This window comes from Barbus barbus (genome assembly GCF_936440315.1).
Source record: "Barbus barbus genome assembly, chromosome: 2".
Classification (NCBI taxonomy): domain Eukaryota; kingdom Metazoa; phylum Chordata; class Actinopteri; order Cypriniformes; family Cyprinidae; genus Barbus; species Barbus barbus.
The window spans coordinates 16,589,715-16,733,387 of record NC_136730.1 but is presented as its reverse complement, the minus strand read 5'-3'; the positions used below and the strand labels follow the sequence as shown (position 1 = coordinate 16,733,387).

At 36.6% G+C, this 143,673-nt stretch overlaps 3 protein-coding genes across 6 annotated transcripts in view; 1 reads left to right on the top strand and 2 right to left on the bottom strand.

Moving 5' to 3' along the window:
• Window positions 1-29,350: 29,350 nt before the first annotated feature.
• On the top strand, window positions 29,351-35,526 carry LOC306882791 (protein RIC-3-like; the record flags this gene model as incomplete). Its single annotated transcript, XM_079437679.1, has 6 exons — window positions 29,351-29,468; window positions 29,867-30,075; window positions 30,703-30,781; window positions 31,286-31,373; window positions 34,205-34,350; window positions 34,434-35,526. 6 exons carry the CDS (start codon window positions 29,351-29,353, stop codon window positions 35,276-35,278), a joined length of 1,485 nt encoding a protein of 494 aa, XP_079293805.1. The 3' UTR covers window positions 35,279-35,526.
• Window positions 35,527-35,604: 78 nt separating this feature from the next.
• On the bottom strand, window positions 35,605-68,353 carry tub (TUB bipartite transcription factor). Its single transcript, XM_079437984.1, has 10 exons — window positions 67,911-68,353; window positions 60,522-60,573; window positions 55,423-55,585; window positions 45,843-45,964; window positions 43,152-43,343; window positions 41,681-41,793; window positions 41,097-41,211; window positions 40,728-40,826; window positions 40,194-40,365; window positions 35,605-38,347 (listed from the first exon to the last, which is right to left on the bottom strand). The coding sequence occupies exons 1-10, from the start codon at window positions 67,946-67,948 to the stop codon at window positions 38,214-38,216; spliced, it is 1,200 nt and encodes a 399-aa protein (XP_079294110.1). The 5' UTR covers window positions 67,949-68,353; the 3' UTR covers window positions 35,605-38,213.
• Window positions 68,354-127,256: 58,903 nt separating this feature from the next.
• The window catches only part of LOC306886965 (ras-related protein R-Ras2), a 37,748-nt gene continuing 21,331 nt past the window's right edge, over window positions 127,257-143,673 (bottom strand). For 3 of the 4 annotated variants that reach the window (XM_079444368.1, XM_079444371.1, XM_079444369.1), the window contains 5 exons: window positions 136,708-136,795; window positions 133,534-133,636; window positions 131,127-131,235; window positions 130,459-130,577; window positions 127,257-129,724 (listed from right to left, as the gene is read on the bottom strand). In XM_079444368.1, coding sequence (XP_079300494.1) covers window positions 129,637-129,724; window positions 130,459-130,577; window positions 131,127-131,235; window positions 133,534-133,636; window positions 136,708-136,795 — 507 coding nt within the window. In that variant the 3' untranslated portion in view covers window positions 127,257-129,636. Of the gene's footprint in view, window positions 129,725-130,458; window positions 130,578-131,126; window positions 131,236-133,533; window positions 133,637-136,707; window positions 136,796-139,407; window positions 140,942-143,673 lie in introns of those variants that run through there. The other variant, XM_079444370.1, reaches the window with a different exon arrangement.

Genomic DNA, 143,673 nt, shown 5'->3' with positions numbered 1-143,673 from the left:
AACGTCTCTCTCAAAAGCGCTGCATTTCCGAATGGCTTTCATGAACAAAAGAAGCACAATTAAAGGATTGCGACTGAGGTGACAATCTTCTGTCCCATTACTTTTGATTTTCATCTGTTGGTGGTAATTCTTGTTTCTATGAGTTCTGAACCACAGGAGAGCTGCTTCACAGAGGATCTGCCATTTAAAGCAATTAGTTTCATTCATTGTGGGTAAGAAATGGGAAGGGTATCAGTTGGGGTCTTACAGCATATTGAAATTTCATTTACAGATGTCCAATACTAAATAATAAAATAAAGCATAATACTAATAAAGCAGACTCTCCAGTATAATTTTGCTAAATGGAGCCTTTCATTCTATTCATACGGAAAACTTTTCCTTGTTTCCCAGAGTGCTTTGAAAACTTCAGACTTAAAAGAACACAAGGTAATTAAAAAAGAACAAACATGAACTTGAAACAATTTTTTCATAACGGCTGTCTAATACCTCTCAAGGCTTTATTATATAAATTCTCATTATTTCTTGTTGCTACATATACATATATATATATATATATTATTTAGATAGGTTTAAAAATATTTGTCAGTGTAGCAAAGTCCAAACTAGCATAACACACACACACAACATAAAAAAATAAAAAATACACAACCCCACACAAACATAAAACTAAACGAAAAGAGCCCAATTTCTGTAATCAGCACAACAGTGCTCATTTTCACAGGTGCGCACAAAAACTGAGCAAATGTGAAAATAACAGGCCATCAAGTCAAGGAATAAAGGCACCCAAACAATTGCCAAATCACCATAAACTTGTAATGGTTCTCCCCACCTGCATCAGTGAGACATTTACAACCACACATGGACAGCATATGGGTTTTGACCTTTAGGCCAGATGTACATGTGCACATTTGCACCCAAACTGTGGCGCATGTACCTATATTGTGGCTGACGGAAAGCTTTCTGGAAACACTGCTCCAGCAGGGAAGCAGAGCAGCGACATCATTTGCTAACAAATAAATCAAGTGTACAATGTGCATTAATTAGAAATTCATTAAAAATTCAGACTCACCGGCAGGTGTGCAAATAAAGGATTAGCGAGACAGCAATTACACCACATAAGAGTACCTTTTAATTGCAGCTCCTGGATTGATTTACAGAGAAGGAGACAATCAGGCTCTGTGCAAGATGCCTGATTGCTCATTTTCTAGAAAAATAATGAGGGAAAAGACCACATACACACACACACACACACGCACGTATCATCCCCAGCTGCAGCATTACCTCACACGCACAGGCACACACACTTACTGGTGATTTAAAGGTGAAATGTGTGTAATTAAAACTACAGGTGCCTTGTCTGTGCTACAGTGCATTTCCCTGGGCAGATAAAAGCCGCAATATGTTGTATTTTGAATGGTGGCCCAAACCAGCATTAACTAATACAAACCAGAAGGAGAAATCCTGCCGGTCCAACCGGGTCCTTAAAGCAAATATATTTCCACGCAGTATTTAATGAATGCTGGCAGAAAGCATTTATTTATACACATTACCATTTATTATTATTATTATTTTTTTTTTAAAGTATACTCAGTAAAAAATAAATAAATAAAAACAGTCAACTGTGGTTGCCAGAATAAATAAATAAAATTTCTATATAAATATATTATTTATTTATTTATTTTTATTTGTATTTAATTATTTTTTTGTGTGAATTTCTGGCATGAATTAAAATTAAAATGCCATATATGCCATTAAAATAAACAGCAGCGAGCAGATTCTGTTATGATTATGGCCTTGTTTAGACTGACATGATAGCAGAGGATTTGCTATTCACACTACGTTGTCTCTTCATCAACATAATATTTATAAAATAATTTGTTTCTTTTCCCCCCTCAACTACACATTAGTTCCCGATATGCCCAGTTATGACAAGTTTTAAGCATCAAAGTGATCAAAACAGAGGAAGGCGTACGACATCAAAGACACAAGTTATTAAAAGTGGTCGGACTGAAACAGTGTACTCCATTGTAGAATATGTATAACATACGCTGTATATGAAGCTGACCTGCTTGTGCACCCCTGGGTGAAATTATTCCTGTTACACCCTTCCAAATGGACAGACTGCAGGAGAGGCAAAATAAATGCAGACATACATAAACTTGCCCCCACAGCATTTTGCTTATTCTATGATCTCATTCTTAAATTAAACCAATTTGCCTAGAAATTGGTTTTAGGGTCTACACAGAGTGTTTTGTACTCTAGCCCCTGCACGCACACACACACACACACACACACACACACACACGCGCGCAGAAGAAATTTCAGTCACATTGCCTCCTCTCTCTCCCCCCTCTGCCTCGCTGCAAATCATGTTTGACTTTGAAGTGCTAATTTTGGAAGTTTAGCCAATTTTTATTTGCTGCTTTGAAATGTATCCTCTAAGCTGCTGCAGCAGCAATGAAATATACAGCCCCTCTACAATGAGGGATAAGTGACCAAAATGAGAAGTGCCTGTTTCTCTCCCAGTACATTATATAACTGTGAATAATCTGCACGGTGCACTTTTCCTGCGCCGTATGCCGGCTCAATTTATTTCTTCTAACATTAGCCACCCTCCCCCTTCTAGCCATCCTCAGTCCGTCTCCTATTTGAGCTAGATGGGCGCTATTTTGAATGCTGATGACACATTTGGGCAAAACGCATGGCAAAAAGCGAATGCGCATCTGAAGTCAAGTCGTAGACGGCACATAGTCACTTTGATGAGGCTATACAGAGACAATACGTTTTCAATCCTGTAGGACAAAGGTCTGCTCAACCAGACGTCTCGAATCCAAATCCAATAATGAAAAGCTCATGAATAGCAGGGCCGTATCAGTGGACCCACTACACAAACAATACAATGAAATTATAATTTTTCTATTCCAGTAAATGAGCTCAACAGAATAATATGATACAGCTGTAACTGGGAGACAATTTGTCTCAAAGCACAGGCTAGGACCCTTTGTTCAGAGGGGGCAGGGGACAGGTGAGGCCTATTTATTGGAGCACGCTGTCTATGTATTCCAATCAGGGAAACGTTGGGACTGTTGTGGCGGGAAAATGTCATTATTGCAATCAGCCTTGGGTTAGAGAGGGACTCTGCTGTATGGAAAGCAGTCGGAGAACAATGAGAGAAGGCCTAGGTAATGGAGGAGCCTTGGATTCCACTTCATTTGCTGCTCTAATGGATGCAGGGCTGACCCCAATCACAAACCCCTCTTTTATTTTCATCAGAAGACAACGGATTCGCAGAAAAGTTGAGCGCATACTGATAAATAAATATACTCGCACACGGGGACCTACGCACACCTGGCCAATAACAACGCAGCAGGCAAAAAGGTAAAAGAGAGAAAAGAAAGCCCCCCCTGTTCACCCCCAACACATCTCTGCTCTGCTATGGTTTTGGACTTGGCAATAAATTGCTTTGGTAATCAGCTTTTTGAAAAGCTTATTTACTGCTTGTTCTCTGTTTATTGTGCTCCTCAGAATGAAATATAAAATTGGATTTCATTAGATGTGCAATTTTCTCTTTCTCGTAAACAAAGGAAGAGAGAGAGCGAAAATCACCTTGTTGGATATAGAGAATGGATTCGGGGCGCACTGTATATATTACTGTTGATTAAGTTTCTCTCAGGGCTGACGTGGTCCTCTATTGCTCTAAGTACTGATACGAGCCAGAGTGCAATGTGAGCTCGGGCAGTTACAGTCAGATATTTCATCCGTTAATCCAGAGAAAGACTCTTCGCCTAACGTTGGTGCCAGGATTGTGCGTCAGAACCGAACTGACCTGGCATTTCAATTCAAATCTTGAATTTGCCACTAGTGTGGCAAACAAGATGGCAATTTCAATTCAAATTAAAATGAAGTGAATTTCATATAACTGTACATATAACAACTGTTTTTCAAGACAAACTTGAATGTTGGCTTGACAAAGCTTTGTTTGAAATAATGTGTAATTTTTTTACACATTATTTGTAATAATGTTACAAATAATGTGTAAAAACTTGATCTAAAAGGTTTATATATAGGCCCTACGGACAGAGAATTATAGATAGAACGACAGAACAATAGGTAGAACTAGATATGTACATTTCCTGAAGAAAATGTGAGCGGTGCTTGCAGTGGCAAAATTCGCCCCTCGGTTGCTAGGGTGTTTCTAGGCAGTTGCTAGGGTGTTGGTAGGGTGTTCTGGGTGGTTACTATCGTGTTGCTACACGGTTGGTAGTTGTCACACATCATTACTATGTAATTTTATAGAGTTCTTAGTATGTTCTTAGCCTGATTTAACACTTAGTCACTATTAGCATGTAGTTTTTTCACTGCTAGCATGTGTAGCATGCTTGAGATAAGTCCTGTTTGTGAGTCAAAAGAGCAAAACCTGCATGTTTCTATGACACTTCTATCCAAATAAATCCTTTTTGATCTGTTTTCAATGGAGGTCTATGGAGTGGTTGCTAGGGTACTTGGGGTGGTTGCTAGGGTGTTGCTATGTGGTTGCTAAGGTAATCAGGGTGGTTGCTAGGGTACCTAGGATGGTTGCTAGGGTGGTTGCTAGGGTACCCAGGATGGTTACTAAGGTGTTGCTATGTGGTTGCTAGGGTGTTGCTATGCGGTTGCTAGGGTACTTGGGGTGGTTGCTAGGGTGTTGCTATGCGGTTGCTAGGGTACACAGGATGGCTGCTAAGGTGTTGCTATGTGGTTGCTAGGGTACTTGGGGTGGTTGCTAGGGTGTTGCTATGCAGTTGCTAGGGTACCCAGTATGGTTGCTAGGGCCGTTGCTAGGGTACACAGTGATTGCTAGGGGGTAGCTATGTGGTTGCTAGGGTACACAGGATGGTTGCTAGGGCCGTTGCTATGGTACCCAGGGTGGTTGCTAGGATGTTGCTAGGGTACTTGGAGTGGTTGCTATGCGATTACTAGGGTACTTTTGGTGGTTGGTATGGTACCTGGGGGGTTGCTAGGGTGTTGCTAGGCAGTTGCTAGTTTCACAGATCGTTACTATGGAGTTTTATAGATTTCTTAGCATGTTCTTAGCATGAATTAGCACGTAGCTAATGAATATACAGTGATCCTGAGGGTCTGATTGGTTGGCTGAGTAAAATGAGCCCACCCCCATGTCTCTATGACATTGTGATGCAGAGTTATGTTCAGCGCAAAATTCCTATGTAAATTACCATAGTAGGAAAAATGTGTGCTGTTTCAGGGGCCGTCCCTCACCATAGTTTGTCAATGGGGCAACTTTGGGGCGCTCTTGTGCCCCAGGTGTGCAACTCATACCCCACTGCAGGGTATGTTCTCGCACAGCTTGATAGCCTCTCCAAGTGTGGTGATTCACAAGTTTCTACGAAATTCTTGCTCTGAGCTACGACTCAAACTCTAACACGTCAAAGTTGGCCGCAATGTTAAGTCTATGGGATTTTTCGGCCGATTTTTAGTTCGCTGTACGATTATCGTACGCTCGATCACTTATAAAAGATATAGCACACCAATCCACAATAAGCCGCACGATTTGACGCCTCATTCATGGGTCTGTGACAAACGTGCAGGAGGAGTAGCGAACCGAAGTTTTGTCCAGAAGAAGAAGAAGTATGCAAGATAACAATAGTGATGCCTTGCCTTTCGCAAGCACCACTAATGACAGATATAGATTGAATGATGTACTGTATGATTGAAAAAAACATAGATATTGATAGAGCGATAAATGTAGATAAAATGATAGAATACTACGTAGAATTATTAATATAGCCTGAGCGATAAATATAAAATGAACCATAGATACAGCTAGAACAACAGAAATAGAATGATAGATAGAATGATAGAACGCTATGTAGATAGACTGAATCAGAGATAGATAGATAGATAGATAGATAGATAGATAGATAGATAGATAGATAGATAGATAGATAGATAGATAGATAGATAGATAGATAGATAGATAGATAGATAGATAGATAGATAGATAGATAGATAGATAGATAGATAGACTGAATCAGAGATAGATAGATAGATAGACTGAATCAGAGATAGATAGATAGATAGACTGAATCAGAGATAGATAGATAGACAGACAGACAGACAGACAGACAGACAGACAGACAGATAGACAGATAGATAGATAGATAGATAGATAGATAGATAGATAGATAGATAGATAGATAGATAGATAGATAGATAGATAGATAGATAGATAGATAGATAGATAGATGTCATTCTGAATGAACTTCCTGTTGTGTGGCCAGTTTATCAATAAACCATCATTCAATCCCAGGTGTGGTATTTTCAGTGTTTTTTACTGTAAACTGTTTGTAAATTATTTCTCAGCACTGGGGTCATGGTGTGCCTCACTCCTGAGCCGGCTATAATTGCACGTGTTGCTGCTGATTGAGTGAGCTTTGATGCAACATTCATTTAACCACAGCTGTACTTTGCTAATGCACAAACAGTGTACTCAATCACTGCAGTCCTGCAGCTCCTTAATAACACAAGCACTTCTGCTCTCTCCCGCCCTCTGGGGTCTTTAGATTGTTGATGTTTTCATCAATATCTGTTTCTATGAAAAAGAATAGCCACAATGCGTTCTGAAAGCTCCCTTTGATGTTCAGACTTTATGAACACATGCTACAGCTTCGGCTTTAAGAGGACACATTCAAGATGTAAAGTAAAAAACGACTGCAAAGCTGTAAACCACTCTTGGCACTGTTGGTACAGCACAAACTAATGGGAGTAGCCGTTTGATTAACCGTATCAGCCAGACATACAGTAGACAGAGCTTATTAAGAAGTGCTAACAGTAAGATAGGGTGCAGAATTGAGCACAGGAACTGCATTTCACAGCGCCATCCTTTTTAAAACAGCACCATCTGCAGGGTACACGCTGCCTCCAGGAGGGGAGATCGAGGTACAGGGCTCCATAGATCACAGGAGATGACGAGGGATCAGATACATTACTGTTGTATATGTGTCATTTCCATATAGTTGAGCTCAGGCAGCCCTGAACTATAAATCTACTTTATTGAGCTTTGCTGGAATTGTGGCTATGAGACATAAAGAAACTTAGTTCATCGCCATTCTGAATAAAGAGAAATTGTGGTTAGGCTACATCTGTGTGAGAAAAAAGAGAAAATAAACACAAGAGAAATACGAGACTGCAAGCATTTGTGTGCATATCAGCATGTCACACATAACAACATGGACAATTTTTGACAATTGACGCTTGCATAAAAAAAAACAAAAACAAAAAACACTCAAACCAGACTAAGGGGCCAGTCACAGCAACTACATTACAACAACTATAGTAGTGTCTAATCAATGCACAATAACATTCTGTTTATTGTAAGCGTGTACAGCACGCTGCCACTTTAAATGCTCCAGCTTTTGATTCTGATTGGCTATTAATGTTTTTTTTTTATCATTCAAACAGTTGGGGAAAAAAATGTCATGAAAGTGATTCCAGTTACATCATTCCTCTGTGCTGTTGTCATTATAGATGTCATTTGTGAATAGGGCTTAAATTGTTTGGAAACTGGTTTAATCTGGTCTTTCAGCCTTGGCAAAAACTGGTGTTAGCTAGGCGGCTAGCTGATCTCCCAGCTAAAAAGTGCACAAAACCCCTCTAAAACCAGCCAACAAGCCAACTTGACCAGGCTGGGCAATCAACTAAAACCAGAAGACCAGCTTAGGCTGGTTTAAGATGTTTTCTTCAACAGGGGAGTCCTCGCTCAGAATGACAGGGCCACCCTGATGTTAGCGTAGGGCAACGGGTCCAGACTCAAAGGCCCACACAGCTGCTGTTTTACAACATATCCATCTCTCTCCCTGCTCCAGGCCTCATGTCCACATTCATTACCCTCACTTTTATAATCCTTTAAACATACTTCATGGTGCTTTCGTGGAAATTTAATTACTTTTACAAGGTGACAAGACTTTCCAAAGTAGTTTAATTACCTGGACAGCAATATATTGGAGTTGCAGGATGACAAAAATATGGTAGAAACATTGTCGCCATATGACGGCCCGCAACAATACCTCCACATCAGCTCCCAGTCAGGTTAGTCAACCATGAACCAAACATACAAAGCAATAAGACACGTACTCTTAAAAGGGATATGCCACACAAAAATACAAATTGTATCATTTACTCACCCTGTCCCTGATGTATAGATTTTTAGAAAAATAATCCAACTCTGTGGTGTGAAAAAGTGTTGGCCCCCTTCCTGATTTTTTATTTTATTGCATGTTTGTCACACTTTAATGTTTCAGATCATCAAACAAATTTAAATATTAATCAAAGATAACACAAGTAAACACAACATGCAGTTTTTAAATGAAGGGTTTTTTTATGAAGGGAAAACAAAATCCAAACCCACATGGCGCCACACCCAGGCCTGATTACTGTCACACCTGTTCGCATTCAAGAAATCACTTAAATAGGACCTGTCTGACCAAGTGAAGTATACCAAAAGATCCTCAAAAGCTACACTTCATGTTGAGATCTAAAGAAATTCAGGAACAAATGAGAAAGAAAGTAATTGAGATCTATCAGTCTGGAAAAGGTTATAAAGCCATTTCTAAAGCTTTGGGACTCCAGCGAACCACAGTGAGAGCCATTATCCACAAACGGCGAAAACATGGAACAGTGGTGAACCTTCCCAGGAGTAGCCGGCCGACCAAAATTACCCCAAGAGCACAGCGCCGACTCATCCAGGAGGTCACAAAAGACCCCACAACAACATCTAAAGAACTGCAGGCCTCACTTGCCTCAGTTAAGGTCAGTGTTCATGACTCCACCATAAGAAAGAGACTGGGCAAAAATGGCCTGCATGGCAGAGTTCCAAGACGAAAACCGCTGCTGAGCAAAAAGAACATAAAGGCTCGTCTCAGTTTTGCCAGAAAACATCTTGATGATCTCCAAGACTTTTGGGAAAATACTCTGTGGACTGACGAGACAAAAGTTGAACTTTTTGGAAGGTGTGTGTCCCATTACATCTGGCGTAAAAGTAACGCAGCATCATACCAGCAGTAAAATATGGTGGTGGTAGTGTGATGGTCTGGGGCTGTTTTGCTGCTTCAGGACCTGGAAGACTTGCTGTGATAAATGGAACCATGAATTCAGCTGTCTACCAAAAAATCCTGAAGGACAATGTCCGGCCATCTGTTCGTGACCTCAAGCTGAAGCGAACTTGATTTCTGCAGCAGGACAATGATCCAAAACACACCAGCAATCCACCTCTGAATGGCTGAAGAAAAACAAAATGAAGACTTTGGAGTGGCCTAGTCAAAGTCCTGACCTGAATCCTATTGAGATGCTGTGGCATGACCTTAAAAAGGCGGTTCATGCTCGAAAACCCTCCAATGTGGCTGAACAATTCTGCCAAGATGAGTGTGCCAAAATTCCTCCACAGCGCTGTAACAGACTCATTGCAAGTTATCGCAAACGCTTGATTGCAGTTGTTGCTGCTAAGGGTGGCCCAACCAGTTATAAGGTTTAGGGGACAAGCACTTTTTCACACAGGGCCATGTGGGTTTGGATTTTGTTTTCCCTTCATAATAAAAAAACTTAATTCAAAAACTGCATGTTGTGTTTACTTGTGTTATCTTTGATTAATATTTAAATTTGTGTGATGATCTGAAACATTAAAGTGTGACCAACATGCAAAAAAATAAAAAAATCAGGAAGGGGGCCAACACTTTTTCACACCACTGTATATAATGCTCATATAAATGCAGGTTTAAAGGTCCTTGTATACTGAGTCCAAAATTTTTGTATGTGTTTTTTCATTTATGTCATCCTTTCCTATCAAAATGCTTGCTACGGATGCAAAAACACAGAAAATTTAACCTGATCCATTTTTTTTTTAATGACGGACGAAAGTTTAGGATGCAGTATTTAAATGTGATTGACACAACCTGAGGTCATATTTATTTTTTACCGTGCAAAAATTTCAGACTCAGTGTGCAATGACCTTAACAGTTGGTTGAAAGCAATGGCTTATAGTTTAAAAAGTTATAAATATGAGTATTTTTCATCACACACAAGCCTATCACTTTGCTTCAGAAGACAATGATTGCAGCTGTTGGTTTTGCATGGTTTTTGAAGTGTCAGCTTTTACGGATATGCCCACTTGCATTACACAGACTCACAGAGATGGATTATGTTTCTAAAAATGTTCCTAAAAAACATTGTCCTTCTGAAGAAAAAAAAGTCACGTACTTCTGGGATGGCATGAGGGTGTGTAAATAACGAGAGAATTGTTATTTTTGGGTGGCACATCCCTTTAAAACGTAAAGCTTTTTCTGAAGAAAAGTGTTGATTCACCTCTCCATCTTATTACTCAGAAGTCTCCAGATTTAAAAAAGGTTAATATGGAGGGTTTGTGAGATCTTTAAAGTAGTTGACATTTTCCTATTTTCCCTCAAAAATGCAGTTCATCAAAAAAGCTCAACAAACCAGAGACGGAAAAGTCTGTTGACAGGCGTTTTTGTATTGATATTCTTGCCGTCAGTGAATTTTACAGGCTAATTATAAAATAATTTTTGCTTTGAAGCAGATATGCCTTTCATTTTTTTCTTACAGAGAGACGCACACATAATGTGCATATCTTCTGTTTTTATATCCCTCAGGTACACGACTTATGGGCCTAAAATGAAATTCAAGCCATAAGATGTATAAGGGTAAGCAGCAGCAATGTTCTTCAATGAGAGCCAAGTCAAATGAGAAGCTGTCAGTCAGAGGGGGATAAGGAGGTTCAAAGGCTGCACGCTGCTGCAACTTTTACAATACAGTTTACCAAGCACTAACTACGCTTGGCACTTTTTGCACAAATGAAAGAAGTTTTTTAACTGCGGGTCTTTTTTCTGTAGACAAATACAGAGGTACGTCAGGATCCAAATTAGATCTCGGTGACATACTTTCCGCTCACAGGTACTGGATGCTTCATATATGATTAATTAATCGAGGCAGGCTGCCATCTGTGTTTTAACTGATTAAATAGTGCACAAAGTGGGATGCACCTTTTGATGTGATCCTTTGGGGAACCTGTGCCGGCTTTGTGTTTCTACCTTGATTAAGCACAATACTTCTGCATCTTCCTCAGCCAGTTCAAAGTCTCTTTAATTTGAGAAGAAAGGGCGCAGAGGCATTAGGGGTGCTTTAAAATCCTGCTCATCTCCATCGGCTCTGGTGGATTCCTTTTATGAGAGCATTTTTCACAAAGAACTGGGCTATTCTTTCACTTGCTCACACATTCATTCACTCTCTCACTCGCTCATTTGTTCCTTCATTTATTTTTTTCATGCAGAGGCCTCCATCTGGCTGAGTATAAAAAATTGATTCCAGTAAAATCTCACCTGAGATCTGTAATGGGGAAAGGCTTTTAAAGGTCACACATGTAATAAGTTCCAATGGTCTCACTCACTCAGATAATGGCTCTTTAGTCCATCTTGCATTGCTGCTGTCCTGAAATAATGGAGCAATCTGTGGACCATCCACTACAGTAGTGCTCGAGCTGTAAGGCAGCCAGGCGTACAAGTTGGCTTGTGCTTGGGAAGTAGTAACCCCAAGAGGAAGCAGAGCTCTGGCCAACACCTCTGTTCCCTCTGCATAGCTATGGTTCACTGACATTCAGCGCCTTTACACAGGCTTCGTTCAGTCCCGGCACCCCGACTGAGGGAACCGAATTAGGATAAAGGAGGGGGGGGAGAGCTTCCAGTACAGTGCTAAATGATGAGCGCCCCGATAAATGTCCTCATTGCAAATTAATTAGCTTTCAATAGGCGCCCAGTATAGTCATAAACTACGTTCATAATTGAATGGAAATTGCGCCCTGATTGCTCTAAAATAGAATCGCTGTGTGATGATATATTCCATTTTATGTTAATTATGAGGGATAAGCTACCATTCTTGATGAAGTCTGTAATTGAAATGTTAGCCCTAAATCCAAGTGTATTGCATTCCTCCCCCTCGCTGGTACAAGGCAACGACAGAGCGATGATTGTGTCATAATTCCAAATAATATACTTGGATCAAATCATTCACACATTCTATAAAGTAATATTGCGGGTTCAATATGTTAAAGTTAAGCTCAAATCAACAGAACTTAATGCTGATTACTGCAAAAAATCATTTCTACTTAACCCATTATTTAAAAAATAAAATAAAACTTAAAACCTGAGTAAGGCACTTAGAATGGATAATTAAATATTAAAATTGGCATAAAATGAATTTTTATCCCATCAGTTTTCAAAGTGAATGTTACTGATGTTTCTTATTTTTTGAGCCAATAATTTTTCAATCAACAGCATCTGCTCTCACTCGGATGTACATCACAATATGAATTTCATCTTGACCCATAATATAGACAGATTGAGTAGTATAGTCATGACTTGTTAACATGATTTTAGTATGAAAGGAAAAGAAAAACAAATGTTTTTCTAATCTTTTCTGTATAAAGTTGTTGCCATGACATAATGCCTAAAACCCTAAAATGACAACAACAAAAAACAACATAAAAATATATGTTAGAACAGAAGAATTTGGATGCTTTTATAGAATTATAAGCTTCACATTTCCTTCAAATACTGGCCCATTTATATTCTAAATGCCTCAGTCCAGCTTTAAGAAAGAAAGAAAGGGACCAGTCAAAATGTTGTGGTAATCAAAAATCACCACATATGCTCTCAACTGACCTTAACTGCACTGAATTTGAAATATTTCCTTTAACACAAGGCCTTGGAGCTGAATCTCTGCATCACTGTCCACTGATTACATTTAACACATACCAGCTGCTTAAATTAATCCTAAAATTTCTTTTAATATAGAATGTGCGTTCATAATTCATACATGGTGCATTCATTTCCAGGGTCTAATATTAACCCAAAGGTTGTGCCAGAATGCTGTGGCATGGTGAAGTCAGGAATTTACTGGTCCCAGTAATACATTTGGCAAGACATTCCTGAGTTCACATTGCAAATTAGTGGTGGAACGTTCCAGTGTCAGCCGACCAGCAAAGAGAGCATGAAACTGCCTTATATAGCCTTATATTTGCCTTCAGACTACATTTATGACCTCAGTCAGATTATGGCTGTTTCTTTGAGAAAGCACCAGAGCCACAACAGACATCTTAAAAACAGAGCAACATAGTCATTCATTCTGCATAATGGGACAAAAAAGCCGTGCTTTATCCTCATTTCACCCTACTGAGAAGAAGGCTAAATTATATTCACAACTTTGAAGCGTAAATACTCCATGTTCCCTATGAATATATTCTATGATATTTGAAAGAGAGCATGTTTAGCAGACCGGCTTTACAGTACAGAATGTGAAGTACTGACAAAAGAGGGAAATGTATTGTAATTGATTGTTCCCAAAGATTACTTTCTGTGAGACAACATGTAATGATTGCAGAACCACATCTGACTGTTGGGAGTTCTGAGGGGAAGAAAGCATCGCTTTTAGCATCACACATTCCCACTTTGTTGTTTTGTCTCCAACTCTTGACTAGCCAAGGCGCAGCTTTGGTTGCTCTTCTTTCAAGATGTATGCTAAAAACTCTATCCTTGCTCTGACAATTACAGCCAGACTTTTCGACACCTCCTTCAAGTGATTTCACATCAACAGCAGAGGCATGTCATCGCTCTCACCATCCGCTTCTCGCCGCCCAACACAAAGAACTATGACAAACTGTCAAGTACCAAGCAGCCTGCTACATGGAAATGAAGCAATTAAAATAATGCCACATTACAGTTTCCACTATAGGACCAGCATCTGGTGCTTTGCTTTGATTCTCCTATACGTTATCTTACATGAGCCAAACTAATAGTTTTTTTTTCCATACAAGTTTAGATAGAAAACAGACATATATATTGTGAATATATTAGTGGTGAGGATTGTTCTGCCTCTCTTTCTGAAGGTTCAGCGATATGGCAGTATGTAAGAAACTCTAGGGAGTTCAACGAGTCATTCATTCAACCAATTCATTCAACAATACTGATTCATTCAGGAACAAACAAAACAAATGGTGATCTTTATGAGTGAATCACTGAATCATTCACTCAAATGATTAATTCAAAAACACTGATTCATTCAGGAACTTACTTGTAACCATGTACATACTCTAGTGAAAAAATACTAATATGTATTTGAAATACTATTATTTTGTGCTAAGTATACTACAAATACTTTTACATATTGTGTAAAATAAAATACCTTGCAATTGTACTTTTGGTATACTAAACTTTTATACTTAAAACCTGCTCAATTGGAACAACTAATGTTGTGCTTAATGTACATTAATCGTGCAGAAGTAGTGCTGAGGTCCAACTAAAGATATCCTGAAGTATATTTGATCGTGCTAAAGGGGAACCATTGCAGGTATCCTTCAGATACACTTTAAATATCTTGATTTTTAAGACTGATATTATACAGAGATCATACACAATCCTTATTAATAGTGATATTGAAACACATTTTAGGCATAATATTAAGAAATGTGCAATAAAGAAATACTCCAAATAAAGTTTATTTATAATTTTATATCAGTAAGTTTTAAGTGATGTGTCAGTAAATACGTTTAAAGTATACTTAGTATATTAATAAAAGTATATTAAATAAATTATGGCATTGGGTATTTATACAAACAGTCTACTGTCAAAAAAAAAATTATTCAGCAAGGGCATAAAAGATTGATCAAATGTGAAAGGTAAAAAACATTAATAATGTAAAAAGGTTTCTATTTAAAATAAAATATGTTCTTTTAAAAGTTATGTTTATCAAAGAATCCTGAAAATTTTTTTATCAGGTTTTCTGCAGAATTTTTTTTTAGCAGTACAACTATTTTCAACACTGATAAGAAGAAGAAATGTTTCTTGAGCACCAAATCAGCATGTTAGAATGATTTCTGAAGGATTATGTGACATTGAAGACCAGAGTAATAACTGCTGAAAATTCAGCTTTGCCACCACAGGAATAAATGATGATTTAAAATATATGCAAATAGAAAGCAGTTATTTTAAATTTTAATCATTTTTACTGTGTTTTTGATCAAATAAAGGGATCATTGGCAAGCATAAGAGACTTCTTTTAAAAACGTACCAACCCCAAACGTTTTGAACAGTAGTGTACTGTATATGCTTTATATGAAATTGTCTTTTTCTGTTAAGCTAAACATAGTAAAGGAAAAAAGCACTATGGAGTTAGAAGCTGATGGGGAAAAAAGAGCTACCACTGCTACCACTCAGTTCGAACAGAAGAGATGCTAGAAACCCTAATGTCTATGGAAATCTTGAACAATCAGAAATGATTTTTTTAATCAGCTTCTTCTATATGGTTGATTCATCAGTCTCCTTTTTTAGAGGAGACATGTGAAGCCACGGGGCTGGCTGCTGCAACTTCTCAACCTTTTTGGTGACAGGTTTTATGAGCCTAATGCAGTTTGTGATGTATAGCATAATAACCTCTCTGACTGTAGGGCCCGGCTCCTAATATCAGCTGGCTTGTGTATCAGGCAAAATTATTGTAATGAGACCCTATTTCCATATAACAGCGAAATGAGTTCATTATTCTAAGTTATATTGGTGGAGTAACCGAAAGAAATTGATGCTTTTATTTGGGCAGAATTGGATTCTGGACATAAATAGAATCAAGCAAAGTTGCAGATAGCAAAAAATGCAATAATAATTATATTGTAGTTATCAAAAGGTCATCACCGGCGGCCCCCCTCCCTTGCACGTCCCTCCAATCTCCCACCACATATTTCAAACGGAGGTGTGCTTGTCAGACCGTCTGCGATTATTCCGGTCGCAATGCCCGTACAGTTATTGAAATTCTGTTGCATGTCAATTTTACCACAAAAAAGCAATTGTTAGACTGTGTCCTTGCATCGAACACCATTTCAAACATCTCCTTTGAAACACAAAAACATTCGCACGAGTATGCCATCCATCACCGACATGCCGACACGAGCGAGATTTGGTGGATTCCACAGAAGGCTCGCCGTCCCCCTTTATCACCCGTGTTGATCATTCGCATTCCTAATTGCATTTATTTCTTTCAAGGTAACCTTTACAGCAACCCGGTGTGTGGCTGCAGTAGCACTATTCAAAGAGCCCGTCGAGAGCAGCGCTGCAGTGTATCCTCTTCATCAGCTGATTATGCTATCTATCAGCCACAGCTGTCAATGCTCATTTAAGAGCCCTGCCAGACCCTCCAAGTGATGCAGTCGAGTGTAACCCCGCTGATTGCTGTTTTGTAATCCAACACCTCACCCTGTTCCTTCCTGGAACAAACATTCTAGCCCCTTTAAATCTAAAAATTCATAGGCCTAAGCTCTGCCATTGAGGTTGGGGGGCGTGGGGGGTAAAGCCTAATTACAAACACATTGCCATCGAAGAAAACATTGTTTTGTTGTTGTTGTTGGGGAAAGAAACAAACTGAGTGGAGGAGAAGAGAGAGAGAGAGAGAGAGAGAGAAAGAAAGGGAAAAAACGTAGGTCCAAATTCCTTTCTGCATTGCCAAGACACGCTTGGGATGCTGGCAGCTACAAAGATTCAATTATACAAAGTGCAAAAAATAATTAGAAAAAAATAATAGCACTTAAAAAAACAGGCCCCTCCAGAAATTGCGTAGAACAATAAATCTGTTAATTAGCTCATTAATATTCAATTGGGGTCAGTGGACTTAATGGAACCTTTTTCATGGGCCAAGGAAATTTTTAACACTCAGTTCTTCCTCCGCTGGCTCCTATTATCAACTATGCACAGGCGAGTCTTATCAGCGCTCCAGATGGTGGAGAACAATGCCGACCCATTATCGCCCCGCCACAGCGTGTGTGCCTTGTAACCGGTGTGTGGTTGAGACAGTGAAGTATAGATACTGAGGCATTTAGTGTAATTGATATGTGGTATATATCGTATTGTTTAGGCCCTGTTTGTTTGCTCCGCCGCTATTTCAGGCGAAAAGGAAAGGCGAAGATGGATTCTCGGCACTGTGGTTTCGGGGGTCTCTCTCTACAGGTCACAGATAACTTGTCAACACAGAGGCTGGTGTAAAATGCATCAAAGCTAAAACTCCTGGGCGCAGAAAAAAAGAGTGAAAACGCAGACAGAGTAAGGTTTTGTTTGTGCAAAACAGAGAAGCCGCTGACAGCCATTAGCATGCGCTCAGCCTGATGTTTTATTCAACAAGTGTGATGAGGAAAGTTGTCTAGGCGCAGATTGAGCTCCTCAGCATTGTTGAACTGTTTTAAAGGCTATTATGAGCTTATTGTCTACCTTCCTCTTAGTCAATCACATTGCGCACCAACGGCAAAAGGTCGAAGGAAACGTAATAACAGTGCCGAAGTGACGTGAAGTGTTTGAATGCTTCGAAAAGTGAGATTTTTCATACTCTCGGCTTATGAAAGCTCTCTGGATGTCTCCAGCATGGAGACAAATCTTTGAGAAAATGCAAGCTAAATGAATCAATAAAGGCCGAGAGCACAACCGGGTTAGGTGACACATATTAATAGCAACTGGTTATTTGGTGTAGGACATAAAAAAATCTGACTTTCACATAGCTCAATAAACAGCTAATGTAGTACCAGAGAGTCTTGTTCATTATTTCTGATGTGAGAATATGAGAAGTCTATGAATTCTCTTATAAACACTGTGGCTCTCAGCTTGCGAGACTTTCAATTGGCTCTGTTTCTCAGTCAGGACAGAGAGCCGTATTTATCATCGGCTCTCGACTTGACACTAAAGAGAGAAGGCACAATCATCAAATCTTCTGTCTTGCCACCAGATAGTAGAGGCAGATAACTAGTCTTTGATGAGGTCACTTTCTGTGTCAGGTGCTCTGAACTCATGAGGACCTTCACTTCACTTTCACTTATTAAGAGCTGACAGACTCACAGCACTTGAAGTGTGTTTGCAGACACCTTTGTGATCCCATTTCATATTGAGCTGGGAGTGTAAGTGCCTAATATTTGGTATTCTGTCATGTTTGATTAGACATGTAACCACCTTACACCACTAACTCTCCTGCCATTACCTGAATGCACTGAATACAAAGGAATTGTTGTAACATGGGGTGAGTTGTCTTGACTAATTTTGACACATAACATTCACACATGCTTTTTCAGTACTTCAAAAACATCAATAGATAGAGAGCGCTACAATGCTGGAAATGGTTAAAAGTTGAAGGTGCTCCATGGAAATGTAATACTTTATGCACAAAAAGAGCATTTCCTTGGCACTCATAATACATTTAAAAAGCCTTTCATGGCTATAAAGAAGGCAAAAAAGGGGTCTAGCAAAAGCTGTATCTGGAATTGTGTGCTATGACACTACTCTTAATATTTACAGTATGCTATTTAAAGATATGACAGAAATAAGAGTATTTCAAAACCAGACAGAAAATCTCACAACGCAATTCATATATAGTAGGTGACACTGATAAATATCAACCAAATCACATGATCACTTTCCAAAGTCTTTGGAAGTAACTTAAACTAAATCTGTAATCTAGAAAATCTATAATTTTTTTTTTTTTAATTAATAAAATAATGATGAAACCACATAACAAAACTATTAAAACTTAAACTAAAAGTAAATCAGTAAAAATAAAAAATAAAAGCTAATTCAAAATATGAATAGATACTATAATAGTATATGAATAATATATAATTATAATAATATATAAAATATAAATAATCCTAAAATAACATGGTCAACCTACAATTGGTAAAAATCATCTGAATCAACAGTTTTACTTTTGACATGAAACATCCATTCTAGTTTTTCCTCCACAATTTGCGTGACTAACATGCACAAAAACACATCATCTGCTCCATGTATTTCTATTATTGTTTCCAATTTAATTTTAAATGGAAAGGTTTCCTATTTGTTTACCTTTTTTAATTAACATGTTTGAAATGAAATGAGGGATGGGAGTGGTGATCAGAATGGAATAACAATCATTTTGAACAGCACCACAATAAATTCTTGGCAAAAATAAAAGCACCCATGTTTTTCCCTCATAACTCATCCAGTAATGGGGTGGCGCTTTTTATATTTACAGAGAAAAAAAAATTCTTTACTATATTTATTAACTGTTGTTACCGTAACATACAAATGTTGGAATATTGTAAGAACACTAAAAAAGCACATAAATTGCCATGATTGAAATTAAACAGAAATATAAATAGTATATGAATTAAATAATGTACAGGATTTTTTAGCTAAGTCTTTAAGTTGAACTAAACTAAAAAAAAAGCATCCAGCGCTCTTAATTATAAGCTATAAATACATGAATGCACGTCCATTCCTGCCACGAGATTATAGTTGTCCTGCCGAGTGAATAAACTGTTTGCTCTGTAAGATTAGCATGACGCTCACTCTCTATTAACTTTCTCTCTCCTCCATCCCTCACATGTGCAAGATAAATGTCAACCATAAGAAGGCATGCCTCTCAAATCCCAAATGGGGTCTCACTTTTGAGAAAAACAAGGTGAAACATAAAAGCAACAACCACTTTACCTCTGTCTCAGCTTGAAGTAAAGACTTTATGGATTTTTCACTGAGATAAAAGCAGAAGCATTTTGTTCTAAGCATGCTTGTTTATTGACACCGTTCAGCATGCATAGTAAGATTATTTCAAACTGTATTATCTTTTAGTCGCTTGTAAAATTTCAATTTTACTTTGCTTTATCTCTGTGGAGAATATCTATGAGGGTTGCGCAGAGGGTGAAGGACTTAGAGGAGATTTTTGCTCACCCTTTTGCTCAGGCAGCTTAGTGAAATGAAATACAAAAACAACAACAGGGAGTCAGTGGGCATGGCAGTGACCAGCAATGCTGAGGCTTCTCTAAGGAAGATTGAAGTGGCCTGCCATTTCTTTATAACTTAGATATGACGGAGAGATATCGCTCACACACAAAATGTGTTCAATTTAGTTAGCACTGAAAAAACTAAATTGAAAAATTGAAAAAAAGTAATGTAATTGAAAAAGGCCTTTCACAAGTCAATGTAATAAAAAATAAAAATCAAGCAAATTAAAATAACTTCAATATTGGCAATATTGTATGTCTATGGATTTTCTATTAGTAGGTAACGTACGAATTTTAATACTTCAACATATAATATGTAATTCTGACTTCCCACATTCAAATAACTCACAGCTTTAAATCTTGCAATTGCGACAGTTGCAATTACAATGTGACTTCACTGCTGCCTTCATGCGCACATGGGGAGCTCCATAATGTAATAATAACGAACTGGGAATTTGTTATTATTACCACATTTCCCACATTTAAGTTGAAAAAAATATATATAAAAATAGCCTTAACAAAAGAATTATATCACGTCACTACATCTGAAATGATTAAAACCATTCATTTTGTAGAACCTTTGTATGCATGCAATCTGACGCAACCTTTTATTTTGCATAAAGATCAGTTTTTAATTTGTATTTATTGTCTATAAGCTCATTTGTATAAAGCACCCTAATGAAATTGAAATATGGCACAGGAAATTAAAATAACTGCAAAAACCTTCATTATCATTAAACAGACTTGTTTGCCACCGTGTTTCACATCAAAACACTGCTTCCAACTTCAAAAGTGGGGAATACCCTAGATTTTATTTGTTATTATGACAACACTTGGTCATCCATATGCTTGGAACTCATAAATAGAATATTTTCCTCTCCACTTTAAACTTGAGTATATCTCACAATGTGATTTTACTTTATATCTAGCAATTGCAACTTTCATTTAAGATATCTTATTCAAGATAGATAGACATATCTCTTGAATAAAACACAGCCAGTCATTCCATCATTACCCAGGCATCTCTGGCTGAGCTTATGGAGTGGATCTCATCATTAGATAAGAAGCTGTGTTTTCAGTCTCTCTTCTTCTCCTAGCTCACTTTCACCCTTCTGACAGCAGAGCCATTATCCAATCAATCCTCTATTGCTCCAACCCCCTACATACACACACGTTTAGGATTCAGACACAAGGGCAACCTCGAGAGCAGAGCTGTAGGCAAAAAAGGAGACCCCCTCCTGCTGAGTGCAATAGGGATTTGAGAAAGTTAAACACTTCCCAAGCACAAATTCCAGCCTGGGCAGCAGTGTAGAGATCCCATTCTCCTCACAGCACACTTATGTCTAGCAGAGGTCATCTCCATCAGCAGCACTACTCTCAAACACACACTAATGTATACACTGACTCCTCCTTGCTTCCCTGCTGGTGTGGTGGTCCTGAGCCCTCAAACACTGCTGTCAACACTTTTACAGCCGCCCTTGACTTTCACAGGACTCGCAGATGCTGAAGGAGCTGAAGGACAGAGATGTCAAAATGAAAAGTTGATGTTGATGATGATCAGAGAGAAAATATGAATGGCAGAGAAGGAATACATTGAGATCTAAATTAATTCCAGGAATGACTATAATCAGAGGGTTAGGGTGCACTGCATTGCATGTGAGGGTCACTTTACATTAATTATTTAAGAAAGAATGGTGGACAAGAATCGCAGTTTGGGAAATAAGTTCAAAAAGCGGATATAAAGATCTCAGTTTCTAAAGGTCAGGCAGATGCTGGCATGTTTTTCAGATTAAAGTGAGACAGTGGCTGGCTACCTTCACTGTGAAGTGAACCTAAACACATTAGGTTACACCAGCAAAATGAAACGTATGGGTTAGATCAGGTAGAAAAAGCTCCTTAAGCTAATAATTGCAAGTTGCCATTTTTCTTCAGTTTTCATATATATATGTTTTTTTAGCAAAAGTGACAGTAAAGATATTTATAGATTTAGAAAATAATTCCATTTCAAATAAACGCTTACTTTCTGTTCAAAAAAAGTTCTGGGAAACAAATTCTTGGTTCCCACAGATATTAAGCAGTGCAACTGTTTTCAACATTGATAACAATAACAATGTTTTTGAGCATCAAATCACCAAAAGAGATTAGATTTCTAAAGATCATGTGACACTGAAGACTGGAGTAATGGCTATTGAATAACCCTATTTCTATTTTCTTTCCAAGTAATACATGTGAATAATTACTACAGCAATAATAACATTGATTAAAGTAAATATCACAGATGCATCTTCCACAATGGCAGATCTCATCATAATTGACATATTATATTAATCAAGGCACAAGTTCATGCATCAAATCTTAATTGATCAACAACACCTTTAATGTGTTTTGAAACATTTTAAGGTACTGGGTTGTGCACCAAGCTCAAAGCTGGTGGGATCTCCAGTGTAAAACATAGACTGGATTCAGATATCATACATGTCTTCATATAGTACATATAGCAACACACAAGAGATAAACACAACAAAAATGATCAATGGATTGGTACATTTAGCATTGTACAGCCAAACCCTGATGAAGTCCTTGATATTTTCTATAATACATGTAAACCAGGCTGTCACAATCACTTATCTCTTCATATACACTCAACTCATCTGAAAGGTTAACACTCCTTAACTGTTGTCTTATATTATATAGCGCTTTAACATAAGCATTCCACACACTGGTGGTTTTTAATTTATGAATGAAGAGCCCTTCAGAAGGCCACTGCTGGATCTTACAAAAGGTCTCACATATCATATTGAATAATCACAATAAGTTAGTACAATTCTTCTAAAAAACATGTACCATGTGAAACTTCTTTTGTTAGCAATGATATTAGCAGCCACTTCACTTGCTGTCATTTGATAGTGGACAGAAGATTGCCTGATGCTTTACTTTGACTTCCTTTGTCCGCTAGCCTTAAGCTATCCCCTCAGGCAATCTGAGCAGGTCTTGCTATAACGTATCACTGTTAGCCCATCACGCCTCCATATGTACAAACCTGTGCTGCTCCAGCAGAAAAATCCACACAGGAAGGGGGTGGCATTACTAAAACAAAGAGGAGTGTGTTTACAAGTACAAAAACAAGCACATTACATTCAAACAATGCAACATCAGCCCCAATCCCCCTGTCAAACTCACTCTCCCCAGCACATGCCCCTGGGGGATCCCAGACCTTCCTTCATGTTCAAAGATTATCAGTTAATCCAAAATGTGCCTGAAACACAGCAAAAAAAAAAAAAAAAAAAAAGCAGGAGCGGGCCAAGAATCGGAGGGGGGCTCATGTGGAGACACAGGGTGTTTGGACTTTATTTATTTGTTGGCTTTCATATTAATCCATTGGAACAACACACCATTTTTTCTTTTCTTCTTTTCTTTTTTTTTTTGGGGGGGGGGGGGGGGGGGCTTTAAATGGGAGATGAAAGTTTCAATGGATAGCATGCTAGAGTATTAATTGTAAAGGCCATTATTTGGTGTCCATGAGGCTGAATCAGCTTACCCACTCCATTCCCCCATTTGCATACAAAATGCTTTATTTTGGCAATCAATGAAAGTGCTCCACTGTATGTGTGGCTTATCACATGCTTGCAGGGAATGGATTCCTTCGCCATCTCGTTAAATTCTGTTGATGCAGAACAATTTGAAACATGGCACAGGCTGCAATGACATTTAAAGATGCCTCGGCTTAATTATATTTTGAAAACATTTGGGTTGTTTGTCCTCGGGGATAAAGTGTCTCCACTACAAAGTTAACTTGTTAATAATTGCGTGAAGAAGCGCTCTCTCCTTCTTTCTCTCTCTTTTTTATCTGTTCTTCGTTTCTTCTTTTTTTATGGAGCACTAATCATTATCACCTATTAAAGCTGGTTAAGGCCTTCAAGGTGCCTGCTGTACACACAAGGGACATGCAGATGACATTCTGTCCTCTCATTTATTTAAACTAAGGGTTCAGATGTCTGGGATCCATCAGAGGCACAGCTGAATAGTCAACTGAATCAACTCTATATAAAATGTTCCTCTTATATGGTTTAAATGTTTGTTTTGTATGTGAATCACACACTCATCTGACTCATGCAGCAATTCACTTTATGTACATTGTAAACTTTTAATCCCAAAGCACTCATGTCCTATTCTATTTCAAATGAAACATTAAACAGTATGCATGCAGAAATACAGCTTTTACATCAGAAATCCATAAAGTGTGCTTATATAAAACCATGTATTTAAGATAAAGTGATTCATGTTCTGCATTTGATTTACATTGCACATTAAAACTGCCTTTGGTTGCTCAGTCAGAAAAATCACTCACATTCTTATTATATAGTTTGAGCAACAAACACAATTCACATTCCTTTCAATTGTTTGGGATGTTGTGTTAACAGTAAAAATGGTCCACAAACACTCAACAGTAAAGGAATAGCTCAGACAAAATGTAAAATCTTCACACAACTCTTTACCTGTACAATAACAGTTCATACTGACCACAGGTCCAAAAGGTCAAAACAAAAGTAGACTGAAGCTATGGAAGCTTTATCAGAAGGACAAAGTAAAATTTCAGTATTTCCAATTTTATAGTTTTTAAGACGGATACCATTATTTTATTGGCTACAAAATGGCTGTCAGGCTTGATTACTGTATTACCTGCACTTGATATGAGAGAGAGAGAGAGAGAGAGCGAGAGAGCGAGAGAGAGAGAGAGAGAGACGCTAGGTGCAATGTTCATTATAACACATCGACAATTAACAGTAAGTAAGCCAGCAACATAACAGCAGCACACAAACGTCCTAAGCATTATTTATAAAACCACAGCAATACAGCAACACATCTGCGGTCCTTATTTCCTTTGCAACGTGTAAGAGCAATACAAATACGCAAATAAATATTAAAAATCATCGCTAATACTGGCCAGTAGAATTTGGCCTGTTGTATTCCCACCAAAAAACGATGTCACTTCCTACATGATGATGTCATCGAGAACTTGCTTTGTCAGTTAAAGGTTATTCTTTAATTTTCTCTCTCTCTCTCTCTCTCTCTCTCTCTCTCTCTCAGGAAGGAAATGGGGCACTTTATTGACACAATACAATTTTCTATGAAACAAAAAGCTATTAATACTGTAGAAGTTTTAGAAAAAGTTTGAAAGATTTTAACATTTTTTTCATTATATAAAAATAATTTTTATTATGGGATGTGAAAGTACAATTACATGCTCATTTGGTTTATTTAAATTCATGTAGAATTTCAAGAAAATTTGAGTTCATGCACCTCTGAAATAATGGGGTTGATTACTGTTATATGCATAGGCAGTTTGCTGATGTTATGCTTGTCATTATTGTAGGCCTACTGTACAGTGTAGAACGACATAAATATCTAATCTAAAGTTTATCTCAAGTCTGAATTCTGTTTTTATCTCTCCTAAACGAAATTCACGGCCAGGCATCCACTGAGGCAACCCATGTAAAAACAAAAAGCTCTCTGTCACACTTGAAGAGTCCACATGTATTTGAAGCATTTACATTCCTCACAGTGAGGCATGTGTGCGCTTGTGATGCCGACTCGCCTGTGGGTGGGTTTCTGCTAATATGCTTGTCTGTGTGTTTATGCACAAGTGTATGTGTGTCCGGCATTTCAACCATGTGCAACTGAACCTGCAATTTCACAGCGCATCTCTCGCTGTGCTGCAGTGTCGTGCTGGTGAGGCACCTTAAATAATGTCATTTCCCCCCTGCTGTTTGAGATCAAAGCTTCTATCAGCTGAACCTCTGCGCCTTCTCCACCCTCACAGTGGCCCTCTCCGCCTGCCCACACTCTCTCCACCACATACAGCGTCCACAACAAAGATGCAATGCACTGGCAAACAACTCTAGATGTCAAACAAAGCCAATCAATTGCTTGTTTCCTGTGTGAAAACACAATTGGTTATGGCTTACCTTTAAAACGATAGGTCGGGCACATGTAATTACCTTGCTGGAAGGAGTTTTAATATACTGCCATTTGTGCCATATATGTAGTTTGTCACTAAGCAGTTTAATGAAAACTGACATTGGCTTCATAAACAACAATTTCAATGCAAATGCAACACTGCTGTGGTAATTAGTATATTTGTTTTCCCCCATGAATAATGTTTATAGTGTATGCAGGCACGTCCAAATGTCAGAAATTCACAGGGGTGATATTGGGGAGACCGGGGCTAGATGTCACAATTTTTATTTAAATAAATGTGCCCTAAAGTATTATATACACTACAGTTCAAAAGTTTAGGGTGAGTAGGTTGTTATATGTGTGTGTGCGTGTGTGTGTGTGTGTGTGTGTGTGTGTGTGTGTGTGTGTGTGTGTGTGTGTGTGTGTGTGTGTGTGTGAAACATCAAACTATTGTTTTGTCCAACAAATATTGTGATTATTATATATTAAAATTATTTTGATTAATATCATTCTGCAGGTGAATGGCCATCCCAAAAAGGCACAAATTCAGTCCAAGCAGTCTTTTGCCATCTTCAAGAAATGACTAAAAACACATCTCTTCCATCTACACTTGACCCTCTAACACTGGCACTCTCTATTCTATTTCTATTCTATCTACTTGTTTTAGTAGGAACTTGACCCTCTAACACTAGCTCTACCTGATCTATTTTTTTTTTTTTTTTTACTTTTTGAAATTATTTAAATTTATTATAAAAAAAAAACGTGCTGCGTGTACTGTGTATGTTAGACTTTCTTGTCACAGCGCTTAAATATTGTTGCTCTTCTGTTGGTTTGAATGCTTCCATTGCCCTCATTTGTAAGTCTCTTCAGAAAAATAAATCTGCTAAATGATTAATGTATGAGAACACAGTTCAACCTTTCATTAATTTAATCATATAAATGAAGCTGGCCTGAAGTGTATGCCAGAGTAGTTTTATTGTGTCCACTTGTTTATCTGAGAGCTTTGTAAAAATGTGATGCTTGGAGGATAAAAATGTGCAAAACAATGTTCTAATACTAGGTGTTTGAAAGCAACATACTGTACAAAACATTTGCCAAAAATCATTCATGCATTTTGACCTTTGACCCCTCGAAGTCTGACTGAGTCAGGGGCACAGCAGCAAGTAATGTGACGTCTTGTGCTGGTAGGACATCAGTGCTCTCTGGCCGAGGCCCAAGCTGCTTTCCCACATGAACAGCACAGCTACAGATCAGATTACTATTTACACTGCTTTTCAGCCTTAATCAGGATCCCCATCTGCTGCCTCTCTTCACAGCATAATACATCATCAACACATTCACAATACTGTCCAGTTATGCTTTACTTTTACACGCTCACGTCCGGCATCACTTCCCCATTCCACAGTGTGAAGACAGGCTGAAGGTCTGGCAAGCATTTGAACTCAGATTATTAATCTACTTTTGAGCATCCGTCCGATAATATCAAAGTACCAGATTATTCAGAGTCTCATATGTGGCGTCCTGCTCTCCTCATGGTAACAAATGGAGGATGACAACTGGCCGGTGTCTCAAGGCCTGGCTCACACAGCCAAGCTTGCTCAGGTTCGCATTAATCCAGCACATTCACTCATCATCACTGTCTCTCCTCCATGAATATAAAGGCCCCTGGATTTGTAACAGTATGTCCTTCACAACACTCAAAGCCAGCTTCATTCCCATCAATATTAAATAAAAATTAAAGCCCACTCGATATATGGGAGTGTGCATTGATTTAATATTTCACCCCAGCAGTGAAAGAAGCCCTTGCTCCTGCACTCAACTTGCAATTTGGAAATAAATTGACTGATTTAGACAGAGCCAGAAAAAGAGAGAGAGCAAAAAGGGGTTCGATGCGAACCTGGTCCGCCAGCACCGAGTAAGGTGACATTGCACAACAAATCACTTGCATGAATATAGAGAAAGAAAAAAACGATTGCTATTTCTGAAAGCAATTTTGTTTGGTGAAGGTGTGTTGATTACCATGTATGTGAATCTATCGCTCACATGACAGGAAGGGGCACAAGCATTTCATAACAGTCAATGGCATATTTTGCTTTTAGAATAAACAATATGAGCACTAAGACTTTCATACAAAAGCAGACTAAATTCATGTTTGTTTTTTTGAAAACATAAAAAGGCAACTTTCTGCACAGGCCTTGTGTGTTTCTATGAGGTGTTAGGCACAGTGCAACTTTTGTGGCAGTGCATCCGTTGTACTTAAATTGAGCCTAATGAAGAATAATTAGGTAGTTAAAACGTTGATAACAGAGCAGCACAGTAAACAGATAAAAGATGAGCTGGCCTGGAGGAAGAGTTTGAGCACACATGTACATTCGCATTACATCACCATGCCCAACTTAAGAACCAATTCACTTTTCCAATTTTCTCAATTTCTTTGAAAACTGGAAATGTTTTTTGTTTTTTTTCCCCCCTCCACATGCTCATTAAAACTGCATGTGGTAAAACTCAAAACTTTAATTAGGAGTTATTGGAAATGCAAATGAATATGAATATTTATTTAGCTAAGCAACGATGTATTTTCACACCAAGGTAGACCACGATATGCACTCAAAGGTCTTAGACAGGTCCATGAATTTATAAAAAATAATAATAATAAAAACAGAAATTAGCATAAAAATGGAAATGACTGTGTGTAGCCTTTTTATGAATGGTTCACTGTAAATAGTAGGGAAATACTCAGTATAGTATCTTAAATTTTATTAAATATATAGAATATGAGTCAAGTCAGTTTCTTTTTTTTTTATATACGTACATTACATAAAAATTAAAAATTTGTATTATATATATAATAATGTAATAAAATGAATAATAATTTAATCATTCAGTAGATCATGCACCATGCACAGAGATGCAATATGGTGATATTTAATGAATGACTAACTCATGTATGTTAAACTTTAGGACATACATTTTATATGGAATCAATATATATTTTTATTCATTCATTTAAATATTACTAATTCTTATTTTTTTATAAATTAAATCATATGGAGGCACAAACTGTCAACTCAAAAGGCTTTTAATTAGGCCTCGCGAGCGCAATAATCACGTCAGCAGTGCCATCTACTGGAATAATAGTTGAATAGCAACAAAAAAACAACAAGAACACGACATCATCGCAATCATCATAATCAACAACAACAATAAAAAAAACATAATAATAATACTAATAAGCTATCATTACAAATGCAGATGCGTTACGCAAACACTGTGGAATGTAAATGTGTTCATGTAAGGGCAGCGATAAAATTACAATAAAGAGTAAAAGACTAAATTATCTCATAAAACAGGTTAACAACAGGTCACGAATTTGATTGATGATTCTGAGTGAGTTGATTTAATGTGTCGTCAGTCTAATCTTAGCCGGAAGGCGGATTAATGTTTCCAGTCATTTCCGCTTCAGCGAATCAACAGGAAATTTCGTAAAAGTGATGTCGTGATGTTGACGCTTGTCACGGTTTGTTCTACAGCATCTCTTATCTCTGTCGTATCGACATGGCTGTTTCAACATGTCAGAAGATCACCTTCATCTCTTGCATCGTCGTCTGCATGTCTTTATTCCTACCTAAATTATTTTTACCCAGAGTGAAGAAAGAAAGCGTGCAGTCGGAGGGTAAGGAGACAAAAATGTAATCCCTCATTTAGTGTTTCAGTAATGTCAGTGCTGATTTGACCACCCCTGTGATCTCTGTGCTCAGGTCCCCTGTTAACCTCTACCAGCTCCCCGTGTGTGGCTTCATAATGTGAGGATCACTTTCCAAAAGAAATCTATCCTTATTTATTCCTACATCTTTTAAAAAACTTAACACAGTAACCATAAAAAAAATGTATTAATTTTAACATGGGATCATTAAAACATTATAAGTTTTCTTTCTTTTCATTTTGTTTATTTTTGTATTTTATATTTTTGATAACCACTGCACTGGATTTTTGTACAGAAAAATGGTCTAGGAATTGCTCTTTTTTTTTGTGCAATCTCTATAAAATTATTGTATTTATTTATTTTTAAAGTTGGACCAGGACATTTTCCTCCCCCACGACACAGACATTCATTCTCTGAAGATCATGTTCACTGGGACACAGACTCTCATTACATCAAGCATTACAACCCCGAGGCCATTGCCAGAGCCAAAGGTGTTGGCAAGCCAAATCTCCTGGGCCAGGTCATCCCCGTCTATGGCTTTGGGATCTTCCTTTATATCATCTACTTGTTCTTTAAAGTGAGTCTTATCAAAGCTGCTCTGTTCAGGACCTCTCCTGTAATAATAATTCCCCTCAGGAAAATAACAGGTGCTTCAATATATACAGAAAGCTGAGCTTAATAAGATTTTTTGCATTTATTTGATCAAAAATACAGTAAAAACATTAATATTGTTAAATGTTATTACAATTTAAAAGATCTGTTTTGTATTTTAATATATTTTAAAATGTAATTCATTACTGTGATGCAAAGATTAATTTTCAGCAGCCATGCAGGGTCACACGATCCTTCAGAAATCATTCCACTATGCTTACTTGGTGTTGAAGTAACTTCTCTGCTTAGAAATGTTTTTACTCTCACTTGTCTTCCATTTAATGCATCCTTGCAGAGTAAAACAATTAATTTATCTAAAAAAATTAAATGGTAGTGTACATCTGCTGTAATAAATGATAAACAAAAAGTGTTTTATTGCCATTGGTTTTATGCATACTGTGTGTGTATATATATATATATATATATATATATATATATATACAGGGCTGGTCTTCTCCAATCTCGTCCTCATCTTCCTCCTCCTCATCCTCCACTTCCTGGATGATATATGCTTTCAGCAGAATCACTGATGCTTACTTTGATCTTTCAACAGTTGACCTCTAAGGACAAACCTCAACAACAAGAGTGCAGATTCCCTATACTGCCGTCAGAATACACATTTGAAGAGATGCGTGAGTTTGCATATACATCACCATAGTTGTACAACATTATATACTTAATAAAGATGCTCATCTAAATCGCACCATATTTTCAAATTGTGACATTTTTTTAAATTACATTTTTGTTTTAGTCTTATTGCATGCATTCTCAGCATTTCAGTATCTAAACCACACGCAACTCTAGATTAAGATCCTGTCCAAGACCTGGCAAGCTTTGTTCTCTCCCTTTTGTTCAACCCGGATTAGCAATCAGAAGTAATGTTTTATAAGCCTAGCAGCTCCTAATACCAATTAACTGCATGTCTTTTGGATCAGTAGTAAGAGGTTTAGCTCTATTCATCAAATGGATACCAAAGGGTGGAGGGAGCAACCGATAGAGCATCAGCACAGCACTCACTCCCTGTACAGCATGTGTTCAAACTTTTATCAAAATGAAAATACAAAATGTGGCGTCCAAATGTGAACCTGTATCTAATATGATTCTTAACCTCAAACCTTCAATTGTCTCCCTGACAGCTACTTGTCAGCTGGTGCAGATGCAGGCCAGAATGAGTGAAAAAGCCAGAGAAAAGAGAATATCTAAAGTTGTCCACCCATCTGCCAGGTAATCAAATCATATTTCTCTCCTAGCACCATCTAGTATTTTACTGATCAAAGAGCACTGACATGATTTGCTTGCACTTTTCCTTTTGGATTCCATTCGAAGTGGCAAGTTCACAGCGTTACGTTTCCCAGGAAATGCATAAAGTGCTAAAATGCATGCCTGGAATGCTATGTAAGTCGCTTTGGATAAAAGGATCTGCCAAATGCATAAATGTAAATGAGTCAATGACGTGACGCCTATATTTTATAGGTTTAAATGCATAAAAAGATGCCATATATATGAAGGGCCCATGTATGAGCTCACTTTAACTTTTCAAAAAACATTAGTTATTTGTAATTTTTCTGTTATTCAAAGTGTCAAAATATCATGTGGTGCGACTGTCAGGCCATAACTTTTTTTTTGTAAACATCTTTGAAATTACCCTAAATTTATTCAGATTAATCTTCTGCACTATTTGGCATAATTTCCAAAGTGTTTTGTAATGCTGTATAAAATTGCAAAGCATTTGTATTTATATTTCCATCATAATATACAAACAAACTTTGTCCAATGATTTCCATTTTATGAAATATCATGGTATTAATACCATCAAGAAACTACCATTTTGGGACTTTTATGTTGAAATCCATTCAAAGATAAGACTTTGCATCATATACCAACTTTCCAGGGACCCATGGAAGCATCAAACAGGTTTGCAAGTCTCTTTCAAATTTGAAAAAAAATAATATTTTTAACGGCTGGTATGTAGTTACCACATTTGGATATCATGTGGTGTGACCTCAAAAAAAAAGAATAAGTTATTTCTGCAATTATTTATTTTAATTATACATTTCATAGTGACCTTTTGTGGGAAGCTAGCTTATTAAGCTTGTTTTGGTGACCAATTCTGTGCTTGTAAATTTTGATTGAATTTGAAAATATCATGTGGTGCGACCAAATATCATGTGTTGAGACCACTGCAGAGTGTTTTCTATTATAGATATATGTCCCAGATTGGCAGTTTTTTGATGGTTTATTTATATAGAATACTTTATTTTAGTATAATTTGGAATATATTTTTATGCAATTTGGTTCATTTCAGACTGTTTATGTTTAATCTTTGTACAATATGAGAAAAAATGCAAAAAAAAAAATTAAAATAAAAAATAATTCGGAGCATGTAATTTTAGTTTGGTAATTATGCATTTATTAGTAATTTATTTATTTATTAATAACTATTTAATCTATTCTACCAGATTATCCTTCCAAGCAAAGTAAAATAAACGCTCACCATAGGCAACATGTTAATTCTGACCCTGCAGTCTAGCACAAACTCCAGAAGTCATTTTCTACTATAAGAAAGATGTTCATGTTGTCATCTCAGAACCTGAGCCAGCAACCTCCCCCTACTCTAAATTGACCTTTTGCAAAGACCCACCCCCCTTAGTTACTGTTGCTACGTCCGACAAACCTTGGCACTTTTAATGCCACACATCATGTTCTCACACATTGAAAAATACATCACTGAGCAAAGAGGACACTGACAGACAAGACAGAGCTGGTTACTTTAAGTATGAAACAAAGCCTCAGTGTTCAAATTTTGTCTTTTAAAAAAAATTCAAACAACAAATACTGTTTTGTGGCTCTTTAACACGTAGTGACAGATTGCTGTAGCGCCTCATTTCAAGCGGCACATGAACCAATCATCTCTTCATCTTTACTAGTCATAGCACAAAATAAACATGAATGAACATCAGAAGGTATCTTGTTTCAACTGCGAAAAGATGTCAGTACACACCATTTTTCAAGTTCAAGCCCACCGACCTTAATTTACTCTCCTGTCTGGTTTGTTTTTCGGCATTATAATGTCAGACTGCCTGTTAATCAAACTGGCGAAAGAGTCAATTGAGCAGCCAATATTGGGCAAAGTACAGAAATAACTGGGGCTAAAGAAATGCCTGCAGTTAATGCCATGTGCTGCACTTTTCACATATCTTTTTAAATTGAATTTTAATGATATAAGGTATTTTTGGCATTTGGAGCGACCACTCATCATGTGGTGCGACCAATACTAACAAAACTATTAAATTAAAAACATAATATCTAATTTCTGTGGTTGAAATATGAATCACTGCTACAGTATGCTTAAGTGAATGGTATTTTAAAAACATTTTTCAGTTTTATGCAATTTGCAGGAAAAATAAGTCTGTTAACTACATTTAAGAAGGCAACTCTGAAATTATAGAACAAAAATAAGAGCTCATTATTTACAAAAACTCAAATTAAATGCAAATATTTAGTTTCTAAACACTTTAATTACTGAGAACATTTAAAAATATATATTTAAACAAGGAAATTATTTAATTTTAATATAAATCATGGTCGCACCACATGACATTTTTTAAGGCTATGGCCAATTCATCTAGATGAAAAAACATTTGTGTGCACAACATTCTTAATGTTTGAACAATTACAGTAAATTATTATAATTTTTTGTATTTTAAAATTGGCCTTTTTGAAAATCCTTATACGTCAATGACCCAAATATAAAAAAGATGTTTTTTATATCCACATAACATAGATCCATTTTCTTCTAAGGAAACTGTTGGTATTTGACCCTGCAGAACTCCATTGGTGGTTTGCTTAAATTAGTTAAGTTGTACTAGCTTTACCTTTGTGACTACATAAGTTTTTAATTACTTTTTAAAATAATGAGCAATAACAGTGGTCTGTTTAATGTTTTGCAGCTTCATGATCATCGAGAAATGTGTATGTGTTCTAGCAGTGGTTGTGATTTGTTACTTTTCTGTAACAAATCACTGTTTCTGACTCACCACTTGTTCTGACTTCAGATCACGCAGGGGCACACGGAGGCGTGAGGAGAGAAAACTAAAACAGTTGAAGGAGATCACCCAAATGATGCGGGAAAGACAGCTGCGAGAGGGAGCCTCGCCGGAGGAGGAGGCCGAGCAGGCTGCTTACACTGCAGATTGGGAAGGTATACCTCAATACTTTGTGTTGGGTCCACTGCTGTTTCAGTTTCTTTGCCCTTGAATTTAATTTTATTCACTGCTTCCCAAGGCTATCCAGTGGAGACCTACCCAGAGGTTGGCATGCCCTCCCGTAGACACAGATTTCCTAGTGTTATACTTGAAGAACCGGACCAAGTTATACCCACAGCAGAGGAGCTTGCTGAGAGAATGGAGAAGGAAGAAGAGGAGGAGGATGAACCTGATGATGCATGCACTAAAGAGGAGGTGAAAGTGGAGAATAATGAGGGAGAAAAAGATGATGACAAAGATGAAGAGCAATATGAAGAGGAAGAAGATGAGGAAGTGGAGGATGAGGAGGAGGAAGTGGAGGATGAGGAGGAGGAAGATGAGGACGAGATTGGAGAAGACCAGCCCTGTCTTCCTAAAAGTATTGATGAGGATGATGAGAAACTTGAGTACACAGTTGAAAAAGAAGAGGAACAGAAACCAAGCAGAAGACGACAAATCACTTTTAGCGATCACAGACATGTCTTCCATTATCCAAAGGGTGGAGCTGTTGGCTGCAAGTATGAGGAAGAGGAGGAAGAAGAATGTGATGGAGAAGAAGAGGAGGACGATAATGATGAAGGCAATGAAGAGGAAGAAAATGGTGATGATGAAGACTGTGAAGAAGAAGAGGAGGAAGATCAACGTAATGAAGATGGGCAGGGTGAGACAGAGAAGGAGGAGGAGGATCCCCTAATGGAGGCTGAGAGCCTGGGATTCAATGATGAAATGGAATGTGATCCTGAGGAACAGGAAGTGGACCTCATTGACTTCCTACAAACATACCAGCCTGAGGTAACCGTCATCTCAAACAAGTCAGAGTCTCCCAAATCTCAAGCCTCTGGGACTCTTAGAATGCGTCACAAGAAACAAAAAGTGAAGAAGTGACCGAGTCTGTCAAAAAGACAATAGTCTTCTGTTCGATTACCCTCTATTTCAAACATACCTTACTGTGAATCTTTCTTGCTTAGCTTAAGGAAACAGTTTCTTTGTAACCATTTAGGCTTTTCTGAGATTTCATTGATCTGTTTCCAAGAACAGCTAGAGAACATTTTAGAGTGTGTTGTGTCAAAAATAGGCACTTTTAAGACCCTTTTTCCAAAGAAAATCTTTACCAATAAAACATTTCTGAACAGAAGTGGCTTTTTTTGAAAATTATTTGATGAGCACTTAAGTACTGTACCACAAATGCAATGATTTCATCTTAAATATTTGAGATGTGAAAATTCACGTTCAGATTTATTTTGTCATATCTTGAGTACTGTATACAAACACTGTATATTGACCAATGTACACATTTTACAAAACAGTGTGACATAACAGTTATACATTATCACTTTAACACAAGAGTGGTGAGATTTTTTTTTAAAAATAGCAGAAAAACACAGATTTTCAGTGTTTTTAACCATTTAGAGCAAACCCAAAATGTTAGAGCATTACATAAAATATAGAAAGTGCTGGAATGGTTTCACATGGCAGTTATTAACAAACTGTAATAACTTGCACAGATTTCTTTGCAGTTTGGCTAAAGAATTTAATATTTTATATTATTTTCTAAAAAAAAAAAAAGTAATATTAAAAATACTTTTCTGTGGGAAAGATACGTTTCAAAATGTAATCTCTAAAGTCACAACGTATCTATGACAAAAAGAATAGTACCAAAAAAGGTCAGCCATTTGCATCACACTTCATGCCTTTATCTTGGATGAAGAAAAACTAACATTCTAAATATTATTTTTTAAATTAAAATGCACAGTTTTGAGCAATTAAGAATGTTCTGTGTGATGGAAACAAACATGAATTTTTCATATTAAACCAAAAGGGCTCTCAGCAGGAAACAAAATTATTATAGATTCATTTCTTTAAAAAGAAAAAAAAAATCATTCAACATTAACGTTTTAGATTTTAGACAATGACAAGATTTTTGAAGACTTTGCTGTGACGTTTGACTGAAATGATAAATAGTATGATAAACAAACTGGAAATCATACTAACGTGTGGCCATCTGAAGACTTCAACACTTTAAAGAATAGTTTGGCTTTAAGTTACAGCAGGTTTTTGTATCAGGATTTTTTTTAATTAAATTGCCACACTGATAATACAACTTCACTTATTTCCTTTCTTTCTTCATTAATCAGCACTGTTTAGCAAAGACAGAAGTGTACAAGCTATAGTACAATTAAAGATTATGATTTGAGTTGTGTGTAAATTCCACTTTTTGTGTGATTCCACTTGGGACATTTTCACAACTACCTTCATGCAGCAGATTTCATAGATGACTTGAACAAACTGTTGCTGAGTATGTTTACATGCACAGTTGTAATCAAGCTTCAATCACTTTATCAAGTTCTGGTAGTCAAACTTTGCAAACATCTGCAATTTCAACTGGGCTAAAGTGTTTCCATTACAAATTATTAATGTAGGCAGACAGAAATCAAATTTTTAAAAGTGCATGTAAACGTACTTACTCGCTTCATTGTCATTGTAGTGACTCTGTTCTGGAAAATCAGCTACTCCACAAGCAGGCAAATAAAGCTGATCTTTCTGGGAAGCTGCAGCCCAGTATACTGGAAATATATGGGTTGTTCTCAAGAACAAAGACAGAAGTTTAAAAGGACCTGCGTGACAAACAACACTGGCTGAAGAAAACAATGTAGCATCTCACCAACTTCAAGCATCACAAGTGTTTCGTCCAAATGCACGATATTTACAGCTTTCCTCCATTAATCTCTGAATAAAGTGCTCAGTTCATTCCCCTACAAACGTAGCGGGTCAGTATGAGATGATAATGTACTTACCCTGATATTGACCCTCACGTAAAATGACTTACTACACACTTCTTCCACCATGTAGGACTTCAGGTGTTTTCACACTAGAGCTACTGGTGTGGACCTGGATATGGTAAACCATTCATTTCGGATCTCATGTCCTCTTAAAACTGTATATAAACCATCCAGGAGGACAAAAAGTCATAATGATCTGCTTTGTGGAATCGTCACACATTCATCAGTTGAATTTTAATAAATCCGCACCAAAAGCTCGAATGTGAAGTCACCTTGGTCAAGCTTTGTGCCTAAATTATGGGCATGGGGGTAAGACACACGCAGCAGATGGTATGGAAATCTATAAATACATAAATAGTGGTTAAATATGTCAGACTGTCATACTTCATACTGGCTTTGGAGTCCTTGTGAAGCATGAACTGATACGTTACATATTTAAATGGCATGTTGAATGACACAAGTGACATGCATAACTGAAGAAATGTCACATATCAAAGTCATTTACAAAAGTTCATTAAATCAAATACCCAAACTGTTATATCACAGCTACATGTTATATTTCTTGTGAAATCTCATGATTGATTGGTTAGTGAACATTAATTCTTTTAGATTTATGACTATGGCAAAATGATTTTTGTTTTTAATCTTAGGGACAAAAGTACTACTGTAAAAGATCCTTCTTTTAACATTAACAAAATGTTAGTTTTAACTTGTCGGTTAAGTAAAGAAAGCGAGTAGGAGATTTTTGACCGTCGATTCAAATGAATGCATCCTCTTCTTATAATCTTCCAAGTTTGAGCTTTGAAGTCTTTGTGCTTTCCCCCAACTGTGATGCCCTTTTTTAAAAAAGCGGAAATGCCACTTTGCTCACGCACATTCACACAAGACACAAACTCGATACGCATTCATGCCTTCAAAGGAGGATCTTGAGAGAGGGACCCTGCTGCTTTGGACTTCACCGCAGCCCTTAACTCAGTTATTGAGACTGTAAAGCAGTCTGTCTGGGTCCTTTCGAGCTTGTGGCTGGCAGAGAGAGATAGTTACTCACAGGCTAGCTTGCTGTCAAAACTGGACAGAGCAATAGCAAATGCCTGCAGGGCACACATGGGGTAGTTGTAGTCCATTGTGAAGACGTCCTCTGCTACACGACCAAACTGCATCACGATGTAATCCGCTGCATACATGAACGAGAGAATACAGGAATGAGAATACAGACAAAACAAACTGTTTCTAAAATAAAATCAGTTTCTGGAGTATATGTTATATATGTTCCATGTTTAGTGGCCAAAAAGTGTTTGGACTATTTTGGACACTAAAGTAACATTTTAATATGTCAGATTTTCAGTGCATTACATGCAAAATATTGAACTAAGTGGCTTTGGCAAACAAATGATGCTAGAGCTTTTCAGAACTAACAAATTTTTTAGGTCACTTTTTCAATCATTTTTAACCATCTGGTCTCAGTGTCATTTCAGATAGATGTATGATATCAGTTTCCTTTGTGTTCAAGGGATAGTTCATCGAACAATGACAATGTTGTCATCATTTACTCACCTTTATATCATTCCTATATGAGTTTCTTTCTTATGTTGAACATAAAAGAAGATATTTTGAAGAATGCTTGTAATCAAATATTTGATGGTCCCCATTGACTTAGTACTTCTTTCCCTACTATGGAAGTCAATGGGGACCAACAACTGTTTGATTATTTAAAATAAGGAAGTCGTGGCCTAATGGTTAGAGAATTGGACTCGTAATCGAAAGGTTGCGGGTTCGAGTCCCCGGCCGGCAGGGATTGTAGGTGGGCGGAGTGAATGTCCAGCGCTCTCTCTACCCTCAATACCACGACTGAGGTGCCCTTGAGCAAAGCCCCAACTGCTCCCCGGGCGCCGCAGCACTGGCTGCCCACTGCTCCGGGTGTGTGTTCACGGTGTGTGTGTGTGTGCATTTGTTCACTACTCACTGCTGTGTGTGTGCACTTGGATGGGTTAAACGCAGAGCACCAATTTCGAGTAACCAATTTCGAGTATGGGTCACCATAATTGACAATACGTCACGACTTTACTTTACTTTAATAAAACTCTTCAAAATACTTATATATTTTTTATGTTCAACATAAGAATGAAACTTATACAGGTTTATTTAGGTTATGAAAGTGAAAGTGATGTGACATGTGGCCAAGTATGGTGACCCATACTCGGAATTTGTGCTCTGCATTTAACCCATCCTAAGTGCGCACACACACACACACACACACACACACACACACACACACACACACACACAGTGAACACACACCCGGAGCAGTGGGCTGCCATTTATGCTGCGGTGCCCGGGGAGCAGTTGGGGGTTCGGTGCCTTGCTCAAGGGCACCTCAGTCGTCGTATTGAAGGTGGAAGAGAGCGCTGTACATTCACTCCCCGCACCTACAATCTCTACCGGACCTGAGACTCGAACTCCTTTGGGTTTGAGTGTGACTCTCTAACCATTAGGCCACGACTGCCCCCCCCTTTTTTTTTGTTAATTTTTTTTTTTTTTAAGTGAAAGGTTTACTTATACAGGTAAATGATGACAAAATATTCCTTTCACACTAGCAGAATAACCATTGGTTGTAGTTCAGAAAATTAACATGTTCCACAATGTTTGACAATCAGACTTTTTGACTCTTTTGAATAATACAGATATATTAATTGGTTTATATATTGAAAGTTAATGTGTTTTATGCTATATTTCTTTGAAATAAATTGCACTTGTTTGCATACACATTACTAAATGGACTATATTCAAATTAAAACTAATAATTTTACAAAATAATTGAATTAAAAGTATAAATAAAATGTTGTATATCTATTTATATCCATATAAATAACATTCTATACCAGTATATATTCCACTACAGATGGATTTTAATTCATTCACCACATTTAAACATTGATATTGTTCCGAAATAACAATTTTTCCTTGCATTCACAATGTAAACCAAATAGTACACAAAACTAATATGATCATTTTTAACTCACGGTCATTGTCATGAATGATCTGAAAATTTTTGACAGATGCTTGGGTGACCCTGCCATGGAAGTTGAGCACATATGATTGCGTATCATCGTTCCACACAGGCGTCTTGTTGTGAAGCTCTATCACACTCTCAGTGCTTTTGTTCTGCCATCGAGCCAGTAGAGACTCATGGTCCTGCAAAAGAACAGACAGATGTGGGGGATTAGCTTTCCATTAGAGCAACATCTGTATATAAAATATAGGTCATGGGATATTGGTTGCCTCAGACTAATGTTTTACATAAGACATACATTACCTAGTATTTTACTGCCCATGTAACACAAATGACACGTAAATTAACAAACTGAAAAAGATTTACGTAAAAAGTAGATTAAAAACTTCAATATGATATCATCAGGTGCACATTTGAACAGCTTCTTCTATTTTATTTTGAGAACTACAATTACCCTTTTGATATGCTAGCTAATTACAGCCTATTTACACACAAATAGGCCTACATGCTGGATTTATGCTATCCTAAACAGCCTTGCACTCACATTTCGAGGCCTTATGGAGACTCTTTCATGGTCCATGTTCATTCCAGGAATAATGACACTCATCTTTCGAGGCCCCTTGAACCCTAAAACATTAGTTTCCTGTGGAACAGAACACAAATATATGAATTAGTCACCATGTTTATATACATGTGACTCACACATCTACTTACTGAAGAAGAATTCTTAGAAATCATTCATCTACACAAGCATTTCCTTTCCTGTTCCAATCAGTGGTATTGCTATGTATAAAAACAGCCAGCAGAGGTCAGGCGTGGCTCATCATTGCTCGTGGCTTTAAGATGTAGTGCCCTTAGGGCTGGGTGCTGGCTCTGTGCTGGCCATTGACCGAGATCATGCTCACAAACTCACGTAGCAGATTGCGGCAAGCTCCTGTCTTAGATTCCCTGCTTCTAGGCTGGAGGTGGTCTTGACTGGGTTCACACCGCTGTCATATACCGTAAACTTGGTACCCATAAGGTTTGATCTGTGGGGATAACATTGGATGAAATTCATACAATGAAGTTTTCAGCATGTCACAGCAAACGGATGAATCTCCTAAAGATTGTCAAGAATATGTTCAAGCAATATTTTACACCAAAATCAAAAGAAGACAAATTTAAATAATATAAATGAAAGCGTAGCAATAAGAATTATGCTATACTGCAACACATTTAATATCAAAAGTTTGTTTTAAAACGTGCTGTAATGAGATTCAGACATCAGCATGCATACAGTTGCTCTCTCCTCACATGAATGAGGACACTCCAGCACACAGGCAATGAACCTAATTACAGTTTTAAATAGGTTCAGCAGTGCACACATGCACACAAACTCATTAAAGGTCCCTCTAGAGTGTTTAGAAAGAGACACACACCTCTTGTCTGTAAGAACAGCATTGATTTAGGTTACGCTACCTTATGAAACACGACACAATGAATCATGTTTAAATATACCTCAGTTTGCCAATAAAGCTCTCGCCGCCTCGTGATAGGTCAGTAGGGTCGATGGAGATGAGGTAATTAGATGTTTTGCTCTTCTTTCTCTTCCTCCCGGCTAAAAGGAAAACCTAATGTATAACAGAATTTAATTGGGCACCGAACAGCAGCACGAAACTGACATCAAAAACATCCAAAAGAGATTGAGATGTAAACAAACAATCAGAGACCGTGTTACCATGTTTCCATAAACAACTATTATATATATATACACATATATATATATATATATACATATATATACATACACACACACACACACACATATACACACACCAACACACACACACACACACAGTGGTGGCCAAAATGATTAGAACACCAGTATTTTCACCAGATCTCTTTTGCTGTAGCGTGTCAGTAGGGAATATCAGTTTACATTTCCAAACATTCATTTTGCCATTAATTGTAATAATCCGGTGAGATTTTGTGCTCCACACAGAGATCTGATCTCATCATCATCCAGTCTGTCTGGAATGACATGAAGAAACAGAACAAACTGAGACAGACTAAATCCAGAAAAACTGTGGCAACGTCTCCAAGATGCTTCATGAAACCTACTGCAAAGCTACAGAACTGTTAAAAGTTTTAGGCACTTGTGGAAAAATGCTGTAAAATGAGGATGCTGTCAAAAATAGATTTTATTTATCAGTTAACTTCTATTAACTAAATTAAATCAACATTTGGTGTGACCATCCTCTAAGTTTAAAGCAGCATTTGCCTTAGGTGCACTTGTGCATAGTTTTTCAGGTAGCTTTGCAGGTAGGTCTCTTGAAGCATCTTGGAGACATTGCCACAGTTCTTCTGGATTTAGTCTGTCTCAGTTTGTTCTGTTTCTTCACGTCATTCCCAACAGACTGGATGATGATGAGATCAGATCTCTGTGTGGAGCTCTGGCTGCTGTCAGACTCCTTGTGCAAACTAAAAATCTCACTGGATTATTACAATTAATGGCAAAATTAATGTTTGGAAATGTGAACTGATATTTCCTCCTGACACACTACAGCAAAAGATAAAAATAACTGACTTAAAACCATTTTTTCGGTGTGTGTGTGTGTGTGTGTGTGTGTTTAATAGTTTATGGAAATGATTGTTTATGGGGAAATATAATTTATAGGGAAATTGGCTATATGTGTTATTCTATTTGGTAAATAAGACCGCTATAAGACATAGTTTTTAACATATGATTTATGATTTAGTCCTGATATTTTTAGGATAAGCAGCAATATTATAGTTAACTGTCATTTAGCTAAATCTCCCTAAATTTGGTTCCTTTCATCCGAATCAATCATTTCAAGCCCTTCGGCAAATTAGAGGAATGGAGTGTCACTGATTGGGCTTGATTGCTGGGCCACAACAATGATGACTTCCAAATAAGCCAAAGCTCTTTAGAAAAATTGGAAATAATCAGTGTTTTGTTGTGCCTGACCTTCTTGCCATCCTCTCTCTCCAGATGGAGGTAGTAAGTGGGGTACATGCCCCTGTCCATGCCCTTCTTATCCCGTGTGATCCGGCATTTCACAGTCACCCCTTGGGGTGCAGGTCTGAGAGTGAACTCCTCCAGGTCATCCACATCGATGGATGGTTCATTGGCCAATGGAGTGGAAGCTGAGGTCGCCTCCTATCACATTGATTAGGCAGATAGAGATCGATCCCAGTCAATTATAAATTTACACGGGGAAGAACTGTACATTTGTAGATTATTACAAATACACTATCATATGTATATTATGTCTTTTATTTAAACCAGGAAAAAACAATCAATTTTGTAAAACAAATGAACTGTAAAATGAGGCGAAAATGTATAATAAATAAATAAATAACATTTTTGTACATGTAGATTTTTATTTATTTTTGCCCTAAAAAAGTAAAATCCAGGTATAATGTTAAGTGAGGGAAACTCCATTGTGCAGATGGTCATATGTGCTTGCTTTTATTATAAAAAAATTTTTTCATTTAATAAAAGTATTTCCACTAGAGCACTCAGCTGTTTGGACCCAACGTAAATGAATCAAACGTCCCTGTGGTCTGAAATGTAAGCAGCTGGGATTAAAACTGAAATGTTAAAGAGCAACAAAGCAGCCCAGTGACGTTAGTAGAGTCAGCCCCAAGAGACATGGATGAGCCACTACACAACCAAATAAATAACATCCAGATTTAGACTCCACGACTTTAGTTTACTGGAATAACTTGGAGAATTGACAAATAACATGCACAAGAATGTGGAATGTTTTTTTTGCATGTATATGCAAAAGTGAAAAATACGAGTGGTCCAATAAAGAGAGGGTGACCATACAAGTGGTCACCCTCTCTTTAAAGTTCACAGATTTTGTTTGAATGCATTTCTGTTTGCATTTTTTCTGCAGTGTGACAAATAAGCTTTAAAATGCTTTTAAAAAATAAAAATTATTTAGAAAAAAAATCTTCTTCAACATAAATTTAGATTAAATATTACAGCCACACTACAGGTATTCTCCCTATTGACTTATCTACTAATCCATTTTTATTTTATACAAAACACTGTACATTGTGATCACCAGTGAGACGGTGGTAAGAGCAGGGGTTTCAAACAGGCATGGTTTCCATCAAGTTATTTTAAGAAAGTAATCATTTCACTGTTGCCATAGGAAACAACAGGACTATGACCCTCCATTTCCAGCATCGCAGGTTTTGTGCCAAGGTAGACACAAGAGAATAGATCCTAGCATGACAATACACAGACTCCTTGTGTCAGCATTGTACATGTAACACAACTGGACACTGAGGAGACACATTTGGAGCGAACACATATAGGCCGCTCAAAATAGCAGTCGATCTTCAATTTTAACATCTCCGAATAGACAGGAATGGACAAGAAGTGACCTTTACCAGCACTATGCAAAACTGCTAGTTGGGGAATCAACAAAAGATACAGTCGACAATATATCATATTCTGTGGGTATGGATAAGTCAGAATCTTATTGGTGCAGAACTGCATCTAATCCGAGGATGATGATGATAATAATACTTTGTCAGACAAGAAATTTTTGAACAGAAATTTTTCTCGCATAACAGTATCTATGTTTACAACATTCAACACCAACAAATACATTTAATCTACACTACAAAACCATCACACATTATACATCACACTTACATAAATATTACATTATCCAAGGATCACAGTAGTCCAAGGATCTCTAACTTTTTTGCAGGCCAAGGACCCCTTGATGTATGGAAGAGTGACCCTCTGTTACATATTGTAAAAAATTTGTATTACATACTAGATGTGGCCTATCACAACTTGCATATAGTACCATTGTAATCGCCTTACATATGTTATGATGCTTACATTGCAACCCCATGAAAATAATAATTTTAATATTTATTAAATTCTATCTGTTCAGATGTTCAGAGTCATGTATGTGTGTGTTATTTAATTTTACTTCCTTTTAATGGATTTTAAAGGATTTTAAAAAAATCGAATGTGGTACGGACAATGAAACGTTTCTCTGAATTCTTAGCTTTAACTTTATTTATACTTTGTATTTATATATTATATATTTTACTATATTATATTTTTATTTAATACATATTTTGTACAAAGTACAAAAAACTAACAAATTTTAATTTTATTAGAAAAAATAAATAAAAAAGTCTCTTATGCTCATCAAAGCACAAACAGTAATATCGTGAAATATTATTACAATTTAATAGAATTTCGGCCATTTTAAAATGTAATTTCTTTCTGTGATGGTAAAGCTAAATTGTCAGCAGCCATTACTACAGTTTTCTGTGTCACATTATACTTTTGAAAGTCTAATATGCTGATCTGATAGTAAAGAAGCATTTCTTATCAATGTTGAAATAATTTGTAACATTGTAAAAGTCTTTACCGTCACTTCTGATCAATTTAATGCATCCTTGCTAAATACAAATATTAATTTCTTTAAAAAAAAAAATGTATTTAATAGTATATTAAATACAGTATTTCTCTTCAATCTCCTCATAACATGAATAAGTAACTATGGTAACCATGATTTGTCTCCCTCCATGCTGTCTGCATCTATAGCTCACGTTGTGTAAAACTGAAAAATCTACTTAATTAACCACTTCCAAATATGCAGAGAAAGTAGTCTACCTTGCTAGACTTTTTGCTGGTGGCAGATCCAGGTCTTGTGTTGCTGTTGAGCTGAGATGAACTTGAGCTGACCAAATCATCTTCATCATCCTCTTCATCAAAGTTCATGCTACTGGAGATCCCTTTGAACAAGAAAAAATATTGAGGTGCTAATCAAACAGTGTGTCGATAGCAGAACATGAGGAGAGAACAGCAGCAGGCATAAAGCAAACATGGAGGTATTATGCAGTGCAAATAACTGCGCTCTGATGCCAAAAGAGCATACGGCATGAAATTCAGCAGACACAACAAACTGAGTACATTTGGATTTAAAAAAAAGGGATGCACAGGACAAAATGATTGTCCACAGTCCAGATCGGCTCAAACCAGCTCTAATAAGTCATGCAGACAGTAAAGACATGATCTAATCCAAATATGTCACGGAAGGAGGAGAGAGAGGCAGACACTGAATCTGAATGCTATAGCATGTAAGTAGATCTCAAAGTGTTAGTCGCCAGATGTTTTGCATGTTAGGCGATCAGTAATACTGAGGAACAATCTGCAAATCTGCATGGCTTAAGATCATAGGGGTCTCTCCATCTGTCTCTCTCTCCGCTCTCGTTTGCGTTACTCTGAGGACTATCGCTGGTGTACCTTTCTTCAGCATGGTGACCCGTAGGTCCTGTTTGCCCTGTGACTGTGTGCTGCCCACTGCCTCACCCTGGCCCTCTGCCTCGCTCTCCTGGGCAGGTGAGTGGCCCACTGTCAGGATCTGAATCTGGTTGCCCAGCTCCTGACCCTCATCCTGGAAGGCAGCGGGCCCATCAATTCCTGTGGTACCACCACAACACAGTAACACTGTTAACTCCACTACGTCAACCATCCTGAATCCAAGTTGGTGTCACAGAATAATGGCGTTCATGGAAATATGGAGACAGACATTCAAATCTTAATGAGTGAATGAATCCCTCTGCAGTATTACAGTCTAATTGATGGTCCTTTGTGACACAAACACTACCGTTCGAAAGTCTGGAATTATTTAGATTTTTAAAATGTTTTCTTTTGCTCACCAAGGCTGCATTTATTTAATTTAAAAAATACAACAGAAACAGTAATATTGTGAAAATATTTAAAAATGTAATTTATTCCTGTGATGGCAAGCCTTTTACGTCAGTCTTCAGTGTCACACATTCCTTCAGAAGTCATTCTAATATGCTGATTTGTTGCTCAGTTATTAATAATGGTTCTTATTATTATCAGTGTTTCAGGATTCTTTGGTGGATAGAAAGTTCAAAAGAAGAGTAGTATATGATAGAAATAGAAATGTTTTGCAAAACTATAAATGACTTTACTGTCACTTTTCATCCATTTAGTGCATCCCTGCTGAATTAAAGTATTAATTTCTTTCTTTCTTTTCTTTTTAAAGAAATCAGCATATTAGAAGGATTTCTGAAAGATCATGTGACACTTAGGACTTGAGTAATGGCTGCTGAAAATTCAGCTTTGCCATCACAGGAATAAATACATTTTCAAATCTATTCGAATTGAGAAGAGTTATTTAATTGTTATAATATTTAACAATATTACTTTTACTGTATTTTGATCAGTGCAGCCTTGGTGAGCATAAGACGCTTCTTTTAATAACATTAAAAAATCTTAATCATTTCAAACTCTTGGCTGGTAGTGTATGCGATATATAACCTTCTCAATTAACTTTGCATGCGCTGTTGCTTTTAAGCGCTCTTGGGGTTTCAAGAATTTGCTGTCGTCTATTTACAGATGCTCTTATGTCAGCCTGCGTTTTGTATTTCATCCAATTAGTCACTATCAGCGAAAGAACATGTTGTCCCAGTCAAGCACAACTACATGCAACTGTCCAGATTATAGCTACCATCCATCCATGTATCCAACCAGGCCAAATCAAGTCATCATAGCTATCGAGACCCTTTGTCCCCCTCCAGGGATTCATCTGCTGAACAATGTCAGAGAATTAGCTCTGACTAGATGGCGGAAAAGCATTGCACAAAAATCAGTAATGCATTTAGACTATGATTGTCACTGAAGTTAAAGTGACCTGATTAAAGTAATCATCAGAGAAAAAGCCAGAGAGAAAGAGAATACTGATCGATCAAGAATAATCTCCATAAAATGAACAAGATGTTTGCATCAGCTTATTCTTTCAAAGCTTTTGGTCCAGATATAGCATGTCTGATTTGAAATCATCATTTGTGAGTCACAGATCTGTTTTTGTTGGTTATGTCGTGTATACAGCACCATAACCTGTGTCGAGGGCCACTACATGAGTGTGGGGGAGATAATGATGTTTCAGTTGTCGCAGTCTCAGAAGACGACTAGCAGCACCGTAATAAAAGAGCAACAAGTGAAGAAATAGCGGTGTTCAGACATGCAGCAAAAAAATTTGACAGACATGTTTTTCTTTTATAGGCATATCTGACTTACTGTCTTTTTTTTTCTCTTCCAAACCACATCCATACCCGTTTCCTGACAAATGTTGTGGTTGTAAAATCAAATTTGTAAAAAAAAAAAAGCAGCATACAAACTTAACCTGATAAAGTCAAAACTACACTGAAAAACGTGCATATGCCATGTAAATACTAATTTTATTAGAATATTTATACTTGATCCAAAAGTAAATAATTTAGCTTTCTGTCTTGTCACTGAGCTAAAGTAAATTGTTTAATTAACAAAGTAAAAGTTAGTTTTGTTGGTGTAATTTAAAATATTTGTTTCACATCAAATCAAGAATTTTGCGTTCTTTGAAAGCCATGTGACCACTGACGTCATCGAGATTCAGTTTGAGAAATTTCTGATCGACTGCCATCTTGTTTTCCCACATCAAGACTGCGGCTATAAAATTGGTGAGTAATTATACAAATGACTTTGAGTTTATTCTTACAGTTGATATAAGTATATGATGATTTTGAATAAGTGCTTAATGGGTGTGTTTTGTCACATGTACATGTGGCGGAATGTACATACATCTGTGCATCTTTCTTTGTGCGGACGGTGTATAAGTTACACCCGATGCACACTTTAATATATAACAAAGTGCATTAGATGATTTAATGAAAATTATGCTGTTATTTAAGGTATTGATCGCAGTCATTTCTGTGTAGACTACAACTAATTTCAATTCTTTTTCTCAAAATCTCTCACAGCAGGAAAAACAGACCCTTTGGATAAGGTGATAAGCTCTGCTTGGCAGAAAAATAAACTTCTTTCTTTATTCGTTTTATTTCTACAGATGGACACAGACGTCAAGAGTTCATCACGTTGTTCCAAACCCATAAGACTTTGGTTCATCTTTGAAACACAAATTGAGATATTTTTAATGAAACCTGAGAGATTTCCGTCGATCCATTGAAAGTTCAGGTAACCAAAACTTTATTAAGTCATAAAGATGTTTTCAAAATATTACATATGAATGAGTGTTTTTTTTAATTTATTTTTTACTTTTTATGAAGAGATATTATCACTTTATATGATGAACATTTAATTTATGCTTTTATTCACATAAAAACATACATTTTTATATGGATTCATTTTATGATGCCTTTATGACTTTTTTTGGATCTTCTAAGTTTTGGTTACATGGACGGTCAATGGATGGAAAGAAAGCTTTCAGGTTTCATTAAAAAAAAATCTTAATTTGAGTTTTGAACAAAGTCTGATGGTTTTGAACTACAAGTAAATGATTATGATGATGATTTGCTTGACAAATTAAGCTACAGATGATGTTTTCCCAGTGAATTGAAGTTTTTAAAAAGCACCAAATCAGAATCAGCAGAATTGTTGTCAAATGTATTGAAATCTATAAGAAGTTTGTAATGTTTACCTTGCATTCTAATGTATTTTTCAAATTGGACCAAATGTGAGATACTGTGTTTTTTCTTTTCTTTTTCTTTTTGTTTTTAAGTTAATGCAAGTTCATCTGAAATATGAGTGACTTTTTCAGTGGCACATGGATGTTAAATTTCTTGGATGAACATTGTATTCTAGAATTTTATATGTTTAAGCCATGCAGTTCCAAAGCAGTTTTCATCTAAAAATTGGAGTGGAAATTATGTCAGTGAGTATTGAAGATTTCACCTGATGTAATAAACATTTTTAAATGTTTGACTCTCAAGAGTGTAAAAAGCTTCATTTTTTAAGTAATTCAATAACATTTAACACAGCAAAATCACATTCTGAAGGTGATGAAATTGCTTAATATGTACAATTTAAATTTGTATTTATCTGGATATTTGATATAAAAATATGTACAAATTTAAGTTGATTCAAAAAGATTTAATGATAATTTGTGATGTAATCATGTAAAAAATATATTTGGTTGAAAGTGAATTTTTAGTTTCAGTTGACTATTGAAGCAAATTTTTTTTTTTACTTTGATCCAACAAAACATTTTTTTCAGTGTACCAAAAAATATGTATGCTTGGAGGAAGTGCCTACTGTAGGTTCACTTCTCACGTTACCGAGTGATGCAGGAATGAGTCCTAAAACTTGGAAATAACATTTTTACACTACCAGTTCCATCGTCCTGAAGTCAATACATATTTTTGAGTGGGTTTTTAGTTAAATGCCTGAAATAAGGTCTGTGGTTAATACAAGCTCAAGATATTTGCACATTTTATAACAGGAAAACTCATCTACTTACTAGTTCGCCTTTACAGCCTCATTGTGTTTACATTCAGTGTCTTGTAAGCCGTTCTAAATATATAATGAAATACAGAATCAAAGCTCAATCATATTTTTACAAAATACAAATAAAATTTATACGAAATTTGTAAGAATTATAAACTTCTGTTGGTCACACAGCTTATTTTAGGCAATAATCCGATGCAAATGGAGAATCGCACTGGCTTTTTGTCAATGGCTAATTCTGGGTTTCTGGGTCGGTCTAATACATCATCCCTGCAACACTGTATTAAACTCAACTTTACTCTTTTATTATATTGTAAGCTAATTTATATCCATGTCAGTTACTCCACTAAAAGTCATACTTTCAGCAAACGAAAAGCAAGAAATAAATATTTTCACCCCCAAGAAATCCAAATGCTCCCTTGTGCCAGCGCTTGATGGATGGATCCCATACGTCTATTTGTCTATTTCATGAATGTTTGTGTCTTGTATTGATGAAGGCTACAGTAGGTCATCTCAGCGCTGCTCTTGGCAGGCAGACAGCAGCTGCTCCTAAGCAGTATTAGAGGGGATTTCATTATTTCATTAGAACAGCGGTTTGGTTCCTCTCCAGGGGCACGTTCATTAACGCCCTGTGCCATGCTGTCAGTGACAGAGAAAGCGGTGAAAATCCTCAACATGCTCTCACAGGGAGATGGATTTAGATGAGGGGAAATGAAATACAAAAAGAAAGAAAGAAAGAAAGAAAGAAAGACAGAAAGAAAAAAATCTTCAACATCTGTTTTTGTGTGTTTCACAGAAGAGAGAGAGTCATACAGGTATGGAATGACATGAGGTTGAGTGAATGATGGCAGAATGAAAATTTTTGGGTAAACTATGCCTTTAAGGCAAAGTAAAACTGTGGTATAACAATTAAGCAATGCTAAAAATAATAAAAATGCTAACTGGCATTGTTGTCTTGGATGGTAAGACACATTTACTTTATGTGTATGACAACAAGGCAGTTGTGAAATCAATGTAAAAACCATGGAAAAAAATACTCAACCGTTTAATCGTTTTGAATGAAGTCTCTTATGCTCAACAAGGCTGCATTTATTTGATCAAAAATACAGTAAAAATAGTGTAAAATACAGTAAAAATAGTGTAAAATACAGTAAAAATAGCTTTTATTTATTTGATATATATATATATATATATATATATATATGTGTGTGTGTGTGTAACATGGTAGTCTTTACTGTCACGTTTGATCAAATTAATGTGTCCTTGCCAAATAAAAAAAAAATCTTTCAATAAACAAATAAACTTACTGATCCTGAACTTTTGAAAAGTCGTGTACATTCATAAAGGAACAAACTAATTATTTTGCATACTCGTGACACATCAGTCTTTTCCTCTGTACAGTGCAGGTAATGCTGATCATGACACAAATCGAACCACTGGATGACACAAATGTCCTACACACACACACATTTCCGTGCACATGCTGGGCCTGATGGTTAACAGGCTACTCAGCTGACCTTTGTGCTTGCCCTTTTTCTCCTTCTTGGCGCTGCCAGTCTGAGGAGTGGAGGTAGGCGGCTTGGTTTTTTTAGTCGAGCGAGGGGCCTGAACCTCTGCTACGGCTTTAACTTCTTCCTGTTCCGCTTCTTGTACTAAACAAGGAATTGCAGGATGAGCCAACAGGTGCAGAGAAGATAGTGTAAGAGAATACAAAAACAAACCAAAAAAAAACAAGAGGAAAATAAAGAAAAGGGTTAAATTGAATGAGGAGAAGAAAAATAGTTAGCAAAGACACAAAGCAGAAACAAAGCTTATGTTTTCAGCATACACACAGAAGACGGATACAAGCACAAAAAAACTAAATATCCCACTGATCCCATACACCCCTGGATGCAATTTTAATTGAAGAGGATTCGGTGGCTGTCAGAACAACTGTGAATTCAAAAAAATTTATTCCTTCTCACAGTCTGCTTCTTTTAACTGTCCTTCAAGGCCGTGAACTGCTGTGCTTTCCTAAACAACACATCTGGGAGGATTCATCAGTCTATGCACTCATGAAAGTGCATATCGCTTCTGTAAGAGTAAATAATAATTATATGTGTGCATATCACGTAACTGTAAGAGTAAATAATAATTATAATAATGATAATATTAATAATAATAATAATAATAACTAGGCACCCGTTCGTAAAGAAGCTTGTAAATTAACTAATTTCTCTATCCAATGCTGTCACGTCAAGTGACAAGAACGAACGACTCGAAAGACTCGAGATGAACTAATCAATTCTCTTTCCAGCTCAGCCTGCATTGGTTAAAGGTGGGGTGAGCGATTTCTAGTAGCCAAAGTTGATATTTGAAATCCCCACAACAAACACGCCCCTACTCAAAAAGGGTCTTGCCCCTAATTTGATAGCTACACCAGACACGAGCAGCGTGACAAAATACTATAGAAGTAATTATAATCAGTGATGCTGTCTACACTGGATGCTGTGTGGCGCGTTAAATCTCTGAAGGAAAACTGCTGCCGTGTTCTATTTATGACATGCTGACACAAATTTCAAATGATTTTCAAACGGTTGCTTTATCGCGTCCAATGTAGGCAGACTTTAGCTGTTGCGGCACAGTGCGTCCAGAGTAGACACGGTGTTACTCACCTATCAAAATGAAACAATGCAACCTCGGTATCTGATCATAGGCCTTCCGCTCCTTGAGTTCTCTCCAGCGCTGGAAAGCTGATCCTATATTTACACGAGTCCTACTTCTTGCCGTATCGTTCTGCAGACATTTTCCTCTTTTGTTTTTTTATCCGCCATCTCTATCTTTCTGTCACTCAGCTCGGTTAATGTCCGTCCTGTGCACTGAACACTCTCTCCTCCACATCATGAGTAGGCACGCCCCTTACTGCTGATTGGCTACAAGTTTGTTTTGGTACTCGGCCACGACTCAGTTTTCCAAAGTGTTTTTGTGATGTGATGAACAAATGACTCCAAAAACCCGAAGACTTGTCAGATGAGGTGACCTAATCATAGACTGAAGACCCAGATAAACAATGGATTTATCTTTTCTGTTTATAATAGCATTATAGTTTTGTATTGTTTGTAGTGTAATCAACGTTTGCATAAGTAGTAGACGTGTTAGGGAAGTAACACGTAACATTTTAATTATATTTTGGTAAAATGAATGAAAAGACTCGAAAAAAGATTTGTTCATTTTGCTGAGCGAGACTCAAAGGATTGTGTCTGATCCATACAAATGATCAAACCTTATAATCACACAAAGGCCAATTATTTAGCTTTCCTGGAACAGGATATGACAAAATTATGACATTTTAATCAATTTAATTATAATTTCATTTCATTTTTTTTTTAAATAATTTAATTTCATTCAATTATAATTTTATGTAATAACATTGCTTCAGCAATTCTGTTTTTGTGAGTGTGTGTGTGTACATGCATTTAGTGCATTTATGTGCAGAAAAATATTCTTTGCAAATGCACCTTGAGGTATAGTATATATGCCACTTCATATCATCCAATAGGCCTGACAAACACAAATGTACAAAGAAGGGAATAATATGCATGGCATAATCAACTACAGTTACAATTCACTGCAGCTCACGCTGGATGAGTGCCAAATGTGCTCTCTCCTTGATGAGACACCACAACACTAAGGGAAACAGGGTAAATTATTCATAATACTGGATACCGCTAGTATCAACAGGCATTCCTCTCTTTCATAACATGACAAGCCTGTGAGGAAAATAACAGTCCCACAGCACCGGTGTCAAATTATCAACATCAACTGAATGATGATTTATGGGAATGTTCTGGTTTCAGTACCAATTAAACTATTGACAGAATGTGTGGCATCGTGAAAACTGAAAAAAATGGAAGATGTCCCTCAGCTTGTAAAAAACTCCTACTGATTCTTCATTAGATGTAGGATCAGGAATGTGACTCTAAACTTCTGACACAGTCAGAACTTCATCAAAGGCATCGGTATGTCATAAGCATTCAAAGACTGCTTACAGCACAGCTGTGCTGTTACTGCTAACTAAAACTATTAAAAATAGTTTTCAGAAATTAAAATAAAGCTGAACTAAAAAGCCTTGACAAAACAAAAGTTTAAGCTGTAATCCATAAAGTATTAAAATTACTAAAACTGAAATAATTCAAGCTAAACAAAAATATAAGAAAAAAATCCTAAAAATGACAAAACATCAATTAAAACTGATCATATAAAATATTAGAATAAGAAGCTAATTCAAAATATTAATAAACACTGCAATAGTATTATATAAACAATACTAAAATAAGGCTGGTGCAAAGGGCTTTAAACTAACAAGGTACATAAGAAGTCATTAAATACTATAATGTAAATCTATAACACACATATAAAAAATGTGATTGCCTGTGTTATTCTGCTATTTTATTGTCTGCAGCTTAGCCATAATGCCAAACAGAAACATGGCATGACAATGCAGCACAAACGACTAAGAATAATGTTAGCTCACAAGTCGGCCAAAATGAAGAAAAGGCTTCTCATAGCTCATAGGAAAGACCCCTGACATTAGCAAATGTTTTAATATAGACGATTGAGGTCTGCATTGACATTGTAGGAAGGGTTTATCTAACACTGAGCAGTCTGGGATAGAGATCAATAGAGTAACTTAAGCCAGTACCGCTGGCAGTGCGAAGAATGGCAGCATTGTTTGCCGAACAATCAGCAAACAAGCATTTCCATTTTCAATCACCGGCCTTTGTGAGCCTCTCTGTTTGAGCAGCTTGGGTCGATATTGGTATGTCAGCATAATGACAGCTTGGAATAACATCTCATGCCCTCGAGAGTGAACGTGACCCTTGAGTCTCTGTGGCATTATGTTATTTGAAATATTAGGAGAGTTTTTTTTTGCTATGTGGCTTTGAACTGTATTTTGTACCGTGGTAGATGGTGCTGCTGTTGCCGCTGAGGTAGCTCTCCACAAGGGGAGCCTGTTCCTCCGACTGCCGGGTCCTGCGCACTCGAGACAGCCCGTCCAGATTAGACTGCACCATCAGGGGCTCCTGACGCTTCTTTTTCTGCTTCTGTTCCAATAAAGCTCGCTACAAACACACATTAACAGACACATGCATGCGATATTTAGTGTGCAGTCAGTGTACATTACAATACAGTATTTAAAAGCAGATTTACTTGTACGATGGTACTCTGTGAAATATATAATTAAAAATCAATAATGTTCAATAACTGCAACAGAGTAACAAATTGATCACTTAAATACGGTAAATACAAAGTATGAAGAGAAAATCAATCAATGACTACACGTAACTTCATTTGTTTTTCTTTAAGCATACATATGTCTGTTATGAAAAGTCAACATGTGAAATGTGAAAATGTGGGAACAAATAACTGGCACAAAATATATTTATTTCTGAGAGAACTGCCTCTAGTAGTTACAGCAAGTATTTTCATTATTATTTTTCACTGTACATGGCACTGCGTCTGTATTTCTGTGCATCTGCCACAGCTTATTTTGCAAAAAAACATAGCTAGAGATGAGGGCATGCACTGCATGTTTTAACCTCAGGGATGCATTTTTCCTTTGTAATGTTTCTATATAAATAATTCAAATCTATCAAAAACGTAACCACAGAAGGATACTGCTGTGCATGGATGTGAAAAGCATCTGCAGCATGTTCTGAAAACCTAAACAACTGATAAGCTAAATAAATCTTAATAATAATAATCATACTTAATGCTTGTGTAATTAATTTTGTTATTTAGTGTCACTCCTTATGCAAATCATAAAATTTTGCATTATAGTAGTTCATTTGAATATCCATTATATACAAAATAAAAGATTAGGATTAGTACCATACATATGAAATAAAAATGTACACCACACACACGTCAATAAATTGATCAAATGTAACAGCAAAGATAGTTATAATGTGACAAAAGATTTCAAATAAATGATAAATAAAATAAAATTTCAAATCAACACTGAGTATTATGCAGCACAACTGGTTTTCAACACTGATAATAAGAAGAAAAATGTCTTAAGGAATCAAATCAGCATATTAAAATTTCTGAAGGAACATGTGACACTTGACATCTTGGAGTAATGACTGTTGAAAATGTAGCTTTGCCATCACATGAATAATTACGGTGAGCATAAGTGACTTCAAAAACATTAACATAAATAGGGCAACTAAATAGGTGATTTTCTCAACCACTCATCTCCACGACTCACAGCATTTCCATTCTATAATTTTCCCTTGAGAAATCTCTGATGAGCTCTAACTGACCCCAAGTAGTCTGACATGTCACTCTAAGACATTTGCTCTAATGAAGACATTCAATTCTTCACAATGTAAAAACTAACTTTAAGCCTTGGTTCTCCTCTCCATCAATGAACGAGGCTCATCCTTGACAAGAATAAGTAACAAAGTCAGAAGAAGAAGATGAGCACTGAAATAATGTTTAAACCTTGGAAATTTTAGAGCTTCAACAGCAACAGAACGGAGGAGTGGACAGACTGTGTTGCTTCTTCATAAAACTTTCAGCGTCCTCGAGCTAAAAAAAGCCACTACAACATGCCTTCCCTTCACATACGACTGCATGTTCATCCCAGCATGGGTTTCCCCACACAGCATTCTTCTCTTTCGCAGCAACCTGATGTTATGAACAGCTATAGCCAAGAGTTCTGGGGAGATCCCTGTGCTGGAGTCTATTAAACATTAAAGGAATCCTTGAGCGTGTAGTGGGCTTGAGACCAGGTCTGTCCAGTCAGGCAGAAAAACACCCTCCCCTGTGCTACTGTAGCAAATGGAAAATCCTTAAGCGAGAAAGGAACCTATTATCACGGATTATGTAAGCAGAAACACACCATTAACTGCTATAAAAATCCATATATTAAGCCTTTTCTTAATTTTCATTAGGGCTGGTATATTGATGAATCAATTTTTTTCAATCTTCATTTTGATGAACCAATATCAATTTTCTAAATTCCAAAAAATATATTTTTGTCTGTGCTGTTGTCTGTGGATGCATGAAAAAAATGTGTCTACCATCCAATAATCACAATAAACTTTGTGCTTTGCTACTTTTGAAAGGAAACAAAGTTTCAGCTTTCGCATAATGTTAATTTTAATCACAAAATACAATGAAATATCACAAAATCAATAAATGGTTTTAACTTTAGGAAAGCTATTCAATGTCTAATGCTCATTACTGAACTAGAAGAAATACACTAGAAATAACTCATATAAATAACTACACTGTAAAAAGTGATAAGTTGACTTAACTTAAAAATTTTTTAGGATACCCGTTGCCTTAAAATTATTAAGTAAATAATAATTTAAAAAAATAAGTTAAGTGAACTTGACAATTCAATGAACTTATTTTTTAAATGATTATTTACTTAAAAATGTTAAGGCAAGGGGTTTCCTCCATTTTTTTTTTAAGTTAAGTCTACTTATCACTTTTTGGAGTGATTAACTTAAGTCAACTTAAAAATTATTTTGATTTTTACTCGTTAGTGGTCTGATTTATTTTTTACAGAAATAAATCAGTGTAGAAACACATTTCACCCAGAAATTCATAATAAATTTCACAAAGAAATTGCAAGTAATATTAAATGTGAATTAAACATGAAATTTTGAAGTAATAAGACTGAAATAGTATTTTCCTGTAAAATGTACTCAAATAATTGTTTTCTTTGCAACTTTGAAAAATACTTTAGTATAGTATAGCTATGTTTGAATAAAACTGTCATGAAAATGTACATTATAGAATGTTACAACAATTATATCATTTAAAAAGTTTATATAAAACTGGATTATATGCAATTTAAATGATTAAACAACTCGTTTTATTGGAGTGTTTTAACTAAAAATAAACATCATCTTAAACTTTAAACTTTAATATTATAGTAATGCACAGCAATGAGAGAGATTGTTTTCATTAAGAAAAACTGACATGCACTGTACCTGATGTATGCAAACAAATCAAAACCACATCAAAATCAGAAGCAAATCAAGAGGTTGTGAATCAGAATCAAATAGATTTGTGCAATCTGTGTCAATACACAGTCCTTCTTGTTTTTAATAATGCTTCATGTTCCTACAAGATTGCATCTCCCTCAGGGGTTTCTATACAAAGCTCGTTCTATTGGCGGTACGTTGTTGCTTAGGGAAACATGCCTTTGTGCAGTGTGCACAGATCTCCATATTGATGTTCTAATAAAAAGTTGTTTATCTGCGAACACATTGCCTAAACACGTTCACCGTCTGTGCTCTCTGTTCTCAGAGCTGATGCTAAACAGCTCTGCCAAATAAGCCATAATATTTTCAGTATCATCAAAACAGATCGTTCGGAATACGCGCTCATGCAGCACCTTCAAATTCATTGAAATGCAGTGGTCAAAGCCTCTTGAGGCCATAGAGAGCACAAAGAGGCTGGCTAAGGTGATGCTCAGCAATTTCAGTCTCGGCTCCTTCAAGGTTATTATGCAAAGCAGACAGGCAATAAACATGGTAATTTGGTCTCATGGTCTTGTGAAGAGTGTGGGAGGTTCATTAAAGAGCAGCCAAGCACTGTGGGCTAAACCTATTGGCTTGAGTCAAGATTTGGAGCAAATTATGCTCATCTCCCTGTCCAGCTGTAGGAACCACTGGTGTTTACAGCACAACAGCAGACAAACAGATGCAAAGCACCCTCAAGGAGATATCCTCCAAACTCCCTCACTGCAGAGGTGAGGAGCATGGAGGCTTGCGTTCCTAATGTTTGCAGCTCATTAAAATCCTATCTCCCATCTACAGCTCACCTCTAGACATTTTGGATAGGTGAAGAGAAGAAGGTCTTTGACAGACTAAATTTCTGAGCTGTCAGTTTTCTCTGAAAAAAGGCTTCAACGGTGAGGCGGATGCTCTTTCTACCTCCTCTAACACCCTGAATCTGTCCCAGCTCTATAGTTCTGATACTTTGAGAATGCGTCACTGAATCTTTTTATATCTGTCTGATATTTGAGAATAAACCAACCAAATCTGTATGAATAACCCTGACACCCTGATCTCAATACTGCTAACTGCAAGTATTTCACTGGATGTCACAAGTTTTCAAGATTGATTTGGAATCATGTTGAATTATGAACTACACTTCATGTTAAATTATGAAATTCAATTTCTGGTTGGAAAAATGGCTAGCTACTGACTATTAAAAATGACTCTGAAGGACATCTGTAATAATATCAATACATGTACACATTGCCAATCAGAATTAAAGACATTCAAACTGTAAAAACTAATCATATATTTCAAACAAGTGCTGTTCTTTTGAACTTTTTACTCATAAAAACATCCTTATTTTTTGCCATTTCTGCCTTTATTATGATAGGACAGAACAGAACTGACAGGAAGCTAATTGGGAGAGAGACAGAGGGCGGGATCGGGAAAGGTCCTCGAGTCGGGGTTCGAACTCGGGACGCCTGTGGCACAACGGGGCTTTATGTTAGCACGCTGCCTGAAAGGCTATCTACCCTGACTTAAAAATAACTGCTTGTGGCAAAGAATAACTAAATCACAGATGAACTAACATGGACTGCCCAAAACTTGGTGAGGGTTTCTAAGGAACCCATCTGTTGTTCTTAGAGTCTAGTGCGGAGTACAATAATAACAAAGGATTATCAGCATATCCAATGCAAACCACAAGACTAATGAAGACCACAGAGGAACAAGTCTGGCTAACTGAAAGAATCAATCTTGGCATACGTTTTCAAAGTTCTCTGGGGCAAGTCTATTGAAGTAACAGCTCATAACGTAAGGCAAAGGGACTGCTGGCATATGGAATCTTATCAAAGACATTCTCTTTAAACTGTCTTGAGAATATGTTTCCGTGATGCGACTCCTCAATGAATGGTTTCTCTCTCATTTTTCTGTTTCTGCCTGTTTTTTCTTTTGTTCATTCTATTTAATTTATCCCATTTCCTTTGAGCAGAACCTTCTGTGCACAGTAGTGAAAAGACACCAAAAGAATACTCACTTGTCTGTCCAGCTTCTGTTGTCGTAGGTTCGTGCCCTCATCATCCAAGGTGCTGCAGGAGGACAAAACAAGATTAATGGAGAAACCTCACAAAAAAGATGTGCCACAGCGAGAGTAGCACCAACAGAGATATAAATCAAACATACTAGAGGTCCTTTTGTGTATACAAAGATAGTCAAGAGAAGCATTCAGTAAAAGAAAAATATAACCTATCAATGATTTAACCAAAGGTGATCTTTACAGATGTAATTCCTTACTCAGTAAAATCATGTCTCTCAGTAAAAATTCTGCTGTGCAGGATATGACATAATTCTTCAGTGTTAAACATATCTTAGCTCATGCATTATTGAAAAAGCAACTCTAGTATTATCATATAAATAAATCACAACCATCGCTCTCTAATTACTAGTCACTAAACCTAAAATATGGGCAAAACTGTATATAAATGCATACACACATCAGACAGTGCTGCTGTGTTGATCATGTATATGACTCATTGTGCTCTTTCAGGTCCTGTGAGGAGGGAGGTCTTTGGTGAGGCATTTGTGCTCTGCCTGTCCCTCCTCTCCTTCTCTTTAATCAGCTATGACACATTCACTCCAGACCTCCTTATGCATTTCTGCCGCCTGTTATTGCGGAGCCAAAAGCTGTTTTATTAAATGGCAATAGAGGGCTTCCTCTGTGGCTGTGGCGGGTCATGCAGAGAGAAGAAGTGTGACAGATCAAGGGTGGTGTGGAAAAGGATTTGTGAGCTGTAATCTGTAAAGCACAACCAGGGTGCTGGTTTTACCATTTGATAGGAACGTATTTTACAATCAATCAGAGTATTGAGATGCAGTTACAAACACTGTAAAGAAATCAAGAATTCTGAAACTTTGCTATCCGTGTTGATTTGGCTCAGCTCTGGATGCTATTAGACAATAAAGAAATCATTAAAAAAGATTTACAGTGGTTTTGGTTCAGAACACCACAGGCATTCACTCATTTCTTTGATGACATTATAAAACACAAACAAACATGTTAATCAGACACTCATTTTCATAAATATTTAGACAAATAGATGAAATGACAGACAGAACAACAGATAGGCTGATTGATAGAATGATAAAAAGATAGATAGATAGACAGACAGACAGACTTGAGGTTACTAGAGGTTTTGACAATGTGTGTGTGTGTGTGTGTGTGTATATATATATATATATATACACACACACACAGTTGAAATTATTAGAAAAAAATATTTGTATGAAGGAGTCACTGAGTAAGTTTACATGTACCCTTATAATATGACTATAATAGGATTTTGTCAATATTAAATAATAAACTTTATCTCATGTAGGCTAAATGCAATACTTCGATCAAAATAATGTGATTAAACTCATTATCGTAGCAAACAATCATTAAAATGTTTGTGCCGTATGCCGATTTTAATCGCAATAAACAGGTACATAAAGGCCTTAAATACATTATAACAGTTCTAAATAAAAGTGCAATTTTGAATGATGGACTGTGATGATCTTACCATCAAAGGTTTGCTATATTAACCCAACAGTTGATAGCTAAGTCTTTGGCTTAATGCCTGCTTCACATCGCAAGCAACAGCGGAGTGTGAGCAGTGCATATTTGTCTCTACCTATATTAATGAATACCTCTTTCATTAACATGAGCAGCGACAAAATACGTGCTACTCACACTATGCTGTCACTTGCAATGTGAAACAGCTGTAATAGACATAGCTGAATTATTGTCATTTAGGAATAAGATTGTGTCGATGTTTCAATGAGTATCACGATCTTTTAACGATTAATTGTGCAGCTCTAAATGACAGACGAACGGACAGAAAGACAGACATACAGTTACAAAATATTTCTAACCAAACCAGTACTAACCAGCCTTGACCAACACAGAAATTCATGTTGCTCTAAGCTTGTCTTTTCAGGAGGATTATACTACTGTCTCTTTCTCCCTCTCTCACTCGGATGGATATTCCAGTGCCTAGCTGCAAAGAACTCAGAATCTCTACTTTCCTATTTAAACCTGAGAAATCTCACTTCCTATGGCAACACTGACACCATTTTTATCACACATGCACATGGGCACGAAGATCCATGCCCACGAGCACACACTCATTCAGAAATACAGACACCTATTCGGTAACTCACACACTTACTCAAACCTCAGTATACAGAAAAAGCAATGCTTATTTGCACACATTTCTGAACTCCCTTCTAAAGCTAAAATACATAAATGCACACACACACAAAGCGAAGTGCTTAATGTTACCAGTCAAGGGTGTCAGTTCCCATCAGATTGGCAGATAATAACATAAACAGAGTGAGTATAATGAGGGTCAACAAGGAATGAGAGATAAATTGATATGTTCTGACAGCTGACAGCAATGTTCAGTAGAATTTCTCTCCCTCACCATCAAGCTTCACTGACGACAGTGACAATTCACTTTGTGTGTGTGTGTGTGTGTGTGTGTGTGTGTGTAATCTGTGTATAAGCATGTGGGCGTTTAACTGTATGCGTGTAATGGAATCTGAAATTAACATTTGCTGATTTGCATGCTGTACTTTTAACTGCAAATTTTCCTTCATCCAAACAAAATACAAAGCAAAAATCTTAAAATAGGATTTACTCAAGAAGCTAAATTGCATAAGACATCAGACAAGGCTTGTTTTTAGAGAATATATCTTAAATTAAGTTCACCTTTCTTCTGCTTTTTTATATTGCATGGAGAAAAAAAGATTTTGAGAGTGAGTGATAACAGAATACTTTGCTTTAGGCAGTAGGAATGATTACATATTTCTTTACACTACTCTACTGCACAGATCAAGAATGAAGGTCATTCACACTTTTGAGATAGCTTTAAAGAATTTCTATAGAGTTATGTAAGTCTTTTCTTCTTAGCGCCACAGCTTTCCGCACCTTTCTTTCTCAGTTCTTTCCGCCTGCAATGAGACTCTTATACGCTGCAATTCACTGAGTGTGTCACAGGACAACAACACGAAAGCAGAAACTCTACATGGATCAAGGCTTTGGAAAATTGCCTCAAACTGTTTTTTTTAAAACATTTCCAAGGACATTTTTGACAGTGGAAAAAAGCAAACTTGAAACTATCCATCGATTATGCAATCCAGTTTTCACCATAGACTAAAAAATAAGGTGATTGCAACTTTTTAATCACACAGTTCAGACAAAACAAAAGTCAGAAATGCGAGATATAAACTCTGAAGTCTAACTTCTTTCCAAGCTTAACATTGGAATTTGCTACTTTTTTTAGAGGACATTTGATTGATCAGGGCAAAATTCGGACAGACGTGGCAGTATTAAAAAAACAGCATGCGTTTATGTAAGTGCACACTAGCATGACAGTGTTCAAATGGAAAACAGGCAATGGTACTTATCTTTCCATGTTTGTGAATAACAAGGTCCTTAACCCCCAGTGAGCTCTGTATGTGTGTGTGTGTGTGTGTGTGTGTGTGTGTCCATGTAGGGTCTGTGACCTACCAGAGCACACTGGCTCTCTAATAAACTGGCAAAGGCTGTGAAATAAGTGTTTGTGATGCAGAGGGTCCAGCTGAGGAAACCTCAGCTACATCTGGGTTTCTCTAAGCTCAATACATTTTTCATAGCAAGCCCCATCTGCAGGGGAGGATATGCTCATCACACAAGGAAAAAAAAAGCCGTGAAGGGCCCAACAGCGCTGCTGACTGAGGGATACATGAGGGAAGGACACATTCACTGCCTGTGCTCACTGCTGTTTGTTTCCCTAGTCCTTTAGTACTGTAGGGGGTGTCAAATATAAGAATATTGCCTACCATCACGAAGGCAAAGATCCAGATCTTGCTGCATTACCAGTCTGCCTGAAAGCAAGACACTTAATAGAAAATCGCCCTACTGCTGATTTTCTAATTATTGACCTACTTTCTTTTTTGGATGGAAATCATTGCCTGAATTTCACATATGAGTAATTCAACTGTTCAACCATAGCTCTAAGGTACAATATGCAAGAGTGCAGTGTGTTATCAACGAGATCAGCCTTTTGCAAGGCAAATCTCTGCCCAATTCCGATCTGAATAAATGCTAAAAAGATTGGTCATCGGTATTACAGGAAAATAAATAAAAAAAACAAAATACTTTCATAGACATTAAGAAACACCAGTAACAAACACAGAACTTTACAGTATGTGCAGATGTTCAGTATGTGTTTAGTATGCAAAGAACTATAGAACGGTTTGAGATGTGGACATTTGTCAAGGAGGCACATGTGTGATTACTAGGCTATTCTCCCAAAAATGCAAATGATGTCATTATTTTCACACCCTCGTATCATTTCAGAGCTGTATGAATTTCTATTCTCTGTGGAACACTGAAGATGATATTTGGACCCCAGTGATAACACTGGACCGCATGGCTTTCACTGAATGAAAATATTGGTAACACTTTACTTAAAGCCTTAATGCATTATAAAGGGTTATTAAAGGGTATAAAGAATTATTCATGATGTGCGTTGTAATAGGGCTATGCAATTAATCGAAAAACAGTTTTGATTTGAGCCTCCAACGATTATGAAAAAACAATAATCGAGATAAAATGATTATTGCGCCCCATTCGTCCCCCTTTTCAGTGCTGCGCTTTCGTTCATCCATAAAAGCCCAATTTCACATGCAAATCAGTAAAATCCTGTAATGTGACTTTTGCAAAATGGCACGTGCTTAATTTATTGAAGTATATTATTCGCGTTTTTAAAAGCGTGAAAGAGAAACACGTGTAACGGTAAATTGGATCCGCACGGCTCTTAAAGTGACAGCGGGCTATATTCCTGCTGCGACTGTGTGCTTAATATTAATCAAACAACAAAAGACAAATTCAAAAATCACACACTGCTCTTGAGTGAAGGACTTTTGTAAATTTAATAAGAAACAAAGAAAGTTTAATTCTTACTGTGAAAGATGCTGTTTTATTTTACACTTGATTATTCATTTCTGTAGTAACTGTCAAGCTGTTAACTGCTTGAGACTTGCATAAAAAAACCTTAAAGCACAGTTTGTTTCATTTGTAGCCTATCTTTATTCTATCGTATTTGTCCTTTATTACTGACAGTTTAATTATTTTCAATAATTTTGAGGACTGTTTCTTTGTTACTAATAGTTACCTTAATACTCTGCTGTGGTATTGAGAATTGTGAAATTTTGCTGGTCTCTACAATGTAGATGTCATAGCAACCTTATTTACAGGAAATATATATTTGATATGTATCACTATCTCATATAAAGTTTTGGTCACATGGCCCACTCACAATTGGGTTAAATAATCATGACATTACAATATTGTCCTAAATAATCGTGATTATGATTTTTGCCATAATCGAGCAGCCCTACGTTGTAAAACATTATATCTTAAATAATTATAGCCAAATTTAAAATGCATAGTGTAACAATGAATTGATAAGTGTTATATTATATTAATTGTGGTTACAATTATTAATGAGATTGTACAATGCATTACAATGCATAATTAAAACTACTTTTATAATGCATTATACATAAAGGCTTTAAGTAAAGAGCTGCTGAAATATCCTTTTCTGTTCTGCTGAAAAAAAAAAAAAAAAAGCGTCTTAGAGATTTTGACATTAAATTATGGAAGAATTTTCAAAAGGTTCAAATCACTCTACTTTTAATGCCACTACTGACTACAACAAACAAGTGAGAGATATAATTTATGATTTTCTTTTCTACAGGTTTAGTTAAAACAAATGACTCATGTATGCCTCTCTTTCCATTACGGTTCCCTTGAGCGCCTCTAGTGCCAAAGCTTGTTAGATTTCTCAGATCCATTCAGGTCACAATCACAGACCTCACACACAGGAAACTGGGGTGTGGGAGAGGGCAGATCTTCACAATCAAAACACACTCCCATAGAGACAGTCTTAGACCCTCCAGGGTAGGTCGAGCGGTACCTTTAGCTCTTTGCAACAAGCAGCAAGTGCTCCCTGATGTAATCTTTCAAAGAAAGAGTGGAGGAAAGTGGGCTTGTAACTTATAGCAACCAAGAGCCAATGAGAGAGCAGAGGCAGTGCAGCCATGGCAATGAGGCTCCTCTGAGAGGCAGCAGTCATGCCTCCAGCAGCAAACATAAATCAAAAGCATGGCTTTATTACTATTTACACTGATAATCACCGATCATACCACACGTAAATTACAAGTTATTAAAAATATAAAGGAAAATACATGCAGAGCATTCTGAAAAAATAAATGAGAAATGAGCCCAGGTTATATTAGGGGAAAACTCTATTACTTGTCAAATTTAACATCATACATTTTCATCAAGAAGTGTCACAAAGCAAATCAGCAAAAATTCATCAGGAAATACAAAATACACATTCAAACTGCATTTGTATCTGCAATATGTGAGGCTCAAGATTTACATTTGCCCTGCCTTGACTTTTAGTGGCTTCACAAAAATAAACAAACAACTTAAATAAATATTATTAAATAAATAAATATATTTTCACATCACTCAAAAGTTGGGATCAGTAAGATAAAAAACAAAACAAAAAAAACCCCCACTTTTGTTCAGAATGGCTACATTAATTTAAAACAAAATAACCGTAAAGACATATACGTATATTGTTACAAAATATCAAAATATTTATATTTCAAAAAATGCTGTTCTTTAGGACTGAAAAAATTTATTTCCTTCAGAAATCACTAATCCTGAAGGCTTTCAGAGTGTATACTGTTCAGTTTTTGCCATCACAGGAATAAGCTGTAAACTATATATTCAGATATACTGTTTTTTATTTTAATAATATTGACAACAATATTTGTAATAATATGTTATAAATTTTGATTAAATAAAAGCAACAGCATTTATTATTATCAAATAAATCAGAATAAATGTAGTGCAAAACTCATACTTCAAAAACTATCACAAATTAATCTAAGAATATTAACAAAATCTCATCTATTGTAGCCCGCTAGAGTCCTAAAAGTTCTCAAAGCATACAAAAAACAAACAAGATCATCATAGAAAAGGTATAGTGACAATGCAGCAGTGACAGTTACGTCAACTGGCTCCGGTTGGGCCATCTTCATTGCTGAGCCCAGTAATAAATTTTCATGTCAGATCATCTGATATAAACAAAACCTCAGCAGCAACTACACAACCGGACACTCACAAACTAGCTCTGAGCACTCAACTAGCATCACGAGAAACACCAGAGTACAGACAAGGACGAGAGAATCACCTTTGTCACCTTTTGCAGCCCTGTCCGCGAGCCATTCATTATCCATTCATCAACCTCTTTCCCCCCCATCAAAGACACCTATCTTCTCAAAACCAAACACACCGGCTCACTCTCTCACCAACAAACAGATGTACCTGTAAGGAATCCAGTCAGATGAGTGTTTGGAGCTCATATCTGTGTGTGTTGAAGGGGTTCAGAGCGCAGGGGGAAGGGTAGCGGCAGCAGAGTAGGACAGCAGCAGCGATGCCAACAACAGAGCCCATGCAGCCCAACCATCCCCTGCACTTCTGTCTCCCCTATCTACAGATCTACAGTCCCTTCCATTCACACTGCTCCTGCCTGCAGTCCGCAGCGGATCCTTTTCATTGTGAGCCGGACTCAGCAGCCTCGCTGTGACTCCAGTTCCCTTGGCATGTGCTGTTTTCTTTCTGTTTGTTCACAATCCCTCGTGCTTTATTCTTCCGTTCACCTTCACTGTGTGTCTCTCGTCATCGTCTTATAAGCTGCTCTGTGTACTGTGCCTCTCGCTCACTGCGCCTCGTACCGACTGCCTCCTTCCCTCCCTTCTCTCTCTCTCTCTCTTTCTCTCACTTGCTCTCTCTGTTTCAGACCACTGTCATTATAACCTTACACACAGCCCTAAGATGGAGAGAACATATAAAAGTGAATCCCTTTTGTCTAGCTGCTTTGATGTTTGTCGTGATGCTCTGCTGGTCTATCAACACACACACACACACACACACACACAGATACACACGGGGCTCTGAAAAGCGGGAGCCTCAAATGCATTTTCTGAGCCATGATTTATTCATCCTTTCATTCAGCACTGGGCTCATTAACATGGGACAGAGCAGCGCAATTGTAATTGTCTTTGATTTAACATGCTGAATCCAAACTCAGCACACCATTTTGTCTTTGTTTATTGGCTTTCCGCTTTTTTTTCTTTGGTCCCCCTGGTACTTCACTCAGCTAAATGAGGATCCGACTTCATATACATATTTTAATATCAGCATTATCACACCGCCTTCATTAGCCACCGCCGAGAACAAAGGTAAATGAACTCATCACCATTGTGGATGTTGTATTTTAATGCCAAAATCATATTCAGAATTCAAAACCGATGCATGACTTCTTCTGCAGTTTGTAAGCAATGTTTATCCTCATTTTAAACAAACATGAAGCAGTGACACCTTTAATCTAAATGAAGAACAATGTTCTTCAGTTTCCTGTATGGTTTTGAATTATTTGTCATTCCATATTTGTCTCCAGCGCACTCCTGCAAGCTGTCATGTTTCTCTGTAATATCCTCATGCAGCCTGAAGCATATTCTGTTTTACTGTATATCATCTTCTTCATCTCTCCTCTGGACTCCCTCATCTTTCGCGCACACTCTTCCCTGACCAGTAAAACGATCTTGGCGCTTTGTGTGTGTGCTGTTTTTGCCAGTTAAAAGTATCTGAATATAAGTAAAATCAGCAAGAAAACAAGTAAAACTGCAGCACATTACTTTAGGAAATAACCATGCATTAAACAAATCTCATGTAGTAGCACCCAGCTTATTCTAGACAAGAACAGCCTGTTTAGACAGGAAGAGTCTGATGAATGACATATAAAGTGATCAGTCGTGGTTTGTTTATGGTACATGTTTCAATATATGCTGTATAGGGCCAGCTTTATCAGATAATATCTGACAATGATAGTTTGATGTAAAAAATATTTAAAACACAAAAAGCATGGCGGTCTCTGTGAATGGTTCTACTGAAAACAGTATGTTCACCCATATCCTCTAAATGCATGTTATTGATCTTACTGTGAACAATTCATGTATACATGTATGTAATTTTGGTCAGTGAAAATGACAGATTATCTCTGGCCACAAATGCTGGACTTTTCCATTCATTTAGTCCACTTAAACCCCACACACAGACTATTTACAGACTAGCCAATATTTCAAATAAATACACAGTTTTGCTTGTAAACATCTAGTTTACTTACTGGTAAATGGCTCAAAAGTGTTTTATAGAAAGCTGAATATCTTTTAAGAGATTTAATGACACTAAACCTGCCAAATTGTCAATTTCAGTGTGTATACACCCTAGTGAAAAATAAATATACTAAAATGTATTTGAAATGCATTTATTTCATACTACGTATACTACAAATACATTTACATATTTATGTACTTAATAAAAAATACCCTGCAATTGTACTTTTGGTAGGGTACCACGGGGCTAAAGGTGCCCCGGGGTAAAAGGTGCCGTTGATGTTATTTTCATCCAGACCACTAGATGGCACAAAAACGTGGCATAGCACTTTCCAAAACATCCACTTTTCAAGATGCACGTGTTTATTTGTCAGATCGCAGCAGTGCAAAGTTGATTCTGTGCTAACTTGATCTAATATTTTATGTTTTTTAAAAAATATTGTAGATTTAAGTAGTAAATGAAAATCGCTAAAATTAATGCATATATTTGAGACAAAGGTCTTCTTTGATTTTCAGTTTTAAGATAATTAAAGCAACTTTTTTTAGTTTTTCAGTTTTTAAATAACGAAAGAATATGCAAAATTATGGTATTTGGGGTAAAAAATGCCCCCGCTGTTGGGGCTAAAGGCACACAGTAATTAACATGATCATTAATGGGCCTAGATGGCTGACTTTTCTATTTGTTGACATGACATGGTTAGATTCAGATGGTAAATATCATATATTATGTTGGGTGTCCATATTAGAGATAATCACCATGTTTAGAATGAAACCATCATATTTAAAAACATAATATTAATCATATCATATAATAAAATATCATTTGTTGTTACTACTGTAAATATATATTCAATTATTATTGGATCTCCTTCAATACTTTCAGAATCTTTACTTATTAAAATGATATTAATATTTAATTAATTAATAATCAATATTGAAATTAATATTTTTTTATATTAACATATTTTAATCACAGTATATTTATTGAACAAAAATTTATTCTTTTATTTTTCAAAATAAGCAGAAAATAGTACAAACTTTGCTAAAGTGATTGTTTTGAACAAGTATTAACTTTAACATTATTAAAAAAAAAACATTATTGTAGCTGAAGTATTTGTGCCTTTTAGCCCGTGCTGGTTTTACCCCTTTTGCCACCTCATATATTTATAAGATATCTTGCATTTAATATCTTAAAGACTGATATTATTCAAAAATCAGTCCTCATCAATAGTGGCATTAAAACACATTTTAGGCTTAATATTAAGAAATATGCATTGTGCACAAGTAGTACTCCAAATAAAATGTCATTAAACTTTTGTATCACTAAGTCTTGAGCAATATGTCAGTAATCAAGGTGCATCTTGTCAGTGTCTGCGCTTGCTTGACCATTTGTTGTGGAAAAATATAAGGAAAGTGTGTTCAAGCGCCAGCAGAAAACAGTGTAAAGAAATACTCTTTGAGAGAAGCAGTCTTTATCAGTGGAAGTTAAAAGCAGCTCGTAAGTGTATTGACTTGTCTCATTAGTGTTTAGCGCAGTTGTCGTTGCTAGGAAATGCTTGTATTGTTTACTGTGTGGTGACGTGCTGATATCGCGTTTAGTCTCATTCTGTATGGCGTATCTTGTCAGTGTCTGCGCTTGCTTGGCCATTTGTTGTGGAAGAAAATAAGGAAAGTGTGTCCAGCTGAATTCAATTAGTATTTTGTTAGACGGGTATAAAAAAGCTCAGTTTACCGCGGCAGCCGTCGCGTGAAGGCCTCCTCATGTGAAGACCGAAGAGTGTAAAGACCATCCACTCTACCGGGCAGGGACACCAGCAAAGGATATAAGTATCGCTTTTTATTTCTCCTCTTTTCTACTTGTTTCACTTATGTTTCAGTTTTTATAACCATTTCTTACGATGAGTATGTAAGTTGTGTTTTTTTTAGCATGTGTGTTTGGCAGTGTTATTTCTTAGGATTACTGATAAACTATTGTCGTGATTTGTATTTGTTTTTTTAATTTTAGTCTGTATATATTTATTATGTCTGAGTTATTTTAATACTTCAACAAACTAAATGGAAAGAAATAATATATATATAGAATTTATAAATGTATGTGTTTGTGGTTGTACATATGTAGTTTTTTTTGGGTGTTTGGCTTCGTGTTATGTTACAATCATTATTATACTCCTATACCTTTTGTTCTTTAATATTTTGAATTGTTTTTAGCTTTTTTTTTTTTGTTTTTCATTTAAATGTTAAGCTTTGAAATTTTGTTGTATGCATTTGTTATTTTTATTTAAATTCTTTATTTTTACAATGTGTATATGTAGTATTTATAAAGTTTTAGCTTTGAGTTTTGGATCTGTTTTTTAATGGTTTTAATACTACAATTGATTGCTTCTGTTGTCCTCATTTGTAAGTCGCTTTGGATAAAAGCGTCTGCTAAATGACTAAATGTAATGTAAATATAAATATGTTAATAGATTTGAACTATACTTAGTATGAAATGAATGTATTTTAAATATTTATTTTTTACTGTGGGATACACACATGCATACGTAAATAATAAATAAATGTTTTATAAAATGATGGTGTCAATTTAGAGCTGGATATGGCAAACTACCGTACCTAAGCATGTGATATAGATCAAAATGTTACAATTTAGCATGTCAGAGAAAGAGAGATGGAGTGAATCTGTGGTGTCAGTTTCAATCTCTCTTGTGTGGTTTACTTCTCATAGGAGCTCTGACCGCACAGAGAAACAACAATTTCCCAAAGGCAGTCTAACATGTTAATGCTTCGTTTAAAAAAAAAAAAAAAAAAAACGCATTATTTTTCACATAATTTCCCTTTATTCCACACCGCTCTGTCCCTTCTCTGATAAACATGCTGATCATTTCATGCTTTTATGAAGCCCCTCCCTCAGAAAACCACGATGGGCTCAGATTGGTTAGCTGGTACAGTGTGTTGTGATTGGCTAAACCGCCTCTAGTGCATGTCTAAACGTCCCGCCCCTCACCTCAGCGACATGTGCTCCGGTTGTGGCGTCACCTATATTGCTTATCAATTTGAGCCCGATTGAGACACAGAGGATATTAGTGATGAGGATCATGCAGAAACTTTTAGATATGCTGTAAATGCTACTTTGTTGGTTTTAATATACGGTTTTATTCTGATTAAAGCTTTAATACACTATGGCAACCGCACACACGTCAATGTATAACGCTTCTCAATACTATGTGAAAATAAGTGTAAAATTGGAATAGTTTTTTGGAGCTGGTCTGACGATCTGAATGAGAGAGAGAGAGAGAGAGATGCAGAGCGTGTGCAGAGCAGGGAAACGCGAGCGACAGTATTAAGAGCCACTGTTTTAGAACATTGATTTTGAAACTTGTGAATCCATTAGAATCCTTAGAAGACAGAATCGTGATTCATATATGAGTAGATTTATACGTGCACCCCTAGTTTTCTCTTCCTCTTCACTAAAGCAGCGCAGCATGGCCTCGTCCCCTTTGCTGCATGTTCCCGGGGGCAGGGTTTATCTGGGTTCGTGACGTAACGGACCCTCGTTGTAGTCGTTTTGTAGGCATTAAACTGCCAGAATTTTAAAAGACAATATCTCTGTTTGCATTGAACTTTCAGCTTCGTAACGTTGCAGATATTGTTTATGCTCAAACAGCAACATTACACACTAACGTTAAAAAAGTGAACTAGCAATCAACCACCCCTTTAATGATCATGTCAGCATGTTAAAGTATGGCTCTGAAAGGAGGAAAGCCGCTGCTAGTTTTGCTTTCAGACAAAAGAACTGAAGGCAAAGATCAGACAGACGTCTGACCTGCTTTCATCTGGTGCTCAAAAAAGAAACTGATACTATCACATCCTATTTGGTGGCCAAAACCATTCGTCAGAGATCTGCAAACTGTCCCTGCAGGTGGCCGAGGTCAACATTCATCCTAGCAGCGGTCAAAAACAGCGAACATGGTGGGATGTTGCTGGATCATACGCACTTCGTTACGCTCCAGCAGAGGGAGAGCAGGTGGAAAAGCAGCATGGTTGGTAAATATTTGATGGTGCTGCAAGCCGTTTGAAGTCAAACTACACTGAGCTCATTGCCTGGGCAGATCCATTAGTGCAACCTACGGCCACCATGCCTAAAATTATGTAGCCCACCATCAAGCTGTGCTAACAGCACACGCACGCTGCTAACTTGATTGGCCGAATCCCAAAAAGAGTCAATAAAGTGTAACACTGGCACAAATGCTAAGTAGATATTGGATGTTTTGATGCACTGTAGCGCTTCAGTGCTGAGAAGGGTTATGACAGGGGGTCTCTGTGTAGTATGGGGCTAGCTAGCATTGCCAAGGCCGGCATGCGGGCAGCTGCAGAGCCAGAGTATGAAGAGCTTTGTTAATAATGCAGAGCCTCCATCAGCCATGCAGGACACGAGGTGCCAACGGTCACTGATGAATGAACATAAATCCACACTGCTTTGTGTGTGTGTGTGCGTGTGTGTAAGATCTTTCTTTCTTATTCTTTCAAATGACACTGTCATTGAAAAGAAAGTATGTGTGCATCACGTTCTTATGCTATCTTGACTATCAAATGGCAATAAATAAATAAATAAATTCACCTGTTCTGCCCTATGTAAAACAAATATAATCAAATGTATTTGAAATACATATGTTTAATACTCAGTATACAACAAATACATTTACATATTATAGGGATGTAACAATATTATAAATACCGTGATATTGCATTAGCAAAACTGTCTTGCTATTATCGTGGTCACAAATGTGTAGTTTTAAAAATATATATTTAAACTTCTTATTCTGACATAAAAGGTCTTTAAAGTTGTTTTGGGCTATTATGCTTTGGCACAGTATCTGTCAAGTATCTTTGAATATGGTTTTGCTCAAAGTTTATTTTTTAGGAAGAGTCAACATTTAAAATAATAGAATTGCTTTAAATGTGCTATATAAATGTAAATTGACAATATTTTTAAAGTTTAAATTATGTTATGTAAGTTTTATAAAAAAACTTCATATAGGCAACTACTTTTATTAGCAACAGAAAATGAACAGTGAAATCTGTAAAATTGAATAATAATAATAATAATAATAATAAATTGGATCAGGCAGGGCCTTAAAAAAAGATTTGACTTGTAAAGGAAAGCTTAAAAGGAAAGGTCTGTGATTTTTCCCAAATGTGGTTCGACTAGTAAAATAAATTCTTGGACTATAGGGAGTTGTAGAGTCTCTCATGCTCATCTTAAGATCTAGTGAAGTGACTCTGGAGGCAGCACATCTGACGACACAACCTGACGTCCTTTTTGATTACATTATATATTCCTGCTTCTGCACGCTATTCTAAACCAATCCCAAGGTTTTCCATTTTAATTGGGCGATCAATTGATGTTCCAGTCATTTCAGGCTTGCTTTTTTAATGAGACGTAGATTCACAAAATTACATTAAAATCACAAGAAACCCCCCAAAAAAGAAACTTAAACGCCATAATACTCTTCAAGGCTTTCTGTCTCCTCTTTTTATGTCAATAGCTCAGAGATTCAGGCAAAAACTAGATCACAGAAGCACAAGCGATTTCAAGCCCATCAGTTCTAATTTAAAACAATCTGATGACCTCTTCATTAAAAACCAGTGAGACGGCAGTGGTTCTCAATGAGATACAGACCTTTTGTGATTACGGCCACAATTGTGAAGATAAATATTTACTGACATCTAATTGAGATTGCATTAGCAGTGGCTGGAAATCCCAGATGGGCAGCTGGGCAGTTTGTAGGGAAGGGTCTATACAAACAGAGGAGTCTTTATTCCAAACCGAGGAGTAAATCTTCATGTGGTGAAGAAGAGAAAGAGAGGGGGAATAGCAAAGAGGAAGTACAAGAAATGTTGGCTGATGGGCTGCATCGATTCCCAATGAGGGAAATAACAGCTCATGCCTGAGCAGACCCATTGGGTGACATTTAGATCTCATTCACAGATTACTCACCATAAAAGAGACACTGGAGGAGCAAGGGAAGAAAAATACATAACACTTAAAAGGACAGACAGTCCTTAACTCCTTGTTCTGCACCCTATCTGGTCTAAATGACTAATTCATGTCCACAGGGGTCAAGGTTTGGTTAGCATGGCTGCATTAACTTCTGCTGGTAGAAAGCGTAACTACACCATCTAGCAGCAAAAAAACATCTTTCTGCACTGATGACTATTCAAAAGTATCAGTCTGCTTTTTTTTGCAAGGAACATTTAAATATTTAACTATATTATAGCCAAGAAGATATTTTGTCCAAGTCCAAGACAAATCTCAAATTCCTTTTGTCAACAATTTTATATATGCTCTAGTGGAGTATTACAAAATCTTCTGCAGGGCAGTTCATTTCATTAAAAATGTATTACTTAAAGGAATTTGATCACTAAAGTATACCTATTCAAAAGTATGAGGTTTTGCTTGAATCAAAATCTTCAATATCTTATCTTTAATAACATTTATTATTAAAATTGATAACAGCCACACAGCTGTTATTGAAATGAATGAGAATGCTAACAGACACTTCAAATAGAATGAAATATATTAACTTAAGACAGAAATATCTTCTATACTACATCTTCCTGATAGTAAGTTTTTTTTTAAGATTACTTCTGTTATTAGGCTTCTTAGCTTTGTACTTACTTTCTTTACAACAGACTGTCAGATATTTATGGAGCAGTTTAATAACAAAATCAATTGTTTATCAAAAACAGCCTTCTCCCTGAATGTCCACACTGTATTACACAAATGCTCAGGTGAGATTTGTATATTTATTGAACTGCGCTACTGCATTAAACTTATGTGATGTGCATAATATACAACCCGAATTCCGGAAATGTTGGGACATTTTTTATATTTGAATAAAATGAAAACTATAAGACTTTCAAATCACATGAGCCAATATTTTATTCACAATAGAATATAGAGAACATAACAAATGTTTAAACAGAAATTTTACACATTTATCCACTAAATGAGCTCATTTCAAATTTGATGCCTGCTACAGGTCTCAAAAAAGTTGGCACGGGGGCAACAAAGAGCTGAAAAAGTAAGACATTTTGAAAAGATTCGGCGGAGAGAACATCTAGCAACTACTTAAGTTCATTGACATCAGGTCTGTAACATGATTAGCTATAAAAGGGATGTCTTGGAGAGTCTCTCAGAAGTAAAGATGGGCAGAGGCTCCCCAATCTGTGAAAGAGTGCATACAAAGATTGTGGAATACTATAAAAACAACGTTCCTCAACGTCAAATTGCAAAGGCTTTGCAAATCTCATCATCTACAGTGCATAACATCATCAAAAGATTCAGAGAAACTGAAGAAATCTCTGTGCGTAAGGGACAAGGCCGAAGACCTTTGCTGGATGCCCGTGGTCGTCGGGCCCTCAGACGACACTGCATCACTCATCGGCATGATTCTGTCATTGACATTACTAAATGGGCCCAGGAATACTTCCAGAAACCACTGTCAGTAAACACAATCCGCCGTGCCATCTGCAGATGCCAGCTAAAGTCTATCATGCAAAAAGGAAGCCATATGTGAACATGGTCCAGAAGCGCCGTCGTGTCCTGTGGCTAGGGCTAGGCTAGAGATGCAATGATACCATTTTTTCAGATCCGATCCAGAAAATTATTATCAGCCGATTCCGATCCCAGCGCAGTTTTTTTTTAAATCAGTGTAGAATTTCTATACTTATGTGTATTGACCTATTCGTCACTCTTTTGTGTGTTAAACACAATCTACTAAATATAGACTTCATTTTAATTAAATTTTAATGAAAAATAACAAGTGAATAAATATATAATCCTAATCTGTGGCAAAAATACTATTATAAACTAGGTTAATGGATAATTTAGCAGCAAAAGTTATTCTAGAAAAATCATGCGTGTACAATTTCATAAAATCTAAACATTTAGTGAAATAACATTAGGCTATTTAGTGGGGAACAAATAAAAGTGAATAAGCGTAGGACTAGGTAAAATGTTACACATTGATCTTTGCATTGTTGTAAAATACATACAAGTAAATGTATTTACATATAAATATAAACTATAAAATTGAAAGGCATTTCTTAAAATTTTATATTAAATAGAGTAATGAAGGCAGCAACATATGATAGAGGAGTCCTATCTATCATATGCTACTGCCTCCATTACTGTGCTATACATTAGATTATTAACAGCCTTACAGGACAGAACAAGAAATGCTATAAATAATCTTTCATTGCGCAAAAGTGTTATACTACGAAAAGGTCCAATACAGAGCGGCACAAAGCACTTATGAGCATCCCGTGCACAGAATGATGCGCTTGAAGCAACATGGAGTCACAGCGTGCAGCGTAGAGAAGTTCAGAGCACAAGAGATATTCATGCATAGTTTATTAATGTGAGATAATTTATTGAGCCTTTTCTTTTAACAGTTTTAAATTTCAGTTACTGTGCGCTCTTGGAGAGAGTTTCATCGAATTGACTGTCACAACTGAACGCAACACGCAGTTTGAACACTGAATGGAGCATGACAGACAGCTGTAGTGGAGAGAAGAGTTTACGTGAACTTGAATTGAATGACTTAAATATTCATCCGTACCTCACATTAAACTATGGAACGGCTTCAGAACACTTGGACTTTGAATTTATGGTGCTTTATAATGTTTTTGTGCTCATATGGGGCTTAACAATAAAACAGAATAGTATACGCACAATATCAGATTTGGATTGGTCTCATCTGACTGATACCCGATATGACAGAAAATGTCAGTATCGGAGCCAATACCGATCCTGAGTATCGGATTGATGCATCCCTAGCCAAGGCTCATTTAAAAAGTCAAGTCAAGTCAAGTCACCTTTATTTATATAGCGCTTTTTACAATGCAAATTGTGTCAAAGCACTGCACAATATCACAAAAGGAAAATAATGTGTCAATAAGTTTAAATAGTGTCTTTGCAGTAAGGTCGGCGATATTGCTGGAAATGAAGCGTCCCCAACTAAGCAAGCCAGAGGCGACAGCGGCAAGGAACCAAAACTCCATCGGTGATGGAGAACAGTGAAAATGGACTGTTTCAAAGTGGAAAAGTGTTCTATGGTCAGACGAGTCCAAATTTGACATTCTTGTTGGAAATCACAGATGCCATGTCCGCAGGATGATGCAAAACCACATACTGCAGCTATTACAACAGCATGACTTCGTAGTAGAAGAGTCCGGGTGCTGAATTGGCACATCATTAAATGAAAAATGCATCAAAGATGACCACAAACTCTTCAGCAGCTGGAAACCTATACAAGGCAAGAATGGGACTATATTCCAACACCAAAACTCCAGAAACTCATAACCTCGATGCCCAGACGTCTTCAGACTGTTTTGAAAAGAAGAGGAGATGCCATACCATGGTAAACATGTCCCCGTCCCAACTGTTTTGAGACCTGTAGCAGGCATCAAATGCGAAATGAGCTAATTTTGTGCATAAAATTGTAAAATTTCTCAGTTTAAACATTTGTTATGTTATCTATGTTCTATTGTGACTGACATATTGGCTCATGTGATTTGAAATTCTTTTAGTTTTCGTTTTATTCAAATTTAAAAAAACGTCCCTAACATTTCCAGAATTCCGGTTGTAGTTATTTTGTCAACACTGTATATTTTCTGTCAGACTGGTGATAATTCAACAAGAAGTCTACATTAGGTCTCTTAATGAGGTCAGGGCTTTATCCCAAATCACCTGCTCCCTCATTCAATTCATTTAGTGGAGCAGAGCGCCCAGATTAGAAACATGCTTCAGCTCTAGAGAGAGCTATGACATGGCTAATAAGCTAAAGATGTTCCTTGGGGAACAGAGAGTATGAACAGACTATTCACTACTGCATTTAAAAGATGTAAATTCTGTAATCATTCATTCACAGTCATGAGTTTCAAACCTGTATGACCAATACACTTCCCTTCCACTGTGGCTCTCACATCTCATTCACTTTGACATGCAAAAGTAAAACTGACCTCAATATGGAACAAACATGAAAAAAGCTAAATTTTCAGCAGCCATTAGGCCACCTCATGTCATCAGTCATCAGTGTCACATGATTCTTCAGAAATCATTCTAATATGCATAGGAGACTTGAGGTTGAGGTTGCTCATTTGAGCTTGAACCAACCCGTTAAGAAACGTCTAACATCTGCCAACACATGCTTGCTCTATCTTTGATCTCTCTGTATAACAACAGTTCACAATTGCCTAGAGGCACGACGCTCTGAATGTTGGAAAGGGTCATTGGTACCATTTGTTCTGAGCTAACTGAGCTTCAAAAAAGGTCAATGAGATTTCAGGTGAAGACCCAATGAAATGGATTTATGCCAAGCTAAAGCAGTGCCAGGATCCTCTGAGGCAAGTAACATGAAAATTCATAAACACAAATATTTCAGTGCAGTAGTTCAGACAAGGGGAAGAGTGGCACACGGATGGCTGGAACCTCAGGGTTAATGACTGCGCACAAGCACTTGCCCCAGTTCTGCAACAGAACTTACGTAACATGTATGAATGAGTGTTTACGCTTGAAGGCAAGTATGATGCCGTGAACTCTCATGACCAGATATCCCTTCATGCTAATGAGGGGTGATGCAGTAATGGGGCGTCTCACGTCTGTGTGCCGTGTACTGCAGAATATTCTCACACTGGTGACTATATGCAGATCAGCTGTATAGATAATTCCAGATCTCCACCATACTCCACCTATAAGCGCACACAAAAGAAAAAACGTTTTTCCTTCTAGATAAAATGAGATTAAATTGAGAGGAAATGGAGACTTTGCCCTAATTGTGTTGTTTCTCAGCTGTTTGATTCTACAGAGCCCCAAATGTTCCCTGCAATCTTTTGTTACATTATAAATTATATTGGCATCATTTCTTATCAACTGCTGAATAAAATTATTAATTTATTTCAAAATAAATTTTATTGACCCCAAACGTTTGAACATATTTTTATGCACATTGAGACCCATTTATAAAAATATATATAAAATTACACTATAAAACTGTACTATTAAAAAATGTAAATATGTGTAAATATTTTCTGCAAAATAACAATTTTTTCCCCCTTTTTTTATCTAGTATTACTGTTAGATCTACAAACCGGAAACTCTGGAAACATTGAAAACTCCTGCTCTAGACTTTCAGAAGAATGTCACAAACTGTGATGATTTTCAATTACACCAAACGTTGCGATCTTACATGAAGTCTAATTCTATCATTATCTCATTTGTGTCTATTTTTGTTTCTCCTGGGATCTTCAGTAGAAACATATGAGACAAAGCTGACACTTACATGAAAAGAAACATAACCAAGAACTTAATTATGTCTCCTGAGGCATTAATGAGCAATTTCTGAGCAATAAAATGTTGCTCTGGGTGCAACAGGGTAGTAGTCTGATTCAATTTATTTTAGTCACAGCTACCATCCTATTTCTAGTAGCTAAAAAAGTCAACCAAAAGTGTAACAGTACTTGGCTTTCTTCTCTTCTACCAGTGTCCAGCATTTTAAATGAAAGTTAATTTCCATTTCACCAAAGGAGCAGCGTAACACACACCAGCTGCGGTGGTCATGTAAAGCACAGGTGTGGAAACCAGAAGGCACAAGGTGATTCTTGTCTCCCATTGCAACACTACTCTCGGCACTCTTGAGCAATACAGCATCACTGCAGCCCACAATTCCCCAGCTTCACTCCAGCACCAGAGTGAAATATGTGCATGCATTGAAAATGATGCAGGGTTGAAAATGTCAGCACGGTCAAGCCACTAGTGCAGAAGACCTGCAGAGATCCCATCTGTCTTTCTGATAACAGTAGCTGCAGATAACTAAACAATGTAGATCCAAATGTGTCCTATATACAAGATGTTTCCTTAAAGGTATAGTTCACCCAAAAATGAAAATCTGCAAAAACTTTACTTACCCTTGCGTCATCCAAGATGAGTTTGTTTCTTCATTGGAACCTTCATTGGAACCATAGTTCCCCCTCGGTCCATTCGCAATCATGTTAGGGTCCCCCTCAGTCTGTTTGCCACAGCGCCCGGTGTGACTGCACCAGGTGCACTGCCCAAACGACACCCCTGCTTATTATTTCCACAATGCAGAAAACGTGGACGGAAATGCGGAATCCAGTCATAAAAATTTACTGTATAACACAGAATGTCACAGAATTTGACAAATTTTGGATGAATAAATCAAAAGTAGGTAAGTACACTTAAACGCGATATGGACAAGTGTCTGTGAATATTAAGCTGCAAAATACCATTTAAATATGAATCCTGCATGTTCTGCGCATCTCTGTGTGAATGAATAGCCCATATGCACAGTTTCGTTTACTTCTCATAGCCTACTGCAGAGCCCGTGATGCTCAGTGTTTTCAGCCAGAACTTATTTACCAGAAAAATGTAAATACACAACACAATATTTCTGATAATAAATTGTTTTTTTTAAATAAATTATTTAGAGATTTTTTTGATAATTAAAATTTTATGAAACCATTAAAATGGAATCCAGAAAATTTACTGAAAACAGAATTTGGTAAAAAATAAAACTAAATTTGAGAAGAAAAAAATAATTTTTTTTGTTAAACTTTTAATAAATTGCTGTTAAATTGTGTAAGTTTCATGATTTCAGTTAATTAGACATGCTTTTTGATTAATAGAATTTAATTTGACCATTAAAACAGTCTAGAAAAATTAAAACAAACAGAATTTGGGAAAAAATAAAATGGATTTCATAAAGGGGTCATGGATGCTAAATTCATTTTACAAGTTGTTTGAACATAAATGTGTGTTGGAAGTGTGTGTACACATCCATCCTATAATGATAAAAATCCACCCAGTGTTTTTTTTTAAATCCCGGTTTTAAAATCCCCTTTCTCAAATCAGGCTGTTTTGAGGTTCCAGTCAGAATGATGTAGTTCTGTACAGGCCCCTCCCACGATAGCTGATTGACAAGACCGTTTTACCTTAGACCCGCCCTGAGTGATCTGAGAGCTGTCCGCCTCTGGTGCAGGGGAAGACGAGGTGTCTCTGATTAAGCGATTGAAGTGTTTAGTTGTTGGATGTAATAATGAATATAGCAGTCGTCAGTTACGCCCGACATCTGAGCCGCTGAAGATGCAGAAGATTAACATTACTTTTGCTTTGAAGTGAATGCGCCGATCCCCAATCTACATAAATGTGTCTATGTTCGCCCGAATCATTCGTGATCTAGCTTTATCTACAGAAGAACGGAATATAAGGGTTTTTATTAATCTTTGCAAATTGCCTTTCTTTATAATGTGCTAGTTAGCCAGTTTCGCGGCTGAAGTTTAGTATGCTCCATAGATATATACACCTAGATGCCTCATAATGGACTGTTTCTATGGGCCGCTATACGTAAGCCAAAAAAGCCATCCGCCATTTTTGGAACGGTCTGCGAATCTTTGAGCGCATTGAGTGTGTGTGTCTACAGCAGCAAGTTATACGCTTGTATATCTTTGAATATTCACTGATTATTATGATGAATGCGAGATGGTTGACGCGTCAATGTATCTGGAGCGGTCGAATAGGGATTCTACACATATCTATGGTCTGCTCGTCACTCCACGGAAGAGAGGGGCGGAGTCAGCAGAGCTGATTTTGACAGGGTAAAGGAGCTGTTTTTTACACTAGCATTGAGAAATTTTAACCAAAGTATGTTATAGACTTTTCATTAACCCAAAAGAATCCGATGACCCCTATAAGGCCGTACAGTTGAATGACTGGGACCATGTGGATTACTTGTGATTTTTTTTTTTTATCAGCTCTTTGGACTATATATAGTTTTATATACTCTTATTCTCATTGCACCCTCTCACTGCAGAGGATCCATTGGTGAGCAAGTGAAGTGCTAAATCCTGAATGGCCTGAGGGTGAGTCAATTTTCATTTTTTTTTTTTTTTTTTGGGTTCATTTCTTTAGGGATCTGTGGTGGCTCAGTGTCACATTATTAGTAAAAAAAAAAAAGCAAAACATGTTCAGAATAACAATATTCCCTACTTCTAGATACACAGCTAGAGATTGTGTTTTCAGGGTGAGTGATGAGCAATGTGCCATGCATCACTCAAGACACTATCTTTAGTGTCAGAAAACTCTCAGAAAATGCTTTGAATCTGAATGTACCTCAGTGATTTCATCTGACAGTCCCAATGCAACCGCAGAGCTCTGTCAAATGGCACAGCTAAAATCACCTTCATTTTTCATTGTCAGTTTAATCCACACAGACTCTGCACTGCTTAAACCTCATGAAGAATCTCATTAATGAGCAATACAGTGAGGTGATGACTACTGACCTAAATAACTTGTGCTAAAAAATTTCCAAGTCAAAATCCAAAAGAGGAAAAGGGATTTTAGTGCATTTGTTGTCATTGTTGCTCAATGCAAAGGATAGATGTCAAGCTCAGTTCATCAATATGAGAACGTGATTACTGAAATGTTCTTATAATCAATAAATCATTGTGACACTATCAATTTACCATAGATGATGGATTTAATTCTGAAAAATGTATAAATGTGTAAATTACATATAAATGGATACTTACACAACATTGCCCTTGCTTCTGTACCTTGATGAACCTATTCTTTTTTTGACTTGGCAAGTACAAAGAAGAGCCACTCCAAGGTGCAGCTAATTTTAGTTTCCATGGTAACATCTATGGGTGCATGGTTGTCAAGGTAATGTCATTACATCAAAGTATGTGATGAAGACCAAAAGGATCAATAAGTATGAAAAAAACAAATGGCTATATTATCACGATATTCTGAAAATAAAACAATATTCAGTGAAGCAGATTATTTTAATAATCTTTAATAGTAGGTAATAATGTTCCATATCAATAATATTACTATATACTAAAACTTAAATGAAAATAAATTAAACTTGAATAATTTATAATAAATAAATGATGAAACATGTAAAAAAAAAATTATAATATTATATTTTTAGCTTTCATTTTAATTTTGGTTTAATAATAATAATAATTCATAATTTTAGTACTTCATCTTAAACTTATTTTATTTCAGTTAGGCAGACATTTTAATCATTTAAATGAGCAGGACATGTCACCCTTTATTTGCGAGATAATTAATACCAACTTCCAAATTCATATTTTTCAAAACATGCCATTTCCGTGTTTCTGTTGACACGTCATAGTCCTTAATTACAGGACCAATATACCACATCTAATCCTCCTTAAATGTCACTGAATCAGAGCTTTAACCTAAAGAATCCCAATTATTACACCGCAGCATTATTACAAGTTACTTTTTGACATTTCTTAGCAATGATTACGCATGCTCGTCTGTGAGTGTGTCTGCATTTCACACTGCTACAGTACTAATGAGATGACGTCTTTGCCACGTCTGGCTGCCTCATCTAACACAAGCACCGCAACTCTGTAGCCCACAACCATAACAACAAGCCACTAATTACTTCCCAAAAAAAAGCCAGAGCAAAATGGAACACAGTGTCAGCCTATGGAGCACATCATGTGCGGCCATCAGCTCTGCTATTGTAGTCATACTCACATATGCCGATGAGCTATGAAAGAGATGCCTTATCACTACACTCCAGAGACAACATGAGAACAGAGAGAAGAGCAATGCAGAGCAACACGAGTTTGCTAACTAAACATACTGATATACATTTGAGTGTATGTACCATCTACACACTACATTTCCATATAAAAAAATATATAATCAAATATAGATATAAAAAAAACAGATCTATTTTGGAAAGCATCCAGTTGGTGTTCCTTAATTAAACAAGCCACAGCATGTGGAGTTCAATGAAAGGATCTGCACTGACATCTAGTGGGAAATAACATAAAATGGCCTCATGCAAGATCAGTTCATGTTTTGGCTAAAATGTCCATTTTACATGGTATTACATTAGATATTTCAGGCAGTTTAGAAATCCCAACCAAGACATGTCCAGGAAAAGAGGACACCTTTGGTATTGCACCCTTTTATACCCTGACATATTGAATCCAAGACACTGAAATATAAGTGAACATTTTCATATCCTTATATTTCAGTGTCTTGGATTCAACATGTCATAAAAAATTATGAGTAAAAGATAATATATACATATACAATTATATATATATATATATATATATATATATATATATACACACACACACACACAACCATACTATATATAGTATTATAGAAACAACTGGCATCCTTGGCTATGAAAGGGCAACCTATGAGCAATAGCTTTTTTTCAATAAAAAATAACTAACTTTTAATAAATAAATAATAACTAACTTTTTAATAAATAACTTTTTTTTTTGCATCCACATATCACTTCAGCTTTGCCTCAGCGCCAGGTGCGAGTCAAATGAGCGCGGAAAAGGTACACCAGCCAAATGATCTTCAGTAGAACAATGAGATGCCGTTAGGCTATATGTCAGGAAAACAAACTTTCCTGTCCTGTCAGACGTTGTGCTCACGGCGCACGCTCTAAATAATAAGCATCATAAATATATCATAATAAGCGCACAAGAAACGATGAGCATACAACGTAGTTATGTCGTCAGTTAAGTCATGAAATTACCAAAAAGGCGATTAAAGCTGCAAACTGTGCATGCATGCATGCATTACATTTCAGAACGTCTCTCAAATGCATACTAAAATATAAGCATCATGCTAAATATCATGCAATTCCAGATCACAATAAGGTGCAAGCTGATATGTATTTTAATTTGTAATTTAATGCACAAGTAAATGCGAGCACAGTGCACTTATACTAGAAAATGTGCTATTTTTTTCATTAATTTTAAAAGTACAAACGAAAATGAAACCATTTAAATGCAAAAAATAACTCATTTTACATTCTGGCATTTATGTGCTTCCGGCCTTTTTCACATTCTTATCACTAACTGCATGTCTCATCCTTGAGTGTGTAATGTTAGAGAACAAGTTTTTGGGGGTGTTGAGAACCAAAACCAAACTGACAGAGCAATACAGCTATAGTGAGCCCCTTTATTAAAATACCTGGAGGTGAGGAATAATACAAAAATGGTCATATTCACTCAGTATTTATTACTTGATATAATAATTCACAAATATCTCAATTACAATTAAGTAGAAATTAATTGTAACCAGGTGTGTTTTAGGCACTAAAATAATCTAGTACTTTATAGTCAACCACATTTTTATATTGAAATAATGAAGATTTCTGTGCCACCCCTATGAAAATATCCTGGCTCCGCCACTGGATTTCCCAAGCAACAATGCTGAGCTGTGACATGACAGGAGCAGACAGGTTAAAAGCTAAATAATTTTCCTGTTTAACAAGAACCCTCCAAAAAGAGTCACTCACTGGAGAAAAAAACTGGACATTTTAATGTTGCTTTAAAAAAAGCAAACATGCCAACCATGGCCTATTGATTTAAGCTACTATAAGTAGCCACAAGATGGAGCACTAATCTTCAATAAAGGTCTCAGGAGTTTCACCACAACGTGGCACCGTGAAAGCATATCTGAAATGTTTTCATCTTCTCATTTTGATATAAAGATAAATAGGCTATACAACAACATAAACAATATTTTTTTTTGTACAATTTTCTAAGCGTAATAATAAGTTATCTGAATCTCTTCCACACAGCACAAGCTCAACTAGGCACTATTTACATACCGAATGCCACAACATCCTGACATGCAGAAAAGATTATAGTTAAATATTGTGTCAGTTTTTATTTTTTTACTCAGCAAGCCTACTAACCCATTTAGAGCCTACAGCTTTACTCCATCAACATCCACTAATCGCTCACTCCTCCATGCCTTCACACATAGGGTACAACGGAGCCAAAGGCGCCCCGGGGTAAAAGACGCCTTTGTTATTATTTTCATCTAAACCACTAGATGGCACAAAAACATGGCTTAGCACTTTGTAAAACATTCGCTTTTCTAGATGCACGTGTTTATTTGTCTGATCTTTGACGCGATCGCGCGCAGCAGTGCACAGCTGATTCTGTGCTAACTTGATCTAATATTTTATGTTTTTTTTTAAATGTTGTAGATTTAAGTAGCAAATAAGAATCGCTAAAATTAATGCATGTATTTTGAGACAAAGGTCTTATTAACAATTTTCATAATTAAAGCAACAGTTTTTAAATAAAGAAAGAATATGTAAAAGTATGGCATTTGGGGTCTCTGTGGTCATTAAAAATCCCAGGATGTCCTTCGAAAAAGAGTAGGGGTGTTACCCCAGCATCCTGGCCAAATTTGCCCGTCGGTCAGAGGCCAATATGGCCTTCTAATCATCCCCATATCTACTGATTGGCTTCATCACTCTGTCTCCTCTCCACCAATAAGCTGGTGTGTGGTGGGCGTTCTGGGACACTATGGCTGCCGTCGCCTCATCCAGGTGGATGCTGCACACTGGTGGTGGTTGAGGAGATTCCCCCTTGTATGTAAAGGCTTTGAGTGCCTTGAAAAGCGCTATATAAATGTAACAAATTATTATTAGTAAATATATTTTCAATTATTATTGGATCTCCTTCAATACTTCAAAGAATCTTTACTTATTAAAATGATTTTGTTTCTGTATTTTGTTTAACATTGTGTGTATTTATTGAAAAATTTATTTTATTTTTTTCAAATTAAGCAGAAAACAGTACAAACTTTGCTTAAGTGATTGTTTTGAACAAGTATTAACTTAGACATTATTAAACAAAACATTATTTTAGCTCAAGTATGTGTATCACTACCGTGGGCCTTTTACCCCGTGTGTGGGGTAAAAGGCCCCTGTTGGCACCTCATACATTTATAAGATTTTTAAACAAAATAAACAACTTGCATAATTTACTTTCACACAAAATCTGTTGCTCCATTAATGTTCAGTACAACATTTTTTTTTTTTTCTGCAATTATACATTTTACTGAATGCACATTTTTTTCACCATACCGCAGCTGTGGAGTTGCTTTATTTAAATTTATATTTATGGGGATGTGTGCCAGTCTATAAGCTGCTCTGCACTTAGTACAGAATGTATAAGTAAGCAACAGGAATCTGCCCTCAGCTCTCTCCATTTCCTGTGAACATACACACGGCAGGTTTCTTTGTTGTAAAATCTTAAATTTTCTAAAGGTGCATGTAGTGTCATAATCAAAGCATGTTCTCTAAACTCAGTATGGATCTCTAAATAAGGCTGAGGTCTCTGTGAGGGGCAGTGCTTTAAACTGTAGTGTCTGTTCAAAAAGCAAGCAAATTCTTTGGGTATCTACAACTTACATAGCTGAGTGAATAGGAATATAAGTATTCCTAATATAAATAATTCAATTTAATCTATTAATTATACACATTTTGAACTCAGAATGAAAAGACAGTACAACAAAACTACTGTGTATACCAGGTTTACACTAGAACAGTGTTTCCCAAAGTTTTTTGCCTTCTTGCCTTCTTCAATATCCAACTTGTGGTGTGTGGGGCCCTATAAGCAAGGTCATAAAAATGGGCCCCACCTGTATAAAAGTGACATAATGGGGCCCTGGAGAAGTTTTGACATGCCCTGACATTTGTGTTTTTTTTTCAGTATCTTAAAAACATGAATGGCTAAAGTCTGATTACATTGTATTCAGCATAATCTGTGCTACAATAATATGGTGACCCTGGACAACAAAACCAGTCATACAGTATGTGTCAATTTATAAAATTTGAAATGTATACATCATCTGAATAAATAAGCTTTCCATTGATGTATGGTTTGTTAGGATCGGACAATATTTGGCCGAGATAGAACTATTAGAAAATCTGGAATCTGAGGGTGCAAAAAAATCTAAATATTGAGAAAATCGCCTTTAAAATGGTCCAAATTAAGTTCTTAGTAATGCATATTACTTATCAAATTTTTTTTATATATTTACGGTAGGAAATTTACAAAATATCTTCATGGAATATGATCTTAATATCCTAATGATTTTTGGCATAAAAGATAAATCGGTAATTTTGACCCATACAATGTATTTTTTGGCTACTTCAGATATATAGAAACAGAATAATCTTAATGATTGAATTACAGTATGGAGACTTGCTCGGCTCTTAGCATAATTGGCTCTTTACGACAGCATTCATGACTGCATATTTCCTTTGGAATATCTGTTTCTCTAGTGTAACATGCATGCACACAGCCTATCGTTAAATGGCCTATTTACACAGTATTGCAGTGTCAAGCTCACATATAAAGCTGTCACAGTGCGTCTCTTTATACACCTCAGTGTTGAGAGTGGATTCTAATTACTGAGGCAGTCTCATTGCCCACAGCCGTGCTTCCTCCTGTCAACTCCTATCTCCACCACGATTGTTCACCATAGCAACAAGCCACATGGGTTCCTCATGTGGGCCAGAGCTGGTGAGACCCAAGAATGCAGTTCTCCTGTTAACCATTACAATTGGCAACCACTTCTCAGACCTTTCTGATTCATCATCAGAGCAGTGATGAAATGGCACTGCCACCTACACCACTCGTTTCAAGAGCCCTGTCAAGACGTGGAAAGCAGTGAAAAGGGGGTGTTACTGCGGAGGTTTAGCAGACAAAAGACATCTAATCAGTGCCCAGGGAAGCAGATCGGCCAGGAAAATTGACCTTTGAAACAAGAACTTCAGCCTTTAATTAGACCTACCCTTCATGTACTGTCAAGCAACATGCTGGTGCAATGTGCTTACTAAAATCTCAAATGTCAGAAACGCTTTGAGAAACAAACAGTGGGGAGCATGGTTTTTTTTTTTGAGTATTTTTAGAGTTGAGGCAAATTGGTCTGTGTAATTTATCTATTCTAAAAAGTCATTTTCATGCTTTGCAGAGAAGCTCAGAAGGAAAGAGCACCTTAAAAATGTTCTGACATGAAATGTGAGATATCTCTACAGGAAGTCCTCATATCTTAAAAAGATTAGAACAGAGCAGAGAAGTATAGAACAGAGTAGAGTCGAGTAGAATAGAATAGAATAGAATACATTTTTGTTTCTACATTTAGGGTAAATGTACCTATTAAGCTCACCAAAATCTACATTGAGACATTTTTAGTGCACAAGATATTGGTTTCAGTACAAAAAGTTACGTTAAAATAAAATATTAATCTCTCACACAAAAATATTTAATTTTATTTTAAATTACAAAACCATTTCAATTAAGATACACATTATTAAATTCAAAAAGTCTGGCTGTGCTTAATGGGTACATTTTTGTGTCCTTTAAGCACACCCCTGTTCCCATTAAGCTCACATCATGTTTTATTAAAAATTCTTGTTTCTTTTAAAGACATTTTTTAAAGAATATGAAGGTACAAAGTCAATCACACACACAAAAAAAACAGAACACTAAATTCAAGCAACAAGGCATTCAATTTGATCAGTTATATATTCATAATGAAGTGTCATCGAAGCACATTGCAACATCTAGACTAGTCCACGTTCAGCTAAGTAACACATATTCAAAAATCAAATAAAACAAACCAATAAAACATTTAATTCATGGGGATGAACACAGAAATTAGCCTCATTATGAAACCTCTTTTTAAATGGTTGTTAACTTATACATAGTCTCTTAAGGCTGGAATACACTAGACGATTTTTGCCCCAATTTTCCATAGATTTACAGTCTGGAAAAGTTGATGTTAGTTGCCAAAGATCTCAACGCTCAGACAACATACAGAATTACCTAATTTTACCATAAGTTAAATATATTAAGGTTCTGCAATATATAAATATATTGTTGAAACTTAATTTCCTGTAGAGCTGCTTTGCAACGATTTGTATCTTAAAAAGCGCTATACAAATAAACTTGAAGAGTTTAAAGAGCCCACTGAGCTTAATGGGAGCAGCAACAATTTTTAAGAAATTTCATGTAATATTTATTAAAATAACAGGATTTTTGCTAAATAGTGTAGGTCATGTGTTAAGTTCATACATATTTTAATATGAACAACTATTATTAACATCTATGAAATTATACTTTTTCTTATTGATGTCACACTGAAGCTGTGATTTTCATAGTAGTGCACCCTTTAAGCTCACCTTAAGATAATATGAAATCTTTAAAAATTACAGCACTGTAAAACGACAGACCAGCAATAAACTGTCAATTGATAATATTATGGATGTAAAAGTACAAGCCAGTAATGCCTGTGAAGTACTATGTTAGCGTAGCACATAACCTTATACAGCTAGTCAGCTAACTGTAGCATCTGCTCTATGTTGCTAAAACTATCTTTTGGATCTAATGTAATTATTTCCCACATTCATGTTCCAGGTTATAAATGCAAAAGTTTGAACCTTAATCTCTTAATTTTACAATAAGTAGTGAAATTTACCCCAAATATGGGCTTAAACATCTAAAAACTGCACATTTATGGGGGTCCTCTTTTGGTGAAAGTTTTCAGACAGCTTTCAAAATGGCCGCCAGACAGTGTGAACACATGGGCTGTATCCAAAAATCGCCCCCTATACCCTCATTCACTATTCCCTACGTTAGTCCACTCATACAGTTCACTTGAAGGAGTGAATGAAAACGAGAGAGTGAATTCGGACACTGAGTGCACCGGAAGGACAGCCACTCTTGCATGGTTTGCTTGCTGCTTAATAATCATTTGAAACAGGCAGCTCCAGTAGTAAGATTGAAGGATTTATCTTGAACTCTGTCACAGAAATTATGTATAAACCCTAATTACAATTACATGTATAAACCCCTACCTACAATTAATTTTGTACCTGTGTTGTATTACGCCGTGGACGAGCACTTCTAAAATTAATGGATGGATGATTCAGCTGCGGATGCCATCTTCTGGCGAGACGCGGGAATTCATTCGGCGCGCGACTCTCGCAGTGCATTCTGGGGATTCTCTAGCCGTTGAGTGTACATTGGTTGTACACTCGTTTTGCGGTGCATTGTGGGATTGAATGAGTGCACTCGAGAACATCCACTATGGTTTCGAACACCACTTAAAATGGCTGTCCCCTCAAATAGTGCACTATTTGAGGGTATAGGGGGCAATTTCGGATACAGCCATGGAAACCCATATCTCAGTGTGTAATGATCCGATTGACTTGAAATTATAGGAAGTATATAGTAACAAACACATCAATAGGTTAAGACATCAAGCAGGATAATAAATTATTTTTTCTTTTTATAATCTGATCTCAAATATGGAAGTGTGCTTAATGGGTATGTGAGCTTAATAGGTACGTTTACCCTAGTCCTTACTTCAGTCTGAATAATAAAATAAAAATAAAATAAAATAATAAATAAAATAAATGTCTCTGCAGGAAGTCCTCAAACATCAGCACACCTGAGAGGTAGCAAAATCCAACAGACAAAGATGGTCATAAATTCCCTGAGCTGCTATATTTGTTTAAGTGCTCTTTAGACTAAATTGTGGTTAATGTCAGATGACGCAGAACATGAATGGCTCCATTGGAGTCATCGGTGACTGAGAGCACTTTAAGCAACGCCCTCACTTCAAAGAGCATGTCGCAGTGTACAAAATGAACTGATGTTGCCTGCGGTACAGAAGAGATAAACATAAACATAAATGACAAATTACGAAAAACTTAATAACAGGATATTCTTGTTTTGTTTTTTTTCCAAACTGATGATTACGTAATGACTGAACAAATTTTAAATAATCATAAGACCATGTTTGACATGTCAGGCAGCTGCATAAATCGACACATAATGATCTGGAGCAGACATTGGGGTTATCAGGCAGTGATGGCTATCACCATGATGTGAAAAAAATATATGTAAAGACTTTAAGCAGTATATGTAAAAAGATGGCTAAGATAAATTGGTATACCACTCCCTCTTGACATAAATAATGGGGAAATATGAATGAATCAACACAGAAGCATTTAAAGCTATTACTAGACTGACAAACAAAGGCTTTCTGAAGAATAACAAATACATCTCGTCCAGTCTCATAGCCTTTCCACGTCAGAGAAAGCAATGTAACACTGCAACAGCAGGCTCACCACCCACCCTTCACTGACTGCTGCTGCTGGGGCTAAAATATATGGTTATGCTGAATCACACATTTGTCATTGTGTTATGCACTTTTATGGAATGACTGTACGTTCAAGGCCTGTGAAAATACATTCATATATCTGCATAAATGACTTTACACAATTCTAAAATAAAAAATTCAAATAAAATACAATACAATAAAATAAAATACAATTAAATTAAATAAAGAGAGAGGAAGTGAGCCAGAATACAATTATTGACTTTCAGTCCTCCACAGCCCTTGAGACTTCTGGCAGTCAATTGCTTCTGACTGCCAGCTGGCACCTAATTGAGAGCTAAAAATCAACCTTTTGAAATGGTGAGTACGCTTAATTTTTCAAACAACAAATCATTTCGGGATGCAAGAACAAAAAAAAAAAAAAAAGCTAACAATGCTTGGGGCAATGGCTGTTGTACCAGAAATGAGATCTTAATTTATATTGCAAGCCGTTTCCACAGCTGGACCACTGGGTTTTTATTCCTCCTTTTTCTGCTTAGGAATTCATAGACTTGGATTATATTTAGATTCAGTCTTAAGCATGCAATTTTTGAAATGTACTGAACAATTGATTGTAATCTGCTTTTATCTGCTGCCAGTGATTCACCAAATTATCAAAGTGTCTGTCAGAAAGGTTGGTACGTTGCAAGTGATTTCTTAAACCAGTGCTTCTCAAAGTCCGGACTCCGGTCCGGATCCGGACCCGGAGGGAATTCAATCCGGACCCGCTTCTATTTCATATTTCAAGAACACTAATTATATTTCCTACTTTGATAAACGCACGTTAAACTTGTAAATCATTTGTTTATTTATTCTTATTTTTTATGTCTTTTGGAGAAGGTCCGAAATTGCAGGCGAGATATTGAAACTTTTCCTTCATGACATTTGTTGTCATCATGACATCCAGTGAGCGTATGACGCTTGACGTAATCGGGCGACATTTCACCGCTAATATTTTAATTTTTTTGTTTTGTTTTGCTATCACTTATATTATGGCAATTTGTCTTATAGCAGTGCCCAGTGTATACATTTATTTGTGGCGGCTTGTCACAATATCAAAACTGACCGCTACAAATAGATTTTCCAAAAGGCTTATACTTCGTTGAATAAACTGAGCACTGCGCGTTTCAAAAATAAAATGCTGCGCGGGTGTTTTTATATGAATGTATCTTTTAAAAGAACCGTCTGTTTTCTTCAGAAAAGCTTTGATGTCAATTTTCATTTGGTATTTCCTGTAATGGCTGATAAAGTAGTGCTTATTTGATTACAGTCGTTACCGGGGAAACAGCTATATATCACGCTCCAACAGCGCCTCCTGCTGGCAGAGAATCAACTTGCATTTGCTAGTCTGCGGGAGACACTGGTGTCTGTCAGCAAACATAAACAAAGCATGCTTCAGAACTGTTTTGAGAAGGTGCTTAAGTTTTGAGCCATGTATTATTACTATGAATTAGGCTACTACTACTATTACTATCTTGTGCCCTGCAATAACCATTTACGCAAACTCTCTTTTGATATAAAGGGAAAAAAAGAGAAAATCGGCCCAAAAAATCAGCATCATGTATCGGCCATATGCTGCCCTGATTTCTAAATATCGGCATTGGCCAGAGAAAAAACATTATAGGTCGACTTCTACTGCTGACACTTAAATTAATTGTTTTGCCACTTTTGCACTTGTTATTAAAGTATTTTGAATGCAAAGGGAACCTTTTTTTTTTAATGAGTGTTTATTTGTTATATGTTATGCATGTTTATTAAAAACACATTTTCTAATAACCAATTGATCCGGACCTTTGACACTGATGAAAATTCAGATTTGGACCTTTGAATGTAGACTTTGAGAACCCCTGTCTTAAACCAATGATTAAAATTGCCAGGAAAAGCGAGTTCATGAATTTCAATAAGACAGAGATTGAGTGAGAAGCTAACCTCATGAAGATCTGTCCAATACCCATCCTTCACTGGTTTTTTTTTTTCCAAAGGGACTGTCTGTCAAAGTGACACCATGTATTTGTACATGATATTACAGCAAACCATTTTACAAAGAAAAAAGTCACTAATACTGTATTAGTATCATCTATGTGTTATATTTAAAAACATTTAGCATAAAACTTTGAAACATTACCTCAAATGCATTTGATTTATTTGCTATCATAACTTCACTTGAATTTATAGTTGGATATACTGTAATTAAACTGGATAGAAACACTGTCACCATGGAAGAAATGGACACTGTGATTCATAGTCCCATTTTCCAAGAAACATTTTTTCTTTTTGAGAACATTTCCTATCAGCAGCTGTACATCTCCATCACAGCAGCATGTGTCACCTTGAAAGTAATGAGCAGCAGAGTATGCACTGTTCAGCTACTGAATCAGATCTGTCCTAAGGTCAGCCATAGTGTATTATCATGCTGTACTTTAATGCAGTCTACAGTGTGACTTGTCACTTTGATTTATAGCAGTCATGACCAATGAAAACATATTGTAGACTAATGCTCCTACATTATTCTCTACAGGCTTTTATGTAATTTGGTTTAAATGTAAAAAATTACATTGTGGTGATTTTGTAAATCTACCCATAAAGTCTTACAGGCGATCCAATAAGTGCGTGCCAAGCTCTTGTCCCAGCACAGCACCCAACATTGAGATTGATATGAATGCCAAGAAACAGCTTTCTCCAGGTATTAGAAACCTTGCTCTTGACATGTGAAATAAGACTTATTAGTCCAACGGCCTCCTCCTTTAATAACAGCCTATTTTTAATTACAAATATAAACAACTAAACTCACTGTGTTTAAGACAAAAATCTGACTTTACTATCATCAGTTAACCTTTGCAACTTGTGTTATTGTATGTGGTATGCTGTCACAAAAGCAGAAAATAGTTTTGAGGAAATGTATCAGTGTAAAGGCACCAAGTTTGATTTAAATTCCCATTTTGATGGATGTTGTAAACTTGGTTGTACTGCTGGGTAAATATAATATTTATACATGTAAATAGAAACATAAATTTCTTTGTGAATTCCACAGCTTCAAATGTTTAAAAAAAATAAGCCTGAAACTTTGTTTCTTTTTTCTTTTGAATATTTAAAATATTTTATTGTATTGTTCTTTGATGTTTCTTATGTATATTTTTGTCTTGATTCTTGCTTATATATATATATATATATATATATATATATATATATATATATATACACAGGTCCTTTTCAAAAAATTAGCATATTGTGATAAAGTTCATTATTTTCTGTAATGTACTGATAAACATTCGACTTTCATATATTTTAGATTCATTACAACACAACTGAAGTAGTTCAAGCCTTTTATTGTTTTAATATTGATGATTTTGGCATACAGCTCATGAAAACCCAAAATTCCTATCTCAAAAAATTTGCATATTTCATCCGACCAATAAAAGAAAAGTGTTTTTAATACAAAAAAAGTCACCCTTCAAATAATTATGTTCAGTTATGCACTCAATACTTGGTCGGGAATCCTTTTGCAGAAATGACTGCTTCAATGCGGCGTGGCATGGAGGCAATCAGCCTGTGGCACTGCTGAGGTGTTATGGAGGCCCAGGATGCTTCGATAGCGGCCTTAAGCTCATCCAGAGTGTTGGGTCTTGCGTCTCTCAACTTTCTCTTCACAATATCCCACAGATTCTCTATGGGGTTCAGGTCAGGAGAGTTGGCAGGCCAATTGAGCACAGCAATACCATGGTCAGTAAACCATTTACCAGTGGTTTTGGCACTGTGAGCAGGTGCCAGGTCGTGCTGAAAAATGAAATCTTCATCTCCATAAAGCTTTTCAGCAGATGGAAGCATGAAGTGCTCCAAAATCTCCTGATAGCTAGCTGCATTGACCCTACCCTTGATAAAACACAGTGGACCAACACCAGCAGCTGACATGGCACCCCAGACCATCACTGACTGTGGGTACTTGACACTGGACTTCAGGCATTTTGGCATTTCCCTCTCCCCAGTCTTCCTCCAGACTCTGGCACCTTGATTTCCGAATGACATGCAAAATTTCCAGTGCTGCTTCTCTGTAGCCCAGGTCAGGCGCTTCTGCCGCTGTTTCTGGTTCAAAAGTGGCTTGACCTGGGGAATGCGGCACCTGTAGCCCATTTCCTGCACACGCCTGTACACGGTGGCTCTGGATGTTTCTACTCCAGACTCAGTCCACTGCTTCCGCAGGTCCCCCAAAGTCTGGAATCGGTCCTTCTCCACAATCTTCCTCAGGGTCCGGTCACCTCTTCTCGTTGTGCTGCGTTTTCTGCCACACTTTTTCCTTCCCACAGACTTCCCACTGAGGTGCCTTGATACAGCACTCTGGGAACAGCCTATTCGTTCAGAAATTTCTTTCTGTGTCTTACCCTCTTGCTTGAGGGTGTCAATGATGGCCTTCTGGACAGCAGTCAGGTCGGCAGTCTTACCTATGATTGCGGTTTTGAGTAATGAACCAGGCTGGGAGTTTTTAAAAGCATCAGGATTCTTTTGAAGGTGTTTAGAGTTAATTAGTTGATTCAGATGATTAGGTTAATAGCTCGTTTAGAGAACCTTTTCATGATATGCTAATTTTTTGAGATAGGAATTTTGGGTTTTCATGAGCTGTATGCCAAAATCATCAATATTAAAACAATAAAAGGCTTGAACTACTTCAGTTGTGTTGTAATGAATCTAAAATATATGAAAGTCTAATGTTTATCAGTACATTACAGAAAATAATGAACTTTATCACAATATGCTAATTTTTTGAAAAGGACCTGTATATATATATACATATACATACACACACACACAGTAATATTTATAAAGCAAATTATTTTATATTCGAGTGTAATGGAGTTATGTTAGCAGCTTACAACAATATCATCTACAATTATAAAACAAAATTTTAATTAGACTAAACATTCTATTTAACACTTTTCATTATTTTCTAAAACATATCACATTTTTCTTGTTTGCCATCTTGGATTTCTTCCCCACTTATCACATTGCATTATGGACTTCTCCATGAAATTAAAAATAAAATAAATAAAATAAACTGTTAATGCTATAAAATGTGTCCATCAAATTCATAGAAAACATTTTCACTCGAAACCTATCGAATGGTATTGTATATTCATCAGACCTTAGAATTTCATACAGAAACTAAAATGCCTAATTGGTCCATCTGCACTAGCGTTAAGACTCTATATGCTACATAACCAAATATATCCAACTACTGTGTGTCTTCAGATACAAAACAAATGCTCATGCATCCATATGCTGCCATGCCAGTCTTGATATTTGTGTTGTATACTGCACCGTCTCTGCAGGTGCTTTATTTGTGGGAAAATACAACAACAACCATGTTGTCTATGAATATTCCAACACCTGGCACAGACCTTTAACCCCTCAATTTAAGTCCTCTGCACATAATTTTCAAACATATATAGCCCATGAAACGGCTGCCGGTCCCCCACCATGTTTAACGGCTGCTGACATTGTGTTGAAGCCATCCTTTGTCTTTCTGCTAACAGAAACTGGTCTGGATGTAGAAAATGACATGTGATAGATGACTCATCAGACCATATTACATTTTTCCAATGCCCAGGGGTCCAGGGTTTGTTCTTCTCACACCAGTTCATGCAGCTGGTCTAATGCAAGCAGTTTCTAAAGAACAAATTCTAGATTTGTGAAGTTCACAATATTTTTGTTGGCCCTGAGATTATTTTAGACGGCATATTTTTAGTGCCATTTCTCAGCTGTTTGTATCTCATGTCATGAACGCTGTTCATCTTTACCAGATTTGTTTGAGCTTGTTATGTAATAATCATCATCATTTCTGAGGCTGTTCCCAGAATGCATAATTGTGTATCTACAGCACACACAACCCCACCACCACATTATATGCTCTTGCTGCGAACTGTGATTCAGCTGATTTTCTGTTCAAATCATTGTGCATGTGGTGTTTCCATTATTTCTCCTACCAATCAAACAACAGATATGACAACAGATACTTAAACCTAGTAGACAGAATGAATTTGTTACTTTCTGACTCCTTTTGCAGGTTTAACATTAAGCTATTTCAACTGACTCTATGAGTGAGTCATGAATTATCCATTCAGATGATTTGTTTAAAAACATGGATTCAATCCAGAATTAAACAAGTGACTTTTTATGAATTAGTCATTGAATCACTCAACCAATTTATTCCAAAAACACTGATACATTTGGCAACAAAGGATGGTGTATTGCAACCATCCTGCTGTGACTGTTTTTGTGGGCGGAGCAAATGTAAGTGGTAATATTGTGTTTAAAATTTAAGTTCATTAATGTATTAATTCATTACATTTCTATAGCACTTTTCTAGGCACTCAAAGCACTTTACATTGTGAGGGGGGGTCTCCTCATCCATCACCAGTGTGCAGCATCCACCTGGATGATGCGACGGCAGCAATAGTGCACCAGTACGCACACCACACACCAGCTTATTGGTGGAGAGGAGACAGTGTGATGAAGCCAATCAGTAGATATGGGGATTGTTAGCAGGCCATGAGGGTCAGAGGCCAATGGGCAAATCTGGCCAGGAATCATGTTTCTGAGTTATTGTTACTCCAGTAACAATGGCCCAAGCCATAATTTCTGGTCATAACATGACAACAGAAAAAAAACACAGAATTAAATAAAATATTTAGTAATTGTAACAAGTGTTAGATTTTAGTTTTGTCTTGATGAAATCCTGGTTTCATTAGAAATTCAAGTTCAACTTCAGTAGAAGTTTAAGGGTGTTTTCACACCTAGCTCGTTTGAGCCCTGCAAACACTCTCAGAGCGGTTCAGCTCGTATACGTGAACAAACAAGTGATCTCTGACCCCCCTAAAAGGGGAGAGGAGCTGTCCATTTGTGGTTCGATTTCCTCATCATGTGTAAGCAATGAGGTTCCAGTATGCTTTCTATGAATCAACATAACAGTAATGCTTGAATTTGAACATGTGTCACATGTGTGTTCCCATTGTGTTCCTGTCTTGTCTTTATTTGGTAGTTCCTGTTCTTATTAGTTCATTATTGGTTAATTTACGTCCAGCTGTGTTTAGTTATCTTGTTTAGTTTGAGTAGTATATAAGTTCCTGTATGTCCCATATTCAGAGTTACAGTATTGATTGTCTCACCCCTGTACTCTGTGTTACCCAGTGATATCATCATTAAAAAGGAACGTTGATTTTTCTCCTCATCTCCTGCATTCTCCTTGCTCCCCGCGAAGCGTGACACTAAGCAGTTTAGTATGTATATATATTTTTTTATATACACTAAAAAATGCTGGGTTAAATACAACCCAGCCCTGGGTAAAATATGGACAAACCCAGCGACTGGGTTGTTTTTTGACCCAGCGGCTGGTTAAACATTTAACCCAACTGTTGGTTGAACAACCCAATCACTGGGTTTGTCCATATTTAACCTAGCATTTTTTAGAGTGTAGGCTATATTTTTTTATTATTATTATTATTTATTTATTTATTCAATTTATATCATTTCAGACGTTCAATCTCTTTTGACATTTTTCAAAAATAAATAAACAAATAAACCAACAGTTAACTTGAACAATACAAAACAATTATGTTGTTATTTATGTGATCTATGGCTAACTGTGCATTAAAATTATTTAAAGGGGTGGTACAGGAAAATTATTTAAAGGGGTGGTACAATGTCTTACAGGACATTGCTGAACGTTATGTTTCTTTGTTTATTGTTGTCTCATACTTTTAGATTCAATGTTATTTGTAAATGCTACTGCTTATGTTAGGTTTTAATATACCGTTTTATCCTGATTAAAGTTGTAATACAGCAAAATGTGATTGCGTTGTAGTAGTGGTCGACTGATATATTGCCAAGGCCGATATATCACCCGATATTTGGGATTTTTCAAATATTGGCTTCGGCCGATATGTAGGGGCTGCATCTCTGTAGATAATATGTTGGGTTATTAGAAGACCCCCAAATATTTGAACGAGCTGATGTGGGCCTGAGCCTGAAGGAGATCATTAAAATTATTATGGATATAGAGATGGTATGCTTCAGATGATCAGCGACCCACAACTCTTATGGTTTCATCCGAGATGCCTGTGCTGGCGGCCATAGTGGCTACTCCAATCCTGAAGGAATGAATGGAGTAGTGTTTAGGAGATATGCCGGAGGCACTGAGAACCTTTTGATAGTGGTTGTTAAACCGGGACCTTATGGCCATTTTTCCATGTTCTGCAAGAAAGAGAGGATCTTGGGGAGAAGAATTATTGGCATATCTACAAAGAGCATACTCTGAAAGTGGCTTGTAAGGGCTGAGCAAGGAGTTGAAGTGAAATATGTAAATGGAAGTTGACTCTCCAAATTGATTAGTTTTGCTTTTCTTCAGTGTAAATTAGCGAATTGGGAGTATGAGCAGAGATGTCGGAGAGGCTAGGATGGATGACTGGACTGAAAGCACCTCAGGAAGCCGAAGAATGCGAGAAGAAACATGCATTCTAATGTTCGGTCTATCGAGGGGCTCATGTAGCCGGAGCGTAATGTGTAGATACATTGGCTCAGAAGTTAATGGCAAGCGTCTAGTTATAGTGACTGATTCTTGTTTCCGTAGATCTTTGATAAGTATAGAAACATGGGAATGGGATATTGAGTGGCATTGCTCGCCAGTTGCAAGTTTGTAAATTAAGTTGTTTCTAGCTAAGTAAGTCTGGATAGTGGAGGCTTGGATTTTTTGATTGGAATGGGCATGTGTAACAAGTTGCAAATGGACCAAGCATCCATGAGAGGAAATAGAAGTTGGTAGAAGAAGTGGTAAGCTTTAAAACCGTTCCAACCAGTTAAGTAAGCTGAGAAGGTACTATGGCCAAGACCGCTGAGGATAGCTTCGTGTGAAGCATTTGAGAGGTCTTCCAGATGTGAATTTAGTTGAAGAAAATGGTAGCAGAAAATTGTGGAACCGACATGGGATGGATGTCTGATTCTGGAGCTAAGATCCTGAACTTCTGAAAAGAAAGAGGAGACAAAGAATCCGCTATGCTATTAAGGTAGCCCGGAATGTGAGCGGCTCTGATGAGAAACTGGTGTTGAGCAAATATTAGTGTCAATCTGTGAACGAATTGCATGATGGCTGGGGAACGAGATCTGCCTTTATTTATGATTTCAACTACTATGGAGTTGTCTGTGTGGATAAGTATGGTATGTTTAGACCATTCATGCCCCAAAAGGATGCTATATTGACTGGATATATTTCGTAAAGAGTGGATGAGGGCAAGTCTGTTTGCTGAACGAGATGGCTAAACTCCGGTGGCCATTTGGAAGTGAACCAACGGCCACTGTAGTATCCGGCAAAGCCGGTGGAAGGTGCTGCATCTGTATACAGCTGAAAGTCTTCAGGCTGTGTGACGTAGTCATTATAAAAGAAGGATATGCCATTCCATTAAGACAAACATTGCTGCTAGAGGTGCATTTCTATCTTACAGCCTTCGTCCAGAGTGACTCCGTCATGAGAAATGCATTGTACTTTCTCAGGAGGCAGAGATGTTTGGAAAGAAATAGAGTCTAGGGCAGGGCTATTCAATTAACTTCATTTGAGGGCCGGATTATCAAATTGATTTGAAGGGGGCCAAGGGGGTGGGGGGGCTGTCCCGATCTTTTTCTGAGGGGCCTATAAAATTGGAAATTAAATTTAAATGCATATTCAGCAGTATAATTAACTAAATATTACCAACAGTAACATCTATAAAAGGTTAACATTAGTGCTGTCTGCCATTCAATAAAAAAAAATTGAATTAATTACAGAAATAAAAAAATCTGTAATTAATTAAAGTGACTAAATGCATATTAATATATTTGTGTTGTCATTTTCACACTGAACTTCCAAATTAATATAGAAACAACAAAGATGGTACATTTTCAATACGTATTTAATGGCATCTTTTTACTAGCCTATTAATGAAGTATCATTAATACAAATAATGTTACTGTTGTCTCCATTAAATCAAATTTTTCCTTTAATTTTAGCCATTAATTATAGCCATGTAATATTACAGTATAATTGAAATGTTATGATGTTATTTTTAATATTTAATAGGCTTTGAAAAATATAACAACTTTTTATAAGTGAACTTAAAACAATCTTCATATAAACTATAAATTGTATGCATAAGCTATATTGATTATTCTTTATTCAAGCTACAAAAGTTAATCAGCAAGCAGAGCAGTCAAGTGATTTCTCTTTTTCTTTAGTTCTTTGATTTACATCAATCACAGACTGCAGCAGATTTCACATTAAAAGTAGTGCTGTTTCTTTAATAAAACCTGATGCACATGACACACATCCAATTTTCTCCCAACTCTAATTTGGGATTTTATAACTGATTTACGACTGTGTTTATGAGGTAACTCATCAAAGCCACGTATTTTTACATCATTGTGTGTGGTTTTGTCCATTGAAGCACTGGTGCGCTGTCTGAAGCGGCTCAGCTTATGAGTACAGCCAAACACGCAGATTTTCAAACTATACTTCCTGCTTTGATAAAAATCTTCGTCCAGTGGCGTCGCTATTTCTCGCTAGAAGTTATGACTGATAGCACTGTCTTAAAACTTGTTTAAATTAACGTTAGAATTGTGGATCTCATAACTCCCTCACATAAGTGCTTGTCAAAACTGCCATCTATTGATGTTGCGGTCTACGGTCGATTGTAGTTATTGCGTCTCTCCCTTTTCTTTTTGGCTGGCCCAGGCCAGTGTTGCCACCTTGTGGACAATCTAATTAGTGCAAGAACAATTCAAGGTGAATGTGCAACCTGCGTAGTCTTCCTCGGGCCAGATGAAGATGATTGGCCGCCAATTGAATAGCCCTGGTCTAGGGCGATGCCTAGAAACTCGATGGAAGTGCATGGCCTTAGAGTTTTCTCTTTTGAAAGGGGAACGCCCAGTTCGGAAGAGAATTTAATGAGAGTGGATAGTCCTGAGTGTGGAGGTGTGGATGAGGAAGTCGTCAAGAAGGTGAAGGACATAGGGAAGCTTGTGGTTATTGATGAGAATACAACATAAGGCCTCAGAGAGGTAGTCGAAGATCTTGGGGCTACTTTTGCAGCCAAAAGTGAGGCGTACTGCAAAATAATAAGCTCCTTTCCAGAATGTTCAGAAGAAACGCCAGAATTTTGGTTGAATGGGCATAACTTTGAAAGTACTGGTGATGTCTGCTTTTCAGAGCCATGCTCTGTGGCCTGCCTTGTGAATAAGAGTGATTGCTTGGTCGATGGATACGTATTTCATGGAGAAGTCTGGGGCTGGGATGATGCTATTAATGCTAGGTATGGGTGTGCCATGGGGGGAAAAAAGGTAAATTATTAATCTCTTTTTCCCCCCCAGAGTATTTCCTGGTGGTGATGCCGATGGGACTGATTCTAAATGGAGTTCTTTGAATAGGCCTATCATAAATACTTCTTGGACTTCTTTTGCTATTAATGCGTCGACTTTGTCTGGCTCAATGAGAGCGGACTGAATGTTGTGGGAGATCTGAAAAGATCATCATCTGGGTCAGAGGGGTTAATCTGCAGCTCGGAATCCATGGTGAAAGAGTCCAACGAGAAACTGAGACAAACAGTTCAGAGAAGGTCAGGTTTGCATAAATAGCTGACGGGTAGCGAGCTGATTGGTTGAGGCGTGGCCCTGCTGCCAAACTTTAGTTAATTAATTAACTCCCATTTAAACAAATCTTTAAATGACTAATGAACATTTAATTTCACAAGCCTTGCAAATTTAGTCGAAGCCAGTTGTGAGATGTGTATCCTGTAAGATCGTGTGTTCTCTGCTTGACTTTCGGTGCGAATTGAATGCTTTAAACATTAAAATCACAATTTCAAATTATGCTGCGCTTTATGCATTTGCCCACTGTCATATTCATGTCATTTTCACTGTGTGCTGTATGTAAAATGAGTGTAACCTTGACTTTATTGGAAAAAATATGATTCCCAAAGCACACAAACTTCCCAGAATACTGAGTGCTCTGTTGGTTACAGTGTTTACTTCCTTTTAAATTATATTTTTATTAAATATATATTTGTGAAAAATACTTCATCTAAACTTCTGTCATCTAAAGTATGTTTATTTTACAAATGTATTGTAATCCATTTTCAAATGATTTCAAATTTCATATCATTTTTATATTGGCAATCGGCCCACCCTGCTTTCCAAGATATTGGCATTGGCTGTCAAAAAAACAATATCGGTCAACCACTACGTTTCAGTTTCAGTGATCTGTTGAAGATCTGTGTGAAGATGGGGGCCAGCTGGTCAGCACAGGATTTCAGACAGACTGGTGTAACAAGGCCTGGTGCTTTCTTTCTCTTCTGTTTCCGGAAGACCTGGCACACATCGTCTTCGCTGATCTGAATTGCAGGTGTTGGGGAGAGGGGGGTTGCTGGAGGTGTTAATGGTTGTGTGGAGAGGTGTTCAGGGCGGGTGTGGGGTGTTTTTTCAAACCTGCAGTAGAACTCATTCAGATCATCTGCCAGTTGTTGATTATCAAACTGCTCAAACTGCAAAGTCAACAAAGTCAAACTGCTGCAGTCGAAGAATCCAACGAGAGTTGGTCTTGGGACTGTTAAATACCCATGCTAGGGCAGCATGATCAGTATACACATCAAATAGTCTCCCCTCCAAATAATGTTTCCACTTTTTCCACTGCCCAGACAACCGCCAAACACTCTTTTTTGAAAGTTGAGTTATTAAGCTCTGCTCCGTGTAGTGATGCATAAGCAATTATTCTCTCTCCCTCAGGAGTTTGCTGGCAGAGAATAGCCCCCATACCCACATCACTGGCATCGGTATGAACACAGAACGGCTGATTGAGATTAGATTGGATTAAGACAGGTGAACTTTGAAGTGACAACTTGATGGCGTCGAAGCTGGCCTGAAATTCAGGGGTCCATTCCCACTTTACATCTTTCTTTTTCACATTATTGAGGGGAGCTGTGATATCTGCAAAATGAGGTATGAGGTATGTGTGATACCAGTCGGCTAAACCAAGAAAGCACTGGAGTGCTTTTAGGTCTCTGGGTGGATGATATTCAATAACAGCATCCACTTCAACTTCTCTTTCGGGAACAATGTGTCCCAAGACTTTTGGCTGTCTTGAAGAAGTGGCACTTTTTCATGTTGAGGGTGAGCTTGGCCTGGGTGAGTCTTTGTAATATCATGTTTAGATGTGATGTATACTCCAACAATGATCTGGAAAAGACAATTATATAGTCAATGTATACAAAACAAAAATGTCCCCTAAGTTCTGCCAAAACTTTCTCCATCAGCCTCTGGAAAATGGCCGCCAAGTTCCAGAGCCCAAATGGCATAGACCGGAATTGATATAGACCCTTGGTGGTAATAAAGGCGGTCTTGTCTTTGCTGCTCTCCTCCATCTCCACCTGCCAATAACCAGGGCTGCTGCTTGGGCGGAATAGCACAATATTGACTTACAGTGGCATTGAGGAGTCTGGTTTCACCAGCCGACATGGTTGTTTGCATGTGAAGACAGCAGAGAAGCGCTCTCGCTCAGCACAGTGGAGTGCATCGTTTTGTTAACTTTGTGGTTTATTATTTTGAGTCATTTGGGACATGGTAACACACAGCCCTCTCACAATATGTTGCTTTACAGATCTATTGCTTTTGCCACTCAGAAATGTTCACGCAATCATGCAGCATGTATCAGAGGTTCAATGCTCCGACTCAGAGCCCAACTGAACAGTGCTCTGGCCCACCTCTTCCAACCAAGCCAGGGACGGCTAAAGGAAGCGCGCCCGAGCGCGGCACGGAGCGATCACACTAATCAAACGAACCAGGCTTTGAGGGAATCAAATGCGCTCGGGCACAGTTAAGATTGCCTAGTGCGAGTACACCCTTCCCGCATCCTGCACACACGAGTCTCTACCCGCCCGCACACGCGCTCACCCATCTACTGTTGTCCCGTGTCGCACTCTGTTACGTTGGGTCCCGCGATGCAGGTCTCTACTCGGAAGGTGCCTGTTATAATGTTATGATTGAGGCTCTGAACTCTGAGCATAACTTAAAGTAAAAAAAGTAAAGCAGTGGGCAGCCATGCTGCGGCGCCCGGGGAGCAATTGGGGGTTCGGTGCCTTGCTCAAGGGCACCTCAGTCGTGGTATTGAGGGTGGAGAGAGCGCTGTACATTCACTCCCCCCACCTACAATCCCTGCCGGCCGGGGACTCGAACCCGCAACCTTTCGATTACGAGTCCGACTCTCCAACCATTAGGCCACGACTTCCCCTAGAAAACTTACTACAATAACTATAAAAAACTTTCTATAAAAATGTTAATGCCCTGGCAGTGGCAAATAGCTTTGGTTTTATATTTAATTTGATTACATTAAAGTTATAAGTTCAGATTTACAAGAAATATTTTAACTGCTATGTAAAAGGAATACTGCTGTAAAAAAGCACCTTATTTGTTTAGTGTTTGCAAACCAAATGTTATTGCACTTTTGTTCATATAGCAGTACTTTTAAATGAAAAAAAAGTGCACAATACACTACTTTTGAATTCATTATTGAATTTTGTGCATAATGCGATTAATCGCAGAAAATCATCCGATTAATCGCGATAATTATTTTGTATTTAAATACAATAAAGCAATCCACAAAAATGTATAAAGTTAAAAATTGTACACAGATTAAAGTGCAAAAGTATTATAAAGACCAATAGGTATCACTTTAAAATAAGATCTCTTTAGTTAACCTTAATGCATTCTTTATGAGCAATAGCTACATTTGCTACAGAAGTTATTAAACTATTAAATATATATATATATATATATATATATATATATATATATATATATCTTTGTTCATAAATAATACCGTTGCAACTTTTGATTTTAACAATGTGTTATTAAATATTGGAATTACCTAAGATTACTGAATGTTTAAAATAATTTTTCATTGGCAGTTTATGTTAACTAATGAATTAACTATTGTCAACTAATGAAGCCCTAATGTAATGTGTGACTGAACAATAAATAATCAAAACATTTTCAGGCAATATCTAGGGCATGTTGTAGTCAAGATTAAAATGTAAAAAAAAGTTTGAAAATAAATAGCCTATTAAGTCTAAATATTTAAGTATATGGCGCTGTGATGAACACCATAGCGAATACACAAATCTGAACGGCTATTTAAATCATTTAAACACGCCTCAATAAGCTTGGCCCTCCCTTTGGCCCCCGTAAATTTAGAATCATATCACACCAATTTTGGGTAAAATGCGCAGTTTGTCCTGTAAACTATATAAAAAAAACATCACCAGCAGCTAAATTCAAATCTGCGTTCCCTGGCTGGCACAGAGACAGAGACACACTTCTTTAAAGCACTGCACATTATCACATACGATTCTGTTGAGCTTATGAATGCAAGGACCAAATCAGAGGCGTTCAAATGAGTCACTTGCTGAAACACGCCGTTTCGTCACCGCGCACACTGGCTGAATGAATTCTCTGGCTAATTCTCTCATCAGAAACAAAAAAGTGAAGATGTACGAATGCAAGTAAGATATTAATTTCACATTGTAAACCGCTTTAGAGATTATTATTTAAGTTTTTGAGAGAGCTTGAACTCGCTGAAGTGAAAATGCTCTTTGATAATGTAAACGTTCTTTGCTCTCTTTTTGTACAATGAAAGTGGTATAGGCTAATTAGTAACTTACAATGTTTTTATTAAATTCCAGTGTTGGGGGTTACGCAATCAGATTTTTCTTCAAGTAACTAGTAAAGTAACGTATTACTTTTTAATTTACAAGAAAATATGAGGTACTTTTTCCAAAAAAGTAATGCCAGTTACTTTGTTTTCCCATTTATTGACTCTTGTCCCCATATTGGGAGAAATCGGAAGAACAGAGGCGTTGTGTGCGCTGTGTGAATATAATGTTACTGTAGTTCTAGACTAAATGTGAATGTGTATTAATTCATCCCACTTGCAAAAAAAAAAAAAAAAAAAAAAGATTTAGTATTCATCAATATTAATTAAAACAGTGAAATGCAAACTCGGAATATGAAGCAAACCTGCAATAATTAAATGTTAAATAACACAAATACATCTAATCCCCTTTTATTAACCAATGTCTTTTGCTGCTAACCTTTGATAATCCAGTTCAACCATACTAATAAGCAAAAATGACTTCAGATAAAAGAACAATTGTGCGTCATTGTTTTTGTTTTTTTTATTGCTGAAGAGTGTTGAACCTTCTCCTGCGTTCTACTGTACAGACGTGAATTTACTTTTCCTTGAGCCTGAGGTTTATTCATTACACTTTTTGGTGTGAAAGGGCTTTTACATTTGCTCCAAATAGAACTTCTTATATTAAAAACAATCAAGCCCTGCTCATATTTCAAATGTAACGTGAAAGTAATGCAGATTAGTTACTTTTTTAGAGAGTAATGCAATATTGACTTTCCCCAACACTGTTAAATTCACATTAAATACAAAGTCACACGTATTAAAAATATTTAATAGTATGACACCTATATCTGGTAATTAAAGAAAAAGACGGATTTTGATGCAAAGTTAATAGATTACACTATTAGGCTACTTTGCTCATCGCCCATTATAGATAAATTAACAATCTATAAAGGTTCAAAATTAATTTACTTACATATATTTGAGAAGCGAGATATTTCATGATATATTTTGGGGATATTTAAAAAATAAAACCCCTGATGAAAAAACAAGACACCATTACAAAATTTATAATGGTTTTACTGGTTATAATGGGACTTGTATTGGTTTTACTGGAAACTGTAATGGACCCTGTTGGTCTTTATTGGTAATTGGTTGCCTTCTATTGGTGGCTTGTTAAAACCAATAAATCCTTATGGAATATGTCCCAAAAAACACTGCAGAAAACAATTTTTTAATGGTTTTAATGGTTAAACGTTGATGGTTTAATGGCATTTGTAGTGGAAAAATTCACTGCGCACCGATCAAAAAAAGACACCAAGGTAGGCACGAGAGCGATTCGAAAGCATAAGGAGCCGTCTGCTCTGCTCTCAATAGCGCTCATGAATTTCACACAACGATCTTCCTGCACAGTGCAAACAGCCAAAACCTGGATATTTTAGGCAATATAGAAATCCTGTCAAGGACGCGTCCTGTAAAAATGGCCAGTACGGTCACCCTAGACATAAGCCTATATCAGTTATACATTGGTATTGTGGCTGCTGTGTGTCACATGACAAGCATGAGAGCCTTATGAATTCAAGTGTTCCTTATTAACCGTCCATCACAGGACTAAGGGAATTACATTACACTGCTTAAATGTTTCATCAACATCTTCCTGAATGTGATTTATAAGAGCTTCACCATATGGTGATATTGGTTGTATAACTGTTAACATCAGACGCTAGAAAAGCAGAGAGATGAAGAGCATCAGTCACTAAAGGATAACATCAAACCACATCATGCTGTACAACAATATACCTCAGGAAAAAAAAAAGGGATACACATTTACACATCCACCCCCCTTCAATTTCTAAGACTAATGCATCATCAACAGAGAGAAAAGAGAATGCGTGTGTGTGTGTGTAATATACATGTTCTCTATGCAGATATGCAGTCTTTATCATTAGTTTTACTGCTACTGTACATCTACAAAGCTAAGCTCCAAAACATAACAAGCTAACATAAGTTAAGCTCCAAAAAAGAATCAACTCGTTAATTGGATGACATACTTTAAGAAAATTATATTTAAATGACATTCAAAAGACTAATGGACTCGGCCATTGTGACTCAACTGAACTTCAAAAATGTACAAGGTCAGATAAACATTACAGATGTAGCAGTATTCTTTAATTCAAATATAGCCTTACCTTCGCTTTTTAAAAGACCACCTACAGCTGCTTATATACGGGTGAAATGTGTTATTTTTGTACCTTTTTCCTGAAAGAAAATCCTAATTTGGAACAACATCAGGGGGAGTAAATGATGACAGAAGGATTTTTTTTTGCGGTCTCTTTAATTCTTCTTGTGTGTGTTTGTATGTCTGTGTTCACACCAGCAGCATGGCTAGAAGGCATTGGCAACTTCTGGAATGTGGAAACACACTAGGTGATCACCCAGTTGTCATGTTATCTGGAGTGATGCACATCCACACTGTGCTGCTGCACTGTAAACCCCACTGTTGTCATTAATAAAGAAATTAAGTTAATATAACTTGACATTACTTAAAGTACTAAGTTTTGGCATCAAAACTTAAACAGGTGTATTTAACTTACTCATTTGGCAGCAAAAACGTTTTAATTAATATTTTAAGTTCTCTGAACTCAACATTTTAATTCATTTAAATGTTTCACCATGTCTCTGTTTAAAATGATTGGTCGCGCTTGAAATTCTGCTTTGACAACCGCGCTGATTGGTCGATATAAGTTATATGACACAAGGCGGGAATTATTTTTTTTTGTCGTGCTGAATTTTGCTGAAGCAGCAGCAGGACAGAGGCACTAGCAGAAACCATCTGACAGAAGACAAAAGTTAAATTAGTAAGTAGAGATTTAAACGCTCATATACATTTTTCTTAATTGATTTACACCTTATTCTAAGGTTACGTTTTTCGTTTCACTCCAGTAGCAGCACAAGTACGCTGGCGGTAAAGCAGGTGGGAAGAGAGTCCTCCTGAAAGATTCATTAGAGTGACGTTACACGGGTAGGTTAATGGTAAATATTTAAGTGTAAAATTCGCTTGGTTGCCGTTTTATTTTTGGAGTATTTTGTAGTTATAAACACGCATGAGTTACTAACTTTCTGTAAGAACATTTTAATTTCCCGTTTAAGTTTTTTGGTTTCTTCCCCCAGCTGCACTTGCTGCAGGCGATTATGAAGCAGGTGGGGACACGCATGGAGTCGCGATAAAGGCCCATGGATTACGCTGGTAAGTTAATGTTTAACACGCCTGTACATTTTGGTTTATTGTCTGTAAAAGGTTTTATTTTGTAGTTATAAACACGCCTGAGTTTCTAATTTTCTGTAAGAACATTTGAATTTCCCGCCTAACCGTTTTCCTCCCCCAGCGGCACTTGCAGGCAGGCGGTCGTGAAGCAGGCGTGACAGGGGTGGAGTAGTTATGAAGGCCCATGGATTACACTGGTAAGATAACGTTTAACACGTCTGCACGTTTTGGTTTATTGTCTGTAAAATGTTTTATTTTATACGGATGGACAAGGTATAACATTAAATGCGTTAGGTTAATATGAACATGAGCTTGCAACCATGTGAATTAACTTTAATTTGATAATGTTTATTCATCTTCACTAGATGTCCGATGATCGCAGCTCGAATCTTGACGTTCCAGTGGGGATTGTAATAGTTGAAGATGGGACTACTCTTCAGCCTCTCTCCTCATTTGGGATAGTAATCGAGGGAAAAGTGGTGATGGACAATCTACATGACCTTCCTGAATCAATGTGCCTTCTGTTTGGACTAATTTTATTTTTGGTTTGAGATTTTCCAGTTCCTTGTGCGTTATAAATACCATGGTATTAATCTGGACCTACCACAGTGTTTTGTACGGTAGGTTTGTCGTCATTCCACAGAATCGTGCAACAAATTTGAGTGTCCTGTCATTGAATGTGAACAAACTACATTATCTGCAAGTAAAAGGTTAGAGAACAAGGAAAAAAGACAAGTTTCCACTTTGCTGGTAATTTAAGTTGCACTTAAATTACCCAAAGTCACTGAAGTACACATTTGAATTTATTCAACGCATTCTCCTTTCCATGGGGCAGAAAGACCTGCAGCCTAAGATACAATCCTTGGCTAACCAGCTGTTCCATTAAAATGGATAAACAAGATCAGCACATGCATTTTCTTAAACAAAAAACACTTAAGATACAGCATGGAGGGGTCCCTTTCTGTTTTGTGCTTTTTCTTGTCAGCTGAGATTAAAAAAAAATTACATTGGAAATTAAAAACATTTTAATGTTAACAGTCAGTAAGACTTTTACCAGCAAAGTGGAAATTTGTCTTTTTTCCTTGTTCTCTAACCTTTTACTTGCAGATAATGTAGTTTGTTCACATTCAATGACAGGACACTCAAATTTGTTGCACGATTCTGTGGAATGACGACAAACCTACCGTACAAAACACTGTGGTAGGTCCAGATTAATACCATGGTATTTATAACGCACAAGGAACTGGAAAATCTCAAACCAAAAATGAGTTTACAGTTTTGTCTCTTCTGAAAATGTGACAAAATGTCTAGATAAAAATAAGCTTACCATTTGGTTGTTAATGTGTCTTTTAAAATGTGATAAATAATAGGTTTACATCTAAAAACAGTTTACCGTTCAAAAAAATAGCTTATGTTCATGTCTTTTAAAAATGTGAGTTTACTGTTTAAAAATTAGCTATTTCGTTGTTTGTGCATCTTTTAAAAATGTGAGCTTGCAGTTAAAAATACCTTTTCTGTTAAAATTGAGTTCAGGTCTTCTAAAAATGTGAGCTTATGATTTTGTTCATGTCTTAAAAATGACTGAATGTGATCTTACAGATGAAAATAGGAGTTTGCTGTTAAAATGAGCTCATGATTTTGTTCATGTCTTTTAAAAATGTGGGCTTACTGTTATAAGAAATGAAATGTAAATGCAGTATAAGCCTAATAAAGTGGTTGATTTGGGAAAAAACAACTTGTTTTAATGATTTATAAATTATTTAATACAAGTAAAGAATATATATAAGCTGAAAATTTGGAAAGTTTTGTCTATTAGCCCTTAAATGTTTAAGTTATCTGTACTTAAACATTTAAGTTAATTCAATGAAGAGACCACATTTGGTTAACTCAATAAATCGAGTTGTCAATTTTCCATTACTCAAACGAACTGAGGGAATCACTTTCCTCAAATCATTTGAGTACTCTCAACTTATTAGGGTTTACAGTGTGCATGCAGCCTGACTTCCCCAGACCCTGACATTTCACACCACCACAGTAGACACTGCATAACTTTGTTAAATTATTTAAAGTACCCTTTAAGTTACTTCTCAGCAGACGTTTCCAGCACGTTTTACAATTATTATTTTGCACGAACAGTCTATGAAAATTTGAGCACAATGCTGACAGAGCAAGTTTGAGAGCTCATTATCTGTCATACCTCGAACCTGCTACACATGTTCTAACACTCTAGATGACCACCAAAGTCCTCTTCTTTAATATGGGCACCTTATAAGTCCGTTTTCTTGAAAATTCATTCAGATGAATTGTGAAACGACTACTAGCAAGCTAGAGATGACAGATTAAAGAGACTGAGCTCTTAAATACTAATGTCAATAACCTCTCATATAAATAGGAAGATTGATGAGAAGGACACTATAAAGTAAACACCCAGAAGACTTATGCGAGCAATTTTGCGGAACTAAATGTATGGCTCTCTCCTTTGAAATTATTATTGCATCTTCTATTCTTTCAGTGTCTCATTTGCTAACAGCAGCTAGCAAGCTTGAACTGCTATAAAAAAAATTTTTTTTTTAAATTCTCATCCAATAAAAGCTTTTAAAATGTGCCTCGTTTTACTCTAGGTTTATCTGAAGGAATGTCTAATGGAGTCTAAAGGAAATTAAATGCTCAAATTAAATGGAGTGCTAGAGAAAATATGAGAAAGCACTTTCACCTTGTTCTGAATAACTCAGAGATGGCTATTTTGGTAAATTGACAGGGCCATGTTACATCTCAAATGCTCAACACAATCTTTAAGTCTGACCGTACTGCATTCACAGCTACAGCTAGTGAAATGTAATCATGAGGTATGAAAAATAATCTAAACAATAATACACAAAAAAAAAGCAATAAGACATGAAGTGATTTTATCATCATGTTTTGGAGGTTGTAAACCAAAATCCAAAGCCAAAACATGGCAAAATAACTGGCTCATTGTGCATTTCTCATTAACAAATAAACAAACAATTCTACATCCAAGTATAGAGTTTATTATGTAACTATATGAGTTTTACAGTAATCAAGAAACATTGTAACTTGTAGCATTACTACAGAATTTATTAATTGGCTTTGTTCCTAAAGTCTTGCTGCTATGAAGTTATTTTCTTAAGGTGCCAACTCTGTGATAGTCTAACAAGCACAAAATGCACACACAAATATTAGGTAAAATGGCATAATCCTGCCTGTACTTTTTAAACCAGCGTTTATGTTAGGAATGCGACTTAAAATGCTGTCTATATAGGCAGCTCACTAGATGATTTCAGATCCAATGTCTATTGACTACAGCATTGATTTTTTTTTTCCTAACGCTAATGCTTATAAATGTCAACCGAATGCCTTTTTATTTTTAAAAGCACCTGGGTTTAAATACTTTACGCCCACACGACTGACTACCCTTCATCACAGAATTAATTAGGGCCCTCAGATTTCATGGGCAGAAAGGCTCAGAGGTGAACTGAAAGAATAAAAAAAATAAACAACTGACACTACTCAGCATGTCTTCAGTCTGTTTTGGCTTAAAGGAACATTCCACTTTTTTTTGGAAACGGGCTCATTTTACAACTCCCCTAGAGTTAAACAGTTGAGTTTTACAGTTTTTGAATCCATTCAGCTGATCTCCGGGTCTGGCGGTAGCACTTTTAGCTTAGCTTAGCATAGATCATTGTATCATTGAACCCTAACCCTAACGGTAAAATTCAACTGTTTAACTCTAGGGGAGTTGTAAAATGAGCCCATTTAAAAAAAAAAAGTGGAGTGTTCCTTTAATTACCATCTATCTATGTTTTGCACCATCTTACAGTTAATGTGTGGATGAGTAACTGGCCGTAATTAAATCAAAACCAGAGTATTTATAATTAAGTGGCATTTCAGAAGCATTCAAACAATTAGAACTGATTTTGAAGAGGCAGAGAGAAGTAGACTAGGTACAGGAGAAACGTGCCTTGTGTTTTATGTGTTATGGACGTTGGGGAGATCTTCTATCTCTCCCTCTCTGCTGCTTTAACCAATTCTGTTTTAACTTATTCCAGCCTGCGATTGCATTTCCCTGGTGAACTCCACATCTCTGACTCTGAGACAGTAATTAGAGCAGTGCAGCAGTTTCTGTTCTGTGCCCCTCATCGGTCCTTTAAGGAGAAAGAGCTTATGCTCACAGCACATGTTGCTTTAATGTGTTAAAAGATACACTTTATTTCAGAAAATGGATTGTATAGATAAGGTCTAATTAGATTTAACAGAATACATTTTGTCTCTTGCTAATTTACACAATTTGATAAGTAGATTTATAAACTACTTAATTTGTAGCAAGGAAACATGGAAATATTAAAGTACCTTTTAGAAGCCTCTTATTGTTCACCAAGGCTGCATTTTTTTTTATCAGTAAAAACAGTAATATTAAATATATTACAATTTAAAATAACTATTCTTTGCTTTTAATTAGTGCTGTCAAACGATTAATCACATCCAAAGTAAATGTTTTTATTAACATAATATATCTGTGTGTACTATGTATATTTATTTTGTAGGCTATATAATACACACATACAGTATATATTTTGAAAATATTTACATGTATACATTTATATTATATATAAATATATTTCATAAACGTAACATAGGTTTCTTAAATATATACATGCATGGGTGTGTATTTATATATACACACATAAATATACACAGTACACACATTTACTATGTAAACAAAAACTTTTATTTTGGATTAGAGTAATCGCGATTAATCATTAGACAGGCTTACTTTTAACATATTTTAAGATGTAATTTATTCCTGTGATGGGAAAACACACGACCCTTCAGAAATCATTCTGTATTTTGATTTGGTGCTCAAGAAACAGTTCTTATTATTATCAATATTGAAAATAGGGGAAAATAGGGGTCATGTGGGGAAGTCGTGGCCTAATGGTTAGAGAGTCGGACTCGTAATCCAAAAAGGTTGCGGGTTCGAGTCTCGGGCCGGCAGGGATTGTAGGTGGGGGGAGTGAATGTCCAGCGCTCTCTCCACCCTCAATACCACGACTGAGGTGCCCTTGAGCAAGGCACTGAACCCCCAACTGCTCCCCGGGCGCCGCAGCATAAATGGCTGCCCACTGCTCCGGGTGTGTGTTCACGGTGTGTGTGTGTTCACTGCTGTGTATGTGCACGTTGGATGGGTTAAATGCAGAGCACGAATTCCGAGTATGGTTTTTTGGAAATTGATTAATTTTTTTAGGATTCTTGGATGAACAGAATGTAGAAATAAAAGAACATTTATTTAAAATATATATTTTTGTATTAATGTAAAAATCTATGCTGTCACTTATCAATTGATTATAATATAAATATTTAAATTTCTTTGAAAAAAAAAAAAAAACTTTTGGACAGTAGTGTATATCAGTTATATCATTTTGAGATATACAGTTTTAAAAAGCTACAGAACCTGCTCGAACCTGGTGCAAAATATGTTCCTTCTAGTTTTCATATAATTTTTCAAAAAAATGCAATAATAAAAAGTACCTAAAATCATAAACAAATGCATAAAGTTTTAATTTGAATGGCAAGTTAGTAATAAAAACCCAACCATGACTATTGTTACCATCATAAGATCATTAGCAAAGGCTTGAACTGGCTCCATGAGAAAAAGGACTACAGCATCTTCAAGGTGCAGTAGTGGAGACTAGGTTTACTGTACATTCAGTCAGGGTGAATGGTTACCACGGAAACAGGTCCCAAATGATTCATAAGGCTGAGTTTATGTCAGGGGTCACACCTCCAGGGGCCATACCTGAAGGACGCCACTTATGTACTGTATGAGATGAGACAACAGATTTGCACCCACATACATTTGCAGCCATGTGCTCTTCTTGCAGTAGATCAGTGGTGCATTGTGAGCCAAATAAACAGAAAGCCTTTTAAATCTGTTCCCCTGTGCCACACTAAGATCTCTAAGCTCCAAAACATCGATAGGAGGAGAGTCCGCATATTTACTTAGCCTCACATAAATTGCTCTGTTTAGACGTCTGTCTGCAGAGGCTGACCGGCGTGGACATCCTCTAATTAACCCGATGAAGACCAAAATAAAAAAGGTACCATTGTGTTGTCCAGGGATTTCAACCACAAGTAACATTTTCTATCATTCTCAACAGATGTGCGTCAATCAGCAACATTCAGAAAGCACTTTTTTTGGATTGTGATGGTAACCTCAGCAGGTACCAATAACAAGTCACTATCAATATGATTCCAGTGCCATCAGTGCAACCCATTGATTAAGTGGGCCATGGGCTACTAAACCTCCAACCAAGTGGTCAGAAAAAGGCTTGTTACTAGCATTACTTTCTCAGCCCTTGCTGGTAGATGCCAATTGGTTTGCCTATTGTCAGGTATACAAAGATATAAAATATATATACCTTAAAATATATATTTTATACAAAGGTAGAAGACATATTTTTCCCAGAATTAGTTCCTAGAGCCAAACACCCATGAACAAAGATGGAAGCCTCCATCCAGGTCACATACTCCTTAGGGTTCATGCACAAGCCGCCCAACTGCCACGGTGATGAATAAAAATGCTAACGGATAGCCATCTCTGCAGGTAATACAGACCTTCTCTGTGGTGAGAAAATTGAGATGTCATCCAATGGAGACCTCTTTCCCCCGAGCAATCTCAACAATTTTACAGAGTCTGAAATACAAAATTAATCCCACAAATCAAGCATCTGCCTTAGAGAGAGAGTGTCTTTATATAAATGTCTTACAATGGTTCCACTTATCTTTCAGAAGAACACAGTAGATGTTCTGTGTAATTCATGGAGTGATTCAACTCTTATTGGAATTCAGTCCATGAGCTGCAGTGAATGATGTCAAAAGTGTGTGCCTCCCAACGATTTTTCACTATAGTAAGATGTGTGAAATAAGGTAACAACTGTTGCCGTTTGAGAAAATTTCAGATAAGCTTCTTTCTAACGTAACTAACTCCATGGAGGAACTGTGAGTTTGGGTAGTATTAATCAATTCTATGGAAATTATCTATAATTATGGTAAAATGGTGTGCCTGGGTCACTTATAATAGTAACAAAAGGCACCCTGAGATGATATAAGCAGTATTTTGTTCCTCTTTTCCTCATTTCATGTTGTCATAAAAAACCTATTAAAAATTGTTCACTGAAATTATGCTGAAATAAAATATAAACACTAGATGAAAAACTTAAAATATTACAAAAAAAATAGAAATGCCAAAGCAAGACATTAAAAAGGCAACTAACTAAAAGTATTAAAACTAATAAAAATAAATAGAATAAATTATAAATTCTCCAAATAGAATAATAATAAAAATAATAAAAAAATAAAATTATATTAAAACCTAAATCAAAATTAAACTGAAAATATAAAAATCAAAAGCAATCTAAACTATTAATAAATATTATAATAGCATAAAATAATACTAAAAAAGCAGTGCTTTTTCCCCAAATGACCAAAAACAAAATGATGCTTTACGATTCACAGTGAATTAATATTAACAGTTTTTTAATGTATTAATTCACATCATGTACTGCCAATACTGATTGAAATGTTTAAAGTACTATAAAAAAACAGTCCTCTTACACTAATATTATCAGTAGAAATCAAATTACATTTCTCCTTTCAATTGACTGTGATACATTTAGCTTTTGCCTCAATTCTAATTTACAGTCTATGTAGTTTTTAAACCACATTTTCAATTATTTAAATTTTTTTTTAATACAGATAAATATGCAATGCAATCTCACAATTAATTTCAGTCCAATTAAGAATAATATCCAGTCAATCTTTACCCCTATATGAGCACTGAAAATCACACTGGCTGTATGTGAAATCACATACTCTCAGAGTAGATTCTTCTTTTAAATAAGTATTTATTTCATGGTCATTAAAAAAAAAAAAAAAAGTATGCTTTATACAGTATAGTAGGAATGTGTGTATGAATGAACTACATTTGTCATGTGACTCAGTTGTGTTGCCTCACTGCCATTCACAACTTCTCTCTGCCTACTGTTTCATGAATACAATGAATTCGAACTTACTACTCTTTTCGCATATTGTTTTTTGCCTACTGTGTATGTATATTTGGATGCAGGCAGTGTTTCATTCCTCTGGGATGTTCAGTGAAACTAGTCGAGAGTTAGCAACAGTAACCAAGCAGGCTGAGCTTAGCAAAGGGTCAATTAAGTGCATTGATTGTATGCTCCTTTGAGTATTGTGGAAAAAAAAGAAAGAAAAAAAGCAGGAATGAATTATCATCAGGTCTGTCTAATGGCGATTGTGAGACACCTTATCTGCCTCCTAATGAGATCACTTGACATTTGGATAATTGGAGCAGACTCCCCCCCTATTTGACAGAAATATGAAAATGCTTAACTACATCCATTGAAGTTCGTCTGTGCTGAAAACTATCTGCGGCAAACACCTTGGCTCTTTCAGCTGTGCTAACGGGGACACCGGCTTGTTGATTAGACCGTCTGAGAGTAGCTCCAGACCTGATGAGGACGGCTGTCAATTGTAATGGCAGCACGAACAGTGCACGTATGAATCTGTAATCAGCGCCGGTTCCATTAAATGCCAAACTAGCTCAAGCCATCATTCTGGAGCTGATCTATAGAGGCTGAATTAAATAGGTGAGGGAAATGTTCTTACTGCAGTGCTAGTTAAAAGGATTATAATCAGTTGAACAAAACATTGTGGTGCTTTGTCTCCATCAAGCCCAGCTCTGTATTCACTGCACATCATAGTTAGAACTATGATCTGGGATGTACTCCAGCCTGATGTGCTGGCAGGTATTGTCTCTTTTATCCATTCATCAGAGATGGTACTCAGCATTGGATAGTATTCTCTTTGTTTGGAAGAGAGGCACCAGCTGTTCTCTGAAGCGCTGTCTTTGCCATAGGAACACTTCCTCCATTTACCTCCGTGCCCTATCACCCACATGCATCCCCCAACACTGAACTAGCCAAAAGGGTCTCCGAGAAGAGACAGAGGGACAGATGCCGCATCCGGAATGTATAGCCCTCGACTAATGAAGAGTGTTTTTCAGGTATTCAATATAAACACAATCCCAGATGTACTACACCTGCCATTAGCATTGTCCTTTGACCTTAGATGTACTGATAATAACAGTAAGTTATGCTGAATTATTAATCAGGTGAAGATTTTTAAAGTACAATTTACCATAAGTCTCAAATTATCACTATATTCAGTTTTCAGATTATTATAGAAATATACATTAGTTGAATAAATCATATATAGATAGACAGATAGGCTATATAGATACAGATAAAGAGAGATAATTAGATTTCTAGTTATATTCTAGTCTACTTTATTTGTCTCACTTTTGTAAACATTAAGATTTGTACTCATAGAAATGACTAAAGTAGTCAAACATGTTCATTAGAAGGGGGTGACCCAATACTTTTGGCAATATAGTGTATAAATACATTATCATAAATTAAAACAATAAAAGACACATTAAAATATATCATGCATGTCTATACAATTTACTCCTTTTTATATAGAAAAAGCATGGAGTAGTTATGATTTGTTTGTTTTTTTTAGCATTTTTAGAAAAATAGTATAGAACTTTCAGTATTAGTCTTGGCCAGAATTCATGTCCATTAGTCCATCCACAGTTTTTTTTTTTTTTACTAACCTGATGTCGCCAGTCCCATGGCTTTGGGATAGCAAAATGTCTTGTTGCACACTTTGGCTATTGTTTCATTGAATCCTATTGATTCATAATAAATACTACATGGTTTAGACACTCTCATTTAACAAACCACTTTTTTGTTTCTGTTAAGTGTGCATATTCAGACATGGTATGATGAGAAGATTGGCTTCATACATGTGTTATTTCTGCCTCATTGTCACATGCCCCATGAAGGCGTGAAGACTACAGGATCTTTCTGTATTTCCTCTGGGGAGCAGTGAGAGTGCAGTCACAGCATAGCAATCACATCCTGGGTTTTGACTGAAATTTCAAATGTGTCACCTACTGCAGACATCATGAACTCCAGCATCTTCTGGTTCATAAGCAGAAGCACTGAGGCAGATATAGAGAATTGGGATGCTGACAGTGGAGCTCTCTGAAAGGATGCTGAAGCCAGGCTAATAAACACAGCAGATGCGCTGGAAAGAGCACGTGTTGAAATAGCTCTGCAAAAGCTGTCGAGTAACGCAGTAAGCGTTATCTCAAAACAAAAATGACCCGTTATGTGCTGTTTGAGCCTGACCACTGTTCAATTCTCCATTCGCAAAGCAGAAAAATATCTCGACTCGCTTTGGTACAAGCGCCTTTGCAAACACGAAAACATAAAAACAGCATCAGGTTTGCGAAATGCCCTTCGTTTTTACAAAAAGATGCCATTTGTTCTTTCTCAAACGAATCACGAACTTTGTACACAACTTCGGTCGTTAAAATCAGCGTGTTCTGTCACCGTCAGGAGCAGCTGGGTTGGCTTGTTCGTTACCGTTTCTCGTCGCGATTTACTTTGATCACATTAATTATTAAACACATACAGAAAAACAGATTTTACAGTGTGTGTGTCCAGAACAACGGCGTGTTTACCTGTCATAACTCCATCGACTGTATGACATGCTCTTATTGTTGCTCAGTCCGTCCATGGCCATCTGTGGACACAAATGCTCGATTATACAGCGACGCCGAGCCGTATGATATTGTTGGGAGTGTTAAATCCTCCGTCTTCACCACAATGAACGTCTTCAGATGCTTCTAGTGGAGAGCTGGGAAGCCTTAGAAAAGCGTTTGGTTGAGGGGTTTAAAATAGGTGGACTGAACCACTGGCTGTGAGAGGGGAAATGTCAGTTGTTAAATTCACCAGGCATACGTTTCGATTAAGATTTTCTTCAAGAAAATAACGTATCCGTCAGTTTTGTTGTTGCAGAAGTTACAGTGGGAACCTTTTGCGTGTGTCTAATATTAAAAAGCAGACAATTTTTCCCTCTATTGTAGGATAGAAGGTACATGGTCGGCAAAATTTTGTTTCGAGCATCGATACACACACATACACATAGCTACATACATATATATAGAGAGAGATTTTATATAGATTATTATTTTATATAGATTACAATTAAGCTTAGTTTCTTTAGGATGGTTGCCCCATTAAGAAAACTGAGCATTAGTGATAATGCATCTTGTGCATGGTGCATCCAAGATATTATTTAGAGAAGTATTTAGGGAAATAAAGACTAATAAAACGCTCAACCTTTGGCACAAAGACCCCTCAGGTAAACTAATGCCAGTCGTCATTTTTACAGAATAGATATATATATAAAATACTATTGATAGTTTTAATTATTTGTGACCCTGGACCACAAAACTAGTCATAAGGGTCATTTTAAATTTGGTATAAAAACTATTCAGTTGATGTATGGTTTGTTAGGATAGGACAATATTTGGCCGAGATACAACTATTTGAAAAACTGGAATCTGAGTGCAAAAAAAATAATCGCCTTTAAAGTTGTCCAAATTAAATTCTTAGCAATGCATATTACTAATCAAAAATTAAGTTTTGATACTTACAATAGGAAATTTATAAAATATCTTCATGGAACATGATCTTTACTTAATGTCCTAATGATTTTTGGCATAAAAGAAAAATCAATCATTTTGACCCACACAATGTATTTTTGGCTATTGCTACAAATATACCCCAGCGACTTAAGACTGGTTTTGTGCTCCAGGGTCACATTTTTAAAGCTATCAATGGTGAATAGTAAATGAAATATGTCAAAATATGAAATCATGCAATTTTACAATAATTGAATAATAATTAAATAATGTTATTGAAAATTTAAATAACAGAACCCCAGTCAAAACTATAAACACTTCCAGCAATTATGAGGGGATCATCTTTACCTCAACATTTCAAAATACAAAAAAAAAAAATACACAAATCTAGATGTAGATCTGACTGTAGATTACAAATTATATAAATTACAAATGATAACAAATGGGACACTCAAAAAAAAAAAAAAAGAATTATAGAATCCAGTGACCAATATATATATATATATATATATATATATATATATATATATATATATATATATATATATATATATATATTAAATGGTATAATTTTCCAGTTTCTTGCATTAACGCTGCCTCTTTTTTTTCTGGAGTACCAACATGTATTAAAAGGCAAATGGACATCTATTAATAGAGTGAAAGAGAGCGTAATGAGGATCAGTTAGTGGTTTGCCTACATAGATTTTGCACTCCTTGACCAGATCACAGCATGAATGGACTGAGGAGAAAAAAAGAGGCGGGAAATCTGGAGAGTCAAACTGTCATTCAGTAAACAAAGAGACTGATTATGTGGCCAAAATCACTAATCAAAAAGTACTGGAGAGAAGAAAAATAGCAGAAAATATTAACTAAAACCATGGCATATTCAAATATTTAAAGTCTTGACAAATATGTAGGACAAGATCAGAATTCAATATGCAAGGAAATGTTCACTCAAATCTCTGCTGGTTGCCATGTTGGACATGTGCTGCCAGGCAAAGCGAACTTCAAATATATTTTTGCAAGCGCAGTGACATTAAGCTGTCAATTCATCCATTCATGACCCAGATGTGCTCAAAGGACACAAAACTGTCTCCCAAACAAGGGCTCTAAAGAGTACAGCCAGTCTAAGGCACATTCTGACCTCACAAGAACATCCACGCTTTTGCCACATGCTCATCAGGGGCGGTAGGAAAGTGTTTTAAGCCACTATAGATTAATAACCAAATTCACAGACCAGTATCAATGTGCCCATTTTCTTCTTCCCTATAATGATCCTTCATTGTCAGCAGGTGTTGGTGATTATTAAAGCCAACTTGTCCATGTGAATCGGGTGGTCATTGTGATTTTGACACATATACACAGCTTTCATCCACATAAGGTAAATGGCACAATACCCCCATACATTTATGTAAATCCCTTTTTAAGGCTTCTACATTTGACAAGTACAGACCGAAGAGACCAGTGATCCGATATATGATTTTATGCATTATTCATTTTAAGATTTAAGAGTATTTAAGGTCTCCCTGCACTGAAAAGAAAGTGTTGGTTTCATGTCATCTGTTCCATCTGAATCAATTAAGAAACACAACCATTCATGCAACTTCAATTTCATGAAAATATTTTGAAGATTCTGTCATGGTTTACTCATCCTCAGACCTGTATGAATTTCTATCCTTTGTTGAACAGAAAATAAGATATTTTGAAGAATGTTGGTGAACCACTAGCCATTGACTTTCATAGTATGAAAGAAAAAAAAACTATGGAAGTTAATGGTTACCAGCAACTGTTTACTTACCAATATTCTTCAAAATATCTTCCTTTCTGTTCAGCAGAACAAAGAAATTCACACAGTTTGGAACAACATGAGGGTGAGTAAATAATGTCAGAATTTTCATTTGCAGGTGAACTATCACTTTAAATAGTCTCAAAATGATTTTGTATGGTTCCCTGACTTTTAGTACATTTTAGTTAGCAGTATGCTAAATGTATTCAGTGCTGCATGAAAAACCTAAACGCTCCACTTTTCCACACAACGGTAACCTGGTGTTATTAAAATAGTTTTATATCCCAATATAGTTGAACATGAACACTATCAAGTCCCCGTTTTTCTCATCTTTCTCAAAAACATTAAATAATATTTAAGATTTTTTTACTCTCCCCATCAAGTCCCATGCAAAGCATGCTGGGAACTACAGTTTTAGCATTACATCACCTGCCCACCAATGGATTCTCTGCAGTGAATGGGTGCCATCAGAATGATTTGAACTATTCCTTTAAGTAGATTGTAGGTCATTGGCACCAATGGTCACTTAGTCTTATGATACTTTTAGGAAACTCAGCCCTGACCGTTCAAGGCCCGTCTCAGAATAAGCTTTAATAGTAACTGTTCATTCAGATTTACAATCACTATAAAACTGACACATACAGCAACAACTCTATATTATAGCTGTCACTGCATTGATTTAATTCCGTTACTTGACACATCAGTTGTAGAACTGACACAACATGAGCAAACAACAGCTTTTCTGAAGCCAGTCCTCTTAATTTGGAGTATTTTCCAAAATGATATGACACCCTCCTCCTTCACAATGTTACCTAACACTTTTAAATCTCATGGAAGAATACACAGCAGACTCACTAACAATAAAACCCAAGCTTATGACATAAGTTGTCACACAGCTCATTACCGTGTCGGCTGGAACACCGTCCAAGAAAATAATGGAAGTTTTGCAGATCACAGGGGATGTACTTAAGGACAGCAAAACAACAATCTACTTGTCACTTGGTGACACTTGTTATTCAATGGCAACTTAAAGAATGAGAGCTATAATTTTGTACACCATGTTGTACCCTGTTTCCTCAGTAAGAAAAAGCAAATGTATCAGATAAATCATAGATTTTATTATAGCACCAGAGGCTATACAGGGGGAGGAAAAGATGTGACAAATAAAACACAGTATGTATTAGACTCTGGGAAGAAGAAGAGCCATGCACTTCTGTTCTTACTAGCTTTCGATTTGATCCATGTTGCTATTAACTGGTGTAACGGATAAGGTTTAGGTTTAGTCATCAGCTTGAAGCATTGGCCCAGTGATCACTGATAAAGTTGTTATAGGCTATGAGGTGGACAACTGTTAGGATGGGTTATCAGCTTCAGTCCACCGAAAGAACCACAGTTCAACATACATTGGCCTTTTTCAGTTCAAAACAAACCGAGATAATTAAATACTCCTCTTTACATATACACAGTTGTGCCGCGAGAGCGTTTTCACTTACAAACATATAAAAATACTCATTAACTAGTCTGATAAGAAAATAATGTATAAAAGTATATAGTAAAAACATTTAATCATGTCCATTCAAAAGATCACTTCCATCTTTTTTCTTATATTACATGATGATAAAACACAAAAACTAAAATTGTTTATTTGTATCCCTCATACAGAAATGCACGCTGGAAAAAAAGGAAGAAGAAAATAAAACCAAATCATAACCTGTCAGATGAGAAATACCAGATTGAAGTGTGAATGTCAAACAATTAAAAAATAAAAATAACAGTCTTGTGGGAATGTGGATGTCTGGTGTATGAATTCAGTCTTTTGTATAATCTAAAAACTAAAACTTGATTTTGTCTGATCATATACACAAAAAGATGCTTAAAAGATTCCTGTGATGTCAGCAGTTCAACGGAGTCCTCACACTGTTTCAGTCACAATTAAATACATTTCCAAACCGATAAAAAAACTAAATCAGTGTAAAAGTGAATTGAAATATAAGGCCAGAAAAAGAGACAATTATTTGAGTGACTACTTCTCGGTGGGGTACCTAGTAGAGAACAGACCTATTGTGCACTACTGAATGAGCAGACATCGTCAGAACATTGTGAAAACACTGTAAATGGAGAAACCTGAGTCTGAAGATAGTATGTAGAAATCTGAGCTGAGAGTCAAGAAGGCTTGAACAATCTGGCTACATGTAGAATACATTTCACAATCACAGAACGGAAAGGGAAAGTTCAACCAAAGATGAACATTCTGTCATCATTCCAAACCTGCACGACATACCTGTGAAACACAAAAGTTAGAGATATTTTGAAATATTTTGTCCAAATAATGAAAAGCAATGGGGCCTAAAACAACAACAGACCTGAGTGACTTTCATTCTGGCATCTGATCAAAGAAAAAAAAAAAAAAAAAAAATCCCCTATTCAATAGGACTATAATAATAATAATAATAAAAATGTTTCTTTTGTTGACAAACGCAGTTATTTTTTTCTCGCACACATATTATTCAAGTGGGTCCGAAAGCAGGTCATAAAATCTGAAAATCAGTAAAAAATATTAAAAAAAAATTTGAAAATCACATCCCTGTTCATTGTATGTACAAAAAAAATTGTGTTCGACAGACAAAAAGTTTCGGTTTGGAACGAATGAGGCTAAGTGAATGATTTTTCATTTTTAGGTGAACTATCCCTTTAAAAGAATCAAACCCATACAAGAAGCCTTACGATGCAAACAAAAAAGACATCTTGACCAAACAATAAGTTGGGAAACTGACTTCACTGCTGACAAAATTGGCATAATGTTAGAGGCTATCTATGTACATATCTGCGAGTACATTATTGTTTTAATGCATGTCAAAACAAGCTTGTCAACCTCACACATGGTACTCTGCGACTTAGTTTTGTCTTTATAAAGGTGGTCTCAACTCACACGAATCTTCACTTATGTACAAACGCTGCTTAGCATATGGAAGTAAAAACAGATATGGCACAACACACACACACAAAGCTTCAGAACATCATCTCACTCTAGATCTTGTGACTAAAAGTCGTCTGCAATCTCAATGGTGTTTCGTTTAGTCTTTCCATCTCAGCAAACTTACAAATGTCACAAGGCAAGAGAAAAAAATCCTTCAAAATACAAAAAAAAGGAACTGTGTGTGTTTTATAGCAAATTTGTAAGAAGCGATGTTTAGTGTTGGGGCACGATTACCATATTCTAGGTCACACTGATGTCAGTACTCTAGTTGAAGGTAGAATGGTGAGTTCAATCAAGATTTTGTCAGTTTGGTTCTTCTAGTAGTGAAGTCCTAGAGGCGCAAATGCCCCTGATAAGGCTATGAGAGAGACTGTTGTTTTGAAGACATGCACATGTAGAAAGGCAGCGAATTTATCCGCACAGGACGTGATGTCAGAAGGCAGGGTGGGGAGCAGGGACCAGTGACAGCAGCTGAGTGAGTGGCGGCAGTGAAAGGCCAATTAGACAATCACACAATGGCAGCCGCTCTTATCCTTCTCTTTTCGCGTGGGCTCCGGCGAGGGTGGGCACTCTTGCTCCTGGAACTTCCTGTGAGAGGATGTGACAATCAGTCAAAACATGCTGCATATTTAGCGTACAAATCTCTGAGTTCAAACTAAGATTACATGTCATACGAGACATTTGGCTTCCAACTCAATTCATTTCAATTTATTTAGTAATTTTTAATTGAAACTATTACATTTTTTTTCTGTATTTGAAATAAGGCTGAAATAATAGAAATGTTAAAAATTATAAAGGTTACCTTTAGCAATACAATTAATACAATGAATTACTAAAACACATAAATATGTATTAATACAAATTTAAGCTAACTAGAAATTGACAAAACCACACAATAAAATTACTAAAACTTGAAAAATATAAAAATAAAGCCAATTTAACACTATAATAGTATATAAATAATACTAAAATACAGTTGCAGTTGCATTTTTTGTAAGAAAACCCAGATGCTGTGTATAAAAGTTAAGGATATTATATCCCACAATGAAAGACATTTTTACCAATAAAACTGGATAAAGTAGACACCAATAACTCTAGTAAATATGCAACATAATGATAAGATAATGACAACATTGTAGCATACTACTGTTTGAAATGTTTATCATTTCTCAATGTGCACAGATTTACATACTTATTTCAAAAACAGTATGCAGTATGCAAGTATGCAAGTGCTCCATTCCAACCACAGCCTGCTGCTTGTCTGCTGCCACCATCTGGTGGTACAACAGCAATGTATGGCACACACACACACACACACATACCTTATGACTCGGACCAGCTCGTGGAAAGCCTGGTCTACATTCATACGGATCTTAGCTGAGGCCTCCATGTATGTAACTTTGAGTTGTCGGGCAAGCTGTTGACCCTCCTCCTGGGTCACCTGGAAAAGAAATCCCTCCTTAATTAAAATCCAACTATCCACGTCATTTTTTTCCAACTATCACAATTTTTGCTTTCTGTTCGATATTGATTAAAACAATGTGTCTCATAAGATGCCTTTCAAAAAAATAAAGGCAGTTAATTTACAACAGGTTGACATTTTCTGTTCTGACACTAGGTGGCAGTGTAACACAATCTGAGAGTCTTTCTATGCACTCAGTAACCCCATATCTTTTATTACCATCTCTCTCCCTCACAGACACAAAGACTCTCTGATATTTTTCAGCCTTTCAGCTCATTGATTTTCAGGATTGAATTTCATCTACGTGTAATTACCGTGACGTTGTGCTCTTCAGTTCTGTGTATATGTGTTCAGTATGTACATGTGTCATTTTACAACAGAAACTAAAAAGACAGAATCTCTGCAATGGATACAAGATTGCCAAGTCATGCTAAGATTGCAATGCAAACAAAGAATATTAAAATATTCATATCAATAATGATTCAGTGTAGCTCTCTGAAATTACAAGAAGTGATTCATGACACTCACTTGTCTCTGTTGCTCAAGATCAGCTTTGTTACCCACTAGAATCATGGGAAATTCATCCCGGTCCTTCACTCTCAAGATCTGTCGCTGGAACTTGTAGATCTCTTCAAAGCTGAGGAAAACAAGATGATGCATAGCCATTAAAAAGGTCCAAACAGCTTGAAACTAGCAATGCAATTTCTCTCAGACACACACACTCACACACAAATGCAAACATGAAAACGTTATCATTTTTTACAACCACATGTAGCTCTAAATGTCATAAAATTATAAATTATGATAGAATTTTCATTACGAGGTAAACCCTATAAATAAAGAAATAAATTAAAAACAATTTGTAAGTATAAAATTTTAATTAAAAATGTAAAGATAAACAAAATCATCCATCAATTCATCAACTAATCAATCAAATCAATAATTTGAGTTCAGTAAGATTTAAGTCTCTTATGCATTTTTGATCTAAAATGCAGTAAAACAGTGATTATAATCTACTGATCTGTTGCTAAAAAAACATTTGGTATCATTATTATTAATGTTGAAAACAGTTATGCTGATAAATATAGTTTTGTGGAAACCTTAATGCATTTTCTTCAGGGTCCGTTGATGAATAAAAACAAAATCTGAACAGCATTTATTATATATAACAATGTAAGTCTTTACTATCATTTCTGATAAATATAATGCATTCTTACTGAATAGAAGTATTATTTACATTTTAAAAAATCGTACTGACCCCAAACTTATATATAGTGGTTTAAAATTGTCTTTGCATTACATAAAATAGTGAAAGAAATGTCATTTATTCGTTTTAATTAAACTGAAATTTCAGTCAAAACATTGAAAAAAATGTTTATTAAGGTTTCAATATATGAAACTAAATAAAATTAAATATGGCAGCGGCTATTTACACTAAGTACAAATAGCAATAGATTCTATGTTGAAATTGCAGGATTTTCTGCTATTTATACTGCTTATTGCAAATAGTGGCAATTATCTGCACCTTAATATTGTAGTATTGTAATATTGTATTATAAAACAGCATGCAATAATAACTTAATGAGTGAAAATTGTAATTTTAACTCATTATTAAACAGATGCAACTTTATTGGGACTATAAAGCCCTCGATATACCTACCCCAACCCAACCCTACCCAATACTTTATTTTCCTTCATTTTTATTGAAAATAAATGCCTTTCTGATGAGATATGAGATTTGAAAAGGGAGAAAAAAAAGGTTGGCAAAAGGGGGATTCAAACTCTGGTCGATCACATAAAAAATAACCATGGCACGTACTTTACCATCTACGACACTGGAGCTGTTCTTAGGCGATTATCTTTTGTAGTGTTGACTACCCCAATCACACATTGGTGGGTGGAGTTAGTGTAAATAGCCTCTGTCAACAAGGTGGCCTATTTGCACTTGGTGTAAATAGACACTCGGATTAAATATACTTTTCAAAATTAAGACAAAAACTCTGTGGAAACTTTATGGAAAATACTATAAATAAACACACTAGTGGTGTTCCTGCTAAGACAACTGGTGTGTCAACTTGAGGGGAACTAAAAAAAAAAAAAATAGAAAAAAAAACTCCTTATAAGTGGCCGATAACCCATATGGTCCCAATATATCAGGCATCCCTAGTGAGGACGTTTTCAGAAATGATGAAATGAAAGGACACACATACACCCACAATGCAGAGCTCCACCTCTCCACAAAACCTAAAAGGAATGCAAGCCCACCCTTCCAGCAGATGAGCAGCTATCTCTGTTTTGGGCCGCAGAACTGCATTACAGTACACAGGATGACATAAGGTCACTCGGTTCTCATGCTGTTGCTATAAACTTTCCAGTAATGCTGTAGGATGGCTAGAAGCTGTATTACGGAGAACAGTGTGTGTAAGCTGGGGAGGGAAGGACACTGATATGAAGTCTCTGTTGATTCTAACAGTACGAGTCGTCTAAATGTCATGCAGGAGGAGGAAATGCTTGTCATGGACTCTGGAGAGATTGCGAGGGTGTGTGTTCAGAGAGGCCTGTGCCATCGGCTCCGAGCAGGGTAATGTAAACGCAGGAAGGAAAGACTGTTTACAGCATAAACACAAAGTGGGAAAGACTCTTAAGAGGGCACAAACCGGCTGATCACACTCCTCATTCCTCGAGGACACACTGCAACGTGCGTGAGATCTGTTTATTTGCATGTGCTGGGTTTCACCGTGAAAAAACCTGGGGCGAAAATTAGCACGCTTCTAAATTTACAGTTACAGAAAATGTAAATGAGTGCAGGGGGGAGGGACATTATTACAACTGGTATGACAAAAACAGAATGAAAGTGAAACTGAGACAGACAATGTTGGGGAAAGGGGAAGAAAGAGAGAAAGTTGAGAGAAAACGTGAGTGGAACGTTGCTCACCTTCCCCGGTCAGTGACAGAGAAGACGAGAAGGAAGCCCTCCCCTGTCCTCATGTATTGTTCTCTCATGGCTCCAAACTCTTCCTGTCCTGCTGTATCCAGGACTAACAAACACAGAACAGCCATGTTAGTCACCCACAGACAGACTGCACATGAGCACTATGGCTTTGATTAGAACTTTATCTAAATTAAATGATTATTTTCTATTGTATTCAGATTTCTTTACTTATAGGCCTAACCGGAGTTGTGTTGTGTTTCTATGGCAACAGTTAGGATTAATAAGTGTATTTAAAAACAGGTGTGACTCAAACGGCAGATTGAATAATGTCTGTATGAACACATGACAGAATCTGGCTCCCTTCTTGAGTAATGCTTGTAATCGCAGGCTCCATTTGTGTTTCCAAGTGGCATGAAATGAAAATTTGCCGTATTTGTTATCTAAATGCATGTTATTGATCTTATTTTGAACAATTTATTTATTTTATTTAGTTTGACAGGGGCATTGTACATAAATAAATCATTCCTGTAAATGTACCAGAATTAGCCAAAGGCTATTTTTCATCCGTAGTCCCTGGACAAGATGTTACAAGTCACCCTAAAGAAAATTTGATTAAAAATACATAATAGAAAATTTTATAATTACACAATACAATCATACAGTAGTCTATTGAAAACAATATAGGATCAACGCATGTTTCATTTTTGACCTCATTATTTTTAATGAGAATTTCATAACTTAATTTTCCAGCAAAACGACAGACTTCTCTATTGTGACGTACGCTGGACTTCTCCAATCACTCGTTTTGCTTAAACCCAACTTTTGCATGCTCACACTCACCCGTCTCAGTATTTGAGTGCAATGCCCACATCTAAAAATCCCATCAACAACTGTTGCATGGAACCAAATCCCTGCTCTACTTTTTTATCATTGTCTTTTGCATTCAGTTGTACATCACAATACGGAAGAAAATATCAAATTGTGCTGTGGGACTGTATCTTTTTGACTAAAGTGCATGCCGAGCACAGAGCACAAAGTACCAACTCTACCAAAGCTTAAGGGAGTTGCCCCTGGGACGGTTCGACGGCTGTCAGTGACATTATCCCCTTCGGCCATAGGCCTGACCCGTTGGTATGACTGCACGGTGGATCCCACAGAGCAGAGAATCCAATTCTCAGGATGAGAGAGAAACTCAGATGCTCGGAAGGGAGCAGCATGCTCATAGGTGACCCTCTATGGTGAGGGGAGCAATGCTAGCTCGAACAACAAGGAGATCAACCTAACAGGGAGGCAGAGAGAGGCCTAACAACCTGAGGTCGCTGAATCACAGAGCTCCGAGGAGCGGAGAACCTAACTCTCAGAATGAGAGGAAACTCAGATGCTCAGAAGGGAGCGGCATGCTCATAGGTGACCCTCTATGGTGAGGGGAGCAATGCTAGCTCGACCAAAAAAACAGACTACCAGGGAGGCAGAAAGTGGCCCAACAACCTTGCATGACTGCTAACCGGAGCTCTAGAGAGCGGAGGCCTAACTCTCAAATAGGTGAGGGACTCAGACGCTCAGTTTTGGGAGCGGCGTGCTCATAGGTGACCCTCTGGGTAAGGGGAGCACTGCTGAGCTCAACCAACAAGGACAGCAACCTAACAGGGAGGCAGAGAGGTTGCTGCTCAACGGAGCTCCAGGGAGTGCAGGACCCGGTGAAAGGAGTCCTCAGACATTCGACCGGGAGCGGCAAGCTCAAAGGTAACCTCTAGATGAGGGGAGCATTGCCAGGCCTGACCAGGCCAAACTTCCTGGTGTCACCGCCACAGAGCTCATAAAGAACCTCCCGCAGTGAGGGGAGCACTGCCATGTCCAGAGAGCAGATTAACCGCAAATGGGACATCGGAAATGGGATCCAGGCTTAGAAGGGGATCACACATTCCAACAGCAACAGGGTCCCACATGGAGGCAACTGACCAAGAAGGCGTCAGGGATGGACCTAACAACTCGGTACGGTTGCATATAGAGTTCTCGGGAGCAGCGCTGTCAGCCCTTGGGCTAAGGCGGTCCCTACGACACAAACTGGGAAGAGGAGGTGCATAGCTAGCCCTCGCAGTGAGGGGAGCACACCCTAGCTCGACCAGGAGGCAGTGCCAGATTAAAAGGACAGTCCAGCAGGACGCAGTTCGATGTTCCCTCGAAAGGGAACTGTATGTTCTCCAATAAAAACCATAGGTTTTTGAAGGGAAAGTTTTTTTCGCATTTTAATTTAGATTACAGTTAGATTAAGTTGATATAGCAATTATTATTATAATATTCAATAATACTATTATATATACAGTATTATTATTATTGTCCCTTAGAGGTTTGAAGCTGGTACTGTCCTCCTGGTTGAACCACTGCTTTAAAGAAAGTCATAAAAATAATGAAAATGTAATGTGAGTAAAAAATAACAAATTTTCATTGTTGGTAAACTAAGCATTTAAAGGGACAGTTCACCCAAAAATTAAAATTCTGTCATTAATTACTTACCCTCATGTCATTCTAAACACGTAATACCTTCGTTCATCTTCAGAACACAAATTAAGATATTTTTTATGAAATCCGAGAGCTTTCTGAGCCTGCATAGACAGCAACACAACTACCACTTACAAAAAGTATTCTCCTCGCTTCATAAAATTATGGTTGAACCACTGATGCCACACGGACTATTTTAATTATGTCCTTACTACGTTTCTGGGCCTTGAACGTGGTAGTTGCATTGTTGTTGGATTTCATCATAAATATCTTAATTTGTGTTCTGAACGACATGAGGGTGAGTAATTAATGACAGAATTTTCATTTTGGGTGAACTATCCCTTTAAAAATGCCTAGAAAAAATGTTTCAATTTGAAGTATCTCAAGAGGGTTTTTTTAATGTATAATATGTATGCTGGAGTAAGTAGTCATTTAGTATGCTTTTGTCCAAAGTGATATTACAGTGCATTTATTATAACCCCACCTGCACAAGTATGCATAATGCATACAATAATAACAAAATGCACCAGTTCCTCTGCAATTTATCTGATCTCTACGATGTATTATGAAATCATAAAGTGCTTCTTCTTTGCTGCCGGTTAGCTGTATGTTGTTTCCCTACATCCTGTGTGATTTGTTTGACAATCAGACTCCTTCATCCATCAGTGGCATACTTACTGTCCAGCCGCGCAGGCCTCTCGTCAATCACACACTGCTTTGTGTAGGAGTCTTCAATCGTAGGGTCATAGTCAGTGACGAAGTATGACTAAACAAAAAAGAGAGAGAATATGAACGTAAGAACGGTCAATATTGCATCAGATAAAAAAAAAAAAAAAAAAGCTGTATAAGGAGGTGAGAAGGCATGGAGACAGATTCATATTCAATATATGAGACATCCTGTCTACTAAATTGCTTTAATCGCTTTGGATTTTGATTCAATCGATGTCTCCTTGACAGCTTCTAAAATCCCAGAATCCTGTGCATGTGGTTTGATGGATGGTGGAGATGAATAAACATGGCATTTGATGAAGCAGCTAAAAGACTTTTATTTAGAAATGTCAATATTTAGACTCAATTTTTACCAAGAAATTAGCATTGTAGTCTATAAATATTTGCTTGTTTGTATCTAAAGCTTACTTGAATTCATTTTAGATCATTAGATGTGATGTTAACCAACCTGTCTGACACCAGTTTCCTTTTTGAGGAACACAAACATCATAAAAACATAATTTACTTCAGCTTTGAGGGATCTACATGCACACAGAACATTTGTTTTGAAAGCTATGCTAAATGAGGGCTTAGACTCCTAACACAACCCAACAGAAAAAAAAACTGTTCCATCCCTTCTGAAAAATAAAAAAAGAGGTCCACACTTGTGTGTATGGTCAAAACATGCACTGACTTCATGTCAACATTGTCTGAGCGGCCCTCCGTTTGGGGTTGATAATTACGGTTAATTAACCGCAAACCTTTCCGTTTCCACAGGCTATGTTTCTATGCTAATCTGAACACGGTATCAGTTTGTAGGAGAAGGGGGAGTTCTAAGGAGGCATTTTTCAAATTTTTCCCATGTTTTGTGTGCCTCTCCTCCCAGGAGGCTGTTTAAGTAACGACAGCTGAACGTTATGTTCAGGCTTGTCTCTGTGTCAACTGAACACACGCTAATGCTCACACACAAACACGCAATGCCTAAGCAGTAGCTTCCTATTATGAGTTTGACTTATTGATGTTCCTGTAACCACTGGTTGAGTAAATCGTTTTTAGCAACGAAACGAGAAGCACTCCAAAAATGAGAGTAGGGTTAAGCTTTGTTCTCTTTTCTGCATGAACCATTCACTAAAGATGGAATAAAAGCCTACAATGGAAAACCAGTACCAGTTAAATATTTCTTATAATATATAAAAGCTCACAAGCTGTTTACAGTAAATGTTTAAAATATTTGTTAAGAAATATGACTTGTTTTGAAAATTTTAAATTTTGCATAATTATAATTCAGAATTCACATGTAATTCATATTTCAAAGTGTTAATGACTAATGTTATTCTAAAAAATATAAAACAGTAAAAGTAAAGCGTGAGTAAGTGTGTCCAAGCTTTACTTGCAAACTACCACTCAAAAGTTTGGGGTCAATAAGATTTTTTATTCTTTTTTAGTTTTTTGAAAGCTTTTGGTACTCACCAGTGCTGCATTTATTTGATCAAAAATACCATTAAAACAGTAATATTGTGAAATATTATTACAATTTTCATACATGGTTATTTCTGTGATGGTAAAGCTGAATTTTCAGTAGCATTACTCCAGCCTTCAGTATCACATGATTCTTCCAAAATCATTTTAACTGATTTGGTGCTCAAGAAACATTTATTATCAATTTTGTTCAATCTAATACGTAATACTAAAAGTGATACATTTTTTAGGATTTTTTTTATTTGCTTAACAGACAGTTCAAAATTAATTAAATTGCATGCATCCTTGCTGAATAAAAGTATTAAATTCTTTAAAAAAAAAAAAAAATAAAGTAAAAAAAGCTGCTTAATAAAGCAGATAATGTACACATAATATTCAGGATACACTCTCTAAAAGTGTTATGTAATTTTCCCTCTCGACTAAATGCATCTAATTTTTAAGATACCATAAAAAAATTGAGCTGTAAACAATTGTAGGATTCTAAAAATAATACTCTCTGCAGTGAAAAACTTCTCAAAAAAAAAAACAAAAAAAAACTAATTCCCAGCCCAAATTCATGCCAAGATTTGCTGATTGGCTCAGACTGTGGTCAGATTTTTTGGCTGTCACAGAGACATGTGATATCACAAGACAGATAACTGTCAGGTAATACAGACATTTTCCTGTGTGCTGATCCAAAAAAAGCTTTGGTCCCACTTTATATTAGGTGGCCTTAACTACTATGTACTTACATTTAAATTAATCATTTGATACAATGCACTTACTGTGTACATACATGTTTTTACATTGTACTTATATTTTAAAAAATACCTATATGTAATTACATCTGTAATTACATATTTATAATTACACTGTTGACCCAATCCCTTGCACCTTAATCCAACTTTAAACCTACCCATTCCACCAAACCTGTCCCTAACCTTACCAATATCCCACCTCAATAGCGGCAAAAATGTTCTGCAATACAATATGACCATAATAAGTACTTTGTACTTATTTTTTTACGTAAGTACAAAGTAGTTAAGGCCACCTAATATAACATGTGACCAAAGCTTTAAACAGAATCGGATTATTTGCAGCATACTGCTATTTTTAAAGTGCAGGCAAAGTACATTTGCAAACATTTCTGAAAGTGAGCAAATGAAGCATGCATGTTAGCGTTTGTGCATTGACATAAAGAAGTCTGTAAACCCTCGCTCTTTTTTTCTTGACATCAGTCATCCTTTCACACAGTGGCTCCTCTGTATGCACTGAGTGCAAGACTCCATCACGTCCACTTTCCACTGTTCAATAATTCATCAGCAGTGCTGCATATGCAGTAGACTTCATCGCTCACTCGTCGCAGTGGGAATAGAGGCAGAATGAGGTGAGAGAGAGCAAGACAGATGGACAGACAGAGAGAAAATACCTGCTGTTAATTCCAACAAACACAAAAAATATTTTAAGCTCTGCACCTTCCATTGAAGTCAAGTGAACAAAAGAAAACTGCACCTGATTTCGTGATAACGCTACAACCTTTTGAGAGTGAAAGTCACACTTTAGTTTGATGAGTAAGTGAGAAAGAGAGTTAAAAAACATCAGTCTGCACGTGATCAGTCCAAACCTTCAGTCATGATTCAACATGGGAGCTCACACATTCCACAGTTTCCTGCACAGCAACACCTCTCAAACCGACAGCAAGTCACTGTCCTCATCATGACCACACACTCACACTTACCTGCACCCCTTTTAAACGTTTTGGAACAGTTTCATCTTTTAAATGCGTCTTATGCTCACAAAAGCTGCATTTTTGGATCAAAAATACAGTAAAAGCAGTAATATTATGATATTACAATTTGAAATCAGTTTTATATTTTAATATATTTTAAAATTAATTTTATTCCTATGATGGCAAAGCTGAATATTTAGCAGCCCTTATTTTAGTCTTCTGTGTCACATGATCCTTCAGAAATAATTATAATATACTGATCTGGTACTCAAGAAGCATTTCATATTATTATCAATGTTGAAAACAGGTTTCTGCTTGCTTAAATATTCTGAATCGGATACTTTTTTATATTGTGATACATTTTTGCAGATTTTTTTTTCTTTAATTAGGGCTGGACAATAAATCAATATCAATATGTATCGCGATAAAAAAAATTTCAATAACGGTGATATGATTTTTAAACACATTTCCAATATTTTGATATAAATCCAGTGTTTCCCATACATTGATTTATTTGTGGCGAAAAAACATGAGCACTGCACGTTTCAAAATCAAAATGTGGCGCGGGTGATTTATTTGAATGTGTCTCTGAAAGGAACCGACTGTCAGAATAGTTTTGATGGCATTTTCATTTTATCTGATAAAGTAGTGTTCATGATTGGAGCTGCTTAGATTACAGCCATTACTGGGAAACCGCTAGTTCCAACGCTCTCAAAGCTGGCAGAGAATCAGATTACATTTTCAATGATAAGTCTGTCTCCAGCAACATGTTTTTGTTGTTGCTCAATTTTTTTGTTTGTTTTCTGCAGTAACTCACTTGGAGTCAGTAGCCTATAATTTTTGTTTTTTTTTAGGGGGGGGCTTGAAATGATATAAATTAATACTTTTATTTAGCAAGGATGATTTAAATTGATCAAAAGTGATGATAAAGACATTTATGTTACAAAATATTTCTATTTCAAATAAACGCTGTTCTTCTGAACTTTCTATTCATCAGTGAAACCTGAAAAATTTCTACTCCGCTGTTTTCAACATAATAATAAATGTTTTTTTTAGCAGCAAATCAGAATATTAGAATGATTTCTGAAGGATCATGTGACTGGAGTAATGATGCTAAAAATTCAGCTTTGAAATCACAGGAATAACTTGCATTTTAAAATATTTTCAAATAGAAAACAGTTATTTTCAATGGTAAAAATATTTCAAAATGTTACTGTTTTTGCTGTATTTTGGATCAAATAAATGCAGGCTTGGTGAGCAGAAGAGAATGATTTAAAAACAAAAATCTTAGTTCAAAAACTTTTGACTGGTAGTATATGTTAGCCTACAGTTTGAAGTTAAAGATATTAATATTAATAAAGTGAGTCTGAGATGTTTATTTGACAATGATTTCACATTGCGTGTTTGTATGAAGGCTAAATACAAATAAAAGGTGAACATTAATTTATTTTACTTCCTAAAATATTCTATAGTTTTATAGGAGGAGTTCATAAACTTGGCAAATTAATTTTTCATAAGTTTGTAAGTACATACATCTGTTGTGGGCATTCTTGGCAGTTTTTATGAGGCTTTTTTTAATAGTGTTCATATCGATATCAGATTTATATCGTATTGACCGAAATGAAGAAATATATATCGTGATATAAATTTTGGCCATATCGTCCAGCCCTAATTTTAATGCATCCTCGCTGAAAAAATTATTCATTTCTTTTTTTTAAATAACGCCATCAAAATTTTAATGGTAGTATAGTTATTTAAATTAGGACATATCATAAGCATACATATGAATATAAACTTTTTTTTTTTTTTTTTTTCATTTTTGATGTCATCATATTTTTATAAACATTTCCCAGAATTTTAATATCGGTACATTCCTAATTTATTATATTTGTAAACTTCAACATTAGCTCAAAATACCCAAGTATACAAGAAATACATACTCATTACAAGAAAAACATTTAGAGTAAAAATGCATAGGCCTATTATTTTCAGTATAAAATGCACAGTATATAAAAAAAAAAATGTATTTGTTTATTTATTTATTTAGTATGTCCCTTGATCGCCACCAAAAGAAGGTTGTCTTATTTAATTAACATGTAGGGACAATATTGTAGCCAAAGAATAGCCAAGTAAACCAAAACACATAGTCTGCTTTGGTTGTAGGGCAGGTGTAGAGGGTCTGTGGTTGAACAAATCCTGCATTTCAAAGTCAAACAGTAGCTGTGGGTAGCTATTTAGTAATGCCCACCTGTACACATCACCGACCCAATGCCCACCTGTCCTACCTTCGCTCTGTGTGACAGCACGTCCCAGTTGACCTTCATCAGACGTATGAATGACCAGAACTAATGACTAACTCTAACAGTGGGGGTCCATCTGCTTTGACCCTCACACAAACTCTCCCAAAGAGAGTGTTTGTTCTTAGAAACAACCAACCTAAATGCAAATCACAGCTCTTCCCTCAACAAATCTACACTCTTAAAAATAAAGGCTCTTTATTTGCATCTATGGTTTCATGAAGAACATTTACGATACATGGAACCTTTCCATTATGCAGAAGTTGTTTTTATAGTGGAAAACGAGTTTTTCAAAGAAGAACTGTTCCTTTAAGAACCAATCACTGAAATGTTCTTTTGGGAAACCAAAAGGGTTCTTCAATGGCATCACTGAAATATGCAAAAAACAAACAAAAAAAAGGCTTTTATTTTTAAGAGTGTAGCCCATTCCATTCAGCAGAACTGTTGTTGTCATGTGGAAAAGAGCCATGCTATACCAGTGCAGGAGATCCCAAACATTTCAGTCATCAGTCGAACATTTTTAGGGGGCCTCCAAACTCCCTGAATACTCTATAAATGCTCTCCGCGCCAAGGTATACCAATTAAAGTCTGCTAGCCAGAGTTTCCAACCGTGTCATACAACTCTTGGCTGCCATAAAGGGTGATCCGAGCCACCTGACGTAAAGCATTCTGGGAGAGGAGAGGAAAAGGCCCACCCCAGTGAGTCGAAACCAACAGGGCACCTCCAATGTTTGGCCTAAAGGAAGGAAACTCCACCTACAGGGCCAGCAGCCAGCAAAGTGCAGTCCACTGGGTGGTGATGATTTCACAAAAGAGATATTCCCATTCCACCCACCCTCCCACCGCACACAAGGACACTCCTTTCCAGTCCAGTCACTTCTCTTTCTTTCTGCTTTTCAACACCCACCTATCCCTCCATCCATTCATGCATCCTCTATCCACCCAGTGAATTCATACCTTTAAACAGTAAGCGCTTGTTTTCCCAGAAAAAAAAGGTCAGAGCTAATGCAAAGAACAGCAGTCAGACTGGGGTGTTTGTAGTCTTAGAGCAATACAGCAATACAAGAAATGGGTGTCTGTAACTGTCTTTGACAATAAAAATGCAAACATAAAAAAAAAATGTGGGTGCACACCAAACTACACTCCCACTTCACTATTTCACCCACTTCCTAACCAAAGACGCCTCCACACATTGATCCATCTGACACATTTGAGATAAGAATCACATACCGTACATTCAAATGATGTAAACCGGCAGAACTCCATACAAACCATACAAGTGTATCTAATGAGCAACATTAGTGGATATGATTGAAAATAATGAAACAATTCATAGTTTTCCAAAAAAAAAATGAAACGGTAATTGTTTGATCATTGATAAGGAAAATGTTTTCTGAGCACCAAATCTGCATATTCAAATCTCATTGTTCAAATCATTTCAGAAGGATCGAC

Coding starts and splice junctions, on each gene's coding strand:
- tub (XM_079437984.1), bottom strand. CDS start 67,948: ATGAGCTCCAAACACTCATCTGACTGGATTCCTTACAG. Junction 55,586..60,521: donor AACAGAAGCTGGACAGACAA/GTGAGTATTCTT, acceptor GTGTGTTTGTAG/CGAGCTTTATTGGAACAGAA. Junction 45,965..55,422: donor CAGCAGCACCATCTACCACG/GTACAAAATACA, acceptor TCTTGTTCAAAG/GGATCTCCAGTAGCATGAAC.